Raw genomic sequence first — 106057 nt, forward strand, 5'->3', positions numbered from 1 at the left:
AAAAACACAAAGAAAATGCAGGGGAAAGTAACAAGAACCAAGTTCTTAATGTGAGGATTTTAGAATGGGATTTTTGACAGAACCATGAGAAATTCTGTGCTAGCCACTCACAGGATAACTATAGGAAGGACCAAGGGAATGGAGAGCTTATTTCAGAGGAAGTTACAAGCAGATAATGAAGATTGTGTTACTGAGATTACCTGCTTTCCAGGTTTCAGAAGACTCCTAGTGGTGCTGCTCAGTCAGTAATGGCACAAGTTAGAGCTCTTGTATGAACCTTCCTCTGTAGGTGGGGAGGAGATCTGGATCTAGAGCTGGCCTGCTACAATCACTGGCACACCAAAAGTCACAGATAATCAACCAAGGAACTGGTTGATTACCCACAGTGGTTTCTCTTCTCCCAGGGTGAAAGAATAAATACATTCCTAAGCTGTGCTTGAGCCACCCAGTTCTGGGAGTGAATGGGTGGCTGAGAAGAAGGACTCCTCCTACAGGAATTTCTGCTGAAGCAATGGGAGTATCTTTCTCCTCTATCCTGATTGGTATTGCTGATATTCACCATACTGAATTACAGGATAAAGTTGACAGTGAAGGAGGCACCTTTCCCTGTGAACTGGGGCCTAAAATACATTTTTCAACATGAGGCCCCCTCCAACCTGAATTATTCTAAGATTTCTGACTTCTCAAGGTAGGCTAGAGTGAAGAATAGTTATATTAAATCTCCTTAGGTGCTCTCCTCTAATGATAAATTCACTGTCTTGACTAGGAACTTTCTTTAGAAATGTTTGCCTCTGATCTGCTGGGGTGCAAACATAGAAGAGAGAAAGGGGTATCCCAGTTTGTGAGCAGTAGAGCTATGAAGGCTGCTTTCCCATGGACTTATCTCCTATGTCCCTCATGCTCCTGTCCATTCAGCTGACCAGTAAGCCCTGTCTCCTCCTCATACCCACCACCCTACCTCCTAGGTGTTCCTCCAGGGCTGCAGAACATTATTCTCCTGCAGCATTTCCAGTTCTTCCTCACCTCCTTTAACTGCCACTTGACTTCCCCTGCTCAGGACTTGCAGCTACTTTCTTTATCATGTGAAGGTGAGAAGGTAGGACCCATTGTTTCAGAAGACAAGGGAAGTAACAAGTCAAAACACCTGAAAATTGCTTAGAGCAGACACCTGGGTCAGTAGCAAAACCTGACCAGTTTTGTGCTTTTTGTGTGACTGCAGTAACATACACACTGGGTAGCACTTCAACTTGCAGGTAGAAGTTTATACTCAGATTTGGAGATCTTGTAACAAACTGTCAATATTGTGAAAAACAGGTGAGTTTCCAAAATATCAAAACAAACAACCCCCGTATTTATCTTCATCCTGCCTTGCAAGGAAGAGGAGTACTATTACTCTTATTTTACAGACAGAACTGAAGCTGACAGGCTGTGTTACTTACCTGCTGGCAGGAAAAAAAATTGTGGTGGAACAGGGAATTGACCACTACACTCCTAATTTTCAAGACAGCGTCTTAAACACTGTACCATTTTTCTTGCAAAGCTAATATGCGAAAAAGAAAGCTTTAATATGCTGTACCCTGCACTTTGTTTTTTGCCCTCCAGTCATGCATTGTCCACATAAAAACTATCTTTCGCAGCACTTTCTCAGAAGCTGGAAAATAATTTCCTTCCACTAGCAAACATTCTATCTGGGCTGTGTGGCACCACACAAAAAGTCAATGTAGCTTTTCATTTACTGCTGTGTCTGCATGTTAACACGAAGAAGGTCAGTAGGAGTGTACACATTTCTGAGAAAATGAGTAGTTAATTATTGCTGGACTGCAAGAAGGGAAAATAGATTTATTTTGGTATGGAAAACTGCAAATCATAAAAACTGCTTTTTTTCTGGACAGGTTTCTTTTTTTTTTTTTGTGGGCGAGCACATATACATTAAAATTTGCAGATCAGTTGATGCTATTTAATGTGTTTAAGTATAAAATAAAAAAAAAATCCCTTCTCACCTTACCAGTGAGAACTATCTCAATAAATGAAGTGCAGTCTTCAGCAAATATTTAAAAATACCATTTTTCTTTCTTGCCAGTATCCTTTGCCATATTTCTTCCTCCTGCAGCGTTTGCATTTGAGGGCTTCATTGCATCAACAGTCCACAATGTTTCTGAACCATGTTGCATTTAGACCAAAATGCCAAACTTATTCTTCACAGCACAAATTTTAACAATTTCAAAATTTATCAGCTTACTGCAGCAGGTCCAAATTTAGTACAACCAGTTGTTTTTGTCAGGAAGTCAAAGCAGTGTTTCAAACTTTAATCCAAGTCCACCAAAGGCTGAAGTTATATTTGTTGTTCATATTCCAGCTAGAATAAATAAGTATTCATATTACAGAATAAACAACTTTAAAGAACATTCCTAGAAAACTTTTTTTTTTTTGATCAAATGTTTTGTCCCAAACCTTCTATCTCAACAATCAGAACAGGTAGACTAAAACCATAAAATGGATTCCTCTCTGAAGGGCAGATTAGACACAGATTTTCCAAGTGCTAGCGATTATATAAAATAATGAATTATTATAAACATCTAACAGCTTTGTGTGCTTGTGCTGAAAAACAGTAGTTGCTGCAGGCTACAAAAGTAGTAAAACCTCCTAACTTCAGAGCAAGATAAGGAAACACTTTTACGGAGCACAACTTGCTATCTATCCAACTTCACCTGCAGCTGAGCAGTTAGGAGATGGGAAGGCTTGTGTACAGTGCCCAGGAGCACAGCGAAGCGTTGTCACCACGCCCAGAAAGCCAACTGCAGGATCAGGACTTCCCACAGGAGTCTCGGGCAAGTCTCCAGGCAACTGGCAACTGCCAGAGCAATAGTATAAAATTTCAGTGTAAACTGAGAATTATCGCAGTATGTTCCTTGTTGACTTAACAGTTTTATTTCGTATTGGTTTGCAAGAAGAGTAATTAGTTTTATGCAGATAAAATACAAAAGATTTTGAAAAAGGCATTCACTCTCCTAACACTTTAAAGAAATGGCAAATCACCCATTTTATCAGGTTGAATACAGCAAATGAAAAGTTATGATCATTAAAACAAACATACAATATTTTGCTTCAATGTAGCTTGGTAGTATGCAACAAATATGCACTGCTGCAAATTCAATACAACAAAAATACAAAACTTATCAAGCTTATTTGCATGTGTTGTCATCTCATTTTTGCCCCAGAATGAACTAGAGTTCATGACCAACAGACGTGTTGGATTTTATAAATTCTAAATAATTAAATTCATGCACTCAAATGTTTTGCAACATTTAAGTGAAATGAAGGCAAAAGGCTCAGAACCTGGTAGCACACAGCTGCTGCTCTGAAACCATTTAATATTTGTCTAGGAAAGATCCAGACTCAGCAAATTGTTCAAGTTCACAACACAGAAGAGTAGCAGGAATTGTCTTATCTCCTAACTCCAAATTAAATAATTTAATATCCTCCATCACATCGTTTATCCTGAAGGAGCAGTTTAATAACTGTTCCGCATTACCATGATGTATGCTTTATGTCACTAAGCAGCATTATTGAACAATATTGAACAATTTCCAGTTTCCGCTAGAACTCCTTGGTTTGTAACTAGTCAGTTATAGATAGATTATTTGTATTTAAGCAATGCTTTATTTCCATTGGAAAGGTATTTTAGAAGAAACAAGTTTGCTGCAACTTTCTGGTTCATCACTGTTTTGTTTTGCTCAAGAAAGCAAGGCTCTCTCATTTTCACGCTCTCATTGAAGAAATGTTTAAGTGACAGAAACCTCTTCGCTCTTCAGTTTGATTCTTCTTTTCCTAGCAAAGACTGAATTAGCTTTGTGACAGAGTTGTGCTATGCCATGTAGTGAAACTTGTGTCCATAACCCTGAGGTTGGATGAACTCTGGCTTCAGCCATCATCTACCATGTAAGAGCACCTGAGAACTCACAAGAATCAAGTGTGCTCACATTTTCCCAGCAAGCAAGCTAAAAATAAAAAATTAAAATAAAATAAAATAAAAAAAATGTAAAGCTTACTGGGATAATAGGAGATTCTTAAACAAAAAAATCAGGAGAGGAAGTACATGTCTGAATGGGAAGGGAATTACAACAAAAGGTAGAAAAGGAATAGCAAGTAACAGAACGGTGTTTTGGAAGAGAGCATCATAAAAGTCAAGTATTTTATCTGTCATTAATAAAGCCACATGATGTCTGTAAAAATGGCAAATTAATTCCGCAACTTCATAAATAACACTCACTGCACATACATTCTACATAATGTACATGATTTTGCAGTGGTCAAAATGTTTGTCCCACAATGAAATACTAAGAATAATCCAAGGAAAGAAGACAGCATATTCAAGATAAATATGTATGTGATACACCTATATTCAACAACAACATTTGTTAGGATACAAACCGTAACAACTGTAGGTTATAGAGTGCTGCTTCTGAAATCTGAACACATCATTTATTCAGAACCTATTGTTAAGAGAAACATCCAATTAGGGTAAAGATCTTTAGCGGGGGCAATTCTTTACTAGGCTGTTTTGATGATCAGTATGCTTACCATAAAAGTGCTTTCTAAAAGCTCAGCCCAGCAGCCAAGTGGTCGGCACCTTTATGAAAACGCATTTACGGTAAAACAGCAGACAAGCAGAGTAAGAAAAAAAAAAAAAAGTGAGAAATAGTAGCATGAATGCCAACGTCAGAAAAGAATGAGGGGAAGGAGGTACTTCAGGCACCAGAGCAGTCTGTGGAGAGGACCATTGCAGAGCAGATATCCATGCCGCAACCCATGGAGGATCCCACATCACAGCAGCTGGATTATTTCCTGAAGGAACTGCAGCTCCTGAAGAACCCATGCTGGAACAGGTTCTCCTGAGAGGAGCTGCAGCCTGCGGAGAGACCACGTTGGAGCAGGGGAGAAGTGTGAGGAGGAAGGAGCAGCAGAGGAACTGCTACAAACTCGCTATAACCCCACTCCCCATGTGCTGCTAGGGGGCTGGGGTCGATGAGTCAAGAATGAAGAAGTGAAGTTAAGCCTGGAAAAGGAGGGGAGAGGGGAATGTTGGAGTGTTCTATTTTTTTTGTTTTTCGCTTCTCACTATCCAAATCTGTTTTAACGGCAATAGATTACATTAATTTTCCCTGTTTTTATCTCGATCCATGAGTTTCTTCATGCTATTTTCCCCCCTCCTATCCAGGAGGAGAAATGAGAGAATGGCTGGCACTACTCGCAAAATAAATGATGAAATAAAAATACACATTGGTTTGAAAGGAAGAAATTTTAATGTACAAATTCACACTCACCGTGTTATATTTTGCATAAGAGAGCACAAATCTGCAGTGGTCTCTCTCAGTATAAACTTCTACCATGTTTTCATAAAACCACAAAAACTAATTCTCAAACTAGGGAGGAAACTGCAGTGGTCTGCATGATTTAGTCAATTCATATTTTTTTCTAAAAGTGTTTACAGATTAACCACAAAAATAATTCTTCTTCCCTTTTCTCAAGGAAATAAATATTTCACTTCTAAACTTAATCCTTCAGCACTCTAACAATCTGTGCATTGTTACCAAAGCACCTTCTATCAAATCTAGCATTTTTTTTTTCCTCTTGGCATTCCAGCCAGTAGCGTTTGTTGCTCCTCATGCGCCCACACAGCATATTCAGAATTCTTCTCCAGCGACACCCACAGGCACACTTCAGTGTAAGAAGAAACAGCTGAAGAGTCCGTCTTCAGTTCTGCCTTGCAATGCACCCAGCCAGCGACATTACTTTCTTCCAAAGGGATCAGACCACACTTTTAACCCTATAAATCAAATATGATAATACCAGCAGTTCATAACTAGAGCACTGGGGAAAACAAACAAAAAATCTTGTCTTCTATTCCAGCCTTGTGGACAAAAATTGAAAGAATCTAACATTTTCTGCACTGAACTCTCAGCTCTGCTTAAGCTTGCAAAAATATTTATAAAGTCAACCTCATCTTGACTTTAAGCTTCAGATAATGGAAAACCTATTACACCCATATGTAAGGTGTTCCAAGATCGTTGGGAAAAAAAAAAAACACTAGAACTGCACCTTGGCTGGATTTTGTTTTCAACTAGTGGATTTCATAAATTCTTATTGGCAGCTGAATTTGAATTAAAAAGTTATACTGAGGATGATTAGTCATCAAATACCTGTGTCTTGGATAAATGAGACAGTCCAATCTTCTTTACTATTTAATAAAAAGGCAGATTTACCAGGCTCCTATTTCATAATAATTTCCTGCTCTTCTTCAACATTTCACCACCTTCTTGGAAAGCAAGTCCTGCACTGACGAATTAACTGATGTGCGTAGTTAGGACATGGCATTAATCCTATTGGATTTTCCCCTGCTGCTGCTGTCAGGCTTTTCTAAAAATAGGAATAAGTTACCCTTTAACATATTCAAATACAAACTGTTTCATCAAGACAAGCATTCTTGTATCTTTAAACAAGAAATGCCAACCTTGCATAAATGAATTGCCAACTCTGTTACCTAAGAGACAACAAACTATCAGGGATGGTCTGACATACTACAGTTTTGTTCCCCCACGCTTTTCTACCAACAAGAGGTAGAAAAGCATGGGGGAATAGCAGGTATCAAAAAGCTATTATCGTTGCATTCAAAACCTCCATTTGTGTTATTGATTTCTGCCTTAACCCTCCTCCCATGAGGCTGGAAGGTACTGATAAATTCCTCATAAATTGTGGTTAAGCTGAGTTGTAAAGCAGTACTCAACAAAAAAAGGGTGCAACAGGGTATTTTCTACAGCTAGAGCCCAGACCACTCATGGTTCCTTTACTCTGAGCTGGTTTTCTGGTGTGGAAACTGTTTAAGAAAGACTGAAGATTACTGAATAACTACAATTTTATTTGGCCAGTTAGATCAACTGAAAACAGGTTTAGCAAATCCGTAATTTGTAAACCTGAGAAAACACTTTCATGATAAGTTTATTATACGTGTATTCTTTGAATGTAATCTTCACTGTATTGTTTAAATCTATAGAAATATTCAGGTCTTACTTCAAGAAGACCTTTGAAGCAATCCATGCAAACACGTGAACCGAGTATACCTGGAGGCTGAATATCCTCTTGAACAATACCAGCTCGGTTTATTGACTGTTCTTTCTCTGGAAAACAAAACAGAAAGAGCACTACTTATAAAAAGAAAATACCAGACACCTTGCCTGTACCTAATAAAGCAACACTGAAAATTACATTCGTTCTGAATCCTACACAGTAAAATTCTGGTATCTGTGTATGCAACACAAATGTAGCATTCACTCTTAGCAGAGAAACTAACAGCTAGTCTGTTCTGAGAGATTACAAACTGTAAGATAGTCATCTTAAAGTAATGACTACTTTTTTAAAAAATGCTGATATACCTGTTGCGATGCCATAATTTAAGCAATGACCGGTACTTTTAGGAGCTACCCCTTACATGCTCAATGCAAAACTCCTCAAAGGATTTGTTACTTCCAGAATCAGTGATCCCCATCTTCGGGTCCTGAAAAATCTTTTGTCTCATCACAAACAGATTTCACGGCAGCATCTATAAAATTACTGCTGGCAAACTTCATGAAATTGAGTATTAGGGGGATATTTTCCACAGAGTGGGCCTGTCTCAGGGTTTTTTTGTTTTTTAAATCAAAACACTTCCAGAAAGAGAAACGGACAAAACTGTACCATTTTCCCTATTTCCCTCCCTTTTTTCCCCCTTTCCAGTCAAGTGCTTTACCACTGTAGTGCTTTGAAGCAGGACGTCAAAGCTTCTCTGGATTATTAGCCTTTTGTCAATCCCGCTGAACTTTTTAAGCCTCTAAAAAAATTGTTGTGTGCACTGTCTCAGGCGAAACTCTGAACTAAGCCCACCTTAAAACCAAAGTTTTTCCACATCCTACCACACTGAGAATGCACAAGCACTGCATGTTATCAGGCTGTCTAGGTACATAACTAAGGCTACTAGACACTAGCAGCAATATCAAGGGGACAGGCACTCAGTTCTGTCCACTGAGAATAAGAATTGCTGTTCCATACTCTTTAGCATACAAAATCTCAATCCGTTTTCAAACAATAGGGTGTAAAACTCAGGGAAAACAGAACCAATTCGGGCAAGGAATCAGACTTATTCCTAGACATGGAGAAGGACAGCCAAAGAGTATGAGATGGATGCTAAAATAAGAGGAGAGGCAGAGATCAAAATGGGAATCAATTTGAGAGGTCTGTCTGAAACACACTTGGGGTGAACAGAAAGAGCTGTTGGCTGGTCAGGCAAAGAAACCAGCACAGAGAAGAAACAGACGAGAAACACAGAGACTGGACACAGAATGGCCAACAGGGAGACTAGGATGGGGCCTGGAAGCAACTTGGAAAATGGGTAAAACAAAGAAAGAAAAATGAGGAAAAGCCAGTCTCGATGGTAGGACAACCACGTCACAGGATACAGAAGGAGCGGGGTCTCACAATTCAGCAAAAACATGGATTCTACTGTGAAAATGCCTTATTCCCATCTGGCTTCAACCCAAATAGATTCTGTCAACCAGCTGCGTTAATTAATCTAAGTGGAAGAGGTGGAAAGATCTCAAGGTTTCAATGCTGCCACTAAACTATGTGTTTAGTATGAGGAAATAGTCTATTTTAAAACTAGTCCCAGACATAAAAATATTAGGAACATCAAAGCTAGAAACTGAGATGCTAAAAAGCTATAAAATTATAGCATTTATTTATGAAATTAAGTCAGAAACCCCTGTGTGCACAATTTATGGCACAAGTTAACAATTTGATAACACGCTGTTTTCCCAAGTATCTTCCATTTTGTTTGTTAAACCTCTAGGAACTCCTCTGAAGATGTGTGAGTATCACGCAGAAAAGACTTGTTCCCGAGCATACCATGCCTCACTTGTGCAGAATTCAGGTGACACACAAGAAACACGAGACTGAAGAAAGAAAAGATGGCACTCCATGTTTACGTAGTTGAATGTCACTCGAGAACTACAATCCATTCTTGCCTCTTGCAGGATTACTACGGGATGCAAACCCAGATGTCCGACTGCAGACCCAGCTTCCCAATATGCAGAAATAATGACTATTCACCCACAGCTCAAGTTAATTGGGGGGAGCAGTAATCTTCTAGAAGTTTTGTTGCTATACAGCTTACCAGACTGTACTCAGAAAATCAAATTCTCTGTAACCCAAACGCTAAAATTACTATTTTCACAGCAGTACCACAACCATGAAATGTCATGTTCTCCTTTTAAGTGTTAGGTGAATGCTTGTGCTGCTCTCATACAACTGATGAGCATCAAGAAAAGCACAGGGATCGCAGAATATCCCAAGGTGAAAGGGAAGTTACTGACGGTGCAGTCCGAGAAGAGTTTGAGCAGAATGTGATAAATAAAGTCTAGAATCAGGCACTAAACAGCAAGCGTAAGTACTTACAAACCGTACACTGCCCATTTTATGTGTTAAATGGAGACTTAAAAAAATTCCTGACAGGGATCATTTGCTCATGTAACTTGCAAACACAGGTGAGGAAATTATCCATTGGCTCTCTCCCTTCTGTAATGAAGAATTACACATAATATTTTTGGAGACCACACCACAAGTAAAAAAGAGTAAGGTAGGCGAAAAAGAGTAAGGATTTTAAATGGGAACACAGGGGAGAACACCTGTCTTTGGGGGCAGTCTGCAGCTTCACAAACATTAAATAACTCCCGTTGCTTTCCAGTTACATTTTACTTCACTTCCAAAGCGAGGCTAAAGTCTCTCGGAGAAGATCAGTAAGTTTGCCGCCCTATTTTTTGTCATTCTTCCTAGGACCCCCTCAGGAGCCCCACCAGCCGCCAGCAGCGGGGTGCCGGGCGGCGGGCAGACGGCAGGAGCCCCGTGTGGCAGCGCCGAGCGACCTCTGGGGACACGGCTCCCCGGCGCCCCCCGGCTCCCTGCGGCCCCCCGGCACTCACTGTACTCGTCCGGCAGTAGCAGCGGCCTGAAGTAGATGGGGTACAGGGCCGCCCCCACCACGGCCACGAAGCCACCGAAGATGCCCAGCGTGCGGCTCAGCCCCGCCATGATGGCGGCGGCCCCCTCCTCTTCCTCCTCCACCGAGGCTCCGCCGCTGCCGGTTCCGGGGCTGATGGCGGCCGCCCGGAGCCGTGCTCCTCGCCTCCCGCTGTGGCACGGGGAGACAGGACACGGCAGGCTCCCCGCAGGCCGGAGGGGACGCGAGGGCGGCGGCTGCTGCTGCTCGGGGCGAGCCGCTGCCCTGCCCGGCCGGCGGCTCCTCCTCCTCCAGGAAGCCGGATCCGCCGCAGCCCTGTCGGCCGGGCAGTGGGCAGCGCCGCCACGCCGATGGGCGACTCCTCGTCCCCCTGCTGCTGCTGAGCCGCCGCGGCAGCATGGAGCTCGCCGGGCTGCCCCGCCGCGTCCCCCCGCTCCTCTTCCTCCTCCTCACGGTGAGTGGCGAAGCACCTGCCCCGCTCCCCCCCGGGAGCCGTAAAATGGTGGCGGGGCTGAGGAACTGGCCCCGGGGGGCCGGGGGGCTCGGGGCTGGCAAGCTTTGTGTAGTGAAGCCCTTTAAACTGAACCCCTTTAGCTTGAACCCCTTTGAACTGGACCCCTTAGGGTTGGAAGAGTGAGGTGCGTCTGGTGTCTGCCTCGGGGTGCATCAGCCACTGGAAACAATCGCGTTGTAAAGGCGTCTGCTGAACTAAGCTTCTTTCCCCTCTTTGCTGCTGCGAAATGCAAACTCCTGTCTAACTCTTCGTGTGCGTAGAGGGTATGGGTACATAGGAGCAGGTCGGCACCCTTTTGTGGCAGGTCTCCTCTTCACACATCCTAAAGCAGTGTGACGTGGCGGGTGCGCGCAGGTAAAGGGCTGGGGTGGTGCGAACTGGTGTGATCCCAAAGGCTTATGTGGAATTTCTGCAAGGGTGAGCTCTTATCCCGCTGAGATTGTATTCCAGCGAGTGAAGGCACCGTTTCTGTGGTATTTCACCACTGAAAATGCTTACTTTCCTACTAATTGTTGTGATTTTCTCCCACAGTGATTTTACTCCAGCACTGGTGAGATGGCTCGGGCTCACTCCCTCAGGTTCAGCAGGTTTAAGAAAAAGATCCAAGAAGAAAACTTGGACGGCTTTTACAATCAAGTTGCCCCACACAATGAAGCCTCTGTGCCTTTCTTGCTGAGCCCTGCCTGTCTCATGATACCATTTTTAATCCACCATAGCTGGCCTGTTTACTACACTGGGAAAATTTTACTTTTAAATCTCATAATCACACTTATTGTGTAATCCTTTCATCCTAGCTCTCTGTAGTCAGAGATTATGTACAATTAACCCTGTGTTGTCTGAGGTAATGCTGAGGGAAGTGATGTTTAGGGTTCCTCACAGAAAGATTTATTTAATAGGCACGCTGCCCAGTACGTGAGAGCAATGTACAGAGGTAACCAGGTGGGAACAGACTCAGCCACTGTCTAGAAAAGTTTGCTGGCCGTGGTCTGCCACAGCTGCATTGCTGTGGGATCACTCGGGGGGTCTTTTCACTGTGTTCCTTGCTGGATGAGCATCCTGAAGGATTTATTAGGTGTGGTGCAACAGCACACCCGACTGTGCTTCGTGCATTTTTGCAGTTTGTGCCTCAATACCTGAGGCACCACAGAATACAAAGAAAAGATTCTTGACTAAGCCTGTGCGAGCCATTTTGCAGAGCGGGCACTGAGGGCAAGGCAGCTGAAGCTGACCTTATGCATCAGTGGTCACGCTTTGTCATGCTTAGGTGCTCTCGGAGCAGTTTGTACTACAAGGAGTTGGCTTTGAGTTGCCTTGGGATATCCCCACCACAGGGGAAAAAAAAAAAAAAAAAAAAAAAAACAACCACCAGCATAATTTCTGCCAGTCAGCCTTTCATTGGAAGCCGGATGGCCACATTTCACATCCTGCTGCGTCTTTGCTAATGAACCCTGCTAGACCCAAGCTGTCTTTGCTGGGAGCCAGCTCCCATATCTCTGTGTTGGAGAAACCCCTGGGAAAACTGAGAGCTGCCTGGATGATTTGTAGCTGTAAATACGTGTATGCGGTAAGCATGCAGTGGTAACACGATGATTTGTAGTGTCTACCTGGTAGACTTCAATGTTTTGTGATAACCAAATGGCATGACTTTTATAAACTGGGGGCCATGCCATAAGGAAGATCGTAATAAATCATACAGATTAAGCCATTTTCACATACTGTTTCTTGCAAGGTCAAAAAGTATTTAATAGATATGGATGGTATCCATTAAGTAGAAGAGGTTTGGCATAATTTGTGTTTGCTGTTGTGCCTGTTCTTTAGAGATATCTATAACCATAAAAGGTTTACATAAGAAACATGTCATAATAGTATCTCTGCCTGAAAGGTATCGGAGTCAAAATCAAGGTTCTCTAATCAGCTTTTTAATTGGTATTTGTGCAGGTGTTTTATTGCAGGATGTGGTAGTAACTTCCAACGGACACCAGCCTCTTTCTGCTATTCCTTTTTTATCCCCTTCAGTAGGTCCTTCATAAAACACATCATATAAACGCGGGCCTGCAGATAGATTTGTTACATTCAAAGGAATATTTCTGCTGCGCTTTGCCACTAGTGACTGAAATGCTAATTCAGTTTTATAGAATTTTATAGGATGGGAAATAGGACAGAGGGAGAGAAAGGCTGTTACTCTGAAGAGACTACCTATTGTAAAAAGCCTAGATCCCAACATTGTGGAGCGTTTTTCCTTTTTATGGCATTTTGTTTATTTAAAACAGACATTTTGGGGGCTTACGTGTGTTTATGAATGCTCAGCATCACTGCACATTTGGCTTCCTGTGTCTCTTGTCGGACATGAGAAGATAAGGAACAGTCGGTTGTTCTTGTAGGAAGTAATTTGAGCGACAAGTTCAAAAAGACCTATAAAAGTAAATAAATCTTGTTATCTAGAGTTATCCAGTTGCTAGCAGTGATAGCCACCTTTCTCATCCAAAAGTTCCTTCATTCAGTTATGTCTTCCAACTTCTGCTTTGAATAAAGGGGAAAAAGAGCATTTGGTCATACGATGAAATGTAAAATTATCTGTAGGAAGGAGGAGGTAGTACAGGTAAACTTAGTTGTAGCTTTTTCTAATATTTACAGCTTCACATGTTTTGCAGATATTTTTTTTTCGGAGTAGCTTTCAAGGACTTGCAATGTATTTGTAAGAAGTAAAAAACAAAATGATTTATTGTCAGGGATTTTTACTGATCCACATCTTGGAGCATGGGTAAGGTCTTGTCCTGCAGGTTCACAGCACATGCTTCTAATAACTAGAAATGTACAAGCCACATGGTTGAAGCTTTTAAATATTTTGAGAATTGCAGTGAAAAAGCGATCAGTCTGAGGTAGATATCCAAGATACATTTCAATTCAATCTGTTTAAGCTTAGCAAAGTTAAAAGTCCCTGAAAACAGAGCCTCTCATTTTGAGTAATCCTAACTACTGGCTTGCCTGGCAGTCCTAAGTGGCGATTGGGAATGTTTTAGACAGATCAGGGAATCTGGCAGCAGTGCAGTGACAGTGGCTGGCCCTCCGAGCCGAGTAATCCTTGGTATCCTGGCAGCACATCAGTCCAGTCACTGACCGCTGAGCAGAAAGAAGAAAAGCAGATTGAAGCTTTGGAGACGACAACTTCAGCGCGGAGGATAATCCTGGTGGGTGTCCAAGAACTCACGAAGTATATAATGGGCATAGCTAGAGAGAGCAAAAGCTGAGCAAATGTCTTCTGCTGGTCTCGCTGCCCAGATTTGTAAGCCCATTTTGTGGATAGGAATGTTTCTGTAGTAAGTTCCTAAATGCTTTCAGAACATGGATTCATTCTCAGGAAACCTCAGAGTGCTGCTTTAGTCGTTATTCCAGCTCTTTGGATACCCGCACGAGAGGTAACGCAACTAGTTAACTTTTTAGAAAGAGAGAAATACCAGGCTGCAGCCGTGCCAGCCAGCAACGATAGGATGAATAAATGCCAGCGCACTTCTGTATATATTCTTTAGGCTTGATCCTGGGAACATGTGTAAATAGCGTGACGTTAAAGTCAGTATCTTAGTAGACCGGATTGCACTTGCAGAAGGATACACCCTATAAGTACATTTTGTTGGGAAGCATATGTGGCTTTGAGAAGTCAACGTAGGTGAGTTATTACTGTTAAAACCTTGATGGTATCTCTTTAGTAATTCATATGTACCTGCTGTGTGAAGGAATCCTGGTATTTTGGAGTCTGAGTACTGTGTATAAACCTCCTGCTCCTGCAGTGTCCTATTATTGTTGACAGTGTATTGGTAATCTTGCACATGTAGGTTCTCTGGTTAACACAGTGGTTTTACTCTGTTTGTTTTTCCTTCCAGAATTTTATGCCATCCTTTGGAAAGGAGACGTTACGGACAACAGCTGTTACTCCACAGTTTGAACAAAACGTGGATTATGTGGACTTCATTCATTTAAACATTTTGGAAAAGAAAGTTCTTAACAATTCTGAGGTTTTAGTTCAGTATTTATGTTCTAAGCCTTGTATCGTCAACTTGGAAGCGGTAGCTTCCTCAGAGTTCAGGACTGGTGTACCAGTATACAGAAGGAGGTGGAAGGATGAGAAGAACCTTTACATTAGTCAAACTCGGCAAGTGCATTTGAAGTTCCCAAGCATCATGGTTTACAGGGATGATTATATCATCAGAAACTCAATAATGGTGCACAGTGTGATATTATATGCATGGATTAGTCACAAACCAGTTAGCAGCTATGATGCTGAGCAGAATGAAAGCTACCAGGAGGCAGTAGCCAAAAATTACACTTTTTTAGAAGCAGTTCCGCCTTTTGAACGCCCATATAAAGACCACAAAGTCTGTCTTCAGTGGGGCACTGACTATTTGTGGATGCTCCAGGCAAACAAGATACCCCAGTGCCCTCATGAAAGCGGTATGTGTAATGTCACTTTTTTTTTTTAATTTCTTCTGAGGGGACTAACAGGACCCAGATAACATCTTTGTAAGCTGTTAACATTTATTACAGGTACGCGCTTTTTGTGTGGAACAATTTACTTGGCCCACACTGTTGACTGTGTAAGCTTAGTAACTGCAGGGTTGGAGCTTCAAATGACCAAAGTCGTCTTGTCTTTCATAGTCAGCTTGTTTAATCACAGCCAGCCTGGAGATCTCTTGCAGCACTGCCTTTTATTTTCTAAGCATAGTCACAAAATATTTATCTAAAACTCGCTGAGGTCAGTGGACGCCATTCCTTCAAAGAGAGTTGTTCAGTCCCATATTGCATTATTTCAACTTCAGTCCTGCAGTTCTTACATACATAACTCTCATATGGGTCGTCTCATGTTTTCTGCTTAAGATGAGTGCCATATACTTGGAAACAGATTTTTTTTTAAGACTTTGTAGTGAAATAAACATTACAGTACTTTTTTCCTTTTTTTTTTTTTGCTGAAGCAATTATGAACAACCAGTTTTTATTAAAACTAATAGTTTTAAAATTAAAAATATGCTTTTAATAAATTTATTTTTCAGCAACGCTAATTTTTCAACATTTATGCTAGTGTTAAAAAAAACTAAATATGCTGTATTTGACCATTTTGGTTGAATTCTGTTTTCTATTCAGGTATAGATTCACACAAATCGCAAGGAAAAATAACCATCTGCTAAAGAAGAATTGTATCATTTACAATTTGCTAACACAACAAAATACTAACCTTTAGGAGTGGTATACAAAAAAAATTTATATCAGATACATCCTGTTGGTTAGCAAGAGAAGTACTTTATTTGGGGCTATGCTTATAGTTTTAGTATTTATAGGTCTAAATATAAAGTCTTTATTTTGGCCTGCCTATTTTATAAATTCTGAAACCCACAACTCTGCTTGCTGCGTTTTCTCGCAGTTCTCTTGATTTTTTTTTCCTGCCCGCCCGTCTCTAGCTTTACAATTTAAAATTTTTGTTGTTGTTGTTGTTTTGTTGTTGTTGTTAACCAGAAAGGTTATTTGCTTCTAAAGGGTTCTCTCCTAGAAAATCTTGTAAAGGTATTTGTATCGTTTGGTTTTGCCACGTTGGCATGTAAATGCACTGAAAAGAACAGGGAAGCAGGGGAGTTGCTGCCTTCAGGGGCTTTCTAAAATACTTGTTAGAGACCAAGCATGTGAACTCTGACAACAGCGTGAAACATTTTACGGTTTATCTAATTGCTTTATAGGTAAGAACACTTAGAATACCAAGAAAAAGGAGGAAATAACATTTTATTCATTTTTTTTTTAAGAAGCTTGTAGCAAATTGCTTGATTTTTTAGGAAACCTCTTGATATGCCTTGAGTAAGCTTTGAACATCTTTTTCCAGTTTCTTATCAGGGCAGCATTATCAGTTAGATTTATTACAGGATTACGTAAATCAGTTAAGAACAGAACTGGTATTTATTCACACGTACAGTATAAAGTGGAGACCTGAAAATGGAGAGCAAGCCCAAGAGCTGTGGAGTAATCTCACGTAGGCATAACCAAAGATAGAATGAGATTTAAATGAGTGACATAAGTTTTCTCCTTGCTAACTTTTGCTTAAGCTAACTTGTGCTTCAAATTTAAGTATCTTAGATGTAAATACCTGTCTTCCCTGCTTCTAACAGCAGCTGGGAATAGACTCCATTTCACTTTTCTGTGGGTTATTCATTTCAAGACTGTAATGCATTTAAGAACAGTGAATGAACTTGTGCTTAAAGACTTGTTGAAAGTTTGTGTTAATTTTTAATCTGTTGTGTACCTCAAATGTTTGACTATACAAGTGCGAGTTAATTAATTGCTCAGTTATCAATGGTTGTTTTCTGGCAGATTAAGAAAGACTGTATTTTGCAGATGGCGTTCAGATTCTCAACTTCATATATGCTTCCAGTGGGGAGAAGACAGGAATTGTGAAGAGATTTGAACAATTTGAAAACAGAGAACTTGAAACAGTCAGGCAACATCAGATTGATTATCCGATGTAAGTATAGGCAAGTAACTGGAGCGGGCCACAATTGGTTATTGAAGGCTGTAGGATGTACTGAAATTCTTGGGCTATATTCACGAAGTAAAGGAACACTGCCTGCTGTTTTGAGAAAAGGCTCAAAAGGAAACCAGTGAGCGATTCCTTCTGTTCTCTGATTTTATTTTTGGAGGGAATTAACCTGAACCTTAGAGACATACTTACACAGCACTGCGCTAAGACGTACTGTAAGAGATACCAGTGATAGGTGAAACTGAGCTGGTTATGTACAGTTAGGGGAGGGTAGGTTAGCTGATACGTGCTGTCATGATCAGACAGCTGTCTCATGACTACCTAGCCGGAGGTTTTTTTGCATTACAAAGAGATCTGCATTTCAAACACCATTTGCAGACCAATTGCAGTGGTTTCTTTTAAGGGCGGGCAGTGTAGAACAGCTTTTTTCCCTGTAAATTCACACTAGTTATTTTGCAGAAGACAAGCCTTTAGTGATTGGAGTCCCCTGCCTTGATGAGTCATCCAGTTTGAGCTTAACACTGTTTCCTTCCACCATTCCTGTGTAAACTGTCCTAGTCAGATGTGGTAAAACCACTTAGCTCTGCACACCATGCAGTTACAGAGAAATCGCACTGGTAGGATCATCCTTCTCTGCTCTTCTTCCTCTTCCCCAAACTGTCACAACTCTTCAGTCATATTTTGCAACTTCAGACAAAAAAGTGTTTGCGCACGCATGCACGTGCATGTGTGTACATCCATAATCTCCCTTCCACCAGATGCCGTTACCCCAGCAACATTATCACAGAAATGAGAAACGGTTGCAGGAACTTGAGCTTGCCTGCTGCTTTGTGTTTGGCCTGTAATCAGAGAGTGCCAAAGACTTGTCGACCGGTCCAGGTTCCACACAATTATTAGCCCTCATCCTCTAAGTCCGAAGTTGTCATTACAGAGCAGTTTTTAGCTCCTGGTCTCTTTAGGATGGGTGACAGCCTGATTTACATAGCCTGCTGCCCTTTGCTCGCCAGTGCAGGTGCACTCTGCTTCTGGTACTGAAGCTCTGGTTGAGAAAACAGTGGGAATTCATGCAACTTCGTAGTGACTCCACACAGTTCCGAATGTCTCTTGACTTCAGGTTCTCTCTCCAGTGCTAACAGAAAGCATTGCCTGTGTGCTGTGGTTGCATGACAGCCTTGGGTAGCTCTGTTAAGAAGTGGAAGAGATTTTTCCTTCAGCTGCTTGTATGTGAGTGGTGGTTCCCCCTGCACTGAGAGGCAAACAGGAGCGGATGGATCAAACTGAAGTTACTCGTTCGACTTCAGTCAAGGGTTTAGTTAATGAAAGCAGCTTTCCAAAATAGATTTGCCTTTATCGTTTAACAGGGTTGTTGAGCTTCAATGTAAAGGAAGAGGAGTGGAGGTAGGCAACAGTCATTTGAGGCAGCTGCCAGCGCACAGCCTGCAGCAGGGACAGGCTGGGACTGTGAGGGACTACTCGTCCGGCATGGCACTCTGCGGCAATGGAGGAGGTGAAATGAGTCAGCATTGCCCCCACCTGCATCCCAGGAAATTTGTCCAGATAGGTTATGTGCTCAGACTGACAGTCCAGGAGTAAATGGAGAGTACAGCATTTAAATTTGCTGTATTGCCAGAGATGAAAGACGGAAAGAGCGATGTTGAAGCCGAAGCAGTATTGCTGGAAGCACAGTGTCTGCCTGTAGATCACATAATGATATATTTACAAACAGTCATGGTTTACAAACCCGTCTACCTCACCCGTGTGCCAGCTGTGGAGGATATTATGTTACTAGCTATTTAAGGTGTAGTCTATGTTAGGGACAATTTTATCTGCGTTTTTTTTTGTTTTGTTTTTTAACATGAGAGCAGCTGTTACACTTTCAGACTTACCTTGGTTAAGGTAGAAGGTACTGTGTGCCTAGAAACTTCTCGCAAGAGATGCAAGGCAAGCTGACCCAACAAATATTTGCATTGTGTCTTAATTACAATACCTCCTTCCAGAAGTCATTGAGAACTTTGTCAGAAAGCATTGTAATGCTTTGCTGGGCTGTATGTTGGAGCTAGGATTGTCAAAGGCATTCTGCATTGAGCTGACTTTGCTGTTACGGAAATAAGTGGCCAAGTTCCTGTCAATAGCACGGAGGCAGTTTTAGTCTGGCACAGAGAAACTCCTTAAAATCAGATCCAGTGGTACAAATTCTGCTTTTAGTGCCTTAGCAAATCTGCTTTGTAATGCCAACAGAGCCAGTGAAACCATTCCAGCTCTGTACAGAAATTGCTCAGTAGATAACATTGTTGCGTCTTCCTTTTTTTTATTTATTTTAATCTGCACTGCTCCATAGTTTGATCATGCTCCACCTTTATTTATCCTTCGATTCAGCTCTGTGACAAGTATTCATACCTATTTGTACTACCCAGACGTTCACTTCATTTTCACCTGCTCCTCCCAAGCACATTTTCACAGCTGTTGGATAGTATAGCTTAGTAGACAGAGCTTAGTTTTTACTGGCTTATACAATCGAGATCACAAGAATGTGCACTTGGGGATTTTGTACTGTAGTCTGCATGCAGGAGGGTGGCTCCAAGTTGTCTCAGCTGCTTTTTCAGTTCCCTGTTGATGTGGGATCTGGCAGTAGCTCTGATTCACCATTCTGGAATTGATTCAGATAACACTCCCTTAACTCTCCTCTCATGTCAGTACCACAAAAGTGCTCGGTTATAAGGAGATCGTAGATGCAACAATCTTACACAGAGTTGCTCTGAGGGTTTTTAGTGCGCAGGATGTGTTCTGTTCCGAAGATTACATGTGTGAATACAGTTGACTAAGTTAAAGTGAAATGCATGTTTTTCAAATTACGTAGGGAGATTTCTCATCAGGAGTGGATTTTTTTTTTTCTTTTTGCTCATGCAGGTTCACCGTTTCAATCTGGCTGTACTTACTACATCACTGTGAAAAGGACTTGTGTGGTATTCTGTATTTTATTGATCCAAAAGAAATGTATGGTACTCCTGCTGTATTTCTAAGTGAGGAAGGTAAGGGATTTTATTAATGGCCTTCAGAAGGGGTCTAATACAGCCTTTATAGATTTGTGCCTAGGAACAACAGTTATAAATATATTATCAGCCCTATTTTGTGAAACTGATCTCGTGAAATGCTTTTTGACTATAATGTCTGAAGAGTCATGTTTGAAAACTGAAGTGTTGAAATTGAAGTGGTATTTTAATATTGCTCCCAATTCTTAGATACCTACTACATGAGATTTCTTGAAAATTATGAATAGCCTCAGAAGAAGTTCAGATAATTTAAGTTCTTGCATATGTTGTGATGTTCAAGAGCATAGTCTATTTCCCACTCCAAAAATAAAGGTTGAGGTAACACTTAGTCTAGCAACACTTACAGTCGAAGAACATTCCTGCCAGAAGAAGGCTCTTCAATCTCTGAAACCGAGTGAAATTCGGCAGATGGGGGCTGGCTGGCAAGCAAAAGATTGCAGAGTTTTGAAAGTGCACACCTGGCTTTCTCATAAGAGGTTGTGTTTTTTCCCCTTCTTTGCAAGTTTCACTGCTAATCTCTTCCTCTCTACTATTTTTGCAGTTTCTATTTTCTGTATCTTGTTACCAATCTAGATAATTAATCATTAGAACAGTTGGCATAACACTGTGGCATGTTTTCCATTATCCATTGTGTTTCCCTTGTGAACTGGATGTGTTTCTTAGAAGAACAAAGAAAAATGACAGCTCCCCTGGGAGTGACTAGCTTGATCTGAGACTTGCTTGGAGAGGTTCTGGGGCCCACATTTTTCAGTGTTAGACTAGGGTATCAGAATAGCCTGTTCTGTTCGTACAGGTTCAGACTGTGAGCCCAGTTTCTGCAGGTCCAAGGAATAGGGCTTAGCGTTGTCCTGTACTTGGTCATATGCTCTCACGTGCTAACAGATGAGCACTGAGTAAGATACTCATGTGCCCTGTTTCCCTGTGCTGCTTGCTGCAGTCACGTCTAGTTTTTTGAGATCAACACGTAGGTTTAATGTCTATCCCTCAGACAAGCTGGTTTTGATTCAGTGGTTTCACGTGGCAGTCTGTGCATTAGCACCTGAGATGCATAACTAGGATATAGAGCACGTTTCCCTGTGATTCTGTTAGAGTTGATGTGTTGCATGGTGAGTCCCCAGATGTCTGTTGATGACAGATGTCTGCTGGTGGACAGAGTCGCTGTGAATAATACATTAGAAAATCCATTCTTAACATTTCTGTGGTGTTTATTGTCTTTTTTCTCCTTTGTTGCTCTATCAGGTTGCGTGCATATTCAGATGCACCTCATTAGAGGAGATGACCTTGCAGTGAAAACCAGCTTCAGCCTTCCTCTGAAGCAGTGGTTTCGACTGGATCTCTCTTTTAAGGGTGGACAGGTACGTGTGCTACTGAATTACCAGATCAAGACTGAGATTTGTCTAATTTGTTTATGCCTCTGACAGATCCCTTAACAAATCTCTCAGGTAAGGCTGAGAGAAATAGTATAATCTGCACATGCTCACATAGCAAAAGAATGAAAAATCTTACACTAGAAATTGGCCACAGATGTACAGACTATCTGACTTCAGGAAGTCATCTTAGATGCTTAAGATAAGTGCCTAGAATTACTGCGTATTCAGCAGGTATCCTGGTGCACAGTTGCTGTCTGGCAACCTTATTGACTGTATGGGCAACCAGAACTCCTGGGTTAGATACTTTATCTAGGTAAGTTACATAGTGCGAATAGCCCCCAGAGACTTTGGACTCGGAGACTTGTGCATTTTTATTATTCTGATATGAAAATTTAAGTGTCTGGCTTCTGTGTACAGTAGCATGCCTCTTGTCTAGATGTTATTGTCAGCATAGCTAAAAGAAAGCACGTGTAGTTTCCAAGTTTTGAATATTTGACAGAGCAGCATAGGATTGACTGCCATTAAGACACAAAAAATATTGCAGTATCCCTCTGTAGTAGATAAAATACATAATTTACATTTTGACAAATCACAATTGCTTTTCACAAGAACCTTCCAAAAGCAGCTCTGAAAACCATTCAGTCTCCCTTCCTGACTTCTTGTCTGTACTTCCAGCTATTAAGGTATTAGGGTGTGAAAATAATCAAAAACCTTATCAGTCTGTTTTTCTCAGCTTCTTTCTCCTTGAAAATGGTTGAACAGATTAAATTCTGAATTGTAAAAATAATTGCTAATAAATTGCCAGAAAAGCTGAGGCAGATTTAAATTATGAGGTAAGTGACTGATAAAGCTGAAACAATGCTGTGCAGAGAGAGCTATGTCCTGTCTAAACTACTCCTATTCCTTTTGCACCCCACCTTTTTAAGCATGTAAATGGTGAGCTGATTGATTGGCTTGCAAAAAATGAAGTAGCATTGCGCATTAAAGTGCTTTTAAATGTATTGTTAAGAGGCGAAGTGAAGGAAGGGGTTTGTGTGCTCAGAACTGTCTTCTGCTTGTTTTAATTGTAGTTACTAATTTAAACTCATGGGAAGTGGAAGAGCGTATGAATTTTGGAGGCACAAATGCAGAAGTTACTGTCAATATTGATAAAAGGTTATATTAGTCTTGCCTTGTTGGGAACTCGAGGATTGCCTGTACAATTAGATTAAGAAAAAGCATTCTTCCATGAGAGAGCAGAGTGAATATATTCAGGCATGAGATAAAACCAGTGGTTAATTAATTTCCGCTTCTGGACAAAATAAGAGAGCTGAAAAGAGTTTAACGAGCACTCTTGTGGCAGGAAGAGGAAGTAGAACCAAACTTAAAAACATTTCAGTGCTTAGAGCCAGTCTTGGGACAGATAAAACTCTGGTTTGGTTACATCGTATTGACAGGTATTCCTGTAGCAAGTTTTGAAGTGCTACAATCCTACAAACGTGCACAAGAATCTCCTTATTCAATTATTTATTTCACTTCCATTGATGAGATATGCTTAGACCAATGTGATCTTATTAAAAAAAAAAAATATATATATATATATATATAAATTAGGGAAGGCTGTGAGATTGAGCCATCAAGAAATTAAGTCAGATTTTAAGAGCACTGAAAGATGTGGATGAATCCATAAGGATACCTAGGCACTTGATAAAATTTTGCAAGGTTGTTTTGTGAGTCCTTAGACAACTTTTTAAAATAGCAATGTCTATGAAATGTCTATGAAAACCTCATCTTGTCATCCTTTTCAGTCATCCTAGAAATTCTGGCACTGAAAGTCTCCTGTGGGAGTTGAACCCAGACTTTTTTTTTTTTTTAATCATGGCCTGGTACGTTAACTTTTTGGCCATTTTTTACCTGTAGGCTATAGCTACTTGAGATGATCAAATTTCTCTCCTTTACATAAAAGGAAAACAACCTTTCACAGTTTGGAAGAGTAAAAGCTTCAGCAAAGTATAAATGTCTTATAACTGAACACATGGATGAAATAGCTGATGTAGGCAACATCTGTGCTATTTTTGTTTCTCATCATTGGTCAGCACAGACGACTGTCCATGTTTCCAGTAAGCTTTCATGACATAAATCAGCTACGTGACACCATCCTCTTTAGCACAGAGGAGATCCAACATGCTGCAGCTGTAATCTTGTAAACTGAGTTAAAGTGACTTAATAAATGTGTAATATTTAGTCTACTACAATTAATATTTTGTGTTCTTTTAGATAGAAGTAAGCAGTGTTGGGAAGAATTTGAAAAGACAACATCATCAGTCTTTTATGTAAGCAACGTTTTCCGTTTTGCTGGGTGTGTGTGTGTATGTTCAGGTATGGAAAATGGTAGGATGACAACACAAATCTGTAACTGAGATTCCAGATTTTCAAAATTTGTTTTTTTTTTTTTTTACTGTCTACACTCTCAAAATGAGCTTGTTTTACTGTGCTGACACTGGGAATGATCTGATCTGAATAATTTGGTTAATGCCATGAACTCATGCTGCACGGTCTAGTACTGGAGTCTGATTCCAGAATCACAGATCCTCCCACTAAAAACTGATTAGGAAGATCAGTGGCATTGGGATCACTCTTCAAATGAAGTCTTGGCCTTAGTGAAGTCAAAGGAAGTTTTGCTATTGCATGAAGCAGCTAGGATTTCACCAGTGTATCTGCTTTGCTTAGGTAGATAGCAGGATTTTTAGTATGGAAACCGTATAAAAATAAATTGCGTTGAAGGCTTCGTAGTTGGGCTTCCTCTATTGTGGTTTACAAACCAGAGACTGTAAATTTGTAGATGGTAACTCTAGGAGACAACTTAAATTTTGATAGGCCAGTTTTAGAGAAGTGCAGGGGAGGGATGGAATTGAAATCTTTGAGGTTATTTAATGATGCATAAAACTGCAGAAGAGTCTACGGGTCAGCAAAATAAAACATTCTGCTGCTTTACTATTTTTGTAGACAAGGTGTTTGTTAAATCTACTCCAGAAATCATCATAGTAAATAACAAGAGTGGATTTTTAGAGTCGATTTCTTTAGATGGAAAAAGAAAAAGATACTGGTAATAAATTTAAGGCTGTTGGTTACTGAAATTCTAAGTTAAATTTCTTTTTTGTTTTCTTTCTTTCTTTCTTTCATAATACCTCTTGATAGCCAGCTTATTTCTCTTTCATGTTTTCAAGTTTTAGGGAAGATTTCTACTATGATGACACTGCTGGATATTTTGTTCTTGGAGGCAGTGGATATGTCAATGGTATTGAAGCATTCTTTGGACCCGTGAAATACTATCGGCTCAATGTGTTGGACACAGAACAGGTAAACAGCAGCATTACCTGAGAATGTTTAAATATTAGCAGCCAGCCAGCGGTACTTCACCAAGGGAAATTTCTTTGGGATCATAAGAGCGTTCTAGGCAAACAAACACAGGACTTTTTTTTTTTTTAAACTGAAGCTCTTACTAAATGATTAACTTGCTATGACGCATAAGAGAACTTGGGAATATATAACCAATATACAACAATCCGTTCATGTTCAAGTCTAGGAATGTTAGTTACCACTTCAAATGTTAAAAGATAAGACTTCTAAAACCAAGTATGTAAAGCAATGTTCCCAAATCTGTATTTAAATAAGGACTTACTGTAAGTATTGCTCAGTTTTCCAGAGTTTTCAGTGATACAGTATTGAACACATTTGATTAATTTATGATTTTGTTAAAGCTGGTGGTAAGCACACAGGCTTCATCTTTTTTTTTTTAAAGTTCATCTGTTGAGTTACGCTGGCTATTTGAAGCCATAGTCTTTTGTGACCAGCATCAGGTTGTTTGGCACATTAACATGATGTGCCAGATAAGCTGACAGTAGTAAACAATCTCTTTCCTTTTGCTGTTATTTCCTAGAACGCTTCTTTCTCACAAAGTGTAGAGAACAAACAGCAGATGCTGTACGTGACATTTATTCATCATTTGCCTTTTTCTAGATTTCTAACCCTCTTTATGACAAAGAAACAGCGGAACAAATTGAACACTACTATGAGAGATGTATGGACATTCAAGAAGTAGTTTATGAGTACAAACATATTGTAAGGCAAGGTCAGCTAGCACAAAGCGATTGTAAGTATCCATGAGAAATGAATTTAAAGCTGTCATATTTGGAGACCTGTTTTCTTTCCTTTTACCACATTTTGGCTAATGATCATCAAAAGTAAATTTAAATTCGGTCATACGAATAAAAAGAAAAGGGCAATTTTAAGAGTTTAATATTGTTACTGGTAGCTAAAACTGGTTTTGTTCCTGCAGAAGCTTTTGTACAGTGGAATCCAAACTTAAATCATGTTTGTCATTTTTCTTCTCGAATAAGACAGGTGCGCAAAGGGACAAAGAAACGTTTCCAAGTTTAAATGGAAGCTATTCAATTACCTGTCTTCTGTTTCATTACCAAATTACTCTAAAATCATCTTGGTATTTTAATGTATTTTAAGGCCTTTCCCAAAAATGTGTGCATTTTTGCTACAGCGTCTCTTCCACAGTCAGCTAATATAAAGCAATTGACAGGCTTATACCAAAGCACTTTAATCAAAGAAGAGTGTCGTAGTCTAAATGTGTGCTGAACAGGAACTTGTGTTTCCAATTAGAATTTGATTATGTGCATTGTGGCAATATTATGGAAGAGAATAGAATAAATCTTATGTATTTTTAAGCAGCTTATGCTATCTCTATCAGTTTTCAATACTGCTTTGTGCTACAGAAGTGTCCATCTTGTCCATGAATTTTTAATGTACCCTTGAAACATCTTTGTTCTACTGGAGGCTTGTTTACAGAACAGCCAAGTCAGCTTTCATGTCTTACTTGAATATGTTGTTTTCTCAAGGTTACTCTGAAAACTATTACTTAGAGCAGCTTCGCAAATATGGAGAAAAATCCAGATGTGATGCCTTCATGTGGGGAAAAGAACTCAGGGAAAAGTACCACACCTTGTTCAAACTGTTGCAAGAGATGGATTTCAGTGCTCCGGATGGTAATCATATTTCGTGTTACTGTTCTGAAATAACTCCACAGTATATGTCATTGAAGTTGGTGTGCTTTGACTTCAGTTCATGTTTCATGGATTTTTGTTTTCACATCATCTAACTTAGTAAAGGCTTCTATATTGCACTGCAAACAAAGGATGGCTTATTATGTAGAAGGAAGTAGAGAGATGTTTTCAGGGGTTAGTTACTTTGATTTTGGATTTTTATTCACCCTTCCTATTCAACAATACCTAGGAATTTGGCTGTCTGTGTTGAGAATACCTTTCAGCATGAGAAACAGCAGAATCTGACTCAGTTGTATTGAATCAGAGGAGAAATCCATTCCCGATTTTAACTCCTGATTTTAACTTTGTCCTATGTTGTGTTTTTCTTGTTAGAAGATGAAAGTGATACAATTCTAGAAGTTGGCCAGAGGATATTTGAGAAGGTTGCAAAGGATTTATCCAGTGCTGATGGCCTAAGCAATATGGGCTCCTCTGTCCCTTTCTTGGTGGATTCCAGTTGCTGTGGATACCATAAGGCTTCCTATTTCCTTGCAGTTATATTTGAAACAGGGCTCGGTGTGCCTGTCGATCGTACAAAGGTAGTATATTTAATACTTTTCATTATGTCTGTGAAATTGATTACCTTTAAAGGCAAGTTAAAACTGGGATAGATTTAGGATCAGTAGAAATAAAAAAAAAAAAAACGTGAAATGGCCTCCAGATCCCTTTTCAGGCTGCAGCTGAAATCATTCTCTAATACAGTCACTCCTAAATAACCTGATGTCACCGAAGTCTTAATGAAGTCCTTATAGCAGGGAAATGAATGATTTAATAAGACCTAAAAGTGGTGGGAAGGTGAATGGCATGGAACGTGCTTCTTTTCCCAGTTGCTGAGGAAGTAGGATGAGGGAGTAACACTCAGGTCACCTGTAGCCCTTTGTAGATGGGTATGAAAAAAATCTACCTTCAGGCAAATCTCCTGAAGTGTAAAGGTTGCATAGCAGAGTCAGAAAAGAAGTCCCATGGTACTGTGTACAAAAATGTGGCACTGAGTATATGATCAAATTATTAAAGGTAACCACAGTAGAAAGGTTTAGGTAGTTAATGTTTCTGTGGTGGAGACCTGGTAAACGCAATCCAAAATCTTAGCAGTTAAATCTTTGGTTTTAAGAAGTTATGTTCAGTAGTTAAAAAATATGGCAACTTCTGAAACCACCTAGATTGCTTGTAGGTGTCTAAAATTGGGTAGAGTGGGGAAATACCTTAATATTTTTGGAAAAAAAAACTGACCATGCTTCAGCTGAGCAACTGCACAATATGTGAGCTCCAGACTTCTTAGGCAGGTTACAAATAACTGAAATGTTTCTGGAGTCCATTGCAAGGTCAAATGAAGAGCGTATCTGTCACTGGAAGAGGACTGTACTGAAAATGCCAAAAGATATTTAACGATGATATAGTAGCGTAATATGAAACGCTTGTAAAGAATAACAGATCTGCCTCACGTAGCTACAGGACACTAATCAAAAGAAATCCTGAGAGACCAAGTTGACTTCCGTTTCACAAACCCAAGAAACCTTAGACAGGAACCGTTTTTTATACCCTAATTATGAAGTGTACCTAGTACTAATTATGAAGGCTAACGAATTTCTTTATTGGATCTGCTTCATATAGCGTAGGAAATAATTTAATACCCAGTGCAGATGGGGCACCGCTGTTTTTATTGCAGCGCAGGTGAAAAATTGTAATACTGTTGAAAATGATGTTGGCAAATGTGCAGTACCTAGACTATTTCTAGCACCAAATAATGTGTATCTAGAGGGAGCTTTGTGCTAAAATCTTGTAAGCCACAAGTCCCAACCTCCTCGTCCTGTCAGATCCTTAGGGTAAAGTTTTTACGTGCTGTTTGTTAGCCTCCATCTGTTTCCACCGAATTCTGTGCTAAAACTCTGGTTGATGTCAGTAACAGTAGAGATAGGTCACTGATGAGTATAAAAAGTATCAGAATATAATTAACACTATATTAAAGTGGCATTAAAAATCACCGCACGCTTAGTGGTTGCAGTGTAAAGGCGATATTTTAAAAGTAATTAGAGAGTCTAATTTTTCATTCAAAGCTTTCTTTGCATATAAAGGAAATTTCAGCTACTTTGGGATCATGCTTGATTCTGTTACTGCGTTTATGTTATATAGCTAGTATATCAGCTACCATTATGAACTTTCTGTTCCCTGTAAATCACAAAAATGCTAAATGTGTGTGATGTGCAGTGAATTCACTCATGTTTTTCTGTTGATTTTTGCCAGGGACTGCTGTATAGTTTGGTTGGTGCTCAGGGGAATGAAAGACTTGCTGTGATGAATCTTGGCTATAAACATTACCAAGGCATTAATAACTATCCAATTGATTTGGAGCTGTCGTATGCTTATTACAGTAATATTGCAATAAAGACATCCTTGGATCAACACACTATAAAAGGGGAACAGGTAAAAGAATTCTAAGTGTATCTGGATTTATTTTCTGTGCAAATGACTTTTCATATGTTAATATTAATTATGTGAACAGAATATTTTTATTTACAAGCGTTAACACATCCGATTGTTATAAAATCCCCCAAATTATGTGTATCATTACTTCATTTCATAGGAGGGGGAAAAACAAATCAAAGTTAGTCTAAAATCCCCAGAATTGTCCACGTGCGTATCTTTCAATAAAGTGTAAGTCTTACTCCTGGGCATTAGTACCTCACTCAGAGTTTTAATCGTTAATAATACTGGCCATCATTATTAAACATCTGGTCTGCTGTTTCAGTAGCCAAACATCATGAAGTTCAAGGAAAACATGAATTATCCTCTCAGTACTTCTACCTTTTCTATAATCAAACCTAAAAGATTTGGCTGTTAAATATCTATCGGAGGAGATAAAGTTACAGCAAAATGACCTCAGAAGTAGTTGCTGAGCAGCAGATAGCACAGCTTTATCTGTAAAGACTACTCAAGGTAGGCCAGTGCTAGAATTCTGAAAGAATGATTATTGGTTATTGTACAAACAATAGAGAGATTTTGATTGCTGAAGAACAAGCAGAGAACCACCTAGGTACAAACACTGTATTGTAGGGCATGTCTTCATTAAGCTGTCTGCCAGCCGTTTTTTTGTTTTGAGAGAAGTTTGTATACAAATTAAAAGCCTAAAAAAAAACAAACTGAAAATCCTATTCCTTTTATTTTAAGTTTAGTCAACAAAAGCACTTTGTGCATTTAAATGCACTGAGTGTGTTTAAAACTAAGATTTTCTTTTGCTGTTTTATTCTATATATAAAAAATACATATTTTTATTAGTTTTTATTTTATTAGTTTATTTTTTATTTTATTGGTTTTTATTTATTTTTATTAGTTTTTATTTTATTTATATTTCTGTATGCTCTTCCAGTGTACAGTGAACTTATGGTTTCGTACTATAACGAGATGTAAGGGTGTCCCTTAATGTTCTGGCCAGCAGAGGGTGGTGAAAATTTTAAAACACAGAACTGACCGCTGAATTTTTAAGGATAAATAGGAAACAGGCAACTTTTTCATCTGAGGGCAGATGTATGAAATCCTTTGTAATATTTTTTTATTCTGTTCACCTACTCTTCAGGCGTTTGTTGAAACTATAAGGCTGATGGATGATGAACTGCTAAAAGCTCAAACAAAAGAAAATGGTGATGTCTTTATGTGGTTAAAACATGAAGCAACAAGAGGAAATGCAGCTGCACAGGTACAAAGTAATACTTTTCTCCCTTCTTGGTTTTATACACACGTTATGTATGTACATTTGTAGACTATATATGAAAGATGCAGAGAAGAGTGAAGCAGACTTTTTCTCTATAAACCCAGAATTACTTATTATTTATAAGCTTGAACTATATCCCTTGGTTTTGTCTGATAATGTCTAGTGACCATGTAAACAGCTCTAACAGCAAAGCGAGGTAAAAGGGAAGAGTTACCGAGACTTAGCAAACTCCATGTCTGATCATTTTCCCTGGATTTGTATTTGACGTGGTGCATTCAGATCAGCAGCAGTGTTGTAATACTGAATCATTTGCATACATTTACCACTGCCTTTGTCATATACCTCTGCACTTAAATCAAGCCAGGCTTTCATGGTCTATAAAAGGCAACCCTACTGGCGGTTTGTTATCAGTACGTTCCATCAGTGGGAAACCCAGTGATTATTCCTGATAACTAGTTGCTTCCAAACTATCAAGGACACATAACTAGTTTCTTCACACGTTTAAAGTCCATTTAAGCCTGCAAAAGTTGGTTCCACTGGAAATTCCGATCTCAGCACTAATATTTATGGTGTTGGTGTTTACCTTGTTTTCTTTTAGCAACGACTGGCTCAGATGCTATTTTGGGGCCAGCAAGGAGTGGCAAAAAATCCTGAAGCAGCAGTAGAATGGTATGCAAAGGGTGCAACAGAAACAGAAGATCCAGTGTTAATATATGATTATGCCATTGTGCTGTTTAAGGTAAGTCATGTTTCTTGTTTTCACTTCAAAAATCATTCCTTAGAAACATTCATGTTTCTGAGTTATCCACAATGATACGTTGTCAGAGTGTGTACAGGTGATTTTGGATTTACTCTGAAAACCAGTCAATAGTTCTTGAGCTGGTGTTGATTTTTACCAGATATGTCCAAAAAATATTAAAAAGAACAAGTGAAAATGAGTTTAGTCTGTTTGTTCCTAGACAGATTCAGGATCAAAACACCACCTAAATTGTAGACCCTAATTATTCCTAACAGCTTGTCAGCTCAAAATATCTGAACAGGTAGCAGGCAAAAGCCTGGATGTAGAGTTGTAGGTAGAAGTTACGTCCTTTCTTGTAATGTCTTAGAATGCCCTTTATTAGATCTCTGAGTAGGGATTTTGTTTGAGTAGGAGTTAATTGTCTCCCGATGCAGGTTTTTTTTTGTGTACTAGAAGCAATAGACAACAGGTGCTAAACTCAGGTCTAACCCCAGCTGAGTCAAATAAGCGATATCAGCTAAACTGTGTTGTCTGTAAGACAGTCTACAGTATGAAAAATTAGATTCTAGTAAATATCTGCTAGATGGTCATCTCATTCCTTTGACATTGGAGGACTGTTGTCTACAAAATGCTTGCTTAAGTTTTGTTTGTGTTAATTTTGAGCATCCATAGTCTATTTGACCTGTGTCTGGAATTTATTTATATGGACATCATCAGCATAACATCTGTGTATTTCCTCTGGAGGCACTCTGACATCCTTCTTCAGGCAAGCTGAGAGCTCTTATGCATTACCAAATTGTGAACAATCCATGCACCTATTGATACTATTAATTTTTCCTTAGCTGCTGAAAATTAAATGCGTGTGATATTATTTACCCATAAAAATCACATGGATCATATGGTGAAATAATTTTTCCTAGACTGAATCGTTAAGGTTTTGTAAAGCTGTGAATGAAGGATGGGCACAAAGCTGCATTTTAAATTGTAGCTTTTTGAAGCTGAATGACAGCTAGTAAATAGTGGTATCAATATTAAAATGCATTTTGAGTGATGTGAATTTTCATTAGTCTGTATTCTGTATTTGTAAGCGATGATTATTTCATATATCCATTTCCTAGGGCCAAGGTGTGAAAAAGAACACAAAGCTTGCATTAGAATTGATGAAGAAAGCAGCAGCCAAGGTAAAATGCAATATTTTGTCATAAAACTACTATGCCAGGTGCTAATATTAATGATCTCTGCTTTATATGAAATACATGTTATCATAATTCTGTGTAAATAATAGTTGGTTTTCCAGGTGCTTTCACCATGAGTGGTGAAAAACTTATTTTTCCTAACTGAGAGACTAGAACACTTAAAATCAGCCAAACTTATGTATGAAAAAGAATTTTCTCTCCTTACGTCTTTTTGAACTTGATGATGGTTAAGTGACTTACAGAGTGAGTAGTTTATCCGAGAGTGTGTTTTTGTCTCATGTTCCGAAGCGTTTTGTTTTAGACCATGCTAAAAATGTTTTTTCATGAAAGCGCCCACCAAGCTTGAGTTTTTGACATGCCAGTCTCTCTAGGTGGATGCTGGTGAATGTATAAAGGCTGTACTTGCTCTCTCTGGACATCTCTCCTATGTCAGAGAGAAGATCTGGATGCCCCAAAGCCTTCTAATTTTTCCATGGCTGGGGAAAACATTGACAGGCACCACAGAGAGGAGGAGCCTCACTCCTTTTGTTGATCTAGTGCTGTCAGATTACCCAGGCCACAATCTGTTTCTTACCTTGCTTTGTATAAATAAATAAACTAAAAAAAAAAAAAGCAGTACCTAGGTCTTGGTTACCTTCCTTGCTCCAAAAAAAACAGAACTAGTTAAATTTCTGATAATGTCCATGGGACTTCATTATGGACCACCACCAGAAAAGAAACTACTGGTCTGTCATCTCTTTGAAACACAAGAGACTACATATTCTTTTGACAGTTTGGGAAAGACTTTAATAAACAGAATAGCTTTCATGATATGACAAGTGTCCCTTAACTCGGGATCTGAGGAGCAAATTTCTGGGAACAGCCTAGAGACAACAATTTCCTTACTTTTGCTAGGCTCAGATACTTAAGTTTTTATTCTCCCATGTACTTTTTCTTTAGAAAAAGAACACCATAATTATTGAAAAGTTGAACTGCTTTTGGATTTTAATGACTAAGCAAGCAACGCTGTTCCAATTTGAAAGGAAAAGAAATCCTTTTCCAGAGGGCCTTTGTAAATGCCAGTAGTATACAGCTCTTGCTACAGAGATCACAGAAAGAGACTGTGCAGCATAGAAGCTTTTGGCAGACAGTAGCAAGCAAATAGCTTGGATTTGTGCACTGAGATTTTTTTAGGTAGCTTTTACCTTATGTCACTGTTTCTGGCAGGGTTCCTATTAAACATCCATTCTCAACTAAGAGAAAATAGCATGTCCAAACCTATCTATTGGTGCTGAGTAATTTGAACTGCTGGCAAACGTACAGCCACCATATGATCCATGACATGAGTTTATACAAGGAGACAGTGACTCACTGCAGCCAAAATAAAAACTGTGTCCCAGGAAGATTTTCTCCTTACAATCCATGCTTACTGAGTTAAAGATGCAATTTAGTATGTTGCACTCTATTAAGAAGATCTGTGTGGGGCTAGTCAAATAAAATACATACCTGTGTTTTTAAAACATTGTAAAATTCTGTGTTCATTGCTTCCTATTTATTATTACAGAAATGTTCGAGTTTAAAAGAAGTGTGGTTTTTTTTTTGATTGCTAATGCTGTCTGGAATTGCAATTATCTCCCTGATTTTTCTTATCACCTTCCCTTATTTCTACTGCAGATGCACACAAGAATACTTCTCTCATTTAGGCTTTGCAGAGGAAGTCAGTGAAAAATGTTCACAGTTTGTTCTCGTCACCAAGTACAGGTCTCAATGTAGAGTTAAGACTGTAGAATAAGAAGTCACAGGAACTGGGTTTCAGGGCGGAATCATTCCTTAATGAACTGTGGGAGGCACTGAGGGAGTGACTTTATAATCCCTTGTGGTCAACATGAGGCCATAAGGAAAAAAAAGTGGGGAAAAAAAGGCAAATCTTTATATATCTCCATCCCAATTGGAATTGTGATTGGATGCATGTGCCAGGTATCCAGACAGGCAAGTTCATGAGAACACCCAAAATTGGGCAGCAGGTTGGAATTGCAATGTGACCCAAAGCAGAGTTGATGCATGACCTGAGACTGCTCTTTTTCTTCCCTAAGGGCTTGCCACAAGCAGTGAATGGATTGGGATGGTATTACCACAATTTTAAAAGAGACTACAGAAAAGCAGCCAAACACTGGTTAATTGCTGAAGAGCTGGGGAATCCAGATGCATCTTACAACCTTGGTGTCCTTTATTTAGATGGGATTTACCCTGGAGTACCCAGTAGAAACCAAGTGAGTAAATATTTTATAGTCTTATTTTACATTAGGGCCCAATTTTCAAGTTTTGGCTTCGTTCTTGAGATTGCTGTGTTTATTCTGAGTCAATTTTTGGTGCTTTTTGTCACAGAGAAGAGTGTTAGTGGGGAATTCAGTCAGATTGCTTAGAGAAAGAGAGAGAGTGACGTTACTCAAATTTCTCAGCTGTGCTTCTGTGTGTGTGTTTGTGCTCCTTAAGTTTAGAAGCAAAGCAGTTGCAGGTTTAGCTCCTAATTTTTGCCACCCTGGGTCAAGCAGACTAGTTTCTCAGCTCTCATGACTTCCCTGGTACTTTAGGGGGAAGGATGTTTTCCACAATAGACAAAAGCAGCAGAACCTTGTCCCTGAACTTGTAAACTGCTATGCTGTATTCACATTGCTTCTGCAAACTTCGGCACTGCATTAAAAGACTTTCAAGCCAGACTCACAAATGTAGCTCTTTAATATAATCATGGTAGATGGCACTGTTTTGACACTGTGCCTTTCAGTGATATAGCCCGTTTAATTTTGTGCGTGTCAATAAGAAACATGTATTTTCCCTAACAAGAAGGGTTTTCTTTGATTATATTTCCATTAATTAACTTTGCCAAAAATGCTGTGTGTAGGTAGTTCTCAACCAACAGCACAAACACAGTGAGGCAGGCTGTAAGAAATGCAAGCAGACCTTGTGCTCGGAGCTAAACGAAGCGTTCAGCATGGCCTGTGGGTTCTGAGATCTGGATGTACTCCAGACAGTGAACATTTCTGCTGCCAGCAGCAGTGCTCACCAACATGTGCTTTTGACAAACATTCCTTCCCTGGGGACTGAAATACACTGTTCAGAGTGGACTGGTTGTATGAGTTACCCCTAAAAGTGCCCAGGTTTCTTTATTGATCAAAGCTATGGGAAGGAAGAAGTACTTTGTTATGGCAGTGATGGATACTCTGAAGTCTTTGATCACTCACAGAAAACAGATACGGATAGTTAAAAAGTTCCTGAAATAAATTATTTCAGGCTGTATGTTGCTTTGGTTTATATTATAGGTTGCTCTTTGTAAGGATAAGACAGAGAGAGTCCCACAGCCTTCCTGCTTTTGTGGCTCTGTCCGTGCCTGCTCAGTCTGAGTTATCTTTTATAAAAGTTTCAGAGACTTGAGAAGTGTGGTTGTGCACAGCAAGGTGTACTGAGCATTGCTATTGCTCTGCAGCCTTCACTTAGGTCTCGCCATTGTAAAAGTCCCAGTCTGTGTCTGTTCTCCAGGGTCCCGTATTAATTTCTCTACTAGTACCTAATTTTAGTTTTGTAAAGCTTGTATAATACCAGGTGTCAGATGTATGTTTAGATACTTTTCTATTTATTGTTCAGAATTTCATTTTTTTTTAAATCTTTTTCGGGCCTAAACTCTTAAAAAGTTGAAGAGAGGAATTCATTTCACTTATGTACACTAAAAGCAGTTAAAAGTGGTTGGCCTTTGTTAGCCAACTGCTGCTTTTAATTTATTGATAAAATGAGACTTGGGAAACAAAACTCAATAAGCATTAATAATGTGGAGTTGCTAGTTGTGTCTTGTTTCTTCGCAGACAGTAGCTGCACACTATTTCTATAAAGCTGCTCAAGGAGGACATATAGAAGGGACTTTACGATGTTCTCTGTACTACATCACGGGAAATATGGAAGACTTCCCTAGAGATCCAGAAAAAGCTGTAATGTAAGGAATGAAATCATTTGTTAAAGGAGAATATATTTCTGGTGGGATTATTTTGATTAGTGATGATTTTTAAGTCCGTAGTCAAAATATCCTTTACTTCATGGTACTTACCACCCTGAGAAAAAAATTCTTCTGCAGTAAAGTTTGATCCCCATGAGTATGTGTATTATTTAAATGACCAGTAGATTGTGAGAGATGCTGAGTATTTCTGGTGGACTTCTAGATGCACAAGTACGTAGGCTCTCCAAGTTGTTCCAAGGGAAATAAAAAGAAAAAAAAACACATAGTGTGTAGCAAAACAGCGCATATTTCCTCGGTGAGACATGAACAACTTTCAATGTGGTATAAAGAGACCGATGAGAAATTATAGCACTTACATCACTAAGGTTTTTTGGTTTTGTTTTCAAAATACTAAATAATTTTGCCAAGATAAAGCACAGGACGTCTCCGGTATGTTCGTGGAGATGAATGGGTAAACATGTTCTCATTCAGTCAACACCTGCATGACTGATGCAACAATTACTGTGAAATCCCACAGTTTATTTTATGAAATAAGTCAGAAGGTGATCCCATATCCTTCGTGTCCTTCACGTCAGTGTGAGTTGGGATAACATTACTGCAGCACAGCTGTTCATACCTCTTTGCTTGTTCTTTTCTCTACAGATGGGCAAAACATATTGCAGAGAAGAACGGTTATTTAGGTCATGTCATCAGAAAAGCACTCAATGCTTATCTGGAACTTTCATGGTATGTTTGTTCTGTTCTCTTCAAGTTCATGTTCCATTTTTTATTACTTGATAGCATGATAAAACAATTAACATTGGGCCATCACCTCAAAAAAAATACAAGTAGCAGCACCGCTGAAATCAGTGTCAAAACTCCTATTGACATAAAGGGAAGCAGGAGTTTACCCGAAGTGTAATTCAACCATTTTGACAGGATCAAAAGAGAAAAAGAGAGAGTTTGTGGAGTGAAATAGTGTTGGACCTAGAGCCCACAAACTCACAAGTGGCTGTATATAAATTAGTGGAGCAAACAACAGAGGACCCTTGTAGTCCATGTGCATGGTGTGAAGGAAGGTATTGATCATCCCAAGGAGCATAGTTAAAAAAGTTAAGACAGACTAAACCGATGTGTAAATAAAGTGCTCCTATTAGTTAAGGTCACTATGTTCTTGAAGATTTTGCCAGTCTCATGTTTTTAAAGGTAACAGTCTTCTCAAGGGATATCTAGAAATAGGCATAGTCTTCAGATTGAAGTATAGTGTGGGGTTTCTGCACTAGACTTTGTGCAGGAAACAGCAGGGCCAATCATTTTTTTTTGTCTTCTGCTATCTGTGCTTTTCATCTGGTAGTACTCTTGTATGTAATGGGCACTGGATTAGCCAGAGGAATGCCTTTTACTTCTTTTTTCACTCTGTCCCAAAAAAACACACATTGTTTTCTCTCTTCTACGTAATTTTTAGGTTTGCATAGTAGACTCTGTGGTTTATTAGAAAATTTCCTTTTCCATGTGCCTGACCAGGTACCTCTGGCAAGGCCCACACCATTTTGAAATTCGGGGGAGTTTCTGAAAGTACATTATTGAGCAAGCGCATGCTGCCTCAGGACAATGCAGACAATAGTTGCTTTTGTGCTGGGGCCTTTCTGGACTTGATAAGAAACAGTCCGAGGGAAAACCCAAACAATGAAACCGTAATGTTTTACTTCACGTTTTATTTTTCATGTGTCTTTTTAGCTAGCAAACTAGGGAACATAAGCCTCAAGGCAGTGAGAAGTATCAATGCAGTGCAAGGAGTAGTGAAGCATAATGCTGAGATAAGACATGCCTTGTCGCTGTTCATCAAGTTAGCCATAGTCTCTAGTAGTAGGCAAGGCATTTTACAAGTGAATTCACCATGGGCTCAGCTGTCCCAGTGACCTGTAGGCATAAGCACCAGATACTGTACGTGCAGGCACCAGACTGTAGAAACTGTCACGTGATTAAGACAACAGCCTTTTTAGCCATGCAGGCTGCTCCTGTTAGCACTTAATTAATGCTTTGGACCTAGAAGATATACAAGAAACAGTGGACTGTTTCAAAGTAACCTGTTCCTGGCAGTTTTTTTATATTTGGACCGTCACAGGACCATCACATTTCTCCTGAGAGCTGACCTCACTTTTCAGCACTGAAAAATTCTCAGTTACCGTTTCTGTACAGGTTCTGATGTACAACCTGTGACTCTACCCAGCTCACCCTGAATACAGTCCCAAGAAAGTCATACGCACTTGACAGGGCATTCAGATCCCAAAAGGTAGGGCATTAAGTTCTCAAAAGGTCTGGTGTCAGCAGGTAGGAGGAAGAATCTTTTAGACACCCACTTTAGGTGCCAGAGACTGGAAGTGTATGGGTCAGTCACTTAAAAACACTGGTCTGCTAGTCATCTCTCTTTTATTTAAGAGTGTGTTCATGTTGAAATCTTTGCTTCTGAATATTTGTTCAAGTATCTTGCACAGCTGTGCGTTGTTACACTGCCAAGCAGACCAAATAATACCTGTTCCTCAGTTACTGCTGTTAGCTGCTGCATGTCAAACACACATGTTACAGTTGAGGTTTGATCTTCGGAGACTTAAATTCAGAGATCTTAAATGTTTCTTTTCTGAATTGTCCTTTGAGATGTAAGGATCAGAAGAACTAATTGCCCAGCTTAGGTATCCTGGATTCCTTCTTTGGTGCCAGGCCTCCGTTATCCCAGATGGTTTTGCAGGACAAGTACTAAGGAAGAATTCATAATCTTGCAAAAGCAGTTTCGAAACAGGAGGTTACACCTGCTTATTCTTTAGGGGCAACTGCTTTCACAGTTTCGTTTAAAGTTTCTTCCCTTAAGCACCTACTCCTGAAGTCAAATGTTATGTAACCATGTTTGCTTCCAGTTATGCCAATGAACCCTGAAACCTACCATAGTTTTAGCTTTATGCAGTGGAGAAAGTCATTGGAAGCATGACCCTTCAGTGGGAAGTCTAATTGGAAAAAGGTGCACAAAATAGGATGTAAAGTAGCAGGAAAAAGGCTTTTTATTTTGTAACTTTTTTTTTTTTCTGAAAGCATAGTCTTCACACTATTGAGCAGATGAGGGACAGAGAACATGAAAGAGATTCTGTCCTCTGGAATCATGGGCAGTGCTGTACTGCAACACTGAAATGCTGTGTTGCAAATGCAACATTATCTTTTATTACTTGCTTTACAGTAAATGAAATGCCTAGAGTGCATAGAGGGACTGAGACTATTCTCTTACATGTTCAAGTATGAGAGAGAATTCTTTTTCCAAAGAGCCAGTAGTCTATAAAGACAGAACAACAAAGTCACATGAATAAATGGATAAAGGGTAAAGTGTACCAAAGATATATTCAGATGAATTTTTGACAGATCTGAATACAGGTATGTTAATAATAGATTTATTTTTTTTAAGTGCAGAGGGAAAGAATCTTTTAAGACTGTTTTTTTCCAAAACATTCAAAAAGTTAATTGGGTTTAATGTCAGTACAGCTTTATCATCAATCTTGCACCTCAAAACAGTAAATGCACACTGGAGCCAGTCTAGGCTCAATGCAAGAGAGAAAACAAAATTTTTGAGATCCAGCAATGCTTGTTACACCAAGTGCTGACAGTAGATGTAGCTGTTGCATGAGTTCACCAGCCTCTTGTTTTTAAGCCTCATACCCAATTTTGCTCCTGGGTGATTTTATCAATTTAGTTATTAATTTTAACTGTAACTGAAACACTTGTGATTTTTGTTAGGTTTTTCACTGATCTATTTTATCAAACGTTAGGCATGAAGCTCTGCTGCATTATGTTCTAGCAGCTGAAACTGGGATTGAAGTGTCACAGTCAAATTTAGCACACCTCTGTGAAGAAAGACCAGTAAGTAAACGTATTCACATCTCATTACCCTAAAAGGAACACCCATTAATAATAACATTATCCTAATATCTCCTGTGTGTTATAAATGGATTAATTCATTTTCTTTCCAGGACCTGGCAAGGAAATACCTAGCAACTGATTGTGTTTGGAGATACTACAATTTCTCTGCATCTCAAATCAATGCACCCTCATTTGGTTCGTATAAGGAATTCTTTCTAATTTTTATTTTATTTCAGAAACTACATCTGTTGCAACTTTTGTGTGATGAAGCGAGTTGAGGGAAGAGTAATCCATACTTACAGACTTCCTTTTCAGTGTTTTGATAGGAATATTAGAAAATAAGTGTTTTAAGTGTTGTGTTTCAGCACACCTTTTCTGAGAATTTTCATTTTATGGGATAACATCTGAAAAGAAGGGAAAAAAACTAAGCTTAGAGTAGACCAGACCTTTAAGAGCCTGAGCAATTGACTCAACATTTAAGAAAAAAAAATAGCAGTAGACTTTAAGAGCTCATGCTGTTTAGTTTATCAAAGAGAAAATCCAAAGGCAAATACGCTTCCATATCGTAATTGAGTCATGAGAAACAAATGAAGGCTAAAGGATTCTTTATCTAATTTCTTATGAGTTTTCTATTAGGGTACAGAGTTTATCAACATAGGTACAGATTACCGTGGGGGAACTGAAGGATTCTCTGTCTGTAAAACAAGAGGTATGCCTCTCTGGAAGAGAAGGTTTATTCACATATAAGTTCCTCTGGTCTTAAATTTTAATACGTCAGTGATTTTATTGACTAAGTCATTTTGGTGCCTTGTAATGAGTTTTTAAGTATTTCCACACGTTCATCTGATTGTCTCACAAGACAGTTTAAGTGCTTTGTAATAAGCATATGAAAAAGTGCAGTCTAAAAATAATTCAAGCTATTAATTTAAATATGTAGCAGCATTGGAAATAAATATCACATTGACAGAGTCTAAAGCCACAGGAGCCACAGGACCCTGTTAGCTTTTGTGAGGAGTTTGTTGATACCTTAGCAAGGTGCAGTTTTGACCTTATAGATAGGTGAAATCTTACATTTTAGAAGCTTCTGAAGTTCATGGGGTGAGACTGTGATTGATTCCATTGAAGGAAAAGAGAGAACACTTGCTGACTTCATCAAAGGAAGGATTTTATTACTCTTTTCACATGAGTAACATAAGGAGGGAGTTTTATCTCAGGCCCCTTTCTGCAGTAGCAGAGGATTGAATCCCCCGTGTAGGGCTTGGGGCTGAGAGAGTCTAATCCTGGCAGCAGAGATTCCCAGGGCTACGGTATCGGTGCAACACAGGGTAACTTCAAGGCCAGTGCTTATTCCTGGAGTGTTCTTAGAACCAGGCTGGAATGACGTGGCTGATACGGTCAAGGGGAGCTCTCCTCGTTGTGATTCCCTGCGGTGTTCGTGACCTACCACTCTGCGTCTGTGCCAGGCACTCCGTGTAGTCTTTCCGCCTTTGCTGTTGGGACTGACTTGTTTCCTGGAAGACCTCTGCTATAATCCCGCCTGTTTTTACAGTGGATTTCTAGATAACTGCAATAGACACACAAAGCAAGGTTTAGAAGTACTTCAAACCATTTTGGCACAGCTTAGCATGGAAATTTATAAATTCTTTAGCATAGGTTAGTGCAGTGAGCCAATGCTCTAGTCCTTTGCAGCATTTCAGCATGAGAGAGAGATATTTGTAAAGTGTTTGCAGGGCATTGCTTCCTTCTAGACCAGGAAAACTCTACCCTTACAGTTGTCTTGGGTGGGATTTGATTTGAAACTAATGACATTATCAGCAGCAAACCTCTGTAACTTTTGGGGTGTATTCAACTACCAAAGAGACGGGCACATGACAACCTCTTGAGCAGCATGTTTTAAGACTTACCAAGTTAGTAAGGCTAACCTGAGTAATAAGGCTACAGGTTGCCCGAAGACAGAGTGAAGAAGCAAGTGAAGAGGGAATACGGTGTAAAGTCTCTAAGTCTGCTTTTGTAAAAGTAGCAAAATCATTCACTGTATTAATTTATTAAAGAGCAACCATGAGAAATTTCATCCAGAATAAATATTTTCAGTAGTTAGTCAGATGTGAAGCAGTCATACAGACAATCAGAAAGATACACAGCTTTAAATAGAAATATTACTAAATTCTCCATCACATTTCTGATTATTTGATTCTCTCTCTACAAATGCTTTAAATGACGTGCTACTGGTTTCTTCCACAGCTTATTTGAAGATGGGAGATTTCTACTACTATGGCTACCAGAACCAGTCTAAAGACCTTGAGCTGTCAGTGCGGATGTATGCACAAGCTGCATTAGAGGGAGATTCACAGGTAGGTCTGCAGTTGTAATGTGTTAATAAAACACCAGAGTTTAGAACAATCTGAAGATTCACCCGAGAGTATTTATTCTGCTTGGCTACATCTGTGCACTGAAGAGACTTGCTAGAATAAGTTAAAATTATTTCAAGGTACCTAGTGAGTCAGAAGGTAGACCTAGAATAGGACAGCCCTAGGGTTCAGGTGTCTTGAAAGCTTAAGGTGAAGAGCCTAACTCAGTGCTACCATACCTTGATGGATTTGATTCTGTTGTGACCTTCGTATTTTTTGTTACTGCAAGGGGAAGTGTTAATAGACTGCCCGAGTTTTCTTCCAATTCTATCCATTGCTATTTTAGGAAATAAACCAGAAGACCAGTCCATTTTCATGGACATACTGAGTGTATCCTAGGGTGAATTTTGTTCACTCCACCAACAAAAGCTCCCAACTTAAAATGTTTTATAGTGAAAAGATATACCACGTTACATTACCAAAGACATACAGCATTTCAATGCCCTGTTCTGCCTTCACATCCTTCTGAAATATCCCAGATGCAATCTTCTGTTCTCCCTGTACCTCTGACAGTGTCTCCAGATAGTATCTTGTATGTGAATTTATCAGAGGTAGTGTAGATGGGATATACTTTGAGGATATTAGGACAAAACATGGCTGATAAACTAGCAAAAGAAAGATGATAAACATGAACAGTTATTTTAAAGTATGCAAGCCAGACTGATGGGAAACCCTGCCATACATCTCCTCTTTGTTCATCTTTGTGTTCATCTTTGTTCATCTCTGAGGAGGCATATTGATGCCTAAGACTATCCCAAGTAGGCAAAAGTGTTAAGACTAAGGATTTAAATTTCTTGGAGCAAATTTCTGCTCTGTTTCACTGTTCTGATTTCTGTTGATCTAGGTAGAGCTAGAGGGGAGTTAAATGGCAACAGAACAGGAATATATTCCTGCTTTCAGTCTGTATTTCTCTGGTAGATAAAATATGGTTTGATTTTGTGGCTGTATGTAAAGAGCAAGTAAAAATGAGAAAGATCAGACCTTTTTTCAAACAATTTCTCAGAAAATTGTCACAACGAATGAATGCTAGTTCTTTTGTCACTTTCTGGATTTAGCTGGGTGTATGATTAGGAGGGAAGGCTCTCATTTATTCCCATTTATTAATGTGAAGATCACATTACACTAAATTAATTTATAGAAGACAGTTATAATTTAGATACTTGATGCTTATATTAGACCTTGAATACACATATGAAAAAATAATGATTAAAACATGTATATGCTTTTTTATTATTAGGGTTTCTTTAATTTGGCCCTTCTCATAGAAGAGGGCAACTCCATACCTTCCTACATTCTGGATCACTTGGAAATTGATCAGGCATTGCATTCTGGTAATACTTCACTTCTTCAGGAACTTTATTATAGGTGAGTCTTTTTTTACCTTAATCAGCATCTTCTGTTTTTCCATGAGTAGCATTTACTTTTGAGAACAGCATCTCCTGTAATGATTAACTTTGTTCTCTGGTATGACTTAAGGCAGGTTAAGGTCAACATGCTTGAAATGCTTTAACTGCCTAAATATACTGTTATGAGAGACTTGATTGTGTGTGGTTACCTGAAACAGCAGGGACTGGATTTAATGATCCAGAAGGACTTTTCCAATTCTGTGTATTTAAATTCGTAAGTTAGGCACTGACAATTTGTATACTGTCCAAACCAATTTTTAAGGATAAATATAGCATAATTTAATATGGAATGTAAAAGCGTGTAACTGGGATAATAGCAGTCCTTCCTATTGTTCTGCAAAGATGTTCCAGTGTATCTGTGCTGCAGAGCGTCCTGGCACTGATGTTGTGGCACAGAATATTAAATGTGAGAATGTTACAGATCTGCTGTCTGAACTGCTGTGCAAGTACTGTGCGTGCAGAAATCAGCTGCGGAACTCTGGTTCTGTTTACCTAAGAGCCCTCTTTACCTAAGAGAACTTAGGTTTCCCTTCCCTAGATGAAGTAACGTGTTAGAAAAGCACGGTGGGAATGGAAAGCTTACAGAATATTTGGTGGATTTGTGGAACTGCCTTTCAGATTTTTAAGAAAGGAGGACCTAATGGTTAATATGTATATGTGAACAAGGAATAAGTGGTGTTCCTTCAGTTTTGCCACAGAGTTGTGACCCAAAAGAGTGGAGATGATACCAACATTAAGGCCTCACTTGTTGATTCATCAGCAATACACCAAAATTGTTATTCACTGCAGCTAGTCTGAACTTGCTCCCTAAATTACCTCCAATCCACATAAAATTACCACTTAGCTAAATAGGGCTTCCTGGGATTGTAAGTTTGAACCTGAATTTTGCCTTCACTGAACCCAGCTGCTCTGCAGTGAGAATAAATCCAGAGTGGACAGCGCCACAGTAATTTCCCATCATCCTACACCATGCAACCCTGCTCAGCTTGGTTAAAAAAAAAAAAATCATTTCAAGCTTACGTTAGCTGTGATTTAGCCATTTAAACTACCCTAGTTGGTGAAGTCCTACCTCATGGAAAGCAACGCAGCTCACCCTGCAACAGACACCTAGCAGCTAGTCAGCTAAAGCACGCTGAGTGCTGAGCGTGTTATATAATACTCCATTGTTTCTGAAGGGGTTTTTGGCACCAATCTTCTGCATAGACAACTGAATTTTGTAGGCCTAATCTTGATACAAGTGCTACTTTTGTGGATTCAGGTTGACTCATATGAGTCAGAGCAAAGTATCTCGGATATGAGGTTGTATTGTGATTGCTTGACAAGGGTAGCCTGGATTCTAGCCAGGAGCTCCTAAGGTAGCTAGTTGTCGACTCATCAGAAAACAAAAATATGCTCCTAGGGTAAAGTATTCTGTGCTTAATGAGGTTAATCTGATATTTCTCTGAGTTTTTACTATCTATCTGTGATACAGTGATAATAGTATTTGCTTGTTTTTCTGTGCTACTACAAACACACTGGAGATTCCCAGATGACAGGTGCCACAAAATAGCAAAGTAGGACTAATTAGCTGTTTTAATCTTCTTTGGTTGTAGGTGCTGGAATCATAGTAACCAAGAATCAATTAGTCCATGCTCACTAGCATTGCTTTATTTTTACGTGAGAGTTCTCTGGAACAATATTTTACAGTCTACTCTGGTATGTATTGTTCCTTTGGTACATGTGCTAATTCATTTGCAGCACTACTGCAGCTTTGCACAGATCTAATATTTTTAAACTTCCTGCCACAGATATACTTCATGGGAACCTTTCTTTTATCGATTCTGATTGCCTTTGCAGTGCACTATTTTCAGACTCTATCTGGTAAGTATTTCTCAGAGTAAAACTGAAGAAATGGTATTGAATGGTAATGAAGCAATAATATTGTATTCTTTCCAGTAAGAACTTAAAAAAAAAAAAAAAAGGAATTCTGGATTTGGTAGAGCTCCCTATGGAGAGCAAGGTCTTTGTCATGCGAGTCGTTCTTTGATGAAAAGAAGTGCCTGAAGTGAGTAAGGCACAGATGAGTGGTTTAAGCCTGTCAGTTTCTGGAGAATTTCCCTTGATTAAAACCCTTGATTCTTTATAAAAGCACTAACTGTAGGAGACTATATGGAAACTAATTATATGACTGTATGATTTCATAGATTGTCACTTTAATATGTGATGAGACTGCGTGCCATGTTATGTATGACTGGATCCATTCAGTTACAAGGTGGAAGTAAAAGTGAGGTTCAGAGCTAGTACGCTGGAGTAACTCTTCAGACCAGTAAAAGAATGAGTAAATACTTTGAATCAGCAATTGCATATTCCTCCTGTCCAGAACTAAAGAGTTAGCTTTACGTTCTCTTTTCTGATGGGACACTAATGATTAAGAAACAGAAAACCAAATATCAGGCTTCAGCCTATTAAAACCCCATTTTCTTTCTCACCACACTGAAAGAGATGTCAAAGACAAAATAGCATTGCTAAGGAAAGGATAAAAAACAACACACCATCACATGCAAAAATAATGAATCATCATTTAAAAAGCATTGCCAGCTTTGGGCAAGCATTTTACTTTAAATCACAAGACAGGTTCTTGATCATTAATGTTTATTTCACAACTTACCTGTTACGAAAAGACTTTCTTCCACTAAATGTATTTTCTTCAGAGGAAGAAGAAAGATAAATGTGTTTTCTGACATACTTCTGTAATAAAATATAGAAAAGAGTCAGTTTCCAAGTTGCCAACCTCCACCAAAAGGGAAAAGGATTTAAAAAATAATAATCCTATCCATAAACATTAAATATAAAAAGCTTATTTGAATTTCCTAGTTAATAGACACCATTTAGGACATAGGCTGACTATGGAAATAACTTTGAAACCTTGTTTTCCTTTCTTACTAGCTATAATTGGTGTAACTTGGGAATTAGTGTGTGTATGAAGGGCATAGTTAAAGTTACAGATACTCCTCTTTTGATATTTCCTAACCTTTGAGTATTATTTATATTGCAATTTTATATCCATATAATATTTAAAAATAGACAAATTGACATCTTGGGTGCATTGAGGTTTTTAAATACTTTATTTTGGCATTTTTCTGTAGCCAGTAATTCTCTTGGAACAAGATCAGAACCATCATCGGATGAGCCTTCTTCCTCAGGGAACAGCAATGAAGATGCTACACGGCCAGCGCAGCAAGATGAAACTACTTTATCAAATGATTCAGTGGAGCAGGAGTTAAACCCTCAGAATCCTCTTGTTACCAGCTGAGGTGTAGTTTTCTTAAGGCTGATATTCTATCAGGATGATGGGATATGAACAACTACAACTGTAAGAACTGGCAACCAGCCCTATTAATGGCATTAATAATGCAGCCCGACAGCCAAAATCCACTGAACTAATTTCTCTACTGTAACTTAAAAACACCCCTACAATAACCTTAACAGTCCAAACAGAGAATACAGCTTATCTCACTATACCCAACGTATGATTATAGTGTATTGTATTGAAGGATTACAAGAACACAGGCACACTTTACCTGATTGAAGAATGAGGTAAACTCCCACTGGTTTTGATGAAGAAAATATCTTACTCAGATGTCTAATAACTTATCAGGTGGCCTTTACTGCATTTGAGCTTACCTTAAAATTACCAGAGTTTTATGAGTTGGAAGCATGGAAATGATATAAAAGTGAAACCCAGCCACCTAGTTCCACTTTCCAAATTCCGTGGAACACCAGCCAGGACTTTGGTACAGTGATAACAATTACTTTCTTGACATCTCACATTCCATCCTAGCTCTTTTATGCAGAAAGTATTTTCTTTTGAAACAAAAATACTGGTAAGATTTGCAATATGATCATAACATAGTAGTCCTATTGGCTGACTCTTGAAATGTCAGTTTCATGAATGTCAGCATTTTCCTGGGGCTACAATTAAAGTGTCTCCCACCCCACCCAAGAGCCACTGATTAGAGAAAGAACCCTTACTAGATAAGTAATATTTAAATGTAACCAGGTGACATGAAGTGAGTGAAGAATTTGTTTTCATTTCTTACATAGGTAACACTCAAAATGATTTATTTCATGTTCTACCGTACCTTTTCAACACATGAGTTTAAGTGACAATTTATATGATAAACATTAGATGGGATAATAAGTATAGAGTGCAAACGTCTTCTGTGTGATTTAAGGCTGTGAGGTAAGTGGCTGTAGGAGAGGTCTGACCTTTAAAGCAGGTGTGTATGCACCTCTGCAAAATTATTTAGATCACAGTCTATCAACCGCATCAATCTATGCATTATTATTGAGGGTTAAATCCACTCTCCTTGCACTACATTATTTACTCTTGTAAATAAAAATATTTTTCTAATTCAGCCTAAATGTGAAGTATTTTTTTTTTTAAAGCACCTTTCAGGTGAGAGTCTCTTATAGTATCTTACCCTTGCAGATTTTGAGGAACATGATCTAGGTGTCTGCTTTCTTAGCTTCAAATAGGGCAATCAACTACTACTTTCTTTGAAGAACACAGCATTCTCACAGAACAGAGCTGGAGGATATTTTGGCAGTCAAAAAGTAGCAGTTTTCTGTAGGAAGGGAATGAGTTAAATGGGGGAAAAAAAACACAAAGAGATTGAGTTATATAAACAAGTTACACATCAGCATATATTTCTTCTCTAAAGAACTAAAAATTCCAAAGTATTCTGAGTTGCAGCTTTGAGCCAAGCATTTTAATTATACCAATTTTTTAAACACAGGCATACGGATATTTTAAGAATTCTCCCAACTTCACATTTGTCACCTAATAAAAGAAAACATTGTGCATTTGTAATAAAACTGGGGTAGGGTGAAATCATGATCCCAAACTCTTGCAAAAAGTATAGCCTCTGAAAACAAATGATTGTCACAAAATAGGCATGAAGTTATGTACCAAATATCATATCTAGTTAGCGTGGTCACACAAAAAAAAATATTTGAATGTGCAGACAGCAAGCCATGCCATGTAGTAAGCTGTCTGTAAAATGTATTTTATTACATATGCCATAGTCACAAAAGCAACTGTCCCTAAAGAGGAAAATTGCCCCCCCCCTTTTTTTTTTAAAAAATGCCCTAGTAAAATATTAATCCCATGGAAGCTCGTTAATGGTGGTATGATTGGAACCCCTCTGCTGAAATCACAGAGGTCGTTGAGTTCCTGTATTCCAGGTTGTGTCGATATATAAATAAGCATTAGCAGTTGGGCTGACCGCGTTGTCCTTTCCAAAGTCTGTCCATGTTCTCAGCTTTATTAGTGAGCTGACTTGAGGAGGCTTGCCAGAAGTGTTATTTCACATCTATATTTCAAAAGGCAATTGATAAAACTACCCTATATTTCTTGACGCCAGCAGTTAATAATCATGTCTTTGTTTATTGTAACCACTACAGCAGAATTCCTATCAAAGAATATTTAACACGAAAATATGTTAAGATAAAGTGGCACCACTTAAGGCTGAAGTAATAATAAATTACCCTTCACAGATCTGATTTATAGAAGGCTATTATTTGACAACCTAGAGAATTATCTAATTCCCAAGGAGAAAGAGAGGATGGTTAGTTAAAGCAGTGACAATTCTACGACATCTGCAAGGAAACACAAAAAGAAGTTGTTTCAACTTAAAAAAAAAAGAAATTTTGATAGAACAAGACCACTGCAGTTTATAGTTCTTGAGCACATGTTGAGTTGTTAGGATGGGAGTGAGAAATACTTAAAAAAAAAAAAATCAGAAGCATAGAACTCTAGACTGGAATTCTGCATGCTCATACACTTTTTATAGAAGCCCAGCCAGCTCAACAGCACAGCCTAGAAATAAAGGGTTTGGAAAACAGGTGGTGCTTAAGGCAGTGTAAGTGATGTACGTTTTCCCCTTTCTGTCTTGGTTCAAGCTTAGAATTATCTTTAAGAAGTTAGGGACATTAAATAATTCTAGAGTCCTTATTTACAGAGTAGGTGCTGAATGATCTAGAGTTAATGTACGGTTTATACCAACTAAACGTGTGTTACTGCAAGTGATAAAGGCTAGACGTTCCTATGCACAATGTATCAAAATGCTACAATAAAAAAAATACCACTGAGAATTAGATACCAATTACAGACAGGGAACATGAATATGTGAAGGTAAACTTCAAAAATAAAGTCAGTGTTGGGTAGTTCTAAGTGGGCGACAGCCTAAAGATTATGTAGTAGGTGTTTTCAAAGTGGTTATGCAAAACTTACAGAAACTAAGGTTTGACTTACGTACCAAGGCAGTATCAGGACAGAACTGACCGCAGACATCTTTACGTGGGTGATTCTGTGACCATTGCATGATGCTGTTTCCCAGTCCGTACAGTGATGAACATTACACCCTAATATACAGTCATGAGCATGTGCTTACAGCTGCATATATAGACACACACATGTACACACACACGCTAGTCCTGGTACTTGGTGTATGTATTGCAAGTACATCTCCTACTGGGACTATAGTTTTTCCATCTGAGCTACGAGGAAAGCTCAAAGCTATGGGAAACACTTGTTATGAGATTTGTTTTCATACCCAATTCTTGTCTGCGTAACGTGTCCCCATTGACTAATGGACTATGGCATTTAGCACTGGATGACTGTTGGCCCTTATCTTGCATGAAGTGCAGTACAGAGATATGAAACAGGTTCAATAAGCTTTGGCTGAGGAGCTTCCTCCCCACATCCTTTCTTCCCTGCCATAAATATATGAACTGAATTAAAAGACTGGGCCATAGAAAGAGAACAGAAGTGAAAGAGACAAGATGGTATTTTTGAAGAACAAGCCCAAGTACAAGGAAGCTAAGGAATGATGAGGCAAGTCTAGGCATAGACCAATTTCTTTGCTCTCTCCTAAGATGTAGGCAAGAGAAACAATGCCTGAATAACTGAAATAACACAGTAAACAACAAAAAAAAAAAGCAGTCACTGGGGTATAGACATGCTAGAAACATATCACAGCTTCCGTTTTTTAGGAAACTAATTTTCCTAATAATTTTCCTAAGCTATTAAGGAACTAAATCCTGTGCCAGAAGGCCAAATTATTATTTACAGTAAAAAATGTCCAAGTCCATGCCTAAGTACATCTCTCTTATAAAAAGTTGCATATGGATTCATGCAGGTGAGAATCAGAAGAAAAAAAGAGTAATGAATAACCCAAATGGGAAGAAAGAGATAAGTTACATAACTGCAGTCCATGCAGTTTATGCATACATAACTAAGCATTAGATTACGTGTTTGCAAAGAGCTTGCTATAGATTAGATATTCTGAAGCAGTGAGGTTCCAAACAGAAATTGCCACAGTGCTTATGTGCCCCTTGGCTTACAGGACTTGGGTTGCTTGGTAAATGCCATCAAATACTCACCTACCTTTCAGCATCTTAATTACCCTTTAGAAGAAAGCTGGCTGTGGCAGGTTATTTTATAACTTTGTCATCAGTGATTGTTCCTCTCCTCTAACATACCCATTGACCTTGATTCTGTCCCCTGTTCCCATCACCTGATTCTTGGTTTTCTCCCTTGTTTGTCCCTGTTGACGTCTCTTTGATCACCCGTCAGCTTTCCAGATAGCTCCTAACACTCAGCATTGCTGTTTGTTCGTATCAGTTCCACCTGATGAACGGCAAAAAGAACAACTTGGTTAGCAGGGCCTAGCACTATTTTATAGGCAGTTTGACAGAGTAGAAACTGAGAAACCTGCTTGACTTTTTCCTTCTGTTCATTATGGCCTTGAGTCATGGATTTACACAGCAAGTGTCTCTAATTTGCTTCTAAACTTGCACAATCTCCAGCTAAATTCATACTAATAAGCTAATGACGGCCAGGCTCCACTCACCACCTGGCCACGAGAGGAAGTGGTAAAGCACGACCATAGTTAAATTCTTCCTCAGAATATGGGTGCCTCATGAGCTGCGTGTTGGGAGCAGCCCTGGTCCGTAGAACCCCCTGGGCTGTGTCCCGACACTGTCGAGTGGGATAAGACTTGAACAGGCTAAGCTGGGGAGCACAGAGCCAGACAGCACAGATGCCCATGAGCGAGTGCTCACCACACACATCCTTAGGCCTTGCTCAGATTAACTGGGCAGATGAACTGCCGGTTGGCTGCTGGCCTCTGCTTTGTGAGGTAGGGCCCCGTTACACCCCCACCCTCCCAGTACCTATTGTGAGGTTAGAACTGATTTCTGTGATTCACCTACCCATTTATCAATTCGTCCCTCCCAGCAGTCCCAACATGTTCAGAGCTGTCTTGAAGACTTGCTTTCATGCGAAAGGTGTTTGTAGACGATAAGACAGCCTTTCCAAAATGCACTGCGGCTCACTGAAATGATAAGTCAGAGCTTCCACTCACATTTCGCCTCGTTCCAGCAAGTTCACAGCACTGTTTTCCCCTTCTGCGCTGCGGAGTTGGTTAGCGGAAAGAATGCTGTCCCTGCCATCTCTGTCCCACACCAACTCCACGTGCTGTCCATGCCAAGGTTTGGAGGCTTATGTCTGCTCCTTGACATTGCATTGCTCCTCCAAGCCAGCTGCAGTTGCACATGAGCAACTCTTCCAATTTCATTTTCAAGTCAACCACAGCACACTACTCTTAGAAAAAGAGTTAACCGTATAAGCCTAGTTGGTAACGATACCAGTATGGGAAACCCAGATACATCTGCTCTAGTGAAAATAACCTAGAGCTTTCTACATTCTCCACAATATCTCATATTTGTTTAATCAGAAATCTTTCCCCTAGTTTTCTGTTTTGTTTTTAATCTTTACTGTGTCCGGTCCCAAACGATAATAAATTATATGTTAAAACCACAGTCAGCCTCCAGAAGCACCAGTAGGTCAGTATTTAGAAGTTTATGTACTGACCTGAAAAGCCGCAATAATACAGAGACATGAATCCAAATATTCCATAACCTAGAAATAAGCATAGAGTAACTCTGGCCAAGTTCTTCAGATACCCATCTCAGACAAACAGATTCAGAAGTGGTGACTGATATACATTATAAGCACATACATGTCCTTAGAGAGGCTGAAACCCACAGCAGAAATGGCAGCCACACAGATACCCATGGCAAGTGCAGACAGCACCTCAGAGCACCCAGAGGCGGTCTGGCAGCAGCCCTGCTGTGCAGCCCATTTCTCAGGCTCTCCTAGGGCAAGCTCTTCTGCCAGGCACGGCAGATACACCCTCTGTGCCTTTCCATCAGCAAAGGAAATAAAAATATCATTTTTGTACCTGACATATCCAGCGAGAAGTATGCAGGAGGTCCCTGGTGCTCAGGTAGCAAGGAAGAGCATTGTGACAGACTCGGCCACTCTCTGATATTGATGCTGATATCAGAGACAGAAAATAACTTGTACAGCGTTTTGAGTTATAAAATATCTGTGCAGCTTTCTAGGTAAGTTTTATTATCCTTTGTGCTAATCCAGTTAGCTAGGGGAAGAAATAAAAAAAAAAAAAATCAAACTCGGTTTATGACTATCACAACTCTCCCCTACAACATGCCTATTTGTACCTTGTACCCCAGCATCATTACCCCAGGAACACTTAGATTCTCTTGCGATGCATTAAATGCTTAACAAGGGTATATTCATAAAATAAAATCCCTCTTTGAAGGAAAGTAGTTTTTATGTTCATAACTCTGCCTATAAAAAAATAAAAAGTCACAAATTTGCCAGGCACTCAGTTACACCACCACCACCCCAACACACACACACACGTGGGTGGAAGCAGAGCTTTGGATGCTTCCTGCTGCTTCCAGTGGCTGCTGTACATAATTCCAGAAGTGTTTGGAGGGCTGACGATGGGATGCCAAATTTAATGAAGGTCCCTGCTGTGTATATGTAAAGATAAAAATCAATCCTTCCACTGAAAACAGTAAAAGGCTTTTCTTGAAGTATTTAAAAGATTGTTAACGATAGCACAATCACACCAACTGAACTTTTCTGTCCCAGGAGTAAGAGATTACTTTTGGAGAAGATATACAGTATCAATGCTACTTCACTGATGATTAATCTAAAACTTCAGCGTTCGTCTCAGCCTTGATCCCCTCAACATACAAAGCCATCCTGCCAGAATCTGATGATTTGAGTTGACGCTAGCTTAAAGGGAAAAATCAAAAAAAAAAAAAAGCCTTTTTTTTTGTTTGACTGTGAATAAACTGACTTCCAGCAAGGAAGCATGGGAGAAAAGATGAAGGGATAAGGTGCACACACGTGCACACAAAACCAACCCCATTTCACAATGACTGGAGACCTGAGAGTCCACAAAGCCTTCCACAGTCTCCATCATTCCCCCATCCAGAAAGGGAAGAGTAGTTCTCTGGGGTTTTACTGCCATTCACTGATAAATGCTGTGACTTCGTTGCAATGGCAGAAGTCCACATGTAGCACCAGTCAAGACAAAACAGTTTAGAGATGATTCATCGGGGTAGTTGCTTGCATGGGCTATCCCAGGCACTATCAGCAAGTTATCTCAGCAGCAAAGATCAAGTAGAGGTTTACTGTCCCTTCTCAGCCCACTGCTCTGGACAAAGGTTCAGCATAGTACTTGGACCTGTTGGAGCTAATAAGCTGTGCCAGGTCTCTGGTGTCGGCTGGTAATGCTGCAGGGAGCAGCACAGGGTTTGAACACACATTTCTGTCTGTAATCGGACCAGGGTACAACCGGACTGTGATCTGGAGCTCTTACCATGGGAATTTGCCGTACTGGTGGCCTTGCCACAGCTCTTGTGCCACCAGCACCAACCTATATCTCAACCACTCGGGCTAGTCCATGCTTACATGCATTTGCTGGCACAGGTAAAGGAAAATTATGAGGTGCATTATCTATATTGCAAGACAATTTTATTTTTTATCTCCATCAGATTAAAGTCATTGCGTCATTCTTGCAGCATCCTGCGAGACTTTAAAGAACACGTCCTCAGGATTTGTGTTCTGTGCCTAATTCTAATAAATTAAATTGTTCCTTTGGACTTTTGACTTCCAGCTCTAACATCTTACACATTCAGCAGGACAGATTCAGACAGCAAAAGGGTTACTACTATAGGAGGACTGGATTTTATGCCACTTTGTAAGTGAAACAGAATGGTCCAAAGCAGTTCCCCTCACCACAGAACGAAACATCACATAACTGGACGTGCGTTTTGAAACAGAGAACAGAATTAATCCATTAGATTTGACTAAACGCAAGTCTTCAGGGGAATCTTTTTCCTGTCCACACATTATGGGATAAAGGCCCAGAATCCTTGGCAAGTGTGAGTAGTCAGTAGTTGGATCACAAATTTAGGATCTGAATGCCCAACCTTAGAAATATATATATATTTCTAATAATTCCATGAAAGTAATAGTCAGGTAGTCAATTTCAACAATTCAGAATAATTAAATCCTCACTCTAAAACGTTTTCTGCCTTATAAGTTGGAATTTAGACACCTAATTTTTGTTGGTCTGCAATTATAAGCCCTTGAACACATTTGAAATACCTGTCTTTTTTTTTTTTTCCTCCTAATTTTCAGCAGCATTCTTTAAGAAGACTCATCTAAGAAATAGAGGAGCTCAGAGATATTTGTGGTACATCTTTTTGACTAACTTTGATTACAGCTTCTAGGTACTGTAAGAGCTCAATGTTTTGTATAGCTGCTCCAGTGCCTATGATGCCCATGAACCTGCTACTCTACTACTACCACTTATTTAAAAAAAAAAAAAAAAGGGGGGGGGGACACTTAATACAATGATGCAGCTGTGTGATTATGCTACTGTCTTTGTAAAAAATGTATACAGCATTTTTTTTATTATAAAAACAGCTTTGTGAGTGGAGAACCTACTACAGATGAAGCATCATTCCATAACCTCTTAGTCCAAGGAGGTTCATGCCTACATCTGTTACTTCACAGGAGGCTGCCCTGCCTCTACAAATTATGAGATGTCAGACAGTCCTGACAATGTCACCTACTGTACTGAGAGCAGCCAGCTCCTGTACGGCCCCAGCAGGATGCTTCCCCATCCCTTTTACTGGTGGTGCCCAACCTGGTACACATGCACCTAATGCTCCTTCCAAAAGGATAGCAGGAAAAACGCATCCACCACCTGCCCATTACACCAATAGCTCCTGTGTCAGCAGTCTAAATTTAATTTTTTTTTCCTGCTTAGAGGTTTTGAGCAAGCCCCATAATAGCTCAGCCTAGGAGCAAGTCCCTGAAGCAGCACAGCCAACTCACACCATCCTAGAGGTGACAATCCATGCACACAATATTACCATGTGGTATATGGGCTATAGGACTTCCAGCTCTGTTATAACTGGTGCTACAAGGGGCTGTTCTTCTATTAGCTTGCTTCTTTCCACTGTCCTCCACATGATCTTGGAAAAAAAATAAAAACAAAGATCTACACAGCAAACACAAGTTCAGCTACCCTCTCTGAGCCACAGCTCTAACTCAGCACGAGACTTGTCTTCTACCCAGTAATATCTCCACAGGTTACCTCCACACAGAGGTGAGGCAATCTGGGGATAAGATCTTTACTCCCAGGCACTTAGAATCATAGAACTGTTAAGGTTGGAAAAGCCCTCCAAGACCATCTGGTCTGACCACCCCCCCCACAACCAATATCACCCACTAATCCGTGTCCCTAAGCACCATGCCCTTGCCACTGCCTCTCCTGACCACTGTATCCCATCTTGCTCTTCACCCAGATGCTGCATGCAGCTTGTATCTCTGTGCCTTCACATGCCAGATTTCTAAAGAAGAGGTTTTCTTGTCTGTCTACAGACAAAATTCCCAGCACCTCCTTTGTTGCAATATTCTTTTAGATAAGTTGTCCACGTTGTGTAGTGATAATTAGCAATGTTTAGCCACATTTTACATCTCTTTATCTACACAACAAAAGATATGAGCTTCCTTCACAAAGACGATCTTTTTCTTCTATGTTTAAAGTACAGAAATCCAACCCACAGCTCCTAAGGCATTATAGTAGCAATGAGCAACAAGTACATGCAGATATCTACTGTCTTACTTCCTCCCTACCCCACCCCAGGAGAGAACAAAGTCTTAACTAAAATTTACCCTCACATCCAGTACACAACTATCAAGGATTTCAGACTTGGATTGTACAGGACACCTTCACAGGAATTAACTCACAACCAGGGAAGGGGAATAAATACTTAATGTTCATGCAATGAATATTGAGAAAAAGATCCTCACCAGTTACATTTTTCAGAACACCACTGATGCGCCCAAGCAGAATTATTCTCACCTTCTACCCAATCTCCTCTGGTTCAAGAACATACTCACTCTGAACAGAAACCTTCTGAGCTAGTAAAATAAGTTCAGACAAATTGACTGTTGCTTAACCCCCCCCCTCCCCCCCCCCCCCCACACACACACCCCTTTTACTTCTCCATTAAACCATTAAGCAGCCACACGTTCAGACTATATATCTCTAAAGCCAACTTTGCCTACCACAAGCTAATCTTCTGAAGCTTAAATAGATAGCAGTTTCAGATTCACATCCTTAACCCAGAAGCTGACTTCTAATTCAGAGATTTTTCTTCTTATTCAGTCACTTTTCATCTGTTTTCAATCACTCTCTTTTGCTTTAAAACATCTCCAGGTGTGCACCAGGAGCTGATATAGCTAGCTCAGATAGTTTGTCTCTACAGAGCTGAAAGACAGAAAGCTGGAAGGCTACTTGAAGCTTTTAAGGGGGGAAAAAATAAAAAAAAATAAAAATCCCAGCCCATATTGAGTGATGTTCATTTGTAACACATTATATGTTAGGTAACATTTTAAGTGTTCATTTATTATTTTTCATTTCCACATCAAATGTTTTGGGTTGGGAGGGACCTTAAAGACCACCCAGTTCCTACCCCTGCCATGGGCAGGGACACCTCCCGCTAGACCAAGTTACCCAAAGCCCCATCCGGCCTGGCCTTGAGCACCTCCAGGAATGGGGCATCCACAGCTTCTCTAGGCAGCCTGTACCAGTGCCTCACCACCCTTACAGTGAAGAATTTCTTCCTTATATCTAATCTAAACCTACCCTCTTTTAGCTTAAAGCCATTGCCCCTTGTCTGTCACCACATACCCTTGTAAAAATTTCCTCTCTGAATTTCTTGTAGGACCCTATTTCATTTGTTTATTTGCACGTCTGGAAATATGTGTGGATACTTAGAAAACAATTGCACTTATGATATCTTACACAGCACCAGTTATCCTACCAGTCATTCACAGACCCAGGAAATGCCTGTCCTGCAGAACATACATTCAGGCATAGGTCCACTTAGAAAACTGTGTCCCATAGAGACCATCGTCAGTGCCTGTTCCTGAGGCAATGCCCCCAGTCCAGGTGAAGCAATTATAAATTCTTCTGTGATTTGCATCTGGGAGGATTGCCAGGACATTAACAGATAGTGTTGAAATGGCCCTTCCTTCTGCTCAGACAGGAGGCCCATCAGCAGCACTGGGACACTTTCCATTAACTGTAGGCTGCCTTGTTGAACGTACACCGAAGGGATTTTGCTGCCCAGTCTCGCTTGTAATCTTCTTAAAGTTTTTCAATAACGCTAAATTTGATGCGAAAGCACTAGGTGTTCACTCTCTAGTGAGGAAAAAGGCATTCCACAAAACTGATCTAACATTTCTTTGGGACCAAAGCAAACCAAACTGAAATTAATCTACCCTCAGCTTTAATCCGCTTTGACCTTTTCCTCTTGTGCTGATTGATGACTCCGGAGAGGAAATTCTTTCCTGTAAAGCAAATGCTACCATTGTAAAACACAGTAGCTTCCTTGTGTACCACATGATTTCCATGTCGCTGACAGAGATCCCTTCCTCAGGCTGTGTGTGCTTAACTCTTCTCCGTGGCACTGCTACGGAGGGGGGGCAGGATCTGTCCCAGTAAAACAACTGAGGTAAGTGGGAATCAGTCTTGCAGGCATCGTTTTGCCATTAATTACTTGTTTATGGTGATGGATGAAGCATTTGGGTATGGCACCAGCTTTTAGAAAAATGGCAAGAGAAAGGAGAATCTGTCCAGGCCAGGCCCAGGAACCGGGGTACACTCAGTGCCCGACACCTGCACTGTGCTAGTTGAACCCTGGCTGCTCGCTCCTGCCGCATCTCCTGGTTCCGCACTATGCCTGACCTGGGTGTTGTACAACAGCCAGCCCTCCTCACCCAATGCTCTGGGTGCCTCTCACCAGATTTCAGCAGTTATTTATTTCCCAAAGTGCTCTGTCTGGCCTAACAGCCACCTGAAGACTGAGACTTAACAATTGCTACTGATACCCACTCCCCTCTCTTTATATTTTCTTCTACACTTACACCCAGTATCCTTTCTTCCTGTGGGGAAGCACATCATGACCCTAAACTGTCAATCGGGTTTGCCAGCCAGGAAATAAACCCTGCAGGCACCCAGGGCTAGCCTCTGCTCAATCCCACAGCACCGCGTTTTGATTCACAGGCCAACCCCAACAAAATGGGTGCAGCTATACCAACACGTAGTGCTGACAGCCAGCACACCAAAACCTCTCTGTGTGTATGTACCTTAGGAGAGATGGCCAGGCTACCATCCTGCACAAGGAGAAAGGTCTCCTCAGTCACTTCCCAAGCAGTGCCCACGATGAAGCCCTGTTGATGAGGTGCCCCTGAACACCTGTGGCTGTTTTCCCTCCTCATGGGCCTCAGCAAACGCCTTGAGCCCACTTTATCGAGGGCTTTGTTGAGATTGTGAATGTATAGGGTGTGGTCTCCTACCTGATTAGGAAGTGTGGGCTGGAGATGTTCCATCACATCCATGATCGTGAGGTGTCTGGGGACTGCAAGCTCCATAAACCTGGGCTTAGGATGCCTTACTAAGTGCTTACTACGTGTTTTGTTTTACTCCAGGGGAGTAAAATGGATTCCTTTCCCTGCACCTCAAACTAGTGTTGAAATTGCTGATGATGAATCCAAAGTGATCTCTGCCTGCTGTGATGCACATGCAGTCATTTAACCACCTGGTCCAACCTGTCACCCAGCCCCAGTGTTAATTCCACCTCATCTGCCCCCAGAAGTCAGCTGTGTTTCAGAGCTGTGTTCCCCCAAGCCCCGCTCCTGTTCTGTGGTTCCTTAGCCCCCAGCATCCCAGGCTTGCAATGGAGGAGAAAGGTAGGAAAAAATGAAATATCATTCACTACCCCTATTTCTCCCAAGCTGGGTGAACATTGCCTTGGGATTTCCTTGTTTCAGTGCCATTGTCGTGCTTGAAGGGAGGGGAGAAGAGCACACAGGACTGAAGGCAGAGATGGGATCCCACCTGAGCTACAGTGAGATGCTTGCTTTTTTCCTGTTGCCTTCTCCTTTTCCCTTTCTTAGAGAGATGTCACCTGTGAGGGAAGCGAGGATAGGCCCAGGCTGGCCGAAGAAGGTAACCAGGCTAAGCAGGACAAACGTAGACCTCTTAACTTTCTTTCATCTTCCCCCATGAGAGCCCCTGACCTGAGCCTGAGCTGGCCAGGCTGCCTTGCCAGGCCGCACAGTTTGGAAATGGCTGAGAGCAGGACAACCACCACACTGCCGGGCCATGGACTGAGCTGCATAGCTCTGTCCTGACCTCAGATGGCCCAGCTGGAGACGGAGACACTGAAAGCACTTCGGAAAGACCACAGCAGGAGAACATCTGGCGAGAGCTGGCCCTGCTAGGTTCACACTCAGTGAAGAGCACTGCGACCATCAGCAGACATTTATTGATAGGTACATCTAAAAACATCTTCTCAGGCGATGTAACAGCTGGAAGCAACAAGCAAGAGCAGATATTGTATGTATATATTATACAGCAACAGCAAAGCTGGCTCTCTGCTGGCAATCATTTGAGATCCAGTGCCTGAGGCCATTGCATTAGTCAGTTAAAACAGGGCTTAATGCTATCCTAGTTTACACGTGCACAAACTTTCCTAATGTCAATTACGGTTGCACGTTGCCTAACCAAGGGTAGCACTTGGTCCGTAAGTTGTTTGCATGCCCTGTAATTTATACTTTTTGTACTCGGTAAAAAAAAATATACAACAATCAGCTGAGCTATTGGTTGCAAAACATCTTCTCCTGTAATTACCCTGATTGTTTATGTCATGGTAATGTGTCCTTAGACGTTGAGCAGTGTAAAAAGATTGATACACCCCAAAAGTGTAAATGGTAATTAGGAAATTTCATCAGGTGCTGAGTAAGATGGAATGTTTGTGACATTTTAATGCTAGCCTTCGCTCTGTTCCTCTGTCTTGTTGAGATACGTAGATGTCAGTTGTTGTGGGAGATCTGTTTGGGGGGCAGTTCAGTGAAAATCAGTATATATTCAGTATGCCAATGTTCTGTTCTTTCATACAAATTATGGGTTTCCTTTGTAGTAAAATTGTAATAAAGGGACTAAGATCTACACAATATTCACTATAAAAATATCACAAGCAGGTTTACACTTACAGTGTCATGCTTTTGGCATGTACCAACAGCAGGAATGGCCATTAGCTAGAGAAAAAAACATCTGAATGCAAATAAATCATGGGATGGAAGCACAGCCTGTGGAAATAGTGCAGTTGCAGTGTGGCCCAGCATTTCCATGAATGTGTATCAAGCATGTCCTCCTTCATGAAATAGCTTGTGAAATAGTGGCTTTTTGCTTGGTAGTATTAATTTTTAATCTTTGGCTGACAGGATCAGATCCTTTGCTGTTGCCAAGGTACTGCCAGTGGTACCACACCAGGCTGCATGCACAAACAATCTGCTGTAAATTAGTGAGCAGCCTTTCTCAGCAGCATGGCCAGGGCTATTTTGGGGACCTGATGGGGTGCCAACCACTACAAGGTAAGCTGAAGAAAACAATGATGAAGAATTCAACCTGCATTTCTAATTAATGGGAATCCATCATAGTGGTAGTTAAGTGCAGTGGTATCAAGAGAGTTTGGATCTGGGGGAAGTGAACGAGAAGCTTTGGCAGAGGGTTAGCAAAACCAGAAGCACCAGAAGGAGCCATGACCATCACGGTTAAGTCATAAGCAGAGAGGAAGAGGACTGATCCCAGTCACAGGATCAGGAGCAACTTGGCAATTAGCTGAAGCATTATTTTGAACGTTTTAAAGGCTTCTGGCCAGTGCAGCACTTCAGCATGTGTCCGTTGTTAAATACGGATAGGCGTCGCTGAACTTTGCCCTAGGTAGCTCTGCAGTCTGTTTGGAAACTGGGAGATGGATGGCACAACCTGTGCATGTTTCCTGGACGTGCTTTGATTCCTGATGGACAGTGAGTCATGGAGGCTGATGGCACACGGAATTGCAATATTTCTGCTTGAGTGTAAGAAGCTGTAAGTTTTAAATCATGGGCCTAGGGTGATTACTGCTTACATTTTAGAAGAAGACTGTTTATACTGTATTGCATAAATATTTATGTTATAGGAAATACTTCTGTTATCTTCATTTCACTAAAATATGGTATAGTTTTAAATGGCAGTTTTTTTGGGGGCTGCTTCCTCAGCTTCTGCTGAGCTTAGAGTTAGGAAACCTAACAACCTTTTAAAATAATCTTTCAGGCATTTAAGGAGTACTTTTTATTTCTCTCCATCTCTTCATTTTAAGATCACATGCAATCAAAAAAAAAAAAAAGAGCACGATGGCTATTTTTGCCTAGTCATAAGCCAGACGTCACTCATGTCAAGGGAAGCATTTTGGAAATACTCTGTGTGCCATCTTTCATGTAGAAGGGAGAATCTGAGCCTAGCACAGTGAAACAGGCCATTTGCATCTGGTTGTTACAGAAGCCTTGGCTTTGGTCTCCTGTGCTTACCTTCACTGAGGACAGACTGCAGAACCCTGCTGGAAGACATTTCAACCTGCGCAATTGCACTGAGCAATTTTTTTTTTTTCTTCATATGAAAACCTTTATTGGAAACAGCCCTCTGATGGGTTTCTTTAGTGCCTGGGGCTAACCTCAGTTCCTTTATGTTGTACTATGTTGTTCTGCAAGCTTCCATGATATGTGTATAAACAGTATGAAAAAAATCTTAATTTTTTAAAACTTCTCTTTATTTTTACATTCGATGCACGAGGACAGACAAGATGAGTATTCAGGACAAAGTATAAAGCCATATACTGTCCTAAAAACAGTAAAAGTGATAAAGTTTGAGAGTTTAAAAAAGTATTTTAGAAACAATGTATTTCCAAAATTCCTCATTACAGAAAATTCAAATCTTTTAGAAAAGTGGAGTTCAATATCCTTGTGCATTAAGCCATATGATGAAAGTATGCAGGTGTCTTCCATCCTTATTTTAAGAAATCTGTCTCTGCATTACAAACAATCTTTACGTAACCCATTGAAGGAGCCAACAGCCTCCATAATACGCAGTATACACAGTTACGAACAATTTTAAAAGTTATATTACAAAATATACAGTAGTTCCTTTTTACATTTTTATAGATAAACATTGCATAGTTTTCAAATACGTAATATATAACACAATCACATGAACCTCTTTCTGTATAACTTATGAAAAGTTCTGTACACTCAAATAATTATAAATAAAGTGTAAATATCTTTTGTTAAGAGCAGGGGGGGAAATATACCAGGACATGTTGTGCTGCCAAGTGTTAATCAGAAGTCGTTGTTTGGAATCTGCCTAAAACAAAGGCACAATATGGCCTGAAGTTCACCAGCAAGGAGAGTGAGAACTGAATATATCATATGGGAAATGTTACAATGAGGAACATAAAGTACTGGTAAGTCCAATCATAATTTTTACCCTGATTCTTTTACAAGAACTGCTTTTCCTCTAATGCTTTGCTGAAAGTTATCACTGTGCTTGATGGCTTTACTTCGAGATGCAAAATAAGGTGCATGTTAAGAAATGAGTAAGAGTAGATGAAAATGTTTCCTGTTTCAGTGGGTGTTCAATGGATGCTTAAGATAACTTTGAAATAATTCTGGATAATTTTCACATTTTTTTTTCTGTAGAAACAGAGCATGGGAAATGCACGCTAGGATCTAAAGAAACACAGATCATGAAAGCATCCTGAACTGAGAATAAAATGAAGAACAATTATTGAAGATACCACAATTCCACTTTGAAAATGAGATGCTGACAAAATTCTGTTTGAACTATATGAAGGAGAAGGTAAATACTTTTCAAAAGAATAGTTAGGTATAACTCTGCTCTGTTACTAAGCCTACAAGGAGCAGAACTACACCAAAATTAAATGCTTTTGGAAAATCACTCTGATTCTAAGCATTTTGTCATTGGCTTACAATTGTAGCAACAGTTGGACTCTCAGTATGAATGTAATTTGCAAACATGTTTTAGGCAACTTAGTTTGCCATTTTAAATGTCATCTTTAAAAGGAAATTAAAAAAAATCCCCTTCTAAAATGTGTGCTTACCTGATAGCTGAATGCAGCCTACTGATCCTAGTGCTTTGCATAAAACAAACTGTTCAGAGGTAAATGTGTTCTAGCAGCACTGAGTGGCTATGCTAAACTAAAGGTCTTCTCAGCATTTCCATTACAAATGTAATCTCAACTCAGCCATATAAACTGGCTTTAAATTATACTGGTTGGCCTACACCCAACCACACGATTTTTTTTCTTTTAGTGGTTGGACCTCAGATATTATCCCGTGCTCACTCATATCTAAGCTATTGAGGGCCAGCAGAAGTACTCAATGCGTCTTTGAAATGTTCTTTTTCTGACACTGAAATGATGCCTTTTCTAAGTCTGTGATTCAGAGCAGTCTCATGAACATTTAGTAGAACATCAGTAATGGTAAGATCTAAGCACAAGCAGCTTCACACCAAGTGCTACACTACCTATGGATGGACTACAAGTGGCAATGACTACACTACCTACGGATTTTACAGGGGATTTGTACTGCTACATTCAATTGCCAGTAAAATTCACGTTATTTCCAAGGAGCATACAGGGATGGCGCAGAGTCAACACTCCTTTCTCACCATTAAATGCTACTGTATGTCCCGCACTAGCCATAATCTTCTCTCTGGGTTCCCTCTTTTGTAGCCCTAAAGCTACTCTTATAGCTCCACAGCTGCTCTTAAAGGTCATTTTGTGGCTCAGCCAGACAGAGCCATAGTTGCACACAGGTCTCTTGGCGTCAGCCCAGACTTGAGTGGCTCTCTCCACACCTACACCAGCCACTTGTCCTCCCTCCTGAACCATTCCTCTAATTGTGCCAGGGCAAGAGCTTGTGGGGTTACATGGTGAACAGGACTGGGGAGGACTATCTAGACAGAGGAATGGCCACGCAACCACATCCTGAGCCCATCAAGCTCTTTCATAGCCACTGTCTCTCCAAACCCAGTGCTTAACCTTCAGCAGGCAAAGGGATCAGCAATTACTTTTTGGCCTTTAGCGTGAGATGACAAAAGACAACAGCTCCTGTCCCCAGTGTTACAGGAGACAGAAGGCTCAAAATGGGCTTATGCATACCCTTATGCCAGACCAGGACTCCCAGAGCTTCTGAGGGATGTCCCAGCATTTCACTTTTCTCCACACACGGACAATAGATTTTGTCTATATTGGGAATACTGTTTTCCATTTTGACTACTGCAGCCACTGCAGGCAGGCCAATGAAAATGCTTGGATGCTTTTTGTTAGTTTGTTTTGGTTTTTTTTTTTTTTTTTCATTTCCAGAGCATCTGGGGTATCAAAGTAATTTTTGCTGAATAAGCCAATAGGCCAGAAAGGCTGTTCTACAGGTGCCTTGTTTGGTTGGTTGTTTTTTTAATTAAGTTTGAATTGATCACATTCCTTTCATCCCTCTGTTCATGGGACTACATCAGGATTTCTTTGGTTTGCTACTGATAGCATTGGATGAACGTACAACACAGTAGATCCTCTGAAAGCAAATCTGTCTTTAGCGTTTCAAATGATCATAGATTTTCTAGGGACTCTGTCAAGCTTATTTGACTCCATTCCTTGATGAGTGATATATCACTGGCTGCAGGAACCTAACAAAATGTTCACTCTGTCCTCAGTGCATTGTCCAAGATGGTTTTCAAGAGACTAACCATCCTATGCTGTATCTCTGTTGATCCACTACTATAAGGCTGTGTTGTTTGTGCCTGTTTTTTCAACACAAGCTGCAGCTGGTGCCCTTCTTACACCTCTTTCTTCATCAGCCATTGCAATGGTGTTTTCATAAACCTCCATAGTTTTTAGCTGATTGTCTTTGGCACCCTCCTGTTCTGCATTGACTTTGCAGCACTTGCAGAAACCGCAGCAGTGTTTCCCACAGAAGGCAACTGTAGACATAATCATATTGTCCCAAGGCTCTAGAGAGTGCATCCAGATGGGTAGGAAATCCCAGTTTTGGAGCTTCTCAGGCAGTGAATGTGGTCGTTTCGTCTGCATAACGTTAATTACAATCACAGCAATACACAGAGCAAACAAGGGAAGGCAAACACCCAAAAGGACTGGCCAGCCTGCCAGTGACAGACCAAATACAAACAAAGGCAAAAGAAAGAAGCAGACAAGAAGATAAAATATAGCAAACCATCTGTACTTGGCTGTTATGTTCCCCAAACTCTTGCACAACCGTATTGGGAGCCGGGTAAAAGGCAGCGGGTAAAATAGAATTATCCCGGAGACATTGAAGAAAAAGTGGCACAAGGCAATCTGAAAGAAAAAAAAAAAAGTTTGAGAAGTTTGTTCCTACAAATGCCTTTAAATGCTCCTACCTACATAATAATAACTTCCAGTGGTGCTGACTTCATAATTTCCCTTCTCTTGCTCGTCACTTTTTTTTTTTCTTGTCTTCCATGCTATTTCACTGCCAGGCCTTTCCTGCACAAAGCAAGGACGGGGTAATACCTCATGCATTGTAAAGATCTAAACCTACACACAGGCCATGGCATTTGGAAACAAGGCAAGCCTAGAGGGGACAACAAACCGCCCTGCAGATGGAGAAGTTTTAAAATGCAGCTTTCCACTGCAAGAAATTGAGTCCACCAGAAATACAGCTGACAAACCAAGCAACAATCAGGAAACAGTTCTGTTGTTAGTAAGGCATGAGAACCATGTGAGAACTGTTCATTACTAAGTTCTGCATCCCTAAGTTTTCAACTAAGAGATGGGAAGAGTAGATTAGATATTGCATACAGGTTGAGAAATTGCTAATTGTACGAACCTGGATTTTCCAAACAATTAGCAAAAAGTTTACAGGGCACTGAGGAGATTCCTGAAATGTGACTTTGTCTAAATCTTTTATGATCATTTGGTTTACATATTTCAAAATCCTTTTTAAGAAAATAAGCATGAAGAGACATGTACTTGCTAAAGCTTTCAGAAGTTGCTTGGACAGAATAAGCATACACTGAACAAAACAGTACATTCCCTGCTCCCATTATCTTATTTTTCTTTCATAACTGTTATCAGACTAAAGCAAACGTGAAAGTACTGGATTCTGATTTTTAGAGTACATTATAAAAATAGCAGGTTAACACGAGAGCTGAGGTTGGTCAAGATAGTATCTTCACGTGATTATATCTGTTCTGTCATGCCTGAGGACAATAAAATAACTTCTGTAATTTTCTTAATTTATTGTGGCTAGTAAAAAGCATTCATCCTATTCACAAAGGAAACTTCGTTATCTTTTCACTCTTTGATGTAGAGGGTTCATTGAAATGTTATCTTCTGACTGGAATGTTCTTTACCGGATGGTAAATGGGAGCCCAAAGCCAGGCTGCCTACATCTCAAGTAGTATGAGGCAAAAAGAAATTCAATAAAAGCTGGCCAGATTAGATTTACAATGAGAATGTAGTTGTCATGATGCTCACTGCAATGTCACACAGGTTGACAACTTGCCATCTTATGAGTTTTAAAGCCTCCACTTAGATGACAGAAATCCCTGTATACTGCATGAACAGAGTTTGGGTCCTGAGCATGGAACTCAACATAAATTAGTAACCCTCGTAGGGAAAAGACAAGAGAGTTGTCAATGTGAGCACTGAATTCCAAAATGCTAAGATCCCATGCTCTGTGGTCAAGTGGCCAATCCTGTCTGATTTCTGAATAAATTAATCAGATCAAGCTAAATTTACAAAAGCAAGATCTGACTATATATTGACATTCTAGGAATGCTTAATAGAAGCTTTTTGCTCTGATAGTTGAAATTAATGAGCAGTCACTAGTAGCACACAAAGAATCAAGCCCAATTTCTATGACATATTTGCATCAGAACTAATTTTGTCAAGTCTTTATTCAGAAAATTTGCAATTCTAAATGAATTCAAGAAAGCACTGGTTTATACTGACCTGTAATGAATATTTTAATGTACTGCCTGGGCTTGCTAAAGCTGCAAGTATAGCTGTTGTGGTTGTGCCAATGTTAGCTCCTAAGGTGAGGGGATAAGAACGCTCAATGCTTATAACACCAATGCCTAGGAGAAAAGAAACAGCATTGAATGATTGCAGAATGCTGAAAAAAGATAAAACATGGGGATAAAAATTACAATATTGACAACTTACCAACAAGAGGTGTAATAGCAGATGTGAAAACAGAACTACTTTGGACAACGAAGGTCATGCCAGCCCCCACAAGCATAGCCAGGTATCCAGCTAGCCAAGTAAAAGGAAAAGGGAAATCTAAAAAAAAAAAAAAAAAAGAAAAAAGGAGGACATCATTGTCTTTAGAATAACAAAATGTTCCAGTCATATGGAAAACACTATTAAGCATTTCAAATGTAAATATACTACTTGCATATTGTCTAAAACAAGAAGATTTGGGGTCAGAGTGAGTTCTATTACTTTAATTTACCCTGTTCTTTGCACTCTCTCTCCAGCTTTCCACTACTGGTCACACTGTGAGATGGATACTAGACTAGGTAGACCTTTGTCCTGACCCAGGGTAGCATATATGTTGTAATACGAGTAGGTACCAGAAATTTTTCCACTGAGCTCAACACAAAACTTTCTAGGTGTTTAAAGCATCTTGGTTTTGGCAAGCAGGCACCTGCTACAGGAATCAGGTCTTCAGAAAGTTCTGAAGACTATCCTGAGAAAATAAGGTGGTTTGTTTTAACTAATTTTAAGCTGATCATCTCCTCATAATTCACTTGTTACTCTTGCAAAGAAAAGCTAATCACACTGATCAGAGAAACTAAGCACAATAGTCTGCAGATTTATGAGTGACAAGAGGTCAGGACTCCATCAGTCAGGAAGACATAGAGGGATTCCAAGTAGATCACAAATGAACAGTGACTGGCAGCTGATCACTTTCTACTCATTTATTTTGATTTGGGCAGTGTTCTTTGCCCAGGAGAAGATAGAAAGGGGACCACTTTGTTGTCCTCCCCATGTTTGTGAGCACTCTCTTCTAACAGAATCAGGTGTATGCCGGGACTGCTTTTCCCTGGTACAGGTCCTGACCTTCCATTCAACGGAAAACGAAGAAAAGGCAGCCAAGTGGAAAACAAACAAAACAAAACAAGACAAAATAGCTGTTTGCACACAATGAAAACAGGCTGAAAAATCACCTGGATAACACAGGGAAAGACATAAAGTACCAATATGCAGGGCTGCTTATCACCCTGAGGAGACGGTTAAGGAATGGAGCAGGGCAAGTAAAGGAAGTTAGACCATTAATCTCTACGTACATTTATTCAGCTTACTTTAAAAGAAACATGCAGGCCCTGTGCCCAAGCAGGCAGTCATGATCTCAGCACTATCTTTTGAGGATATGAAGATTACATTTCCAACAGCTAATGATTATACATCAAGATACAGAGCCTGAACTTTGGTCTCTGTTGTTAATCTGCAGTCCACAAGCAAGCTGTTAACTAATAGCTTTTAAAAGGAAGAAAATAGCATGCTGAGCTGAAGAAATATCAGGGGGTGATGACTCTGGTTTAATACTGTTTTCTTGAACCTATTCTGTAATAACTGCATAACAGGACAGCAGATGTCGATAAATGTGCCTAATGTCCTTGCTATTTCTAAGAGCAATCTTCAGGAAAAGCAGGTAATTACCAGTGTTGATTGTCTTCTTGATAACAGTTGCCACTTGTCCTTTAAGTACAGAGTTTAATAGCTTAACGATCATCACCAAACAGGAGCACAGAACAAGCAGGGACAAAGCCAGAAGGATGAGACCGATGGCAAGATCAGGCAGGTCTGCTTCTGCAAAGAGATGCCGGCCTGAAAAAAAAAAAAAGAAAAGGAAAACAAATAGGCATAGTCACATTTTTTCTTCTGATCCCAAGGCCAGCTCTGGTTTTCATGCATAGCCCTAAGAACGTGAGACCAAAGCACACGCAGCTTGAGGTGGTGATGAAAAGAGTGAAAATGCCACCTCCCTGGCTGCACAAAAGCTATGCCTGAGAGGAACTCGTGTATGTACACTTTCATAAATACACAGCGGGCACATCTGCAGGGCAGGCAGAAGCAGGGTGACCACGTGTAAGGAAGGAGAATAACAATGGAGTGAGGAAATTGTGGTGTGCTCCAAGCTGGGCTGTGAGTCAGCTCTTCCCAGGGAGGGCTGTGTGCCTGGGAACGGCTGCTGAACATCCTGAACATATAGGGATGGAGGTATCCAAGCAGCCACCACAGCACAGTAACTGTAGCACCGAGTCACCTGAACAGCAAGGGTGTCATGATACCAAGGACCCCAATTACTGGTATCAGGGAGCATGGAAAGGGATCCATGCGCAGCCAGATGCAGTGATGATGATGATGTAGCTGTACAGCAGAGCAGAGGCTGTTTTGACTGCACCTGTAGTAGTACCTTGTGTATGCATACAGGCGAGTGCCTCTTGATACAACTCTGAAGTGGTCTGTAGGCACCATTAGGAAGATAAGCACCTCTGTAAAAGTATTGCAGAAGGAGAAATAGTTCTACTACTCACATTTGCTGATATATTCTGTTTCAGATACATTTTTCATGGTCCACGTCATGTTTCCTTCAGTCCAGCAAAGGTCAGGAGACGTGCAGTTTTCTGAAGGTGAAATTGTGACATTCTGCAGTGTCTAAAATTGCCAGAGAAAGTGGATGGTTCAGTCACCTACAGCCTTCTTTAAGAGCCCGTACAAAGTTCTGGGTTTTTGCTGCAACCAAGAATTCATCAGCTGCAACTACAGGCAGCTTTGTAATCTGGAGTATAATTAATGACACCAGAGAAATGACATGGCAAAATTTTTTTGTTTTGTTAAAATAAACAGCTGAGCTGTTACTCAGGTCAGTCAATATGACTTTTAAAGATGAAACCTTGTATGTCAGAACAACCATATCACCAGATCGTCAGTAGCTAAGAACCATAATTACTGATCTCAGGGCTCACAGAAATAGGTTCACAGTTCAGCCTGCACTTTCTGTGCCATTGCTCTCCTTCCAGGCGTGGGAGGACTGCAGGATGCTGATACTCAGACCTGAGGGGGCACTGGGAGCAGCAGGCCCGCCTCAGCCTCCTGCTGCACCTGAGGTGGAGCAGCCAGCGCCGCTGCAGGTAACCCAAGCGGAGTTTGACGCTACCACGGCCTGCTCCTGGCCCTGTCTGCCATGGCTAGCATTTCACTGGCCATCCGGATCATCATTCAATAGGAGCAGGGCTCCTCTGAAAACTTAATTTTAATCTCCACTCTGTGTGTCCTTTAGCATCTGCTGCCTCAGGACTTCGGGAATCAGTTTTATACACCCACTAACAAGTAGAATAACTCTCGTTAGAGGTCCAGGGGCTGTTCAATGCTCTAGTTGTTAGTTTAGCTGAACAACACAAACCAGACACAGCTCCACAGTCCACCAAAGTACTCCTTGGTGCCGATCTGGGCAACAAGTTCCTCAAGCTGCAGTGTTGCTCAGGTGAAGAACAGATGATTTTAGCCACACAGAGGCTTTGTCTGAAGGCAGTTTTCTGAGAAAACTGAAGTAACCAACTGCCAGCAGACCACCCTAGCACATAAAGCTGCTTAGATCAGATAGGTGGGCAAAAAGAGATTTTCTTGGGCCTACGTTGCAGATTTTTTCCACTTTCAGGGATTCTGTAGGAGTGCCAAGTTTAAAGGCATTTGTATGTGAAAGGAGGAGAAGGTTTGGCTCCAAACCACCAGTTCTGATAAGCAAGGGCCTGCAAAAGCAACCAAGTCAAGCCTGCTGCTGGTATGACATGCTTGGTTTAAGCAGTACAAAAGCTACATTAAATTGTCTTCATTCTTTTTCTGCAGCAATAAATACTCATTTAAAAATCTAATTTCACAATCCTATGATAAGCAATGCCAGCTATGGATCAATAAATATTTCCTGAGGAGCCTGACAACTAATTTAACATAATACTCACCACATTGGTTTCAGTTACGCACCAAATCTTTACAAGGCTTTTGTTTTTTGCTGATTCGTCATTTGTAGCAATTGCATTTATTACAGATTTATCAAGCTTAAAAAACAAAGAAAAACAACAGTGTTAGTCCAACTTCCATCACACACTTCTGTTCAGCTCTACCCAGATAATGACTTCCCTTTTGGAAGCTCAGCCACATGAAGCCTACATGACCATCTCTAATGCTGGAGCTGCTGCCCAGCAGGGAGGATGGGTTTTACTCCCAGAAAAGGTACAACTTCACGTGCACAAATACACTGTGTCTCATTCTCCCCAAATCACTCACCCCATCATCTCAGCCGTTCTGCTTAAACAGCTACACTGACACAACTGCCTGAAGCAACAGGCTGCCATCCCATCCACCCCATATGTCACCTGCCTTCCCAGCCCTCTAGCTAGGCCTACCCTCATGAAGGTGAAATGTGGGGGAAATAGAAGTGGGAATTATGGAGCTGGGTCTTTATGAATCCACCTGCTAATGAGCTTTACCCCAAGGACACAGAGAAGTGATTGAGTCCCTTTCCCATATTCAGAGCATTCCGTTTAGCTGTGGTGGTACCAAACAAGTAGCTTCATTAAAGAGAGAAAGAGCTTACCTCAATGATGAGCTTTGTAAAAGGGTCTGTAATAACTTTTAGTAGCTCAGGGGCATCCTCACCACTTTCAAGATGAAAGGACTCCACTATAACATTAGTGAGATGGTAAAGATAGCCAGAAATTACTTCAACGGGCAACAACACAAACACAGCAAGCCAGTTGAAGAAATCATGGATTGTTGCCCCAGCAAAGGCCCTGCAAGAAGAAATTCAAAAATAGAGCTGCTTTTAATTAAACAATATGTGCACAACTTCAATTAAATATGAAATCATAAGGGTGGGGATGAAGCCCATTTCCAGATAGGAATTATTTCATTTCTAAGGTCCCAGAAGATGGTTGCTTTATTACAGAGCCCTAAGTTTTTTCCACACCGTTGCCCAAGTGAAAGAGTCAGCCAAGGCGACCAGAACAAGAAAAACTAGAAAATACAAAAGTAATCCTCAACACAAGGCTGCCAAGAGTACTTAACAGCTTACATTGTTTTTGTATCTCACCCTGTTTTGGTACACTTCTAATTCTCAACCAGGATTTGCTTCTAGGATCTGTTCTCCCTGACTCATGCAGAAGACGTCTCTTTGCAGCCCTCTCACGTGCTCTTGCAAAGCATGGGTGTACAGCTCCCTTCCAGCCTCTCCTTCACAACCTGAGGAGCCACAGCTATTTCCTCAAGGGCACTCTTTCCAAAGTTCCTGGTAGGTGCTTGTGCTCCTCTTAATTCTATGCAATATGCCTGTATTTGTTTTAAAATATGGCTCCTTAAATTAAGCATTGTAGAGGAAGAAAAATGTGGAGGAAATATTCCTTGAAATGCTAATCCTGTAGTTTAGGTTCCAAACTGCTTGAGGGGAAATTAGGTGAAGCATTCAAAGTAGGCCAACAAAATTGAGAGTGCTACCACAGAGAGAATATCTTAATCGGTGGTAGTCACCAGAGTTTTTCTTTCCATTTTGTGAAAAATACACCTGTGAGTGCCCTACAGAACAAGCATATGCAGAGGGTATTTAGAGACTAAAGTGATTGTTAATGACTACATTAAAAATCTTCTTTCCCATTATTATTTATTTCATTTCTCTTGACTAGAAACATCTAAGGTACTTTGTCATTGGAATTTAAGTGACAGAAACTAGCTCAACCAAAGATTCCAAACAGCAAATCTTGGAGAAATATGCTTCAGCTAGGTGTATTTTGTATGTTTGGTATGCCATAAATATAAGATACTAAAGTCTTATATCCCTCCCAAGTTAACTGCCCATCTCCAGTTAATGAGAGCTCTATGTGATAAAGTGAGCTCTTAGTGATAATGCCAAGTGACAGCAAAAAAAGTTGCTGCTTTATTTATTTGACAGCCAATACACTACATTTTTCTATGGCTACCAGCTGTTGCTTACTGTAGACTTCAAAAGCCTGGAGCATTGGAGTCCTTCTTAAGGAGAGTAGATCAAAATAGTGTAATGTCAATTTATTAACTCCTATAATTAAGAAGTAATCAAAAGTGGGTGGCATCATTGGAGTAGTTTGCAAATTTATCATTGTGTAAGATCCTGTTTAAAATGGTGGAGTCTTACAAAACCACAAAAATTTAAAAGAACCCAATATGCTTTTCTTCATGTATATGAAGCCATATATCTAAACAGTACTTTGGCAGTTGTGCGAGGAATGACAACGGCTTAAAACTTGCTATCATGTCAAAGCGGACGGTTTAGGAAGCTGAAAATTACAGAATTCCCATCATAATTTCATAGGACAAAGCAAAAAAAATGAACTTTTTTTTTAAGCTTCACTGAGATAAATGGTAAAATCCTTTATGATTAAGATCTATTGCATTTATAGGTCATTAACCTTGCTTTAGAAGTTTCTTGCAATTTTCCTAACTAGACATTCGAATTCTGGTCAGTGGAAGGGTTGAATGGCTGTAGTGCTGATAGGCAATATAGGAGAAAACCTAGTAAGGAGGAAGAAAAGCAACTTTTCAGATCTAGTGTTTAAGTACAATACCTTCTAAATTCATTCCTGTCCCCGGCTTGCATGAGTGCCACAATTGTGTTTGTAACTGAGGTGCCAATGTTTGCTCCCATAATGATAGGAATAGCTGATTGCACAGTCAGCACTAGAAAGTAGAAAATGAAGCATTGAATGAAAAAATCAGATCATCAGCGAGCTATTTGGTCCAATGAAAATTAATCTATGTTAACACCACAGGGACCTGACTTCCCTTGATGTCACTGGGATTAGACACTCTAATCCAGACATGTTTGCTTTAACCAATCCCCTTGGGAATGTGGTACTCTGATAGTATAGTGACCCCCCACTGCAGCCCGTGGTTATCTCCTTTCACCGCATGTTCGAAGGCCAGAGTAAGAGTCTCTTCTGTCCCAGGCATTTTCCTACTTAGTGCAGAATTTTGAAATGATGCTAGAAACATATGAAGTTTGGTAATTGGCTAACAAAAGAAAGCAATACAGATACTTTAGAAGTTAATGCATTCAGTACCAAGGCTTCCAGTGATTTTCTTTGCTATTATGGACACTATTTTCTGCAGTGTATTAACTTTTTCTTCCCCCTATTTTTTTTTCCTTAATTTGGTATCAAGGCAGCAGTTGTGAAAGGCTTTTCCTGCTATTCCTACTCCTACACCCAATGCTTCTACAACTTCAGCACAGGTGGGAACATTTGTTCAACCCCGCACTGCGATTTGTGGGTGCTCTTTAGGAAGATACTGTAAGCAGACTTACGTGTGGAGGACACCATGCTGACCACAATGGATGAAGAAGTACTGGAGCTCTGGACCATAACGGTCACCAGAACTCCAATCACCAGTCCCGCAACAGGATTAGACAGCACTGAATCATCTTTAAAAATGTCCCCTGCTGCTTTACCTGCAAGAACATATTCTCAGAGTGAGGGAAGTACAAGGTGAAGTCAATAGGAATTAGCAGAGCATTTAATTAAAGATCATTCAACCATTTAATATGATACATAGGTAGCCATGCTTGCCAGCCAAAAAATGTACAAGGTGATGTAGCCCAGGGATCCAAATTCAAGTTCTGAACTCTCAGTTTATCAGTTATCAGGCAATATGTTATATTTTCTCATTTCAGTGACTAAACAAGCTACAGTGAACTCTTCAAAGAACTCTGCATATAAAACCATCATCAGAAGAAAGACCGTAAAGAAAAAAAAAACATATACATAGATTTAAATGCTATTTCTGCCCTGATGGCTTTTGGCTACTGCTTCAAGGAAAGCTATTTTAATAATTTTGAGTAATTCTGCTCCGGTAGCTTTCCATGTTGCTGAAAATCCAGATAATTCTGCAGATCACATATATCTTTGATAACCACTTCTGAATCCATCAGCAGAATTCAACCCTTGGAGAGAGGTGAATGTGAAAATATATTTTAATAGTTTTCATCTTTGAAGGATTGGGAGACATTTCAGTGCTGAATGCTTTGATCAAGAGCATAGTTTTGATATTTCTCCTTGTTGAAATGACTTTCACATGGGACAGATTTATGCTCAGGTGCATTTGTGTAAACTATCACTAAAGTAACAGGAACCTCCTAAGAAACTGGGGCCAATAATCCCTACATCAACAGCTCTTTGTAATCTGAGAAACAAAGGCCCTTTTTCATTGCAGAGGAAAGTCAGTTTTCAAGCAGAGATACTTACTTCTGAACCTGTATCTCTACACATAAATCTATGCATTATGCTCTTGAAGAGTGAAACTTGCATTTTGTTCACTCAGATGACATTTAATGCCTCATTTGTATTCATTATTCCTGATATTTTAGATGCATTTTCATACCTACCTCCTACCAGTTGAAAAGCAGAGCTCAGTACATCCAGAGAGCACACGAATAAGTAGAGTAATCCAAGCAAGATGATAAACTTTCCTATCCCGTAGAGTACACGAATGATTTTTCCTTTTCCATCCAGTTCTGCAAAACAAGTACATTATACATAAAAAAAAAAACTTATTTATGTTATCTAGTGTTTTCTCCAGAACAGTTTAATGTGCAAGCAGAGACTGCAGAGTTAAGTATGGTGTTATGACCCCAGTGTATAATTAAAAGAGTGTTACGGTTAATCCAAATTTTAACTGCAGAAATGGGTTGTTCATTTAGCTAGTTTTACCAGGAAAAAAAAATAAATAAAAAAGCCTTTGGTATATGATAAATGCCTTATGAAGACCAAGACTGATCCTTGGTTTTACACATTCATCCTACTGAGTAAAGAAGGATAAATAGGAGCCTGAAAATAAGATCAGACGGCTTTTGGGTTGTTTTCCATATATCCCCTTGTGTTTTAAGGAGGGTAAGCAACATGTTTTCCAATTCCTTCTAAGCTGCCTAAATACAATATCCCAATTTCACCACTGTGGAAGGTGACACAAAGTGTAAAGCCTACATCTGAAAACTGCTCAAATCCTAAATTCTGTTCTGCAGCAAATACCATTTCAGAAAAAATAACTGAGACAAAGACAGCAAAAGTAATGGAAAAAAAAAATAAATGCAGGTAGCTTATTTACTGAGAAACGTCTACCTGACCACTTGACCCCAGTGTCCTGCAGTTCTGGCAGAGCCCATGGGTCTTCTTCTGGTGTTGTCTCGTCTATCAAGGCTATTGTGGAAAATGCAGGTTGAATTTCCACTTTATTTCCAAGTGAAGTCACGTTGCCTGATGAAATAGAACATTAAAAAAAAAAAAAGTTTAATTACTTTCCCATTTCTCCATGGAGTGTCAAACTTACATATCTCTAACTCAGAGGTGAGAGCACACGTTACCTTTGTGATTTTCTCCTTCTTTTCCCGGCATGTTCTGGCTTTGTTTGGAAGAATCCCCGATATAGTTATTGGTTTCAGGCTTGTCCACCTCAGGCCAAGGAGCCATTATCTGTGACTGATAAAGTAATGCTGATTAAAATGTATGTGAACTCAACATACTCAATTTACAACAAGGTGTGCGAGAATATGATTAATTTTAAGAGAAAAAGAAATGGAAAAGAAGTAATTTGTCCTTGACCACAGCTTTTTACTAATTTTTATGAGCTATTCTTTTATTTGTGAAATTGATATCTCATTTACTTTTGAAATCACACAGTTGATTTGTTGCAATTTATGAAATTAATAAAAAAGTCAATCATGTCTATATTTTTGTTCACTTTTAACTGTCATGAAAGCAAAGGTTTCTCAGCTTTCCTAAACTAAAGCATTTCTTTAATTCATTTTATCTCCTTTCAGCAAAAAGTCAGAGTGATTTATTTTTTTCCATCTTCTGGTTTTAACTGACTACCGTTATCAAACTGATAATTCATTCTTCCTCGATGCATTGCCTAGTTTGGGGCATGTATGCTAAAAACAACCTTCTTGTTGCTTCTACTGGTTCATTCCCATGGAAGGATGGAGGACTATGTGACTCTGGACAAGTCAAAAGAAGACCCAAGCTTCAGAAGGTCCAGAATGACTCTTGCTGAAGGACCGGGCGAGAGCATTATTAAATGACAGAGGCCATTTGCGGGTCTGTATTTGGAACTCCTGCCGCTGACACCAGAAGTGAAGCGGAGCTAGTAGCAGCAGCTGCAGGCTCTCCCATCTCACACAGACTGTCTGCATGAGCTTTTTCCTTCCTGACCCCTTTTGAGGTCAGGCATTTAGCATGTATTTTAATATTATCCAATAATAATTCAAAAAAAAATAAGAAATTACATGGCCAATTCCCGCTGGAATAACTAAAAGTACATGTGGAAGACCAAGCCCAGGCCCAAGTAGAGGAGGCAGATGCTTCTCGAACCAAAACCTGGAAGACCCAAGCTACTTACTTCACCAGTATTGGGAACCAGGGGGAGAGATAAAAGAGGGGCAAGGTGACTGTGGGGGCTCTAACAATACATGATTATAATTCTTCCGTCCCAGGCTTGTAAGGTGGTTGGTTACCTCAGCCTACGTGACCCAAAACTCAGTGGAAGGGACGGGAGAGGTGAACGCTACCCAGAAAAGCCTTACCTCGGGGTCTGTCTCTTCCACCCTCTCCACCACACGTGTCAGACCATGCCACAGGCAAGGCTGTGGCCTGCCTGGCGGCCACCACATCTCACACCCACACAGCTCAAACAAGGATGAACAAATTTGCCTGCAATGCTCCTCATAAACAAGGCACCTGCACCCAGCCTCTGAGGGTCAGTGTCGGAGCGGGTATCATGCGCCAGTAAACAAGGCTCAACCACGTTTAGCAGCCACTCTCAGGGAGTATAATTAATCGTTTGTTTAATGACAATCATTTATGTAGCTGAAGTTTTGTCCCTGCCCATGTCAACAGCCACACATCCTACTCCTGAGTTCAGCTTTGGCTGGGAAGGAAATGGCACAGAGATAATCCCTGATAATCATTGTTTTCTGGTACTTCCCAGATTAGGGATTTCTCCCCTTCCTGATTAGCAGGAAAAGTCATTCTACAATCTCTTTGGCAAAAAATATACTTTCACACAGTTGTTATCAGTGGCATGAGATCCAGTGCAGGTCCTAAGACACACAAAGATCTCAGAAGAGATGGATGAAAATCACTCTCGCTTGTTTCAACAAGGCTTTCCATCTGCTTGAAGCAAATTCTCATATTTTAATCCATGCCAGAACAACCTCCAAGCCCCACCCATGCCAGAACACCTCAGTCTTGTTAAACAAGTTTCATTTATACATGTTCAGCATTTAAAGAGCTCTGAAAAAAAATATCTGCTCAGCACAAATGCTCCTTAAGTGAAACAGAAGTCGTGAAAATGCATTGGAAATTCAGGTGCAAAGTTGCATTGATGACATGTTCCTGCCACGGAGAAGCACAGGATATACTGAACAGCACCAGCCCGAGAGATGCCATCAGTACTTTTACAGCTCTTCTGCTCAGCTCAGTATGGAAATGAAGGATTCAGCCTGCATGGTCACAGTATGGAAACTGAACTGCTGCATTCACTACGGAAACTGGAGCTTGAAAACTTCAACAGAAAACCAGCCTCTAGTTCTGCTAAATAAACTCTCCCTGTTCAAGAATTCAGCAAGGCATCTTAATAAGCATCACTCATGTTCCCGAGGTGCTCGGGATCCCACAGGTACGTCATTATTGTTTTTGCTTTATGTGATTAAATACCCTAGAATGAGAATTGAGCACCTCTGTGGCGGAAGTTTTTTTATAAGTATGTTTATAAAATTATTCATATGAGTCCTAGCCAACCTCTCATTTGGCAAGGTAGACCTGAATACCAAACATCCTAACAGTATTTGCCTTGTGCAGTTGGGTTTGCAGTGGTATTCCTTGAACAGCCAATTCTGTCCGATCGCTATCAGGGACGGGTGAAATCAGAACCACGTAGGTCCTTGAAGTGCTACCAAAACTGTCAGCTTTCTCCAGATCCCAGATCTTGTTAGACGAAGCATCTGAGAAGATAATTTACAGCCACCTGATACTCCAGTTGTCGGCGTCCTGTCCACAGCTACTTACTGTTAATTAATCGCTGCACTACGAGGATAGAGTTTTCCCTTCAGAGAGCTCTTTCTTGCCCTGAATACAGACATTAAATACCTTGAGAGAAACGTGCAGAAGAAAACCCAGATGCTGCGGAGGAGCAGGGTGACAGAGCTGCCCGCATCCCTCCCCAGCCCCTCGGGTTAGCTGCGCCCTTGGAGAGGCTGACGTCAGTCACGGCGTGAAAGACCAGCAGCATTTTACGCAAGATATACACGACTACGAAAGCACTAATAGTGGTTTCCTCCTGAGCACTGACGACAGCTGCAAGGGAACATGTCAGGGAGCAGAGAGAGGACGGGCCAGCGGCTGCACAGCCTGCCAGAAGGAGCCACGTTCCCCTGGACCCGCCGGTCCATGTCGAAGCAGCCACAACTGCTGGACGAGGTGCCCAAAGCGAGGGGTGCTGCCGGTCCCTCTGCCAGCCCCGGTGCCTCTGCAACACGTTCTGCTGCTGTGTTAGCTGGTGGGAGGCCTGGCCTGGTGCCTGCATCCTGAGCATCCTGCTCACGGCTGTGCTGAAACGGGAGCCCGCTCCCCCCCGAAGGTGGCAGGTCACGGTACGCTATGCATATTGCAGAGGCCTGAAAACTAACGCCCGTGCAAGCTGTAATCCAGCCTGCTCCAGCGAGCCCTGTGGCAAACCCTCTCGCGCCGCGGCACAGCCAGTATAGTCTTTCCTTCGGAAAATGCTAACTGCCTGTGACGTCCTTTCTGACTCCAGGCGAAACGGAAACCTTCCGCGCCTCAGGGGGAGACCAACGTGAATGAATGGAACTCAAGTGCTGGCATAAGATACGAGGGGTATGAAGTTGAAGCCATATTTCCTCTCTCACTGCTGCATCTCAGAGTTGAAGTCCCTGGGGAAGGACACGAGCGACACTAGGTGTCACACAGCCACCCCGTATTGCCTTCCCCAGTGACTCACCCAGCTGTAACAACGCTTCCGCTGCTGTAGAGCTGGCTGTCAGTGCCTTTCGGTCTTAAATCAACAGCAGTAGTAAATCTGTTTATTTTGCTGGTCTTACCCTGGAGAATATAAAGTTCCATTTGCACGTGCCCGGACGGTATTGTTTGTAGCCCTCCAGCCGTGACCATTCACCGAGAGGGCAGCTTGTGCCTGCAGTAAGAACTACAAGCTGTAAGCCTTAAATACATCTAACCTCGATGGGAACAGACCCAGCGAAACCACGGTGAAGTAAAATTTCTGGGCAAAAAGGTTTCCCCAGGTTGCTTAAGCAGCTCCAAGTCAAGTTTGGGTTTCTGCCAGGCTTTTCCCTCTCCCCTCTCTCCTCTCCCAGCTTTTCCACAAATGCATGCCACTTTCTTGTCATGAACCATCATGCTACATCTTGTGCTGAAAGGAGATTTACCAGCTGATCCGAGATCCAGCTGTATGAATTAGTAAAGGTGAATATTTGCCACACGTGCTTCATAGCAGTAAATGCATAGCTACATTGCAATCCTTCTTATGCATAGTTGGAAGAAATACAAAACGTTTCCTCAAAATTTCAGACACAGAGGCAAATTATGTCAGGACAGGAAGGGAAAGACTCTTAGCCAACACAAATTAATTTAGTTGCTTTACATCAGTGGACAGTTTTGCCCAAGAGCCTGGTTCGCTGCAGCCACAAACCCCAACAAAAGAGGCAACAAGTTAAATAAATGCCAGCAAGGGTCCAGCCTTGCTCAGAGCAAGTCTTGCCTTTGCTCTGGCACTTCCTTGAGGCTTTTTCTCTGAATAAGTTAGCAGGCTCAGCTAGGATGTAAGTTTTCAACTAATGTAGCAGCAAATTAAAAAATAGGTGTGTGAAAGTTAGAAAAACAACATCGTACTCACTGTTTATTCCCATGAATTCCTGAGACTTATTTATCACAATTCTGAATCTAACACATGGCAAAGCTGAAAAGTAGATAAAACTAACAAGGAAAACTAATGTCTAAGCTAGTGCAGAGAGAAAACAAATCCCAAACATTATCTTCTGCATTCACAACCAAGCAAAGCACCAGACACAGCCACTTAAGAGCGAGAACCAAGAAACCTCAATGAACTGCTTGAAATGCATGGTAGGTATTTAAAAAGAACAATTCCTTTTTTTTTTTTTCTTTTCTTTTTCTTTTTTTTTTTTTTAAGAATAAAACAGCAAAACATGTTTCCAGCAACAAGGAAATACAACAAGTTACCCCATCCCGAACACAAAACACACAGTAAAGAATGGAGAGGAGAAAGAATAATGACATTAGAAAGACTTACTGATCTAATGGAAGAGCTGCTAATAAAAGTTACTGGGAAACCAGCTGATTTCTGCCTACTGTCACATTAGTTGAGCTAACTACATTAGACTAATGTATTCCTTCTACCTCGGTGTATCAAACTGAATTAGCATAAGAAAATGTTTCCATCGAGAACAGCCCGGCACTACCTTTTGCAGCACACAGACCTTACGTGCTATCTATGCTAACACATGACTGACAGTATTTCCTTCCAATGTTTCATTAATCGTATCCCGGACATTTTCCAGTATCCAGTACCACCGTGACTTAAAATCTCACTGCTTTTCAATCCAAATAAGAGTTAAAACAGTAACACCTTATGTTATAGGCAGTTATTTTATTTCTGGTTTTGTTCTTTTGACAGCTGTTAATAGTGTTTTGTTTTTTTACCTTTACCATATTCCATTAAAAAGAAACTAGTTACTTTCAAACAAAAACTAGCAGAGTTCATTTTTGGAACTATGATTTTTTAATCCTTTCCTCAAAACATAAATTCATCTGAAAGCACACAAGCTGAAAATGCTAACAACTGGCTGACATTTCACATGCCACTCCAGTTCCCTGCACTAGCTCTCTGCTGCCTTTTCTTGAGCTGCGAAAGCAGAGCTTTTGATTTATGAGCTAATTAAGTTTTAAAAAAAAGAAGAACAAGAAGGAAAAAAAAAAAAACACCCTTGGTCTTAGTTGTTTTTACTTACCACTTCTTTCTTCCCAGGCAACAGAGCGAACGATCACTGGGCAGCCACTGCAACCTGCAATATATATAGACAGGTGTTGAGCAAAGTTTGCTTTCAATCACTACGCACTAACATTCCTATTTACAGTCCGGAGGCACTGCCTACCTGCAACTTATGATCACAATCAACCTTTTTTTAGCAAGAGTGGGCAGCACCGAGAGTGATAAAACCACAGGCTATTTCACACTTATCACATTCTAAAAAATGTCCCATCAGCATTTAAGTAGGAGTTGCTAATGTGTTTCATGTGAGTGCTACGGGACGGTTTATTCCAGCCTGAGAAATTGCAGCCTGCCTGATCATTCAGCAATCTTTTTTTCCAATAATAATTTTCAAACAATATTTTGCGATCTCGAAAGCCTGTCAAGAGGGTGCAAAGAAGAAGTAGTGCTGTTATTTGTCTGTTCGGGTGCCTATTAATCTGCCTAAGGACAGCAGCAAGGGAGAATCAGATAAAACGCGGTGTAAGTAGGAAACACGTAAGAACTTCTTTGAGAAGAGAGGATGGAGTTTCCTTCTTATCAGTGCTCCGTGTTTACAATTAAGGAGAACTCATTAGCATTTTGGCTGTGGTTCTCCTTCTAAATGAGATTTAAAGATGTAAGGACACCTTTGATAATTGCATTCAGAATGCTATCAAGGAAGAAGACTATGATAAAGAGGCACATTATCCAATAAATACAGTAAGCTATTATAGATTAGGCACTGAAGTCACTGGCATTGCTACCTGTTTTACTGGTGATTTTAATGGGGAGCTTGAAGGGCTGCATTTGGCAGCTTTTGAATTTTACTGTCTCAACAGGCAACCAAGAAAATAAGCTGTAAAGCAGCAATTTGATCAGCAGATCTGCTTCATCTGCGTGTACGCAGCCATATCTCCCTGCAACTCAGTGACTTAGTAACTCAGCGAGAAAAATAAAACTCTTGCTTCTTGCACCTTTCAACCCGGTAGAGACATGCAGCTTTTGGTGCTGGGAGCCAGAACTAAGTCTTTGCCTGTATCAGTGTCAGAGATGTTTAATAAGTGCTGGTTGTGGAGCCTCCACAGCCCATCTGCAGAACCACCGAGCTCCTGCCATGGACCTGCTGGTGTAAAGCCAACCACCCCCCATGGCCCTGACTAGTGTTGATGATGGAGACAAGGAGACCTGAAAAGAGCCTGAAGAGGAAAGAAGTGATAGGAAACAGCCCCAAGGTCCATTTGCACAGGCTCAGTTTCCTTAATGGAAGTGTACTTTAACATCACCTTTAAAAATGCCGGTTATAAACGATGCCCTGCATGTCGGAAGTCAGACGAAGCTTTTAACTGGGAAAACCTTGTGTTTCTGTGAGCTGTTGGTTTATTAAGTCCTGAGTCACTGTTTGTGAAACCCAGCTCTGACGGTGAGAAGTGACGAAGTGCCGAGCTGTGGGCTCGGCTGGCACATGGTGACGTCTCCGACAGCATTTTAATTCCGACGCTGTTCGTCTATTTGCTAAGCACAGTCCCTATGCACTGACCACACTCATGCTTTAGGCAGGGATCAGACCCATTGTGTTCCCCCAAAAATACTTTTGGAAAGAAGAACACGGCCACTTAGGGAGAGGCAGGCAATCTAGAGGCTGTCTTTGGCAGTCCGGGGCAGATTTTCCATAGTCAGTGTGGAACAGCCTCCATAAGCAGCGCAAGGGATGGAAGGCAGGTCTTAGTTATCCCAGAAGCCTTTCCCTTGTTCAGGATCAGAGGAGAGAGGCTGAAACTCTTCCCAAGACACCAGGCAGTGACAGCTATAGCCCAGTGCACTAACTTAGCATCTTCAGGAACAGATTCAAGAGAAGATGCTCCTGAGGAAGACTAACCCAATGCTCCTTGTTCCCCCTTTGAGGGTTAGTTTGAGCAACTGACCTAACATCAGAAAATAGTCCTGAACAGAGAACATTTAAGTAAAAACAAAACAGCAAGCAAATTTCAGGTGTTAGGATTTCCTGTCACAAAGGTGTTGATTACTCCGCAGTTTACCTGAGATCCAGTCTATATTCAGCCATAAAACCCACCTGAGACAGTTCTGGGTGCACAGAAAATGTCTCAAACACAGATGAGAAAAAATTCCTGGCATGTGCAATCTCGTGAGAGCTGAACTCTGTCCAGGCACCTGTGTATATGTTGAAAGAGCTATAACACGAGGAGAGAAATCACGTCTGCATAACAGGCGTCTGTGCTACAAGGTCCCGCGCGGCCTTCTCACACAAACGAGAAGGCTTGCTTGGAAGGTGTCAACCCCGATTCAGATGTAAGAACCACGGCCCTAGTACAGTCAACCAAGTTGTACCTAAGTCCAACTAAAATCTACGTAAGTTGAAGGTAGGTAGCGGAAATGGTCCTCTGTCCCAGGGGGGGGGGTGCAAAGGTGTCAGAGCAAGCCGGGTTGTGTTTCCAACTAACCGTAACATTCACAAAATTTGAGTTGGCTCTTTCAGTAGACAGACCTCCAAAGGGTAGCAGGCTGAGGGAGACTCTCAGTTATGATCAGCAGAGAAGTATTTCTCTTACGTTGAATTTAATTTTCAGTGTTCCAAGATGCCTGCTAAACATTTACTGGATATTCAGGATGCTGGGAAACTAGAAAACAACTCGGTGGCTCTTTGCTGGAGAGGAAGTGGGTATTGTCTGTGGCATTTGGAAACAACGTTGTCCTTTCAACCTGTTTAGGAGTCTGGACAAAAGGTTGCTATCTGCACTTGGGAGCTGCAGTAGTTTAAATTAGCCTTTCCTCTTGCGATATGTAAAACCATAAAGCACTGACCAATAAGAGAGAGATCGGTGCTGATTTCAATGTGAAGTACAGCCACAACAGCTCTTTGGTAAGGACTTGCCCCTACTCAGCTGAAGAGCACCTTCTTGCCTTGCGCAGCTACTTGCAAGAGTTTAAGCTCTTGGCTTTCTCTATTGTCTGAAAAGTATTCACATGTAATAGTTTGTAGACAATGCAGTTTGTTAATGAAAAAGCCCAGTCAGATATTCATTGTGATTATTAAATTCCACTTGACATACAGCTGGTATTTTCTAGCAATCAATATTTGTAACAGGCTCTGTCCCTGGCATTATATAGGATGTCTTGATTTAGGAAAAGAATGCAAACTTTTTTTTTTTTTTAGTTGATTACCTCATTCGTATTCCATTAGGAAGTGTAAATTTGTCTGTTAAAAATTCAATGCCTACCAGGAAATTGTCTGGTGGGCATAGCGTGCAATGAACATTTGTTTTGCCCAAAGTTTCTACTGTAGTCAGAAATAGTAAAGAACTTACAAGGCTGCTTTGACAGCAGTAAGAAACCACCTGATTGAATGTATAAAGAATCTGAATCCTATCACAAGGTCTTCATAAAATACTGTCTCTCACATTACTGATATGCAAAAGAACTAATGGAGTTATTGTAGTTAACAGTACTTTGGGAGCTGAGTAATGAGTACAGTCATAAAGAGGCAGCAGTCAACAGAGTCATGTGCCAGGAATGGGAGGGAGAAATAAAATGCAAAGTGAAGGAGGTCAGAAAGAGTAAACATTACAGAAAAGGCTTTCATAGATAAAAAAGGAAAAGAAGTATTTCAATACAGGACAGTGTTTTATGAAGGACTCATATGGCCAACAATTTTAGACAAGGTGATGAGTCTGAAAGGAAAGAGGGACCTGGTTTTGTAATAACTGAGCAGACCCTCACTATAGAACCAGTTCATTCTCATTACAACATGCTTCAAATGTTTTAGGTCCGGTACAAATGCATCCTTGGGAGACAAGCTATGGGGTTTGTTGTTCCACATCCTCCATGATAGCTGTTTTCCATCAAGGACAGAATGACAATTGTTTTATTCTTGTTGGAGACCCTAAATACGTCCTACCCTCTCCAGAGAAACACAACAGACAAAATGGTACAGACACAATAGGCTTGTGCAAAACAGCACCAGCACAAGCCTGAATTTGATTTCAGTCAGAATGCTAAAAATATTAATTGTATCAACCACTTTGAAAAACTAAAACCCGGATCATTTAAAAAAAATATCATAGCAGTTCTGAACTTTTATCATTTGTCTTGAACACTTAATTAAAATTTGAGAATGTGCATTAAAAAAATAGAAAAAACTCCAGAACAAAGATCTGGTGAGTTCGTTAGTGTAGAAAGTTTTTAATCACAAAAGCAACCCAATATTACTCCCCTCTTGCTACCTTTCTTACCCTTTTTATAGTCTCACCCCCACTCCACGTCCCCCTCTCTTTCCCCCTCCTGTTCAATCTCCCAGCCAATCTTTATTCCACATCCTCCTGTTGCCTCCCATTTTGGACACATATTAATGTATGCAAATAGCACCTTCCCAACAACAAGTATGGGAGGAGGAGAAACGAAGAGAAGATAGCTGACGGGAAACGTGAGAGCTCTTAAATAAATAATAATATTTACACTCTTATGTAAACCTTAATTTACAGATCTCAAAGTGCTTCGGGAAAGTAGGTATTGTTAGCTCCTTTATTATTCAAAGACAGTTCAAAGACTCTTTTCTTTTTTTTTTTTTAAATCCATTGTTTTCTTCCTACACAATTTGTTAACCCTTGGCTGACACTGGACGTGGTGTTGCCGGCAGCAGGATGAGCCAGTATAATTACCAGGCAGCCAGCCGAGTGTGTTTACACTGCCGAGGAGACTCATCTCGCATTCCCAGCCTGTCCACTTCTGCTGCCCATGGGCTGGCCAGCCCGCTGGCCTCCACGTGCCACTCACAGGGCAGCTTGCCGCTTACCATAGCCATGCTTATTTATCTTCTACCTAAATGACTTCTGCCTAAAAGGTTGATTTCACAGTGACTTAGTATGAGGATTTTGTTAAAAAAAGTAATCTCCCACAAAGATGCTACTCTTTCAAAAGGTGAATAGGTACTAATTTTGTATTGTAATTGCACATTTCAAGTATTAAACACCTCAAATTCCAGTTTAGAAATTGAATTTTTTTTTTTATCAGTGACAATGCTTTGTTACTTATTGTTGCAGAATCCTTGGCAGTATCTCCTTTCAAAACTTTTGTCCCTGAGATGACTTTTAGACAACTCAACTCTGGCTGAGTTACTAAAGCTGAAATGTTGCCATAAGGCAAGAGAATAAATCTCTTTTCTTTAAACTTACTTTCCATACAACTAACTATCCAACATGCTAATTTTGTATGTATCTTTAAATGAAATCTGTAAAATTAACAGTAAAATTAAGCTCTCTGGTATCTAATAAATACTCTATCTATCTGAGTAACATTCTGTAAAATATAGTTCCTGAACATGAATAGTTTGTACTTATCAGCTAATATTTCTGTCATAATAATCACTAATGGACCTCAGGTCAAGTTTTTCAAAGAAGTCAGTGCAAGGATGGATTTCTCAGGAGTTAGCGCTACAGTAATTTTCTTATTGCATTTGACAAACTAGTTTTGCTGCATAGTTGTAGGATCTTGTAATTAGAAGACTTTTCTGTGCCACACATCAGAAAAATGTTTTCCTTCTCTCATAGCAACTTCTCCCAATTGCACCTATTCCCCATAAACTATTTTAATCCAATCCTGCTATCAGCTATAAAAACTACAGGTAGTTTTGGAGGATTTTAGTCTAGTAAAGATGATACTCTGCATGACACAGGAACTGAACCTGTCTCCTTGTAGTTTAAATTGGATGTTGGTCCTCAGCCTTCACAACAAACTACATACAGAGAAATGTAATGGCAGTCCTTCCCTTCCCTTCCCTTCCCATTTCTATTCCCACAGACTTTCCATAGACTTCAGGTGCCCATCTTTAAGATGTACGCAATGAGTGACCTCACCAGAAGAAGATGACCATCTCTATCTGTTAATGGTATAGCTTCTTGTAAACCTTCGCAAATAAAGATCTACCACAAACACAGTACTTATTGCAGTTCTTATTGACTTAGAGGAACTTACATACATTTGCCTATATGCATGTAAGACATATTATATTCTAGTTAATCCTTTCACACAAAATATCTTTGGCTTTTTGAAGGGGTATTATAGGAGTAATGAGAGCAATGTTTGCTTTTCCAAAGGAAGACTTCCATTAACGTAGGGACACACAAAGGAGAACTTCAAGGTATTGAATAAATCTCTGAACTTTGGGCTCAGTGCTGGCAGAGAGAGACTTTGAGCAGTGAGGCAGGGAAAAGTAACCAAGGAAGTTAAAAATGAAATCAAAACAAAATATTCCCTGACCTGTTGTTAAGCTGAATTCATGAAACAGGAATTTGAGCATTTCTGGTAAATACACAGCAATACGTCAAGGATATCTGACTCCATCATTAACATTTTTTCCTAATGCAAACTTTGGCTTGTCACTCAAGCCAAAAGAAGTAGTACAAAAACAGAGGCAACCTTCTTGCTGCAAAGGGCGGATGTTGTTAACTATTAAATTGAACAATTCCTCTGCATAGGTAAACACAATTTTATATCTCTAAAACAGACCAATTGATAAACCTCTGGGTACATAGTTTGGTTGCTCTCTAAAGTCTCTTCAAAAGCCAAACTTAAGCCCCAGTCTTGTGCTTATTGATGAGCATAAATTTCCTGGCATAATATGATGTAAATGAGCTGATGATTTGAGTCTTGCTAAGTATCTCTGTCACTCTGTATGAGCATAACCTTAATAATCCATTACTCAGCTAACGCCACTCCTTTAAAATCATTGCAGTATCAATAAAGTGACAATAACACAAAAATGAGACTTCCATAACTTGAAAAATAAGTGTTTGTTTGTTTGAGAAACAAGCATAAATTACTGCTGTGAGAAGACTAGAATTGTTTCTTAATTGTTCTGGAAGGACCTTTTTTTTTTAACCTGAAGGTAACAAATGTCATTTTGCATATATTAAGATTTAAACAGGCTTCTCTGTTACAGATGATGTGTAACCCAACACTTACAGAGTTGTAAAACTGTAACTTTATGCTAATTTCCATAAATTATGTAAAGTCCATTTACAAATATGTTATGTGCTGTCCTTGATCCCCGTGCTATGATCTGATTGGCCTGCTACTTATTTATCAGCTTGGTCTCCAAATGCCTCATAAACTGTTAATGGTTACAGGAAATATGATTTGATTTATGTCTTCTCTCCTTCTAACCTTGAAGTTAGTCTCAACACATGCCACATATGACATTAGTGTTTCATTTCATCGTTGTACAAGTTTAAAAACATCCGTAGAGCTTCTTTATTTGAAAAACGTTATTGAATAAAAGAGGATGAAATACAGGCATTATAATATTCAGAGATATTTTAAAACAGACATTTTGAGTAACTATTGGATGACGTCTCCAGATACTGAAGCTCTTACCGGATGTAATCGGTATGTTTGCAGTTATTCCTTTCACTGGAGCACAGTGTCAGGACTCATGACCGGGACTCTTCCAGCCTAGCTGCACTAAGGGCAGTGGGGCACTGCGACCAAAGCCTGTCTGAGGTGCTCGGGGACCAGCAGTGCCGCTGGTGTGGTAGGAAGGAGCTGTGTCTGAGCTCGCTGTGCCAGGAGGCAGCCCCAGAGGTGCTGCAGAGAACGGGAAAGTCCCTGGTCCTGCAAAGGTGTTTGGTGCACACCCCAACAGCTATGCAGAGGACCGGGAAAAATTCAGCTGCACTTTCTAGATGAAGGCTGAAGGGAATGTGGTATCTTGTGAAACACATGGGTATTTCTCTTAAAGGAATAAATAGGAAGTACACGCATTCAGAGGAATGCAGGAAAATGGGAAAAGAGTGAACTGTTGAGGTTTCCAGTGGAGTTTACGATGTGATTGTATGCACCAAATGTACAAGACTAGACCCAGTCCCCTTCTCTCTGCTTTTACTCACAGAAGTAGTTCATGTAAGTGTTGTTACTAGCTGCAGCTGCTCTTTCATGTCTATGATGCATCTCATGCACTTACCTGCAAAAACGAAGCACTCCTGCACAGTAGGAAATGATGCAGATTAACAGCGACGACAGCAAAGGGTAGCATGGGGCAGAAGATACAGCTCACGCAAACCACTTATTTGTAACCAAGCATGTTATTACATCTGTTCTATTGATTTCCTGATGTTTACTCAGTAGAGGCACTGTTTCTTGTTGCATTAATCCCACCCCTTTCTAATAGGTGTAGTATTCACTACATAGACAGATTCAGCTAGCATTTGGCACTCTGAGGATTAAAACAGCCCATAAATGGTATTTAATGCAAAGCCAGCATGATCTGTTGAGGAGGCATACAGAACAGTTTCCAGCATCTCTGATGTATTCTGTAAAGAAAATACATACGGCTAAATGTGTCTGATACTAATATAATAATATCTGATGTCTGTAGAGTGCACTTCACATTAAAGGGAATTAATCTGCTACAGCATGCTGAAGATGGAAGATTAAGAGAGATACAACTGGCTGAGAGAAACTCCCGATGAAGGACAAGTTAATGCTACCTGTGGCAGATGTCACACCATACGTGACATACCAACACTTCCCCACTTCCCTATTTTGCAATCTTAAACTTTCTAGATTTTGGATGGTCCTGAGTTTAAAATTGTTTTTTGAAGGGGAGTCCAGGGAAACATCCATCTTAAACAACCATTTCTGAGAACTGCCTGTGCTTGAAAGCGCTTTCTTGAAAGAAGTGGCTTAGTGCCAGCTCTGTCCACGCTGGTAAGCACAGGAACATTCAGGTGGCCAATGTGAGAAAGCTGAAAAAAATTCTACTGAGCTGTTCAAAATGTGCCACCTCTCGGCCAGGTGACAGCATCACGTAGCATCGACCCATGGAGCAGCTCCCTCTGACTTTGGGGTAGGTCAAGGCTGCCCACTGCACCCCAGCTTGCACTACTGCCATTGGAAACAACGTATGGGGCTTAACCAAGATCTAAGAAAATGGTGGAAATCTTCCTGCCATAGCCACGGGCCTTGCTTTGATGCTCTGCTGTCAGCTGGACCATGCACACCACCGTCAGTGCATCTCCTCACCAAACACCTTCCTCCTCCTGCTCCCAACCCCGTGACACCCCATCCCAGCTCTGCCTGACCACAGCAACCCACAGCGCTCTGCTTCTGGAGGAAGAGCTGACACCATTACAGCCAGGAGCAGACAGACCTCGACTGACGCCCTAAAATCACCGACACAAGCCCCAGCACAGGGCTTGGGACCAGTGCGTCCCGTCCCCTCCGCAGATACTGCCTCCTGCAGCGGGACGCACGGCAAGCACCCGCAATGGGACCACCCTCTGAGAACCACCAGGGGATTCACACCTCGGCAATGAGGAAGAGCTGGCAGGGCTGGGGAACGGCACAATAGCCCCATTAAGCCCCATAAATGCGCATCTGACAGTTTGACAGTTATTCGCAAGGTCGTGCCTGCACCGAGGGAGGGAAGGAGGACGATGGCCCGTGTGTTTCCAGGAAGGTTGCAGCTGTTAATGTGTAAGCTGCTCCTCACCCACGGCCAGCAGTAGGTCCAGCTGTGCTGCGATTTGTCGCCACACACACAGAGCTGTTGGTCAGCAGCTCTAGCAGTCAGGGAGAGACGTGCAGAGCTCATCCTCCACCAAAGTGTTTACAGCTTGCCAGAAGGAAAGACAGTTCTCAGATTTGGAGATGCAGAGATGCAGACGTGCTGCTGCTTTGTCTGTTCCATAGCTCCCGGTGATATAGCAAAGCCACTCACAGATAAGAAAATGCATAGTTTATTTGTGGGCTTTGCATCGCAGGGATTGCTAGAAATGTTTGCGAGATACAGCTCCACTTTTTCTTTATTTTTTTTCTCTTGTTTTAGGACAGTCTGGATGCTAAGGCCCTTTCTGCCACAGCATTAACTCTGTCAGATGGGAACAAGCCTCAGTAAAGGAATGTTAGCCTTGGCTAGGTATTCATAGTTAAATTTTAATTTAACCTGTGGCGTTAGAGCTACAGAGGAGTTGCTAGCGGTTGGAAGATGCTTCTGCCAGTGCTACGGGAGGACAGCACATAGCAATTATTGTCTCGATAAGCTACTCCACCTAGACTTCTCCAGCTAATGCAAATAGTTTACTGCTGATATTCTTGCCATCCACCCTTTCTGCACTTTATATCTTCATGTTTAGACTGATTCATAGTACTATAGTCCTCTTTTTTTTTTTGGTATGACACACTGAACCCTGTCAATACTGACTGACATATGTCAATCAGATAGCTCTTCATCTGTGTCCCACTTTTCCTCCAGATTGAAAGATTTTTCTTTCCTTTTTGAGAATATACTCAACATTTCACAAGAAGCCAGATAAGGAATTCATCAGGCCTAGAAGATAAATGTTTTCTGTTTTGTTTTGTTTCCAAAAAGTTGTGGTTCAGCACAACTACCTCCATTTGACTTCCTTTTCTATCACCTACTATATGTTAATAATTCTTACCCTATAAATTGTTCTGAAACCTTGTACCATGAGATATCTGTATTGGTTTGATCACGGTTTTGTTCCTTCTTACAAGGAAAACGTACTACTTTTGCTATTCCCAGTCATGTTATAGCCCTCTTGGACCAAGTTATTTGACCCAGTTCCCCATGCCCATTTTTCAGACTGTTCACAAGTAACCAGGCTTCCCAGTGCATTTCAGCTCTTGCTTCCATTTTGGATATGGTCGACATATTCCCATGTCTCCAACCCCAGTAGCTACCCTGCATTTTACTCTCTGAAGAATACTTTCCTGTTTTCCTCCTCAGATATGCAGCTAACCTTGCGAACAACAGGAGACACAGATACCCACATAGCCAAATTTCTTTTAGTGACAAAGAAAGTAAGAAACCATCTGAGCAATATTCAACAAACACACTTACCTACGGAATATCCTCCCTGTGCTTAGGTGCGTAAGTAAAGACTAGATTAACTGCTGTTTAAAGATAAAACACACACCTGTCATTCCCACAGACAGGAAAGGGTTGTACAGAGGATTCCTTCTGCTTTACACTTGTGAGAGAAGCTTTTTGAGGTCTAGGCTTTTGAGCATAATTTCATTTTTTAAAATTCCTTTCTTGTATTCTCTTTCATTAGGTAGATCTTGGAAGTAAGAATTGCCTTGCAGAGCATTGCATCACCTCAGCTGCTGTTAAACCAAATAACAACACATAAGACCACACCGTGTCTAGGATTGCATGTGGAATATGTGAACTTGCTAGAAACTCTTATTTTCCAAATATAGTTGCACACAAAGCGCTGTGCCAAAAATGCGTGAGAAACAAAATGGGGGACGCTTTCGGTCATTACAGTAAATAATACTTTCCTGCCTGACAGCAGAGAAATTTTATTTAGTGTGTCATGCAGTGCAGCTGGCGCAGCCTTCATCTGGTGCCAAGTCACATAGCTCGTGCCTCTGAGAAGTACCTGCTCAGTTCGATACTGCTGCCCACAGCCAAAGGCACGGGCAAACAGGGCCAGCTCGGGATAGGAGCTAAACTTGAAGTGGTAGGTCCAGGACAGAGAAAGCCTCTGAGGAGCAGAGAACCGCTCCACAGCCTTTGAGTACAAAAACAGAAACCATAAAAACTCACAGGAAATTTCTCACTCCTTTCCTGGGAACTTGGTCATGCTTGCTGGTGCAATTTGAGCCTTGCCCAATACAGAAACCACTGCACAGGAGAACCAGCAGGACGGATCTCAGGGACCCTGGAGAAGGAGGTGGCCACTCTACCAACCTCCACCTTTAAGCCCTTTCAATTAATTTTGTTTCTCTTACAGTTGATTCAAAACACTTTCTACAATTTATTTATATTTTGTAGAAGGCCAGCACAGTAAACACTGACGTGTGTTCAATAATATTTTGCATAAGAATAATCAGGAATTTGGAAGTGAAATCGGAAAAGACGATGCTCTCCATGAAGCTCAGTGGAATAACGTAATACTCCAGTGTCTCACTGGCCATCTATTCAGTCTTCTGTGCATTTCAAGAGAAATTGGAGCGGATCACCCAACCTGCCTTTCTGAAGCATTGCCTAAAACCCGAAGGAGATGGAAAAGGAGGTTAGAGGTGGAGGTGTTCAAGACATTTCAACTCTTAGGGAATGCTGATTTGTCAAAACTCTTTGTGATTCATGCATTTTTTAATGATAAAACTTCTGAAGGAAAGATTTCTTGGACTGGAAATTGGACTGATGTTCAAACAGGAGGAAAGGTTTGTGGGATGTGAGCCCAGAGGTTTCGTTCATGAGTAACTCCCAGTAAGGCTTGACTGTACATCCTCTTCTAACCACAGCTATTCCATGCAAATGTCTGGGGGCAGTGTCATTTGAATAGCAATTGCTGGGGACAAGAGCTACTTGAGCTCATTTTCATGTAAAAAGATCAAGAGTAGATAACCTGAGCAACTTAGTCAGCAGAGCTAGCTTTGGAGCAGAGATGGCCACCTGGCAGGGGCTTGAAGACACCACCTCATTTAGCCCACGTAGTTATCCTTCATACAAAGAGAAACAATCAAAAATGTCAATAGCAATCAGCATATCAAGTTTTCCATGTTTATCACCAAATGAAACGTAAGATTAGAAATGTGTGTCTTTCTCCTAATGGTCACAAAAGAGAGAAAACATTTGCCTTTGTATAGTTGCCCATATCAGATGCGTATCATTCTCAGATGTAAAAAAGAATTGAGGGCCCGTGCGTGAAAGTAATTTGTATCCTAATAACACCAAGCCACAGTGAAGCTCAGGAAATCAAAGAAATCTTTTACAAGCAAACAAAACACAAAGGTCATCAAATACAAAAGTTTGAAAGTTCAAAAAAGGGAAGGAGGAAGAAATAAAAGATAATGGGTATAGACAATAAATGAAGCACCACATGAGGAATGTAGTTAAATAAAAAGCTCTGCCAGAATCTTAACATAACATGCTTTATAAGGAAAGTATAAAACAGTTTCCAACTTTGATAATTTCCTTAAACATGTCTCTTCTACTAACTCGTAGGAGCAATTTGAGGACAACACATACATATTCCAGGTACCTTAGCAAACTCTGAAATAATTCCACCTTTCTTTGATCATTAATTCATGTTAAAAGTCCTTCTTCTCAACACTACCGCTTTTACATTCATTTGATGCAGATGTTGAAATCTGATTAAATCTAACAGTGACTGTTTACAAGAATACCGAGGAATTGCCAAGAAGAGGTAAAAGCACTTATGGACATGATGAATATCATCAAAGAACTCAAAGAAAGATCTGTGTGTTTAATGACGTTATTGCAAGCTGGCATTTCTGGTGATACAGACAGACAAGAAAGTACACGATCTCGATGGTGCTGAGGTTAACTGTCTCCATTTGGAAAAATACAGCTTCTGTGTAAATCCCCTATTCCCACTGAAGAAGAAAAAGATCCTTCAGTATCCTGTATTCAACCAAATACTTTGCATTGAAACAAAGTAAAATCAATTCCTGTAAATATGATAAATGTAGAGCTGAAGAGAGAAAGAGGGCAAGTTTTCAGCAGATTCTTTCAATACTCCTACTAGCTTCATAGAATCATAGAATGGTTTCGGTTGGAAGGGACCTTAAAGATCACCAGTTCCAACCCCCTGCCATGGGCAGGGACACCCCCCACCAGACCAGGTTGCTCAAAGCCCCATCCAGCTTGGCCTTGAGCACCTCCAGGGATGCGGCATCCACAGCTTCTCTGGGCAGCCTGTGCCAGTGCCTCACCACCCTCTGAGTGAAGAATTTATTCCGAGTATCTAATCCAAATCTACCCTTTTTTAAATTTAAAATCACTACTCCTTGCCCTATTACTATTCTTCCTGACAAAGAGTCTCTCTCCTGCTTTCCAGTAGGCCCCTTTTAGGTACTGGAAGGTCACTCTCTGGGGAGACCTTTTATGTGGAAGCACACGTTGACCATCCACTTTAAAACTAGGATTTTAATTGTAAGATATAGCTACTGACCTGTAATTAATTTCCACCACTTCAGTTTGCCTTCCATATTTCTAGATGACCTAGTGACAGAGGTGATAAGTTATGTTGTCATATTTCTCTTCAGCTGGTTCCTTGTTCTCATCCTTTCCCTTATTCTCCCAAGTGTAAAGACCCTCTGGCCACCAGAGCAACAGCAAGATTCATTTCTGGAAAAATGTGGACACCTCCAAAAGCCATTTCATTCCCCTACATAAAACACTTTATCTAAAATAGATTCATCTGCCTTCTGTTAACTGTAGACACCCTGGAAACCTAGTCTCTTGACTCTCACTGAGTATAAACTCAATGAAATTAAAACTACCGTAATAGTCACCATCTTGTTGAATGAAAAAATAAAAGGCTGAAAAAGGAATGGGGAGATTTTTAACATTATGTATAACTTTCTATGAGAAAAGAGTCACCAGATTTTGTTCTACTGCCACATCTGCCAATGCCTTGCAAAATTCTAACAAATACCCGACATTTCTATTTCACTTACCTCCACACAATGACTCTTGCTTTTAACATACAGATAAGGAAGCTATAAAAACCCTGAGCATTACACAAAAGTGCTAGAAGCGGCACTTCAGAGGAATTCATAACCACCATTCTCTCATAACTGGTAATTGAGAGAGGTACTGAAATAGTGAGATTTATCCTCACAGGGTTACTCTTGGGAGCTTCCAGTCAATCACAATCAATGGAGAGAGACCTGCTCTTTCAGAATGTGTTCAGTGGTACTTACCGCAGTACCATTGCGGAAAAGCTTTTTTTCTCTGCTAATGGAAAATGCAGTCCACAAACATTTGCTCAATTGAATTTTTTCTCTAAACTCATTTTCTGAACTAATTCAGTATACTGTGATCCCAGCTGACTGATGGGTTACGTCAGAGAAATAACCTTGGCATTTTGATTTCCCAGAAGGCAGTGATAAGTAACTTTCCTGTCCCTTGGACTAGGCTGAAGGACTGGATGACTTCAGATATCAGTTGTGAGGTTCTTCCCTAGGATAGGTCTTCCTGAGAGAAGAGGAGGAACCAGAACCAAAACCATGCTCAGAGCAGCGGGGTAAGGCCAGAAGACAGGAGAAGCAAAGCCCTATGATTATTAAGGGACTGTCCTTCAAGAAGGAGAAGAGAAGTGGGAAAAAACCACCATGTTTCCGGTTATGATGTAGGCTGGACCAGAGTCTGAGCCTGCTGTCTATCAGTGATCTCTACAGAGACCTGAGATATACATGTGGATATGGAGTCAGTATTGGGTTTGTTGACCTACTGCCAAACCAGCTCCAGATCTGAAACGGTGCACCTGCCTGATCCAAGTAGAGCTGCAGAGGACATTTTAACTAGTGCAGAGATAGTGCCCACCTAAAGCAGCAATCATCTTTGGAGGCCCTTGCGCTACAGCCATGTTACTGCACTGTACCACGGTCACCTCGCTTTGAGAGTTCAGCTATGACGATGCACAATGCTTTGCAAACATCAGCAGTTGTCACAGGCATGAAGAAAGATTGGGTGTTGACTTTTGAATTACACAGTTCAGAAAAGAAATGCCATGGGATACTTAAACATAGTAAATACTTGGGAACTCTAATTTATGTCTAACTCACAAGAGGGAAACAAATAACAGTGCCCCAAACCTAATGGCATGCAAAGCACGACAAAGGAGACGTTCCCCGTTGCTCAACTGTTGATTGTACATACTAGAGAAACCTCAGCTTTGCCTCTGGTGACAAACAGCTTGTAAGGTATGAGGAGATTACAAGCCAATGCTCTGTAGTTGCAAACCAACAACAACAACAACAAAAAGGCTGAATTAGATGTTCCCTATTGACAAAAGAATGCCATGCTGAAAAACAAGTGTAAATCCATAAAAAATAAAACGTGGTGCAGAAGTATTATAGAAGTTGTTCTTTCCCTCTGAAGTAACTGTGGATTTCTTTCATGTGCAGCTAAAATCCAAAACCAAGCCAAACCTAAGCAACATTGCACGACTTTAAACAAATAAGAGGAAGACTGGGTTTAAAGTAAAGACACCCTAAAATACTTGAGTCTTGTGTAACTCCACCATTTCCATCTTTCCTCAGCAGTGGGACTTCTAAGATTAAATACTAAATTTTTAAAAATGTGTATACCAGACTCATGACATAGAAACCTCCTATTTGATATAAGGAATAGTCCAGTTTCACCCCTTCTATCAGTTCAAGTCTGTAGCTTGGATTTTCTATAGTGTATTTCTGGAATTTATAAAAGATGCCAAGAGAGGCTGCATCAGCATTGTGCTCTCAGGGGATATGCCTACAGCTCTGGATCTGTGTGCAAGCTGCAAACTTGTTTTGTACTTCACTACTGTTAGAATTCAGCATGCACTCTAAAACAATTTCAGTTGTTCTAGAAGAAACATTAAGACTTTAAATAGATGCTTTTACCAACTTTGCACACAGTGCTGATTAAGAAATAGTGATGTATGCAGACCCGGATATGACAACTTGTTGCTGTACCTGTAAGCCTATAAAGCTGTATAGTGATGCAATGCAACACACAATCCTAAATACATATCTTTATTTATGTCTATTTATTCACATTAAAAAAAAATCTGATTATTCATTTCTATTTAGATTTGTGTAACATTCAAAACTACACTGACATTGTACTACACCCAATTGCCAAAATCAGAAACAAGCCCTCCTATGTCAGTGAAAAGAGTTGTATGGAAGGGGCGTTGCCTCTGGATGAGCAAGTGTTGGCCAATGTTTGTGAATCAAACACAAAGATAAGACTCTTCTACATCCACAAAAGTGGAAAGGAAGTAAGCAGGTGTTATATATTTGTGGCATTCTCTGTTAATACTAATTGATGCCAGATCCCTTTTTTTCTCCATCCAAATTAATTCTATTAAAATTTCATCCTGCTTATATTTTTCAGGATTCCTGACTTCCACAGAATCAGTCTTATATCTAAAGCAAGCAGGACTGTAAGAAAAATTGCTTCTTGAGATTACAGTGAAAGTGCCAAGGAGCACATCGTGTTGAAGAGCAGTGCATCTCAAGCTCCTTACTTGCCCCCACAAAATGCTGAAACAGAGCAGGGGTACACCTGAGGGAACATAATTCAAAAGGAGTAAGTGGCACAGCCACATCAGTGCTAAGCAGTGTCCGAACTACAAGTTCTTACGTGACAGGGTGCAGCATTTCTCTAATGCAACCACTTTGATTTTGGATCCAAGCGTTCAGTTCTGTGTAAAGACACTGCTTTTGAACAGACAAGCTTGGCATTGGCATTACTTCAAGTCCTTCTTGCACATTCTTCCTGTGGCTGGTGCTGACCTGTCCTCTCTGAATGAGCCCAAATTCCACTGTTATCTAATGAGTCTACTTTCTACATTCCCAAGGACTTCATTTTATTGTGACCACAACTGTCAAGTTACAGGTACACATGAGGGATCACAACATCCCACATTTCAGGGTACCTCTTCAGCATCCCTTCGTCCCATAGCTGTTTGTATGGTGGGTCAACAGCAATCTTCATTTCTCTGAGCATAATAAAATATTGTAATAGAATTGTATAACAACAATAATGTACACATTTCTCAGTAAAAATAGTTCAATTTCAAAACAAAAAGCTAGCTTTATAAGTAGAGACTTGCAAGGGATTGCAAGCTGTGAGGTGCAGCTCCCCACACCACAGCCTGTACTGCAGACTACAGAGGCAGCAGCACTCCAGTCACACTTTGCAGCTCTGCAGTTTCCAGAAGAACACATAGGATGCTCATAGATAGATATTTTTTCCTGATAAGAGGCTTAATCTTTGGGAAATTGGTGATGCTAACTACTAAAGCCTAAGCTCCATAGTGCTGGTTCTACAATCCTCTCGCTCACCACTCCAGTCATCCTGCAGGAAATCATCTGGTCTCACAGGATCATGTATTTTGCACCAACCAGAGATGTGAAGAAATGTTCTGCAAATATTTTTCATCTTTGTTAGTTCAAAGTACTGCATTTGCTTACACTGCAGCATAAAGCCCCTGTAGAACCATCCCTCTCCTCTTCTACGGCCCTGTAGCCCTGCTATGCACTTGTTAAGCTTTTCACCATATGTAGATAATACATTTTTCATCACTTATAACACTTATGTTCTGAGGGTTTTACTAGGAGCTACTTATTTTGCTCTTACTTGTATTTTATCCTCTGTAATGAAAGCCTAGGAGTCAACAAAGCAGGTTGAGCTGAAATACTGATGCAAATAAATAATTAGAAAAGTGATGTTAATGGTTAATGAAGTGCCCCATTTCACAGAATGGGAGAATAACATGAAAGAGGTCTACCAGAATGCCTTTTTTTTTTTTCTTCAAACAGTTTTTTCTTTTACATTTTGCAGTATTAGAATGCCTAAATGCCTCTCCAGCTGGTGTGGCAATGAACCACAGATGAAGGTAGACAAAGAAGCTGAGAAGTCTAGATTTTTCTAGTTTCTAAAAATGTCAAATTTTGCAGGCGAAGCCTCTCTTGAACATTTAACATTGCTTCATTCCCATGAAGCATCAGGGAAGACAGCTTTATGATCCAATAAAAAAGAAGTCAAGTGGTTTGTTTGAAAAGCTCTTTAGCCTTTCAGATAGAGTCAGCTTAGCTGTGAACCTATCTGTCAAAGTTTCATTTGATCAAAAATAAAAAAATCCAAATCCAAAAGCTAAACACTGACCAAACCTGAAGACTCGCATCCTCAGAGTTCCCAGATTTTCTCTTAGTTTTCTTTACCTTTGTAGTCATGATTCTTTGTTACTATCTTTAGCACCAGCTTCTCTAAGCATTAACAAAACAAGCAGAGTCACATTCCTGGAACTAAAGGAAAGTCAGCTAGACAATAGGGCACCCCAACCTAGCTGGAAGAAGACTATGCACCATGAAAAAAGTAAATTCAAGTAAATAAATAATACCCCCTGTGAAGCTTGCAAGTACCATGCTTTGACCAGACATGTGCAGGCACAAGCTGGAATATAATAGGACCCGGCTATCTTGATTCCAGGGCCACCGATCAAAAGGTGTGTTTCCCAACCAGCAACGCAGGCTCACCACCCACTGACTTCTCAGGAAAGAGCTGAACCTTCCCCATTTGCAACCAGCACGAAAACAATATCCAAAGAGGTGGCTCTGGATGGAACAGCCTTTGCACGAGACTTCTTCTGGAACAATAACAAACGAAAGGCCAAGTTTTAAGGCTGCATAACACTCAGAACTGCAGGTATCCACAAGGCTGACCCATTTATCACTGTGAGCTCAGAGTCTTTAAAGAAAGCCTTGTTTTGGAGACATTGTCTCTGAAACCTGAGTGAATACAAACAGGTCAGTACTGGTTGGTACAGCACACATTGCAGGTGAGAGGGGCAGGCAAAAAGCTGGATTTTTGTGTCCACGCTCACAGTAGGTAGCACCTTTCTCACTTCAGCAGTCCCATTTAAATGAGCCAGCCCATAGAAAAGTTTTCTCAATATAAATATAGGATTCTAACCAACCTACTTTCCATTTACACATCTGGGATTGCTTCAGAAAGGCAAGAGGAAAGCTTCTCCTAATAACTCAGAGCCAGAACATGCAAAGCACTTTTAGGCAATTTGTCCCTGGCTAAAGAAAGAAACAATGGCACTGGCATAAGTTTGCTAATAGGCTGGAAACTCCTATCCACTCTGCTTTCCCCTGCAAGCCAGAGATTGCAGCTGCCATATCTTGTTCCTTAATTGTGATGCTTCATTTTCATTGTTTCAGTACCTGAGAACATGCACCATATCCTTGCAGGACATTCGAGGAAAAGAAGAGCTCTATAAAAGCAACAACTCAGGAAAGCTTCCCACACACAGCGAGGGGAGTGTTATTATTTATTATCTCCTCTGAGTTATGCACGTGCAGTTTCAGAGTTTACCAACTGACTGTACATCAAACCCACAACTTTAGTGGGTTGAAGCCTACAGAAAATCTGGCTTACAGAAAATACTTAGCCTTGGTTTGAAGAGAACTGATGAAGGCAAAGTCAGTACCCCCCTGAATTAACTGTTTCCAATATAAACAATACTCACAGTTTAAAAAAAAAATTTGTGGACTGTATTCCAAGTCTCTCTCTGTCCACCCTTAATATCTGAAATATTTTTCTTAAGGTAATGAAATTAAATACTTGGTACTATTCAGATCCTAGCTTGAGCACACTGCCAATCTGCCAAACTGAGTAATTTGCACAGAAATTTTAAAAACATACATTTTTAAGTACAGAGGAAGTACTTTTTCCAAGTTTTTTTTTATATAACTTTAGAACTGAATGCCATAGGCAAATCCAAGCACAAGTCCATTCTTCATTTTCTGAATTCAACCTAGCATGTTTATAGTTAAAAGAAAAAATTAAAAGGATTTAAAATTGCTAATAAATATTCACAGATAAGAAATATAAGTTAGACCATAATATGGAAAAAAAAAAAACATTGCAAAAAAAATAATTTCTACCTCTATTTGGTGTATTCTATGGTTTCTCCTGTGTTATACTCACTTTGTACACTCCTACTGCCAGACATTTTCCACGTAAAGTAAAATTGTAATTAATATCGGTCGTGCATTTCCATTAAAGACTATGACAGCAATGGATGAAAACTGGCATGTGTACTAACACACTTTTTCCATAGCTGGTAAAATTTTAATTCATCCCCACCATGTACCTACATTGAAACTGCCTCATTTGGGACCGACTGACACCAGCTATGCTGCCAATTGGTCAGTGGACTCATTTCCAAATGAACAAACAGCCAAATCACACAAACTTTATTCACATTCATTCCCGTCCAGCATCCCTCAACTATAACATCACCAGAGATGCTCTGAAAACCTACAAGATTCTTTGCCCAGAAAAGCAGTGCCTTCCAGAGACAGCAGGTCAACAGCACAGCCATGGAGATAGGGCAGTCTCTCTGCCCAGTAAGACTGTGGGACTCCACAGATAACAATCAGGCATCTTTTCATTACCTTTGTTCTTTATATAAACGTTCTTTATATACTTATGGAAATAAGAACACAGTTAAACTTAGCAACAGCCAGTTTTGGAAGTTTTGGAAGCGTTTTGGAAGGCTGCCTGCTCTAGATGCATGACAAGTTTCTCAGACCTGCTGCTGTGACATCCGTACTTACTAAACAAAAGGATACTGGGCCGCGCCCTTTTTCGCACCAGGTGACATTCAGATATAACGCAATCTGTGATTTCATTAAACCTGTCTTGCCAAAGTTTGCAATGATCTCAGCCTTAGTGCTGCATCCTCACCTTCCTTCCTTCGACACAGGAGCTCACACTCTTCCGCTTAGTGTTGCCTTCTTTTTCCTTCACTGTCAGCCTTCTGCTTTTCTTTTACTTCTCTCACAGTTCTCAAAGGAGTTTTGCCTTTCCAAGTCCTCTTCCAGTCTCTTCCACTTTCTATTAGCGCCCTGTAGGTCTTTGACCTCGGTTTCTTTCTCTCCACCTTCAAAAATTCCTCCTAGAATCCCAAGTGCAAACACAAGTTACAGCTACTGTTTCTGTGCCACTGAAGTGTTAAAGGTAGAGAATGTCTTATGACTTATTAAAAAAAATTAGATTCATTAGCAAAATAAAAATAGCAATTTGTGTTAGAAAGCTTCTCAAATGTTTGGAGTGACTGGTTGTATATACAACTTCCCTAAGATTTTACATACAGAATACAAAAATTAATAAAAATAAAAATCCAGAGCTACTACAGAGTGGAATTCATTCATGTTCATTCTTACAAGATGCACTTCAATTTGGGGCAAAGCCTGACTTGTTAGCATATTACTTGAGAAAGTGCACATTATATAATAGAGACTCGTACTCGTAAACAGGAAGCAGCACAATTTTGTGAGTGCAGGCTTATGTGGCTAAATTTTGTCTTCTTACTACTTAGCTACAGACTTTTCACATTTTCAGCTAATTCCTCAAGACACACACACATGGGTAGCCTACAGAGGTAACTGCAGGGTGTTAGGCTTTGAGTGCTATGAGCACGGAAACAGAAACCACTCGCTATCATGAGAAATCCTAGCTATGAGTAATGAGTAATCCTACTGAAACAGGTATCAAAATCTCCACTGAAAACACCAGCCAGCCTTTCATCTCCTTGTTTAAAACCAATTTAGTCTATTTTTGAAGACAAAAAGTTACCACAAGCACTCCTAAGGAGAGCAGAACAACATGAAAGCACTTAAAGATACCAGCAATAAGTCGCAGCAATGGGTTTTGTACATAAAGTCATCTGAGCTGGTTCCATCTCAGCACAGCTCTGGACTCCAGCACTGAAAAACACATATCAGCCCAAAACAGCCAGTGCAACACCAGGTGAAACCTGTGCTGGAGCTAGGACCAGGGAAGCCTGGTTTCCTGTGCCCCTGGGGGCCTTGGTGGCACTGCCCACCACCACGGCAGGGAGAACCATGTAACCCGAATAAAGATGTGTGGAAAAAAACAGATTGGAAGAGGAAACAGATGAGAGTCTGGCAAGAACCGATTATCTAATAGAGAGGAGATGCAGTCATAGCTGGTCACAGATAGATAGTGAGATTAGGGTCTCGAAATCAATGAGTGTTCTAGGATGAGTAAGAAGGGAGCCAGATCTGAGGAGGAGTACTGGTAACTCCAGTAAGGAGTGGGAGACAGCCAGGGAAGGAAGCTCTGAGTGGAGAAGGAGACTGTAAAGGAATTCTGCCT

General features: G+C 40.4%; 3 protein-coding genes and 1 long non-coding RNA gene across 8 annotated transcripts; 1 reads left to right on the forward strand and 3 right to left on the reverse strand.

The window, feature by feature from the left end:
• Nucleotides 1–5284: 5284 nt before the first annotated feature.
• SMIM20 (small integral membrane protein 20) lies at nucleotides 5285–10142 on the reverse strand. Of its 2 annotated transcripts, none has more exons than XM_040556841.1 (3): nucleotides 10008–10142; nucleotides 7119–7175; nucleotides 5285–5827 (listed from the first exon to the last, which is right to left on the reverse strand). In XM_040556841.1, the coding sequence occupies exons 1-3, from the start codon at nucleotides 10114–10116 to the stop codon at nucleotides 5790–5792; spliced, it is 204 nt and encodes a 67-aa protein (XP_040412775.1). In that variant the 5' UTR covers nucleotides 10117–10142; the 3' UTR covers nucleotides 5285–5789. The 2 variants fall into 2 exon arrangements, with proteins under 2 accessions (XP_040412775.1, XP_040412774.1); XM_040556840.1 differs by having other exon boundaries at nucleotides 5285–6417.
• A 126-nt stretch (nucleotides 10143–10268) lies between these two features.
• SEL1L3 (SEL1L family member 3) lies at nucleotides 10269–48293 on the forward strand. Of its 2 annotated transcripts, none has more exons than XM_040556834.1 (24): nucleotides 10269–10499; nucleotides 14438–15005; nucleotides 16929–17055; nucleotides 19978–20099; nucleotides 21360–21475; nucleotides 23747–23802; nucleotides 24697–24829; nucleotides 25490–25622; nucleotides 26380–26526; nucleotides 26917–27122; nucleotides 28825–29004; nucleotides 30155–30274; nucleotides 30888–31028; nucleotides 32147–32209; nucleotides 34297–34473; nucleotides 36058–36185; nucleotides 36849–36932; nucleotides 39995–40085; nucleotides 40196–40280; nucleotides 42327–42436; nucleotides 43731–43858; nucleotides 45492–45594; nucleotides 45687–45759; nucleotides 47025–48293. In XM_040556834.1, exons 1-24 carry the CDS (start codon nucleotides 10443–10445, stop codon nucleotides 47189–47191), a joined length of 3315 nt encoding a protein of 1104 aa, XP_040412768.1. In that variant the 5' UTR covers nucleotides 10269–10442; the 3' UTR covers nucleotides 47192–48293. The 2 variants fall into 2 exon arrangements, with proteins under 2 accessions (XP_040412768.1, XP_040412769.1); XM_040556835.1 differs by lacking the exon at nucleotides 10269–10499 and adding an exon at nucleotides 13513–13747.
• A 4006-nt stretch (nucleotides 48294–52299) lies between these two features.
• On the reverse strand, nucleotides 52300–57413 carry LOC121070160. Its single transcript, XR_005819932.1, has 3 exons — nucleotides 57341–57413; nucleotides 53187–53281; nucleotides 52300–52541 (listed from the first exon to the last, which is right to left on the reverse strand). It is a non-coding gene; the product is annotated as an uncharacterized LOC121070160 (long non-coding RNA).
• Nucleotides 57414–62140: 4727 nt separating this feature from the next.
• SLC34A2 (solute carrier family 34 member 2) lies at nucleotides 62141–104829 on the reverse strand. 3 transcript variants are annotated; one of them, XM_040556837.1, is made up of 14 exons: nucleotides 104624–104829; nucleotides 83363–83416; nucleotides 77666–77780; nucleotides 77424–77558; nucleotides 76691–76819; nucleotides 75614–75757; nucleotides 74877–74988; nucleotides 72881–73076; nucleotides 72246–72341; nucleotides 70821–70941; nucleotides 69943–70110; nucleotides 68443–68559; nucleotides 68230–68354; nucleotides 62141–66591 (listed from the first exon to the last, which is right to left on the reverse strand). In XM_040556837.1, the coding sequence occupies exons 3-14, from the start codon at nucleotides 77769–77771 to the stop codon at nucleotides 66016–66018; spliced, it is 2025 nt and encodes a 674-aa protein (XP_040412771.1). In that variant the 5' UTR covers nucleotides 77772–77780; nucleotides 83363–83416; nucleotides 104624–104829; the 3' UTR covers nucleotides 62141–66015. The 3 variants fall into 3 exon arrangements, with proteins under 3 accessions (XP_040412771.1, XP_040412772.1, XP_040412773.1); XM_040556838.1 differs by lacking the exon at nucleotides 104624–104829 and adding an exon at nucleotides 83507–84247; XM_040556839.1 differs by lacking the exons at nucleotides 83363–83416; nucleotides 104624–104829 and adding an exon at nucleotides 81319–82442.
• Nucleotides 104830–106057: the final 1228 nt, after the last annotated feature.

This window comes from Cygnus olor, chromosome 4, assembly GCF_009769625.2.
Source record: "Cygnus olor isolate bCygOlo1 chromosome 4, bCygOlo1.pri.v2, whole genome shotgun sequence".
NCBI classification, from domain to species: Eukaryota; Metazoa; Chordata; class Aves; order Anseriformes; family Anatidae; genus Cygnus; species Cygnus olor.

Bases quoted from the DNA above. Each gene is read 5' to 3' on its own strand.
- SEL1L3 (XM_040556834.1), top strand. From the start codon at position 10,443: ATGGAGCTCGCCGGGCTGCCCCGCCGCGTCCCCCCGCTCCTCTTCCTC. The intron at 17,056-19,977 runs GTAAGTATAGGC...TTGCTCATGCAG, and splicing joins CATCAGATTGATTATCCGAT to GTTCACCGTTTCAATCTGGC. The intron at 23,803-24,696 runs GTAAGCAACGTT...CATGTTTTCAAG, and splicing joins CAACATCATCAGTCTTTTAT to TTTTAGGGAAGATTTCTACT.
- SMIM20 (XM_040556840.1), bottom strand. From the start codon at position 10,116: ATGGCGGGGCTGAGCCGCACGCTGGGCATCTTCGGTGGCTTCGTGGCC. The intron at 7,176-10,007 runs GTGAGTGCCGGG...TTTGTTTTCCAG, and splicing joins GCTACTGCCGGACGAGTACA to AGAAAGAACAGTCAATAAAC. The intron at 6,418-7,118 runs GTATACTCGGTT...TCCTATTTTTAG, and splicing joins AGAGGATATTCAGCCTCCAG to AAAAGCCTGACAGCAGCAGC.
- SLC34A2 (XM_040556837.1), bottom strand. From the start codon at position 77,771: ATGGCTCCTTGGCCTGAGGTGGACAAGCCTGAAACCAATAACTATATC. The intron at 74,989-75,613 runs GTAAGTCTGCTT...TCTACTTTCTAG, and splicing joins CAGCATGGTGTCCTCCACAC to TGCTGACTGTGCAATCAGCT. The intron at 70,111-70,820 runs GTGAGTAGTAGA...TTTTTTTTTCAG, and splicing joins AACAGAATATATCAGCAAAT to GCCGGCATCTCTTTGCAGAA.